This window comes from Sorex fumeus, unplaced genomic scaffold (genome assembly GCF_029834395.1).
Source record: "Sorex fumeus unplaced genomic scaffold, SorFum_2.1 ptg000063l, whole genome shotgun sequence".
Taxonomy (NCBI): Eukaryota; Metazoa; Chordata; class Mammalia; order Eulipotyphla; family Soricidae; genus Sorex; species Sorex fumeus.
The window spans coordinates 74,852,111-74,996,289 of NW_026606120.1; the positions used below are offsets into that span (position 1 = coordinate 74,852,111).

The 144,179-nt window shown below is 41.7% G+C and overlaps 4 protein-coding genes and 1 non-coding gene across 9 annotated transcripts; 1 reads left to right on the forward strand and 4 right to left on the reverse strand.

The window, feature by feature from the left end:
* Positions 1–6,481: 6,481 nt before the first annotated feature.
* Positions 6,482–22,561, reverse strand: LOC130035077 (keratin-associated protein 4-7-like). Its single transcript, XM_056126558.1, has 2 exons — positions 22,159–22,561; positions 6,482–6,942 (listed from the first exon to the last, which is right to left on the reverse strand). The coding sequence occupies exons 1-2, from the start codon at positions 22,559–22,561 to the stop codon at positions 6,482–6,484; spliced, it is 864 nt and encodes a 287-aa protein (XP_055982533.1).
* Positions 12,830–12,948, forward strand: LOC130036214 (5S ribosomal RNA). Its single transcript, XR_008794272.1, has one exon. It is a non-coding gene; the product is annotated as a 5S ribosomal RNA (ribosomal RNA).
* An 8,674-nt stretch (positions 22,562–31,235) lies between the features above and the next one.
* Positions 31,236–32,261, reverse strand: LOC130035648 (keratin-associated protein 4-3-like). Of its 3 annotated transcripts, none has more exons than XM_056127474.1 (2): positions 32,161–32,261; positions 31,236–32,100 (listed from the first exon to the last, which is right to left on the reverse strand). In XM_056127474.1, the coding sequence occupies exons 1-2, from the start codon at positions 32,259–32,261 to the stop codon at positions 31,236–31,238; spliced, it is 966 nt and encodes a 321-aa protein (XP_055983449.1). The 3 variants fall into 3 exon arrangements, with proteins under 3 accessions (XP_055983449.1, XP_055983450.1, XP_055983448.1); XM_056127475.1 differs by having other exon boundaries at positions 31,236–31,381; positions 31,592–32,261; XM_056127473.1 differs by having other exon boundaries at positions 31,236–32,261.
* Positions 32,262–51,941: 19,680 nt separating this feature from the next.
* Positions 51,942–66,413, reverse strand: LOC130035647 (keratin-associated protein 4-7-like). 3 transcript variants are annotated; one of them, XM_056127470.1, is made up of 3 exons: positions 66,328–66,413; positions 65,921–66,033; positions 51,942–53,173 (listed from the first exon to the last, which is right to left on the reverse strand). In XM_056127470.1, exons 1-3 carry the CDS (start codon positions 66,411–66,413, stop codon positions 51,942–51,944), a joined length of 1,431 nt encoding a protein of 476 aa, XP_055983445.1. The 3 variants fall into 3 exon arrangements, with proteins under 3 accessions (XP_055983445.1, XP_055983447.1, XP_055983446.1); XM_056127472.1 differs by lacking the exons at positions 65,921–66,033; positions 66,328–66,413 and having other exon boundaries at positions 51,942–53,046; positions 53,122–53,222; XM_056127471.1 differs by lacking the exons at positions 65,921–66,033; positions 66,328–66,413 and having other exon boundaries at positions 51,942–53,046; positions 53,107–53,222.
* A 13,610-nt stretch (positions 66,414–80,023) lies between these two features.
* LOC130035649 (keratin-associated protein 4-3-like) lies at positions 80,024–80,530 on the reverse strand. Its single transcript, XM_056127476.1, has one exon. It carries the CDS (start codon positions 80,528–80,530, stop codon positions 80,024–80,026), a length of 507 nt encoding a protein of 168 aa, XP_055983451.1.
* Between the last annotated feature and the right edge of the window lie 63,649 nt (positions 80,531–144,179).

Sequence of the window (144,179 nt, forward strand, 5' to 3'; positions counted from 1 at the left end):
GGCAACTGGTGACCTCGGTAGGGCGTGAAGGACGGACCGGAACGCCCCCCTTCCCATGAGGTTTTAGTCGCCCCCACACCCCCGGCTCATACCTGCTGTCCACAAGGCTCCCATGCGGCCGCCATCCTTCTTTCCAGAGATGAGAGGGCGAATGGGGCAACACCCTTTCCCCTCTGGGCAGAGATGATGGCCTGGGTTAACTCATCGTCTGTTCACTTTTCTGCTCTAAGCTGCTGGGTTCTGCATTAAATCCTTGTGTTTCTGGGGCTGTGGCCGTGCTCCAAACTTAACTCTGATTTTCAGGGAGAAAGATTGGGTGGTTTACTTCTCATTGATCACTTTGTATATAGAGAGATGTCGCGCGGCCACATAAGCGGCCGCGCGGTTTTGAGAAAAAGTCCTCGTTCCCGCATACTCGAGCTGTGTTTTTAGAGGCTTCTGGTCACCGGGGTTCCATCTGGCGGAGGCGGGATGCGGCGCCTGCTCCATCTGGAACTTGCCGGTCATCTCGGCTCTTTTTGGAACCTGTTTTTTCTTTTTTTTTTTCCTCCGGGATCCCGCACCCTCCATGTGTTCCTTCTCTTATGCTGAGCGCTTCAAAGATGGCCGGTCAGTATTTCTTTTGAGGTGCAGAAGCTTCTTAGTTTAAGATAGTCCCATTTGTCTATCTCTGTTTTCACTTGCTTGGCCAGTGGCGTGACATCTTTGAAGATACCATTAACTTCAATATCATGGAGGGTTTTGACAACTTTGTCTTCAATGAACTTTATGGATTCCGGTCTGATGTTGAGGTCATAAATCCATTTTGATCTTACTTTTTTGCATAGCATTAGGCAGAGATCTGAGTCCATTTTTCGCATGTAGCCATCCAGTTTTGCGAGCACAATTTATTAAAGAGGCTTTCCCTGCTCCGTTTCAATTTTCTTGCCCCCTTATCAAAGATTAGATGATCATATGCTTGGGAGGAGATGTCAGTATATTCAACTCTGTTCCATTGGTCTACAGCTCTGCCTTTGTTCCAGTACCATGCTGTTTTAATTACTACTGCTTTGTAGTAGAGCTTGAAGTTATCATTTCACACCACAGAGACTGGCCCACATCCACAAGAATAAAAGCAACCGGTGCTGGTGCAGATGTAGCAAGAAAAGGACCCTCCTTCACTGCTGGTGGGAATTCCAACTGTTCCAACCCTTTTGGAAAACAGTATGGACGATTCTCAAAAAATTAGAATTTGATCTCCCATTTGACCCAGCAATACCACTCCTGGGAATTTATCCCAGAGAGGCAAAAAAGTATAGTCGAAGTGACATCTGCAATTGTTTGTTCATTGCAGCACTCTTTACAATAGTCAGAATCGGGAAAAAATCTGAGTGTCCGAGAACAAATGGCTGGTTAAAGAAACTTTGGTACATTTACACAGTGGAGTACTATGTAGCTGTTAGAAAAGATGAAGTCATGAAATTTACATACTAGTGGTACTACATGGAAAGTATCATGTTAAGCGAAATGAGCCAGAAAGAGTGGGATAGACACAGAAAGATTGCATTCATCTGGGGAACATAAAGCAACAAAATGGGAGACTAACACCCAGGAGTGGCTGAGATTAGTACCAGGAATTTTGCTCCATGACCTGGAGGCCAGCTACACATGCTAGGGGAAAAGGAAGCTCAGATAGAGAAGAGAGCACCAAATAAAGGGTGTTGTGGGGACCCTCCCAGGGTGGGAGAAGCATGCAGAAAGTAGACTATAGACCAAACATGATTGCCACTCAATGCCTCTCTTGCAAAACACAGTACCCAAAAGAAGAGAGAGAGAACAAGGGGGAATGCCCTGCCACAGAGGCAGGGTGGGATGGGAGGGATGGGGGGTGGGAGGGATGCTGGGAACCGTGGTGGTGGAGGACGGGCGCTGGTGGAAGGATGGGTACTTGATCATTGTGTAACTGAAACCCAAGCACAAAAATTTGTAAGTCTATAACAGTACCTCATGGTGTTTCACTAATAAAATAAATAAATAATAAATAAATAAAATAAAAGTAAGACTTGGGCAAAATTCAAAGCATCTAAGGATCAAGGTCTGAAACAAGCTTTAAGTACAATGTTTGATCAGTGCAAAATGAGGTGCATTAGAGACATACAGATACTATTGGAGCTGTGCCTAATACTGATAAATACCTGCAACTATCGGGCAAATCGTTCTTTTCAAAGAACCCACAATAGTCTTTATTCTATGAGTTCTCATAGTAAGAGCTCAGATTTTTATTCTAATTCACCTGTAGCAGTGCAAACAGAATTTATCCATCTGTTGATTCATTCACTCGACAATTATTTCTTTCTTGTTTGCTCTTGGTATGTTATTATTTTATGCATTGGGACAAACAAGACAAACTCCTCTGGACTTCACAGGGCTTCTTCTGTGCAGAGGGGAGACACAATCCATATAGCTGTCAGGGCAATTTATTCTGTGGTGAAAACCAAACTAGAGAGACCAGAGAGAGTAGTGTGATGGAAAAAGGAAGAGAGATAATGCAAAATGTAAAACTCCCCTGCAGAATTGGTGAGCTAACCCTCCGCTGCACGGAGAGCCAGGTGAAATGCAAGGAGGGAGCAGATTACTGAGAAACTCCAGATAAACCCGATTCATGGCAACACAGAGAGAGGTCTGGTTCTTGTATCCTGGTAATTATCCCTGCAATCAGGGGGAAGCTTGACACTACGTCCAATATTTACCAAATCTATGTATTTGCCTGACTCCAAGTTCTTCATCTACTAACTCTACATGATGACCTACTGAACACAGTTTGAGTAACATCACTGTGTAATCCCTGACCCTACAGGTTCCTCTCCCCAGTTACAAGTGCAGACCCCTATAATGGAGTGACAAAAGTCTCAGCCTTTTGGGGGTAGACCCTTTTGGTGAAAACTGACCTGAGCCCACTAGCATCAATAAAACTGTTTTCTCTCTCCATCCCTCCTTGTGCTCTCTGGTTTCTTTAGAGACGTTCATTTCACCACGGCAGTAGGAATAGAAAATCAGTGGGGAAATCCTATATTGAAATTTTAATCTGAAGTGGGATGGATAGTCAAAGGCACCTTATTCATCATGCAAAAGCTAAAATTCAAAGACAAAGAGCTGCAGGGGAGTGTACCAGCATCCCAGAAGAACTTCCAGGGAAGAACATTTGAAGAAGAGGACCACATGCACACGTGTGTCATGAAGAAGCATAAACTGCTCAGAGGAACAGTGCAAAGAGTGCAAACAGGAGAAGAGACAAAGGAAAGAGCACTGCTGGGGAGTTGAGTTGGAGAAGACTATATCTAGTGTGGACCACTGGCTTCTTAATTTTTTTATTTGTAAATTTCTATTATATATTTTATATTAAATGTCAGGCCTTTTAAACGTCAAAGGAGATAATTTGGTATACATAGTGAGATGATGACTACAGGAAAGCTGACTGACAGTGAGAAGTCACGGGCAAGAACTATGAGAAGTCACATAGTTATTTTTGACCAGATTACTAACAATCAACTCTCTGCAGATTTCCAGTATTCAGTCCAGTGTTATAAACTATAACCATGTTTTCCCCAAGAGGTGTGGACTTATTCATATTCTATAACTGCAACTTTGTACCTCTTGTCCAATCTCTACCCATTTCACCTATTCTCCCAGACACTGAAAAACATCGTTATTCTGCTCCCTACTATGAATATGACATTTTTTTTCTTTTTGGGTCACACCCGGTGATGTTCAGGCGTTACTCCTGGCTCATGCACTCAGGAATTACTCCTGGAGATGCTTGGGGGGCCATATGGGATGCTGAGAATCGAACTCAGGTTTGCCGCGTGTAAGGCAAACACCCTACCTGCTGTGCTATTGTTCCAGCCCTGAATATGACATTTTAAAAATGGGGATCTTTCTCAAGTGGTAGAGCACATGCTTAGCATGTGCAAGGGTCTGAGTTTGATCCCCAGTGCTACTTAGGTCCTAGAGCATCATCATGTATAACCCTGGTGGTCCCTGGGCATCACCCAGGTCAGACATTGAACTGCCAGGTCCAAATCATAGGCCAAGCATTGCTGCAAGTAATCAGGGGCCCTTAAGTGCCAATTTAAAATATAAATGAGGACAGCAGGTTTGAGCCGGGCTCGGTGGAAGCGGCGGGGACCTCATGGGAAGGGGGGCTTTGTGGGCTGTCCCCCACGCCCCACCGAGGTCTCCAGCTGCCCCCCACGAGCGGCTCTCCGGCACGGCCACGGCCCCGGAGGCACAAGGACTTAGCACAGAGAACCAGCAGCTTGGAGCAGAAAAGCAAATGGACTATGTGTTAAACCGCGCCACCAAGCCTGCCCGGAGGGGAAAGGGCGTTGACCGGCCCGCCCGCTCCTCTCTGGAAAGAAAGATGGCGGCCGCACGGGAGCCTTGTGGACAGCAGGTTTGAGCCGGGCTCGGCGGAAGCAGCGGGGACCTCATGGGAAGGGGGGCTTTGTGGGCCGTCCCCCACGCCCCACCGAGGTCTCCAGCTGCCCCCCACGAGCGGCTCTCCGGCACGGCCACGGCCCCGGAGGCACAAGGACTTAGCACAGAGAACCAGCAGCTTGGAGCAGAAAAGCAAATGGACTATGTGTTAAACCGCGCCACCAAGCCTGCCCGGAGGGGAAAGGGCGTTGACCGGCCCACCCGCTCCTCTCTGGAAAGAAAGATGGTGGCCGCACGGGAGCCTTGTGGACAGCAGGTTTGAGCCGGGCTCGGCGGAAGCGGCGGGGACCTCATGGGAAGGGGGGCTTTGTGGGCCGTCCCCCACGCCCCACCGAGGTCCCCAGCTGCCCCCCACGAGCGGCTCTCCGGCACGGCCACGACTCCAGGGCACAGAAGCCAGTCTCCTAACTATCTAACTTTTAATAGAAATTCTTCCAGGGTCAATAAGTAAAATAGCAGAAATTCAAAACCGCGCGGACGCGACATCATTTTATTCTTAAACCAAGTTGTAGAAAGCAAATCATTTCACAACGCTGTTTCAGCATATCTGATTGTGGGGGGTGGGTCGTAAACTCTAAACAATAATTGTGCATCTTCTATCGAAACAATCTATCTAGTCAAAGTAGATAGAATATTAACTAGAACTCATCTGCCTCACAAGAATTGGGAGGGGTGGGAGGTGGGGGTCTATTGGGGTTCGGGGTTAAAAATAAGTATTGGTAAAGGGAAATGTGTTTGATATTTGCATGACTGAGACCTAAACCCGAAAGCTCTGTAACTTTTCCCACAGTGATTCAATAAATAAATAAATTAAAATAAAAAAATAAAAATAAATAAAAATAAAATAAAATAAAATATAAATGAAATTTTTTTACTTTTTGGTTCACACTGGCGTTGCACAGGGGTTACTCCTGGCTTTGCACTCAGGAATTACTCCTGGTGGTGCTTGGGAGACCATATGGGATGCTGGGAATTGAACCTGGGTCAGCCACATGCAAGGCAAATGCCCTACCAGCTGCACTATCACTCCAGCCCCTAAAATATAAATGATTAAATTTCAAAATCTTTCATATGTAAGTTTGTTCCAACAAATATTTACGAGTAAACATGCTAATGAGGCATTTGTTGAGGCTTTCTACTAAGATGTCCACTCTATTAATTCAGTATTTTTTGGTTTCAGCTATTACCTTAGTACATATAATAATGTCTCCCACATTAACAAAAGCTCAAAAAACTTTTAAATTAATGAACCAAGGTATGAGCATTTGGAAAGGTCAATGACCAAACTTGATTTTCAGTGAAAGCAAAAGACCTGCATTTCCTCATATAAACAATTGACAGGAACTGAATAGAACTTTGATGTCCCAAAAACAAGGACTTCATTCATTCATCAGAGTTATATCAGTTATATCAGTTCCTGAAAGCATGTACTTTGGAAATGTTCTCATCTAAAGACAAAAATCTGGAACCTGGCTGAATCTCACTGTAAATAGTGGCATAATCAGCATATGCCAGATTAGCTGCCTGCAGGATGTCCACGTATGAAAATAAACATGCAAATCACGCAAGACAGTATAATCATTCTGAAAGCTGGTGTGATGCCTGAAGTATGTAGCATGTTCTTTTTGCTCGTATACACAAATCCACGTATACAGTCAATACAGTTGTCTAAGAAATAAAGACAAATCTTAAGGAAAAAACACATTGAGTTTTTTATGCAGAGAAATGTAATTTTATTTTGGCTGAGGACTACATCCTGTTACAGACAATCCTTTAAAAGGAAAGTTAAAGGAACGAGCTAACCAATGGTCAAAGGGGGAAATCTGGCATTCAAGAGGTGGTGTGCACAATATCCATCTTCAACAACCGGGCTTGGTTCCTTACTGGAATCACGAGGCCAGTTCAGTTGAAGGATATCACCTCCACTCCATGAGGATCAGCACGAAGGGAAATTCAACACTAATGAGGGCAAAGATCATAGGATGTGGGAATCATAGGGTTGGGTTCAGCAGCTGCAGCAGGGAATGGCGCAGCACATGGGGCGGGGGCAGGTGGAGATGACACAGGTGGGGCGGTAGCAGGTGGTGCAGCAGCACGCCTGGCCACAGACCGGGCGCAGGCAGCAGCAGGTGCGGCAGCAGCTGGAGCCACAGCAGCTGGAGCTGGAGCAGCAGGGCCGGCAGCAGCTGGAGATGCAGCAGCAAGAGGGGCGGCAGCAGCTGGAGCCACAGCAGCTGGAGCTGGAGCAGCAGGGCCGGCAGCAGGGGCTGCAGCAGGGGCTGCAGCAGGGCCGGCAGCAGGGGCTACAGCAGGGACTGCAGCAGGGGCTGCAGCAGCTGGGCACAGAGCAGCAGTTGGTGGTGCAGCAGGTGGTCCTGCAGCAGGAAGGCTGGCAGCAGCTGGGCTGGCAGCAGCCCTCCTCAGAGCAGGTGGAGCCACAACAGGAGCCGGTCATGGTGTCAGAGGTTGGGGGTTGTGATGTGAGTTAAGAGGGTGAGTTTGGTGAATTTGAAAGACACTCTGCTGCCTGTCCCCTTTTATACTCTGCTCAGGCTGCTCGACCCATGGGCTAGAGTGTTTACTACTTCATCTTCCTAAGGAAGTATTTGTAATAAAATTAGATTGTTGTGGTGTTTTTCTTGGTTGGGTATTTTAAGATGAAGGAAAGTGACATTTCCTTTGCCTGGTGTGTTAGATGGATTCCATCTGATCTTTCTCAGAATGTTGTTTTTCTTTCTATTTCCTTGTTTTTCAGGAATTTACATGAATCCAGCCCCAAGTAATTGGCCCGTGATCTGTGTATCACTCTGTGATGACCTCTGGACAAACTGTTCTCATGATGCTGAAGTATCTTTTGATGTCAAGAGAGAGGCAGCAGAAAGAAGAAAGTTTGGCTTTGTGAGTTACCTGTGAGCCATGAGGAAGTTGGATTCTACCTGAGTCATGAACTATCATAGATAATGGCTTGACTACTTCCAAGGAGATACTCAGTATTGCTTCCTGTATTCAATTTGAAACTGTTACCAGTGACACATTGTTAAGTATTTAAAGGTGTTTGGAATCACTTTGAAGGACTCTCATTGGGCCAGCTTGAGCATCAAAGCATATAATAGGTTTTTAAAAAGTTAATGTGCTATTGATTTGAAATATCATAAGCATTTGAGAACAGTTAACTGTCAAATAACATGAGAATCTATAATTCCACACTCAACTAATCAAATAGAGGTTAAAAAAAAAGAAAATGAGAAAGTTACCCTTAACAGTAGAATGTAAACGAATAATGTAAAAGAAAAAAGTAGAATCACAAACTCACATAAACTCTCATAATATTAAATTTCACCAAGGATACCATAATAGTTGCCCATAAAAATTTGATGGGGAACAAGATATTTAAACTCATAAAAATTTTCCACGTAACTTTTTTTTTATCCGTTTCAAAGGGACAAACACTAACTTTAATGTGGAGAAAATTATGAATACTAATTTAATCTTGGAATCAAAGTTCACATCGCTAAAAAGACAATAAATTGTCATGTGTCTGTAAGTCACATTTACATTGCTGATGAGTGTTCCTGTCAAAATGCATTGTCTGAAACTAAGTATGAGGAAACATCAAATATGAACAGAATAAGGAAAATTCCATATAATGGTTGGCCTAATCTTCTAATGTAATGTCAAAATAGCCTCTGGTAAAAAGAGATTGAAGAAAGGAAACTAAACAAACATAATACCTAGATACATGAACATCTATTAAAAAAATCTCTCTGGGATGTTATTGGGAAGACTGGCAACATTTGGATGAAAAAGGGGTTTGAGATACTAGAAGTATCTAATATCCCATAAACATTTAATTTCATCACTAACTTGGCCAAGATTGTGCAAGAAAATATCTATACTCTCAGTATGTTATGCTAGCTGCATGAATATCTTGTTATCTATCATCTCTCTATCTATCAATATATCTACTCTTTATCTATATCTATCTATTAGAAAGAGAAGATATGTAAAATTGTTGAATCTTGGTAAAAGTTGTATGGTATAAGAGAATTCTCTGTATTACTCTTGGCATTTTTCTAAAAGCTTGAACTCTTTTTCTTTAAATATAAAAAGCATAAAACTACCAAAAAGAATTTGGATTTAAAAAATAGTTTCCCGGGGGCTGGAGCAATAGCACAGCAGGTAGGGCGTTTGCCTTGCACGCGGTGCACCCGGGTTCAATTCCCAGCGTCCCTGAGCACCGCCAGAGGTGATCCCTGAGTTCAGAGCCAGGAGTAACCCCTGGGCATTGCCGGGTGTGACCCAAAAAGCAAAAAAAAAAAATTTCCACAGAGTTAGTATATTAAGAGTGAATAGTTTATAGCTTTGTGGGTAAATTTTAAATCATATAATAAATTTTACCTTATAGGAACTTTTACTGTACAAGCATAATAAAACATACTTATAATTAATGCAGTAAACATTTCATCTTCGTTGGAGCAATAGCACAAGGGTTGGAGCGATAGCAGAGTGGTAGGGCGTTTGCCTTCGAGTGTAGCCAGCCCAGCCAAGCCGGGTTTGATTCCTCTACCCCTCTCAGAGAGCCCGGCAAGCTATCGAGAGTGTCTCGCCTGCGCGGCAATGCCAAACACAGTAACAACAAGTCTCAAAATGGAGACGTTACTGGGCCCACTTGAGCAAATCGATGAACAATGGGAGGACATTGTTTGTTTGTTTGTTTGGTCCATAAAAATACAGGAATTCTGTCAACCTGATTGGCTGATTTGGTACGGAAAACTCCATCTTTTTTTCCCGATAGTATTTACTTTCGGGAATGTGGAAGGGAGGTTTGAGCCACAGCTGTGCGTGTGCTCATGGGTCACTTCTCGTGGTTCTCAGAGGACAATTTGTAGTAATAGGGATGGAACTGACATAAACACATGCAAAGCAATTGCCTTAGGTCCTGAATTATGTCTTTGGTTCACAGGTCAACATTCTGGTAGAAGGAATATAAATACTTGAAAAAGAGGAAGAAAAAAATTTTATTTCCAGAAACAAAAAGGTAATTAAAAATACTATCAGACAGCAAAAGACACAAGCAGCTTAGAATCCCACCAAGCTCAATGAAGACAGCAGTCTGGAAGACTTAACTATACTAACCAGCCCTATAACATCTCACATAAGGACGTTAGAGATATCATGTTGAGGATGTTTAATGAACCCAAAGAAGCAATGCCACAGGTACAAAAAAGCAAGAATTAAGAAATGAGAAAATTAGAATCAAAAGTAAACAGAACTAAAGAGTCTTTTTCACTTCTCTGATTATTTTTTTCTAATTTCTCACGGTTGTCATTTCACTCTCAACTTACCCACATAATAGTCTTCTACAGCTCTGATCACAGAGAGCTTCTTTTTAGATATTAAGCTTCATGCATACAGAAAACCACCTAGAGTCTGATGACGACAACACCCTGTTTACATTTTTAAATAGCAGCTTCTCTTGTGTGCTGATATGAACCAAAAGTGATAGCTTCCCAGTATCTATATTGCAAACCATAATGCCTAAAAGTGGAGAAGAGTATGGGGGAAAATGTCTGCCATAGAGGCTGGGGGCAGGGGAGGGTTGGAAAGGGGAAGGTATACTGGGGACATTGGTGGCGAAGAATGTGCACTGGTGAAGGGATGGGTGTTCGATCATTGTATGACTGAAGCTCAAACATGAGAGATTTGTAACTGTATCTCATGGTGACTCAATAAAAAATTGTTTTATAAAAATAGCAGCTTCTCTTACAGAGTGCAGTCGGCAGCCTCTAAGATGTACCCTCCACCCCCAACCAATGATACCTTCCTGCAAGTATTCATGTTGTTGTGTAACCCCTTCCCTTTGAGTGTGAGCTGGGCGTTATGATTCTCTGTGAAGGAATGCCCCGCTATTGATTAAGTTATCTGTGAAGATTTTGGCTTCCATCTTAATTTTCTTCCTCTCATTCTTGATTTCTCAGATTACTCACTGGGGAGGGATGAAGGTGGAGTGAAAGTGGTATAGTCTACATGGTGAAGAACTGAGGGCTCCTGACAGCAACTACATTAGTGACCTTGAGAATGAATATTTATCCCTCAAAAATGAAAGCAAAACTAGCCAACAACTTGCCTGCAACTTCATGTGAATCCTTAATATTCACTTCTAAACTTCCAGCCCTCAAAACTATGTGACATTAAAATAAAATGCTTACTTTATTTGGGGGGAGGGCACACCCAGTGGTGTTCAGGGCTTACTTCTGAAGTTAAAGAACTAAGAAAGCATAGTACCTTCTTAATGGAGCTTTTATTCAAGAGGGAGTCAGGTGCATAAATGAATTTTGGTAGAAAATGATTATAATAGAGTCCCCATATAAACAAAGCACCATGCAATGCAAGGGAGGAAAGACTGCTTTGTATGGAGCAAAGAGGATTTGGAAGAAGACAGTATTTGAACTCATTGGTGAAGGGTAGCTAGTAAGGGTAACAGAATGCTTGGGTCACATGAGACTTTACAGAAGAAGTGCATATCTTTTGTTCTTTATTCTTCTCTACCAAAAATGCACTTATGTATCTGACTCCTATGCGTTACTAAATTCTTTAACCTCAGTATAAAATACTGTGATTTTTGCTTTATAAGGGAGATTTCCTTTAATGCGTAAAGATTTCATGCCATCAAAGAAACACTAGCGAACACATGCTATTTACATGGATGGATAGAAATGGTATTCAAAAGGAGCAGTTATATTGGTGAAGGGATGGGTATTTGATCATTGTATAATTGAAACCCAAGCACAAAAATTTGTAAGTCTACAACTGTACCTCATGATGTCTCACTAATAAAAATTAAAAAAAAGAAGCAGTTATTGAGATTGGGCATAACCCTGGTTTGGGATGATGTACAGAAGGTCTACTTTAAGAAATCATGAGAGGGGCTGGAACGATAGCACAGCAGGTAGGGCCTTTGCCTTGCACGCGGTCAACCAGAGTTCGATTCCCAGCATCCCATATGGTCCCCTGAGCTACTGCCAGGAGTAACTTCTGCGTGTAGAGCTAGGAGTAACCCCTGTGCATCGTCAGGTGTGACCCCCCCCCAAAAAGCCAAGAAATTATGAGAGATGACACTTGAGTTTGATATAATGCAAAAGTGATTGTAGCAGCCTTGCATTCCAGAAGAGATGGGAGATAGGAATCTATTAAATAGCCTCAGCAGGAATTTTATATTTATATTTATATGTATATATACACATACAGAAAATACATAGAATATATAGGATATAAAGAATATATCTATATATGAATATAGAATATGTATGGATATATAGAATATATAAGAATGAGATATTTAATGATATATCACTGTATCACTGTCATCCTGTTGTTCATTGATTTACTCAAACGGGCACCAGTAACTTCTCTATTCGTCCCAGCCCTGAGATTTTAGCAGCCTCTCCTTATTCATCTTTCCCAATGCTGCTGTATTGGAGACTCTTTCAGGGTCAGGGTAATGAGACCCATTATTGTTACTGTTTTGGGCATACCTATTGATATAATATATATATATATTCTTTTGGCAATTTATCTTAACTTTTGCTCTTTCAAATCAAATGACAAAATAAACTGGGATTTGGTGGGGGGGGGTAAGATATTGCTTACAAGTTTGTAGTAGGGCAGAGTGAGATGTGTAGCCTCAACATCAAGTAAAGACAATGAGCATCAGAATGCTAATTCAAAGAAAAAATTAACGAGACTTGGACCAAATTGAAAATAGAGGCAGAAGGGGGATTTCCACAAAAGTAAATATATACATCAGTTTAATTGCTTATATACTTTGTAACTTTCTAGATATAAAATGCTATCCCCTAGCTGCCCAAAGCAAATAATTTAAAATTGCAAAGGATAGATAAGAAAGGGTAACTTGTGTTTTTAAAAAACCTAAGCCACATAAAGAAAAAAGAAGATACACTTACATAAAAAGGCTAGAATGTAATATTCAACATGATTATGCACTAAATCTGTTCTCTCCAGGGTAACAAAATGGAATGGATTTGGGAATTGCTGTCATTCTTTCCTTGCTTCTCCATGCTCTTAGAGTTGTGCATTGAGCACATTTCTGTAATTGGAATAAAAGCACAACAACCTGCATGCATTCTGGAAACTTCAGTTTTATTTCCTTTCAAGGATCTAAGAACTTTTTCACATTTAATATTCACGCAATATATTCCCCCTTATTTTAGGAGAGAAAATAAAAAGGGGGAAATTACAGACTGATATTCCTTGTGAACATAGATCTAAAAAAATAAATATCCTCACCAAAACAGTAGCAAATAGAATCCTACAACACATCAAAAAGATTATATACCACGGCCATACCACCCTGAATGCACCCAACCTCGTCTGATCTTGGAAGCTAAGCAGGGTCTGGCCTGGTTAGTACTTGGATGGGAGACTGCCTGGGAATACCAGGTGCTGTAGTGGGCTGCAGCAATAGCACAGCCGGTAAGATATTTTTCTTGCATGCAGCTGAAAGGGCCGATCCGGGTTCGATTCCTCCGCCCCTCTTGGAGAGCCCAGCAAGCTACTGAGAGTATCTTGCCTCCACGGCAAAGCCTGGCAAGCTCCTCGTGATGTATTCAATATGCCAAACACAGTAACAACAAGTCTCACAGTTTGTTGTGAGACGTTACTGGTGCCCACTAGAGCAAATTGATGAACAATGGGATAACAGTGCTATTTTTAGGAACTGGTATGATCATTATATATTTTTGAATAATTCAAACTGAAGTATTTTCTAGTTCCTTCACAAGGATATTGCTTACATTGCAATAAGATAAAAATAAACAATTGCCTTGGATTTTACCTCTACGACTTAAACATCATTTACCTCTACGACTTAAACATCATTGGTGGAGCGATAGCACAGCGGCAGGGCGTTTGCCTTACAAGCGGCCAACATGGCCAACTCAAGTTCGATTCCTCCGCCCCTCTCGGAGAGCCCGGCAAGCTACCGAGAGTATTCGATATGCTAGACACAGTAACAACAAAGTCTCCAATGGAGACGTTACTGGGCCCGCTCGAGCAAATCGACGATCAATGGGAACATCATTGGTATTTAATTAAAAAGTAACTGGATAATTTAAAATTTCTCTTAGTAATATAAATATAAATATAATATAAAAAGACTACAGCTGAATCTTATGAAGACAATGTTTATGAGAAACAGCCTTGTTCCTGACGCTCCATTCGCTCTCAACGGAACCACCATCTCCGAATGCAACAGTTATATATACCTAGGTCGAGAAATCAACATGATGAATGACCTGGCACCTGAGTTGCGCAGGAGGAAGAGAGCGGCTTGGAATGCCTTCAAGAGCATTGAAGAAATAACTAAAAGGACAAAGAACCTCCAGCTACGAGCACATCTCTTTGATTCCACTATTCTTCCTGCATTAACATATGCCTCAGAGACCTGAACCCTACGAAAACAGGATGAGAACGCTATTCAGGTCTCTCAAAGAGGAATCGAAAGAACTATGCTTGGAATATCACAATTCACTCAAATGAGAGATAGAATCCAGAGTTCTGATCTTCGTCAACGCTCAAGAATCAGGGACGCTGTCTCATTTGCCAAGACATCAAAAATCAGATGGGCTGGACATGTAATGAGGTTTACAGACAACCGCTGGACTAGAGCCATTACTGATTGGATTCCACGGGACATCAAAAGATCACGTGGACGCCCAACTATAAGATGGTCAGACTTCTTCGTCAAGACCCTAAATGATCAGTTTGAAGCTCTGCATGTTCCTAGAACGAACAGATACCATTGGGCTACGCTAGCACAAAACCGGGATGAATGGAGACGTTACTGGCACCCGCTCGAATAAATCGATGAATAATGGGGATTAAGTGATAAGTGATTAATATAAATAGTAGAACTGTAGCACTGTCCTCTCATTGTTCATCGATTTGCTCGAACGAGCACGAGTAACATCTCCATTGTGAGACTGTTACTGTTTTTGGCATGTTGAACACGCCATGGCATATTGAACTTGCCAGGCTCTGCTGTGCGGGTGGGATACTCTCAGTAGCTTGCCAGGCTCTCCGAGAGGGAAGGAGGAATTGAACCGAGGTCGGCCGCATGCAAGGCAAATGCCCTACCCGCTCCAGCTCAATATAAATAGTAAAAACTAATTTTTAGAAAATGATGGAATTAAATTATGATTTGAGGCTATCATTGCTTGTAAGCTTTCCCAAGGGGCTAGACACCTCTCTCCCATTGCAAATTCTACCTCAGCTTCTATCCATCCTCTGTCAGGCCCACTGACTTTAGCTGTAGACTGAAGGTAGCCCTCTCTGTTCACCCCTATAGATGCTTGCGCTTGAGCCTTATATAATTTATTCAAAGAAAATAATCTCCTTTGTAAGAAATACACAAAATCTTTTTTTCCTATTTTTATTTTATTTTTATAAAGTTGTTCACAATAGTTCATTACATTCAATATTTGAACACCAATCCCACTACCATGAACCTTCCCACCACCATAAAAGGAAAGTGTGTGAAGATTGTTGTATTTCATCCTGGAGCTATTTCTTACACAATTTCTTGTACAAGAAATTACAGGCATTGGAGACTATAGCAATAGCACAGCAGGTAGGGTATTTGCCTTGCACACGGCTGACCCGGATTCAATTCCCATCATCCTATATTGTCCCCTGAGCTCTGCCAGGAGTAATTCCTGAGTGCATGAGGCAGGAGTAGCCTCTGTGCATCTCCGGGTGTGACCCAAAAAGCAAAAATAAATAAATAAAAAATAAAAAAATAAAAAATTACAGGCATGTATGTTAAACACAAACAAATGTGTGCTACTTTTGGTATATCAGTGGGCTAGAGTACCGATAGCACAGCAGGGAGAATGTTTACCTTGCATGCAGCTGACCTGGGTTCGATTCCTCCATTTCTCTTGAGAGCCCAGGAAGCTACCAAGAGTATCCCGCACTCATGGCCAAGCCAAACAAGCTCACAGTGGCAGATTCGATATGCTAAAAACAGTAACAACAAGTCTCACAATGGAGACGTTACTGGTGCCCGCTCGAGCAAATCGATGAACAAAGGGAAGACAGTACTGCAGTGCTACAGAGTGTTAGAAGTCGCATGACCAAGAATGTGGCCATGCGCAATCTGTGGTGCTCTCTTTCGGGAGCTTTATTGCAGAGTCTCTGGATCTTGGCCGCTGATGAGATTATGGGGCACTAGGGGCAGTTTGTGGGTATGACTGCCAAGTCATACTAGGAAAACTAGGGAGCTGGGAGGAGGAGGGCCAGTCCTACTCTGAGCAAGCTTAGAGATCTCAGTCATGGGTCCCGCATACCTGGGTTTTTCTGTAGGTTCCCTCATAGGTGAGGCTTATCAGAGCCTGTAGAGAGTGACTTGAGCATGGCTGCAGTTGTGTTCTGGAGCTTTTTGGCTGCTGGGTTTCTGCTGGGGAGGGGAGGGAAACTCAACCCGCTCCCCTCCGAGTTGTCCTGGTGAAGACAGCCTGGTGCAGGGACCAAAAATCTTAAATATTATCTAACATTGTCTTGGATAAGAAAAGAAAGTGGAAATAGTATCTGGGGAAATATTTTTATATTTAAAAAATATAATTTATTTTTCACTATTATAATGAAGGTAACATGGTTACAATATTGTTGATATTTGTGATTTTGATGTTGATGTACTTTATTGCATCCTGCCACCAGCAAAGTGCCCAACTCTGTCCACTACTGTCCTGTAATTTCTAGTCCACCTATCATTCCCCTGTCCCTCTTCTTCCCCAACTTCTTGGTAATTTTAAGTGAAGTTTTACATGGTAAAAGAAACTCAGTACAATAAAAAGATACCCTATTAAATGGAATAAAGTATTTGTGCACTAGAGACTAGATAAGATTAGAAAAAGGGCTAATATCCAAGACATAAAAAGCACTCATAAAGCCAACAATAAAACCCATAATCCCATCAAAAATAGGGAGAGGACATGAGCAGACACTTCCCCAGATGATATATGAACAGCCAGGAGTCATATAAAAATATCCATCATCATTTATTATTAGGGAAATGCAAATCAAAACAATAACGAAGTAATTACTCCTGCCAGTGAGACAGAAATACATCAAAGGGATTGGAAACAAGTTTTGGCAAGTGGTAGAAAGGGAACCCTCAGTCAGTGTTGAACAGAATATGGTATTGTTTCACCTTTTATGGAAAACAGTATGAAGATTTTTTTCAGAAGTAAAAGTGAATAAGGGGCTGGATAGATAGATAATACAACAGATAGGACTTGCATGTGTAAGAACTGAGTTTGATCTTCAGCAGCCCCCTACATGGCTTCTCAAACCAGAGCCAGGAATTAGTCCTGAGTACTACTGGGTATGGCCCCCAACTAATGATAATAACAATAAATTAATAAGTTAAATGTAAGATTATAGTTTCCATATGATCCAACAGTTTTGAGTCTTAGTATCCATACCCTAAAAATGAAAACATTAATTTGAAAAATACAAACACAACTATGCTCATTGCAGTGATTAGTACAATGGCTAAGTTGTAGAAAAAAGGTCCCACTGTCCAACTACAGATGAGTGGATAAAGAAGACGTGATATAGACAAAATAGAGGGCCATGGCATTGTAAGAGAAGATGAAGTCTTGCAGTTTTCTGCAACTTGGTTGGAATTGCACCCCGTAATTATATTTAAAATTTTACTATAGACATTTGCTTATCATTCATCTGTGTATATATCACACTTTGAAAGTTATATATAGGGTCAGAGAGATAATAAAGAGGTAAGGTACTTGCCTTATATGCAGTGGACTTCAGTTTCATCTACAGAACTGTATATGATCTTCTGAGCACCACCAGAAGTGATTTTTGGGGGAAAAAATTCAAGAGTAAGCCCTGAGCACTGCCAGGTATAATTCAAAAGCAACAACAAAAACTAGAGATAAAGTGAAAGGTCTTCTGCCCATATCTCTTCCCAAACCCCTAGGTCACCTCCTTGAAGACAGTCAATTTCCAGTTTTTATGTGGAATTTCTCTGGAGAATTTAACACATAAGAAACAAATAGAAATATTTATCCATTGTTGCACTCGTTACTCTTCTTGCCTTTGATATTAGTTACAGGCACAGCAATCAGAGAAACAACCTTGTTTAATTACCAAGCATCTGCTATTAACCTCAAAGAACTGTCTTTGTTTCCACTGGTCAGACAGGTTTGCTAAAAGGAGTTCATGGGAATTAAAATTCTAGTGTCAGTTATTTCCTTTCAGAGTATGGCTCTTTTGAAACTAGTGAAAGTTCATCTTGCTTAGTATTTACCATCTAGTAGAGATTGAAAATAAGTTCCAATATCATGGAGAGTTTTGCCGACTTTGTCTTCAATAAACATTATGGATTCTGGTCTGATGTTGAGGTCATAAATCCATTTTGATCTTACTTTTGTGCATGGTGTTAGGCAGAGATCTGAGCCCACTTTTTTGCATGTCGCCGTTCAATTTTGCCAGCACAGTTTATTAAAGAGGCTTTCCCTGCTCCATTTCACTTTTCTTGCCCCCTTATCAAAGATTAGATGATTATATGTTTGGGAGGAAATGTCAGTATATTCAACTCTGTTCCATTGGTCTGCAGCTCTGCTTTTGTTCCAGTACCATGCTGTTTTAATTTTTACTGCCTTGTAGTAGAGTTTGAAGTTAGGTAGGTTGATAATGGTATCTTCAAAGATGTCACGCCACTGGCCGAGCAAGTGAAAACAGAGATAGACAAATGGGACTATCTTAAACTAAGAAGCTTCTGCACCTCAAAAGAAACAGTGACCAAAATACAAAGACAGCCTACAGAATGGGAAAGGATATTCACCAAATACACATCCGACAAGGGGTTGATATCAAGGATATACAAGGTACTGGTTAAACTCCACAAGAAGAAATCACCCAACCCCATCAAAAAATGGGGTGAGGAAATGAACAGAAACTTTCGCAAAGAAGAAATTCGACTGGCAAAAAGGCACATGAGAAAATGCTCTACATCACTAATCATCAGAGAGATGCAGATCAAAACCACAATGAGATATCATTTCACACCACAGAGACTGGCCCACATCCACAAGAACAAAAGCAACCAATGCTGGCGCGGATGTGGCGAGAAAGGGACCCTCCTTCACTGCTGGTGGGAATGCCGGCTGGTCCAACCCTTTTGGAAAACAGTATGGACGACTCTCAAAAAATTAGAATTTGATCTGCCATTTGACCCCGCTATAGCACTCCTGGAAATATATCCCAGAGAGGCAAAAAGGTATAGTCGAAGTGACATCTGCAATTGTTTTTTCATTGCAGCACTCTTTACAATAGCCAGAATCTGGAAAAAACCTGAGCGCCCAAGAGCAGATGACTGGTTAAAGAAACTTTGGTACATTTACACAATGGAGTACTATGTAGCTGTTAGAAAAGATGAAGTTATGAAATTTACATACTAGTGGTACTGGAGCGATAGCACAGCGGGTAGGGCGTCCGCCTTACAAGCGGCCAACATGGCCGACCCGAGTTCGATTCCTCCGCCCCTCTCGGAGAGCCCGGCAAGCTACCGAGAGTATTTGATATGCCAGACACAGTAACAACAAAGTCTCCAATGGAGACGTTACTGGGCCCGCTCGAGCAAATCGACGATCAACGGGAGGGCCTTTACCTTTACCTTTACCTTTTAGTGGTACTACATGGAAAGTATCATGTTAAGCGAAATGACTCAGAAAGAGCGGGATAGACACAGAAAGATTGCATTCATCTGGGGAACATAAAGCAACAAAAAGGGAGACTAACACCCAGGAATGGCTGAGATTAGTACCAGGAATTTTGCTCCATGAATGGAAGGCCAGCCACACGTTCTAGGTGAAAAGGAAGCTCAGATAGAGAAGAGAGCACCAAATGAAGGGTGTTGTGAGGACCCTCCCAGGGTGGGAGAAGCATGCTAAAAGTAGTCTATAGACCAAACATGATTGCCACTCAATGCCTCTCTTGCAAAACACAGTACCCAAAAGAAGAGAGAGAGAACAAGGGGGAATACCCTGCCACAGAGGCAGGATGGGACGGGGGGATGGGGGGTGGGGGGGATGCTGGGATCCATGGTGATGGATGACGGGCACTGGTGGAGGGATGGGCACTTGATCATTGTATAACTGAAACCCAAGCACAAAATTTGTAAGCCTATAACTGTACCTCATGGTGTTTCACTAATAAAAAAAGAAAAAAGAAAGAAAAAAAAAAGAAAAGAAGTTCCAAAGGTACATATTTATTTGGGTCAACTAAAACAATGAAAGGAAGATCCTGTGACTATATCATTCACTTAAAATGCATCCCCAGCTGTAGGATAACACTGTTTTGTCCTTCCTTAGGTATCTTACGTTTATTGAGTCACACCCATCCCAGTGCACTGAACTTGTATTATAAGTTAATATTGCCTTTCTCCTCTCCTTATGTCTTTTGAATAGTTTACCTTAAAGCAATGTCCTTTCCTTATGGACACAGGAAGACAGTTATGATTTATAACTTTGGAGTTGATTGACTCCAAATAATATTTACTCATGGGTATCTGCTTTCTTGACTCAGTTGCCCTTAGTTCCTAGCACCTCAAAAGCAGAGTCCCGATGAGGGACTGAATGGACCCAGGGCAAGCTGTGAGCTACCCTGGCAGATCTTCTAGTAATCTGGAGTAATTTCTTTAGATGAGACTTTATCCTTGAGTTGATCTCCTGGAGGAGTGGTCTTACCTCTCTTTGTTGATTTGTTAATGTTCTACCCACCTTTGTGTCACCACCCTATGTGATTGCTATATAAACTAAGAATGTAAGCTCAGATAGAGCAGAGTCAGAAGTGAGAGAGCTCGGACTCCAGAGATCCAGAGTCAGAGCCAGAAGGAGAAGGGGTTCCAGATTGGGGCCCAGGAGAGAAGGAGTTAGAGGAGAGACAAGAGTGAAGAGGATTGAAATAAACTGCAACTAAGCCTGGCTCTCTTTTCTTCCTTCGTCTGCCCTTGGCCAACAGCTGTCCTGATACAGGCCACACAGTGCCTCAAGAGCACCGAACGCGGGTGGTGAGACAGAGCCATCCAGAAAGCCCGCGAACACACAACCTTCAGCATGCTAAGATTTTACACCCATCTACTGCTCAGTTAAAGCTGATGGGAACATATAATCATCAGTCCAACCATGCTTTCCCATGTGTAATATTATTGCTACTATAACGTTCTCTATCACAGTATTTCCAGTATTAGTATTGGACCATTTTGAGCACCATTACTCTCCATGATACAGTGTATAAGTGTCTGTAGTTAGTGGTCATAGAAGTTTTGTGTACCACTGTCTTCACCCAAATCCCTATGAGTCTTCTGGCCAAAGAATAACAACTCTTTATTCTTCTGATTCCAGATCCAGAGTTACTCCTTCTGTAAACTCTATCTACACTCTGAAAAACTGTCCTTCTATTACTCAGATTCGGTATGCCATTCTGTATCTTCTATGTCAGTTTTTCTTTTAAAAAAAAACAGAAAATTATAAGTCTCATATAATAAAGAATATAGTGCAAAGTCGATGTTCTTTGATTTAGTTCCAGCTAATAAAGTATAATGCTAAATCTCATGCCTGAATCCTATAATTAGTAGTTACAAGAGAAGGGAGGATAAAAGGATTAATTTTATTAAATGAAAATACGTGACTATATTCTGTAAAACATTTTAAAGAAGATCAGAAAGAGTGATATTTAAAATGTATGTGTTCTGAAAAAAAGGATTTTTTGCTTAGAGATAAAAGAAGGAAGGAAGGAGAAGGAAGGATTGAAAATAGGGAAGAAGGAAAGAAAAATTACTTGAATTAAGTAAAATGCCCAAATTTGTGCAATTTTATGGCCACATAAACTTAAAGTAGAACTAAATCAACTCTAACTTGGATGACTTCATGGTGCTCAACTCATTGAAGTTTTTATGGAACATTTGAGATATATACTCATCTATTGTTTTGAGTGATGGAGAATAGTAAAACAATTATACTAACTTTCTTTGCTATTCTGTCACAAGAAACCTGTGCTAAGATATTATTTCAACCCAAGGTCATGTTTCAATAACAAAATAATAGATATGATGTTTATTGGAAGCTTACATTATGTATCCCACCCTATGGTAAATGTTTTACATGTCTTAAAGGGTTTATAAAACTGCCTACTTCATATAATAACTAACTAGTAGAGTCTTAATTCCAGCATCAGTAAGTGCTTTAGCCCATGTGGTCTGAAGTTTCAAGTAAGATCATTCTTGGATGAAATAATAAAGACAAACACACACCAAATCATTGCAAACCAGAAGATCAATATCAAGGAAAATTGATGTTTATTAAGAACATATGAAAATGATATCACAACAGATTAGAGTGTCTATTTCGATGAAAGTCTTAGAGGTCTAAAGGTACATTTGACCTTAGTTAAATCTTTTGATGGTGTGTTTTCACCTGTTGTTTCCTCAAAGAACTGAAAGCCAATTTTATATGCCAAGTCAGAAGAACAGTTGACAGTGTCTAACCTCCCAGTCACAGGTTGGCTCTGAAACATTTTGATGTATTTGCAATGACATCATAGAATGGCAGAAATTACAGGGACAGATTCAGCAGCTGCAGCAGGGAATGGCGCAGCACATGGGGCGGGGGCAGGTGGAGATGACACAGGTGGGGCGGTAGCAGGTGGTGCAGCAGCACGCCTGGCCACAGACCGGGCGCAGGCAGCAGCAGGTGCGGCAGCAGCTGGAGCCACAGCAGCTGGAGCTGGAGCAGCAGGGCCGGCAGCAGCTGGAGATGCAGCAGCAAGAGGGGCGGCAGCAGCTGGAGCCACAGCAGCTGGAGCTGGAGCAGCAGGGCCGGCAGCAGGGGCTGCAGCAGGGCCGGCAGCAGGGACTGCAGCAGCTGGGCACAGAGCAGCAGTTGGTGGTGCAGCAGGTGGTCCTGCAGCAAGAAGGCTGGCAGCAGCTGGGCTGGCAGCAGCCCTCCTCAGAGCAGGTGGAGCCACAACAGGAACCCGTCATGGTGAGAGTTCTGGTGGGTGGGTTTTCAGGATGTGAGGTTCTGGAGTTTGGAAGACCCCTCTTGCCACAAGTCCTTATATACCAGGCTTATTGACATGTTTTCCTTGTTATTGTTTGCCTAATATTGAAATAATTAGCAGATTACACAGAAATGTCTATCAATGGAATGGCTAAAACGTGTTGGAAACAAATTTTTCTTTTCCGCATGTAATTATCTGCTTTTCCTTCTGATTCATACCTTCTGGCACATGCTCAAGCACACTCTTGTATCTTCTGTCCCAGAGGGTTGTCATGTGTGTTTGGCTTTGGGAATGAGATTGGTTACTATGCTTTTTTTTTTTGTCAGGTTATGCATTTATTCCAGTGACCAAAAAGTGCTAAGAGAAATCCTTTCTACATAGTTGTATTATGCAATGGGACTAACGGAGAACACAATTTTTTTTTCTTTTTGGGTCACACCTGGCCATGCACAGGGGTGATTCCTGGCTCTACACTCAGGAATTACTCCTGGCGGTGCTCAGGGGACCATATGGGATGCTGGGAATCAAACCCGGGTCGGCCACGTGCAAGACAAACGCCTTACCTGCTGTGCTACTATTGCTCCAGCCCCCGGAGAACACAATTGTGTGGGTCAGTTTTGAGCAGTGAAAAAAGGAATAGCTTTAGCTTGTGGACTTGTTGGGTTCTAAGCCATGGGAATGTGTTTCCTTGAATGTTTCAAACTTTGAATTATGTTCTAAATTGGTAGGAAGTTTATCTGCAGAGTTCTTGCTACCACCATGTCTATTTGTTTGGGAAGTGGTTGCATTTATGTCTGTTATATGTTTGCTTGTAGATTATCTACTAAATACTTCAAGACATAACCTCAGTTGAATTTCATTTCTCATTCTTTATTGAAATTATGTCTTCAATGGAGTAAGGAGTTGAAAATCAGGTGCCAGTCTTCACAGTGTACCTTAAAGGCTAGGAAAACATAACACAAGCTTTCTTTCAGTTTGAAATGTGATGGGCTGTTAGTGAATTCAAACATATTTAATTGTTATTTCTACTTGCTTATTTCTATTTAGTCCAATTGGCTCCTGCAGCAGCATGATCTGGAAGGCTGTTATAAGTTGTTGGAATTCTATCCAATTTCTGATTGCAGTGTGGATCTTGAAAGTATGCATTTCTTTCTTTTTTACATTGAAAGACTGATTTATAATATTGTTAATGATAGGATTTCATGTGTGCGATGTTTCAACACCACACCCTCCATCAGAGTATCTACCTATCTCTCTCATTGTGTTAGGGTCCCCTCCCAAACAGCTCATCTGCTGCCTTTTTAAGTGTAGCTCTGAAGACCACTTCCCAGTTTGGTGCCTTTGACTATTTCTTATTCTCACACCATGTTTCTTTATTTGCCATACTTGAAAGAACCCATTCTGTTTCTGTCCCTCTCCTTCTGACTGACATCACTCAGCATGATACCTTTCAGTTTCATCAGTGGTAAATTGCAATGTTCTATCCTGGAGTCCAGTAGTAGTCCACGATATATTTCATTCTCAGTTTCTTTATCCAGTCATCTTTTCTTAGACATTCAACTTGTTTCCAGATCTTGACTATTGTGACTATTGCTGCAAGGAAACTAAGAGTGCAAATATCTTTTTTAAAAAAGTGTTTGGTGCCTTTTAGGGTGCATGTTAAGAAATGGAATTTCTGGATCACATGGAATTTTAATTCTCAGTTTTTTTGAGAAATATCCATATGGTTTTCAAAAGAGATTGATTCAGTTGATAGTCCTATCAACAATGGCTAAAGGTTCCTTTTTCCCCATATCCATTTCAACACTGGTTATTTTTATTCTTTCTTATGTATCCTAATATCACTGGTGTGTGATAATATATCATTGTTGTTTTGATTTGCATTTCCCTGAAGGAAAATTGATGAAAAGCACATTTTGGGGTATCTGTTGGTAATCATTGTGTTTTTAAAGAATTGTTTGTTCATCCACTCACCCCATTTTTGATGCAGTTGTTTGTTTTCTGTTAAGTTTTACAAGGGCCTTATATAATTTTGGATATTAGCTTTTTGTCAGATTATTGGTGGGCAAGTATTTTCTCCCAGTCTGAAGGATGTCCTTTTATTCTAATCATTGTTTCTTTTGCGGTGCAGAAGCTCCTACTTTGATGCAGTCTTCTCTGCTTATCTTTGCTTCTGTTTGGTTGGTCATGGGCATTAAATCCCTGAAGTCGCCTCTAGATTCAATGTCATTAAGAGTTCTTCTCATACTTTCCTCAATATTTATGAATTCATGTTTGGGATCAAGATTCTTAACCTATTTTTAATTGACTTTTGTTCAAGTGTGAGATAGCGGTCTGAATTCATTTTTTTTTACATATAACTTACCAATTTTCCCAACACCATTTGTTAAAAAGACATTCTTGCTACACTTCATACTCTTAATAAAGTATGTATACTCAAACAAAGCATAAAGTACAGAGTATATTATTTACTTGTATATACTCTTTACTTATACAGTAGTCTCAGGCTACTAAATCAAAATGCGCAAATCCACTGCATTTCTATTAGCAAACAATGAAATAGAAGAGAGAAATTTTTAAAATTCTCACTCACAATTGCACCTAAAATTAAGAAAACTAAAAATCATTAAAAAAAGAAATAAAATATGACAAAGGGAAATGGAAACACATCCTTTATTTAAGGAGAATTAATATTGTCAAAATGACAATTCTATCTAGAGTTCTATACAGATTTGGTGCAGTCTTATGAAAATACTTATAGCATTTTTAAAAGACATAGACCAAGTGCTGTTGAAACTTATGTGGAGTATTGAAATCCTCCTGCTAGCTAAAGTAGGGGGAAAAAAAGAAAATAGGAGGCTTTTTCTTTCAACAACTTTAAATTAGAACATAAAGCTGTAGCAATCAGGACAATGTGGTATTGGAATAAAGACAGACTATCACACCATTGAAATAAAATCTAAAGCCCAGACACAGTCTCAAGTATATGAACAGCTAATTTTCAACAAAGGAGCAAACTCGGGATTTCTTTTTCCTTTCCTTTTTTTCTTTTTCTCTTCTCGTTTTTCCTTTCTTTTCTCTCCCTTTCCTTTCTTTACTACTTTTCTCTTATTTTACCTTTCTTTTCTTTTAGTTTTTTTTGTTGACTTGGGGGGGGTGCTACCCCGCTGTGCTCAGGGTTTATTTTTGGCTCTGTGTTAGAGTCACTTCTGGTGGTTCTTGGGAGATCATATGTGGCACCTGGGATTAAATCTGGGTCAGCTGATTGCAAGGCAAAGCAAACACCTTGCCCACTGTATTATCTCTCTGGCCCCAAGTCTCCCTTTTCTAACATGACACCAGATTATGTTGATGCTGAAGGTGTATGAAATTACACTGAATTACCTATGTTTCATCCTGTTCATCGAAGCTTTGAAGGAAGACCTCTATCCTTTGTTGTTAAGATAGATTCATTGAGTGAATGGTTTAAGGGTCACTTGTTGCCAGTCACTGTGGCCAAAACGGGATGTAAAATCTGCTCTCAGAAAATTAACATTTTATTTATTTATTTATTGAATCACCGTGAGAAAAGTTATAAAGCTTTCAGGTTTAAGTCTCGGTCATACAATGATCAAACACCCCTACCCTCACCAGTAATTATTTTTCACCACCAAGAACCCAAATATACCCCTCTCCCGCCCCTCCTGCTGCCTGTGAGGCAGATGATTTCTACTTAACTCTCTCTCTACTTTGATTACTTCATTATTTTGATAAAAGATGCACCATTATTGTTTGGAATTTTCCCCCAACAATCAGAACTGCTGAAAAGACATTGTGAAATAATCTTTTTTCTATTGCTGGTTATGAAAACCATATGATGTCGCACGGTCGTAATACCGGCCATGCAAGTTTGGATTTCTGGTATTTTATTAATTAAGTCTGGAGGAATTTCTGCCAAGAGCCGTTAATTATGAGATTGGTTTCTGTGCATCTGGTGCCATGGCCGTGCCAGAAAGCTGCTCGTGGGGGGCAACTCAGGGACTCAGTTGAGCTTGAAGGATGAGCCAGTTCCGCCCCACTTCCCATGAGACTGCAGTTGCCCCATCACAGCTGGCTCATACCTGGCTTTCCAATAAGCTCTGAGGTGGCGGCCACCGTGCTGCTGGGAGGGAAAAAGGTGGAAGAGACAGACACCCTTTCCCTCCCGGGGGGGGGGAGGGGCATGGCGCCAGAGTTTAGTGCATAGTCCATTCACATTTCTGCCCCAAACTGCTGGGCTCTGGATTAGGTCCGTGTGCCTCTGGTGCCATGGCCGTGCCAGAGAGCCGCTCGTGGGGTGAGAATTAGCATTTTACAGGAAGACCACACAAACCACCACTACAATTGTAATACAGTGTGGTAAATCAACATTAAAAAACCAGTAATATAATTTAATGAAGATAATTGGTATTAATGCACATTATCCAATATTACAATTTGATGGACATATCTATTCATAATTTCTACTCACATTTGAGTAATTTTGTAAATAGATATAGGCTGGAGCGATAGCACAGAGGTTATGGCGTTTACCTTGCACATGGTCTACCCAGGTTCAATTACTCCGCCACTCTCAAAGAGCCTTGCATGCTCCCAAGAGTATTGTGCCCGCACTGCAAAGCCTGGCAAGCTACCCGGGACATATTTGATATGCTAAAAACAGTAACAACAAGTCTCACAATGGAGATGTTATTGGTGCCCATTCGAGCAAATTGATAAACAACAAGAGGACAGTGCTACAGTGCTACCAATAGCTGGACATACATATTTGAGATCTCTAATGTTGATCCTTCTAACACTAGCTAATGGAGAGAGCTGTGATACTGAAGCACCAGTATTGATTTTGGCTACTGCCAATTTATTCACGCTTTCTGACCAATAGCTCCATTTTCTCATGACTTGGAGTTGGAGGGTACTCAGAACTCAGGGATTAGAGAGTTACAATCTAGAAATTCCCATCAAATAAAGACAAGTTGTTTTACCATCTGATGGATGCCCTTCGGAATATCCTCAGTGTCTTATAGAGTCAATTAAAGATCAATCCTCTTGCAATATTTTTATCTCAATAATATACTGGTTTCATTTTAAAACATTTTTACACAATGTAAGTATGTGTGTGTATATTATGTCTAAATATACCTAGCATGGGTGAGGTCCTCTTAGTTCCCTGAAGCTCCCTCCATCAAAGTTTCTGCTTTCAGGTGACTGACTTCCTTGAGGGATATATGCAAGTTCTGAACTCATGGTTACTATATCCTCCTGTGCCTTCTTTCCAGTGATAATATTAAACATATTATTCCTTCTTCATAGTTTCTTCTTTGTCTTCTCCTGGCTCTAGAAATCACAATGATAAGGTGACAGCATAATCAAACTATATTAGGTTCCTTGGGGAATTATTTCTTCACTTGCTGCAGGATCATTGATCCACAGGGAAATTACTCCGCCATGGAAGTGGAAAATGGACATTTTCCAGATGAATTACTGGTAATGAAATTGAGGGATAACCACTTTTCAGTCCTTAGTGTATGGTTTAATGGGGTTTCCAGTGGGGAACAGGTTTATTTTAATGCCAATAATCAGTGTCAAATCAGTGTCCAAAGCATTCAAATATATCAGTATTCTAGTTTCATGAAGGTGTAGTTTTCTGTGAATAAACTTTTATGTGATTCCGTCATTCGTTGACAATATGCTAGTAGCAAACAACATAAGCAGCATCAAGTGATTAAGTAACAAAAGATAATATCTTTCAATTCTGACTCTTGTGACTTTGATGACTCACTGCTCTGTAGTTGAGCTCTTTGTGGAACAAAGGGGATGAAGTCTCCAGTGAACAACAGCCAGTAACTGAGAATCTTTCCACAGCAATCCACAAGGACTGGACCTAATCATAAAGCATAGAAATAAACCTGGAAGTGGATTATTTATAAGAGGAGAGACAGAGGAGACCCCAGGGCACCTAAAACATTGATCATAATATTCAAATCACAATTAATTTAGACATCCAGTTGAGCTGTGCCTAGATTCCTAATTCATAGAAGTATAGGATGATAAAATCTTGCTGTTTTAAATTGCTAAGTTTGAGGTAATTCTACACAACAATAGTATAAATTTAATATCACACAACACACAGATGAGGAGGGAAAGAACAAGAGGTGTAAAGAGGTAAGATACACTATAATGGGGAGGCAGAGTGAAAGGACAGTGGGTAGAGCATTGCCTTGCATGTGGTCAACCTGGGTTCAATCTCCAGGATCCTATATGGTCCTTCGAGAACTGCTAGGTGTAATTCCTAAGCGCAGAGTCAGGGGTAACCCCTGAGCAAAAGAAAGTTCCCCTCCCCACTCAAAAAAGATATGCTATAATGTACATAATGTACCTAGTGATCGGCAGAGCCTGGCAAGCTACCCGTGACATATTCGATATGCCAAACACAGTAACAACAAGTCTCATGATGGAGACGTTACTAAGCCCGCTAGAGCAAATCGATGAACAACGGGAGGACCATGACCGTGACCGTACCTAGTGATAATACAGAGAATAAAATAAATGGTTATTCCAATGGAGGACTCAGGGACAGTCTGCTATGGTGATAAAGAATGAGCTTCACTAAGAAACCTGGAGATGCCCACGCTATGAAATCTGAGCTTGTTTTAGAGAATAATGATATGGGACTGTCCTCCGTGGCAGCAAAAAGAATGATGATACCCATAAATATTACTGGCTGGGAGGCGATACTTAACCCCAGGAAATATGTGAATATACTGTGACAGGCACCAATATTGGAAAGGCAATAGGATCAAAGTTAATAGTGTCCACAAATCTATCAATATGGATAAGGGAACATAGAATCCTCCAGGCAGTCAGTATAGGTATGAGGGTCTAAGTGTTTAAAAGAGTGAAGAAGGAGTAAACCTTTTGAGTGAGGTCAAACTTTTCAATCAAAACACATCTTCTCACCCAAATTCCATACCCAAGCCAGTTCTCAGACGTGAAAAAACTGACACATCTAAAGGAGGTCAATTCTCTAAGAGAAAGGCCTATAACCAGTACATAAATGTTTATTCACAGAAAACTACATCTTCATTAAACTAGAACACTGATATATTTGAATGCGTTGGACACTGATTTGACACTGATTATTGGCATTAAAATAAACCTGTTCCCCACTGGAAACGCCATTAAACCATACACTAAGGACTGAAAAGTGGTTATCCCTCAATTTCATTGCCAGTAATTCATCCGGGGAATGTCCATTTTCCACTTCCATGGCGGAGTAATTTCCCTGTGGATCAATGATCCTGCAGCAGGTGAAGAAATAATTCCCCAAAGAACCTAATATAGTCTGATTATGCTGTCACCTTATCACTGTGATTTCTAGAGCCAGGAGAAGACAAGGAAGAAACTATGAAGAAGGAATAATATGTTTAATATTATCACTGGAAAGAAGGCACAGGAGGATATAGTAACCATGAGTTCAGAACTTGCATATATCCCTCAAGGAAGTCAGTCACCTGAAAGTAGAAACTTTGGTGGAGGGAGCTTCAGGGAACTAAGAGGACCTCACCCATGCCAGGTATATTTAGACATAATATACACACGCATACTTATATTGTGCAAAAATGTTTTTGAATGAAATAATACTGTGATTTGCATAGAGTGTCTTCAGGTGCAGAAACAATATAAGGGATTCAGAATATTGTATTAGTCTGAGTGTCATACTTAAAAGTCTCCAGGTCACCTCAGGGATGGAGGTGCATAGATAATGATGAGCTGATTGCACATCAGTGTAGACAGTTGAGAGTCAATCGCATCAGGATTACTGAGGCTGTCTTATTCCCCCATTCCAAGGGAAGAGTTGGGCATTTATCCACCCTCTGGCTGAGCACTGCCCTGGCTAGAATCCCCCTAGTTTGAACTACCCAGAATTTGCATGTTCATCAGAACATCTTTATGAGGCATTCCTGCTTCAGTCATAGAAAACCACCTTCTTTTCCTGGGGAAGTTGTTTCTATATATTTTTACATACTTCTACCTGCATGCTTCTACAGGAACTCTATATGAGAAGTTTGTAAGAGCTGAGCACATGCATTGCATGTGGAAAACAGTTTTATCCTAGGCAACACATAGCCCTGAGCACCACTAGAAATGACCCCCAAATATAGAACCATAAACAAATACCTGAGCACTATTGGTGAGGCCCAAATAATTGCCCTGTTTGGGAAAGGCCCCAACAGAATGAGGAACACTGGTGATAGACATGAAATCCTAAAATCCTATGATATATCTACTATTTGACAAGAGGAACCACAAACAACTGATAAAAGTGAAACACACACCTTATTATTTGTATGCCTGGAAATTAAAATTTATTTAATTTTTAATAAAATCATCACATGAAAAAATGTGGCAGGAAACATCTACGCTGGGATCACAAAATGTTGATAATCAAGAAAATTGGAGCTTTGAATTAGTTTGGGAGAGTGATAGCAATATTGATGGATTCAGTATTGAAGGAAAACGCAACTTAAGATGAGTGGGGGGTTTTCCATAGGCATCTTGACTCAGCTCAGAGTGGAACTACATGGGGAAGTGGGTTGATGGGTTGACAGAGTGCAGGTGGGCACAGGTGAGGGTGCTCAGCAGCAAGAGGCACTGGAGCAGGCGGGGCGGCAGCAGGTAGTCTGGCAGCAGGTGGGGCGGCAGCAGCTGGAGATGCAGCAGGTGGGGCGGCAGCAGCTGGAACCACCGCAGGAGGAGCCACCACAAGAGGGCTGGCAGCAACTGGAGATGCAGCAGGTGGGTCTGCAGCAGCTGGAGCCACCGCAGGAGGAGCCACCGCAAGAGGGCTGGCAGCAGCTGGAGATGCAGCAGCTGGGGCGGCAGCAGCTGGAACCACCGCAGGAGGAGCCACCGCAAGAGGGACGGCAGCAACTGGAGATGCAGCAGGTGGGTCTGCAGCAGCTGGAGCCACCGCAGGAGGAGCCACCGCAAGAGGGACGGCAGCAGCTGGAGATGCAGCAGCTGGGGCGGCAGCAGCTGGAACCACCGCAGGAGGAGCCACCGCAAGAGGGCCGGCAGCAGCTGGAGATGCAGCAGCTGGGGCGGCAGCAGCTGGAACCGCCACAGGAGGAGCCACCGCAAGAGGGCTGGCAGCAGCTGGAGATGCAGCAGCTGGGGCGGCAGCAGCTGGAACCACCGCAGGAGGAGCCACCGCAAGAGGGCCGGCAGCAGCTGGAGATGCAGCAGGTGGGGCGGCAGCAGCTGGAACCACCGCAGGAGGAGCCACCGCAAGAGGGACGGCAGCAGCTGGAGATGCAGCAGGTGGGTCTACAGCAGCTGGAGCCACCGCAGGAGGAGCCACCGCAAGAGGGCCGGCAGCAGCTGGAGATACAGCAGCTGGGGCGGCAGCAGCTGGAACTACAGCAGCTGGAGCTAGAGCAGCAGGGGCGGCAGCAGCTGGAGATGCAGCAAGAGGGGCGGCAGCAGCTGGAGCCACAGCAGCTGGAGCTGGAGCAGCAGGGGCGGCAGCAGGTGGAACCACAGCAGCTGGGGCGGCAGCACACAGACTGGCAGCAGTGGGGTCTGCAGCAGCTGGGTTGGCAGCAGCAACTCTCTTCACAGCTCTGCTCAGAGCAGACGGAGCCACAACACGAGTTGACCATGGTGTCAGAAGGAGGAGGTTCTGGGTGGGTTTCCAGGAAGATGGAGTGGATTGAGAAGTTTGGAGTCTCCTGCCCCCACCTCCCCTTTTATACCCTGCTAAGGGGCTTGCTGTCATTGGAAGAACCTCCATTTCCTTGTCACTGTTTCTCCCAATGGATAGGCTATTATCAAATTAAGCAAGTTTGTTTTCCTGGTTAAGCATTTCAAGATTGGATAGGAAAAACTGTTTCCCATTCCTTCAGTCCTTGTGAATCACCTTCCTGTGATTTTTTGTTTTTTGTTTTTTGCTCTTATTTTAAGAAATGTTGTCACTTGTTGTTCTGCCTTAGGTGATAGACATTGGTCTCTTCTAGGTGAGACATAGTTTCCACTCTAGGTGATGCAGAGGCTTTACATATCCGTTCCTTTGGTAAATGGGAATAGAGACTTGAAATCCAATGATGGTTCCTTCATTATTGTCCAATGGACAGAAAAGGTTTGAGTATAAATCAGGATAACTTGCATAAAAAAAATAAGTCTATGAGGGCATAACCCTTTCTCCACTCTAACCCATGACTCCTTCCTAATCATCTCTAACGGTAAATAAATAACAGTTTGAAGGAGAAAAATAAGCTGTTAAAATACTGCATTTCAATTTTATTTATGTATATTTTAGTATAAACTTTATTAAAGTGTTACAATTTGATGAGGTAAGGTATATCACACACCTTTGATACATCATAACAATAAGGTAATAATAACCACCTCTCAATTATTTGTGCCCCCGCTCTTTTCATGGCAAACATACGCAGCATATATTCCAAATCATAACACTTTTTTTTTTCGTTTTTTGGCCCACACTCAGTGCTTACTCAGGCCTTATTCTTGGTTTCATGCTCAAGAATCACTCCTGGAAGCACTCAGGGAATCATATTCAGTGCTGGGAGTCAAGTCAGCTGAGCATAAGACAAGAGCCCTACCCACTATAATATCTATTTGGCCTTCACAATACATTCTAAGAACATTCTAAGTTACCTACATATACTATGTTGTACAAAGATGCTTGAAATTTACTCCTGGTGTAGACTCCATTTTATACTCATCCATCAAATCATTTGACATTTCCTTCTACTTTGGAAAGTTTTAACTTTTTTTTTGTTTTTAACGTTTTTATTTGTGAATATGGTTATTTTGATAACTCCAATGTTTTTATTTGTGAATGTGGTTATTTTGATTACCCCAATATTTGTGCTCACACAATATTGCTTTTCCAGTCACTAACACTTGCTCAGCATAATCTCTTCAATATCCATGCTTTTTTTTGCACATAGTAGAATTTTCTGTTTAAAAATTGACAACATTTGATTATACATACATTTACTTGTGTAGAAAAGTTGTCTTCACCCATTCATCTGTCTGTGGGTATTTGAATTTTTCCATATTTTGACTGTTGTGAATAATATCTCAATAAACATAAGTATAGAAATCTCTTGGGGATCATTATTTTAACTATATTCAGGATAATTAATGTCTTTAAATCTCCATACTTTTCCCACCATGGTGTTATCATTTTACATTTCCATCATAGAGCCCAGGGCTTTCTTATTTTCCACATCTTTGCTAATTATCTTTTTATTTCCTTGTAAGTTTGGGGGAGAGAGCTCACATTTCTCCAGCGACAGTCCTTCAGGATTTTAGTAGAAAGTAACTACAGAGAGCCAGAATATCTCTAACCAAGTAGATCCTAAGATTTAGATTTACCTCCTACTTCTTTTCAAGGATGATTTTCCTTCTCACCCTGGCTTCCTGTCTTTCTGGCTTAAGCAGAGTCCCTGGGCCCATGCTACTGTGTTTGAGATTTTCATGCCAACTGAGCTGGACTATGTGAGTCCTTGACTCTTACCTAAATCCTTATCCTAGCATCTTGCTATCTCTGTTGACTTTGGGGATTCTGAAGATGTCTCATGTATTGTACTTTGTTTTCAAGTTGATTATCAATTTCAATATTTATGTATTTATTTTCAAAAATAAAAAAATGATATCTGGATCAAAGTTAGTCGTATATATACATATATATGTATATACTTTTACTGAATTTTGTTAGCAAAAGCTTAATTGGGAAAAAATGCCAAATAAATGACTAGCTTATTTATGTTTCAAAAATACATGAAACTATCACTTCTGCTTTTGGTTATTTACATGCTTATTTCCTTTTAAGAAATGTGGAAATCAGAGAAGAAGAACACTTAATGCATATTCCTCAATTTTTTGGTTTGGTTTTGGGGACCACACCCAGCAATGCTCAGAACTTTTTAATGACTCTGCTTATGAATCACTCCTGGTAGTGCTCATATGGTGGTACCAGGTACCAAACCTGGGTCAGCCATATCAAGTCTACCTACAGTACTATCTCTCTGGTTCTCTCATTTACTATTGTGTTCTTCCCAAAAAGTATCAATGTAAATCTTATAATGATTATGAACATTTATCAGTGCCTATATTCATCTTTCTAAGACCAGGGCCTAGACACATCAACCTGGCTGAAAGAGTTTTCATAAAATATATTCGTCAGAACATATTCAATATGACACCATGAAATTTGAAGAGATGATATGAATGACATAATTACGGTTCCAAATGACTCCCACATTCTTGCACTAAGACGAATTACAAGATGAAATGTCAGTCATTCATTGAACAAGCAGTTATTAATGTGGGATGGTTTATGATTTCAGGGCAGTGGAAATACAGCCAAAGTTCTTAGGCTTTATCTGGTTGAACTATCTACAAGCTCCAAGATATTGCATTTGCTTCCAGTGCCTCTTTTTTTTTTAATTGTTTGCATCATTTTACTTTACAGACCATCTGTAAAAACAATATTTTCAAAACCATTAAGGAAAAAGACTATAGAAATTATTAGTAACAAAATAAAGATTAGATATGTTTATAATATTTTCATTTTATGGTAACTCAGTTGTACATATCAAAATTTTTCTGTTCCACGGATTTTCCCAATTCTAGTGTTATTTTTTTATTATTATTATTAGTGAAACACCACGAGGTACAGTTGTAGATTTACAAATTTTTGTGCTTGGATTTCGGTCATACCATGATCAAATACCCATCCCTCCACCAGTGCCCATTTTCCACCACCAGGATAATATCCCTCCCCCCTTACCCCCCCATCCCCCCATCCCCCCCTGCCACTGTGGCAGGGCGTTCCCTTTTGTTCTTTCTCTCCTTTTGGGTGTTGTGATCAGCAAAAGAGGCATTGAGTGGCAAACATGTTCAGTCCAGTCTACTTTCAACCTGCATCTCCCCTCCTGGGAGGATTCTCCAAACACCCTCCATTTGGTGTTCCCTTCTCCATCTGAACTGTCCTTTCCCCTAGAATACCAGGCTGGCCTCTAAGCTATGGAGTAATCCTCCTGGTGTTGATCTCAGCTATTCTTGGGTATTAATCTCATATTTTGTTATTTTATATCCCCCAGATGAATGCAATCTTTCTATGTCTATCCCTCTCTTTCTGACTCATTTCGCTTAGCATGATACTTTCCATATTGTACCACTTGTATGTAAAGTTCATGACTTCATCTTTTCTAAGAGCTACATAGTACTCCATTGTGTAGATGTACCAAAGTTTCTTTAACCAGTCATCTGTTCTTGGGCACTCAGGTCTCTTCCAGTTTCTGGCTACTGTAAAGAGTGCTGCAATGAACAAACAAGTGCAGATGTCCCTTCGGCTACATATTTTTGCCTCTCTGGGATATATTCCCAGGAGTGGTATTGCTGGGTCAAATGGGAGCTCAACTTCTAATTTTTTGAGGAACGTCCATACTGTTTTCCAAAAGGGCTGAACCAGTAGGCATTCCCACCAACAGTGAAGGAGTGTCCCTTTCTCGCCACATCCATGCCAGCAACGGTTGCTTTTGTTCTTTTGAATGTGGGCCAGTCTCTGAGGTGTGAGATGGTATCTCATTGTGGTTTTGATCTGCATCTCCCTGATGATTAATGATGTAGAGCATTTTCTCATGTGCTTTATTGCCATTCGGATTTCTTCTTTGAGAAAGTTTCTGTTCATTTCATTGCCCCATTTTTTGATGGGGTTGGATGTTTTCTTCTTGTGGAGTTCAACCAGTATTTTGTATATCCTTGATATCAACCCCTTGTCAGATGTGTATTCGGCGAATATTCTTTCCCATTCTGTAGACTGTCTTTGTATTTTGGTCACTGTTTCTTTGGAGGTACAGAAGCTTTAGTTTAAGATAGTCCCATTTATCTATATCTGTTTTCACTTGCTCGGCCAGTGGCGTGTCATCTTTGAAAATACCATTAGCCTCAATGTCATGGAGGGTTTTGCCAACTTTGTCTTCAATGTACCTTATGGTTTCTGGTCTGATGTTGAGGTCTTTAATCCATTTTGATCTTACCTTTGTACATGGTGTTAGGCAGAGTTCTGAGCCCATTTTTTGCATGTAGCCGTCCAGTGATGCCAGCACAATTTGTTAAAGAGGCTTTCCTTACTCCACTTCACATTTCTTGCACCTTTATCAAAGATTAGATGATCATATGATTGAGGGGAGATGTCAGTGTATTCAACCCTGTTCCATTGGTCTGCAGTTCTGCCTTTGTTCCAGTACCATGCTGTTTTGATTATTACTGCTTTGTAGTAAAGTTTGAAGTTAGGGAGTTTGATTCCTCCCATTTTCTTTTTCCCAAGAATTGCTTTAACTATTCGTGGGGGCTTATTGTTCCATATAAATTTCAGGAGTGTTTGCTCCATTTCTTTGAAGAATGTCATGGGTATCCTTATAGGAATTGCATTGAATTTATACAGTGCTTTTGGTAGTATTGCCATTTTGACAATGTTAAGTCTCCCGACCCATGAGCAGGGGATGTCTTTCCATTTCCTCATGTCCTCTTTTATTTCCTGAAGTAGCGTTTTGTAGTTTTCTTTGTACAAGTCCTTTACTTCCTTAGTTAAGCTGATTCCTAGGTACTTGAGTTTCTGGGGCACAATTGTGAACGGGATTGTTTTTTTCATGTCACTTTCTTCTCTCTCACTGTTTGCGTATAGGAAAGCCATGGACTTTTGGGTATTGATTTTATAGCCTGTAACTTTACTATACAAGTCTATTGTTTATAGGAGTTTTTTTGGTGGAGGTTATTGGGTTCTCTAAGTATAGTATCATATCATCTGCGAATAGTGAGAGCTTGATTTCTTCCTTTCCTACCTGAATGGCCTTAATATCTTTTTCTTGCCTAATTGCTATTGCAAGTACTTCCAGTACTATATTGAACAGCAGTGGAGAGAGTGGCCATCCTTGTCTCGTCCCAGATCTTAGAGGGAAGGCTCTCAGTTTTTCCCCATTGAGGATGATGCTTGCTGTAGGCTTGTGGTAGATGGCTTTAACTATGCTGAGGAAAGTCCCCTCTATACCCATTTTGGCAAGGGTCTTCATCATGAATGGGTGCTGGATCTTGTCAAATGCTTTCTCTGCGTCTATTGATATGATCATATGCTTTTTATCTTTTCTTTTGTTGATATGATGGATTATGTTGATTGATTTCCGAATGTTAAACCATCCTTGCATCCCTGGGATGAATCCTACTTGGTCATGGTGTATGATCTTTTTTTTTTTTATAATTTATTTATTTATTGAATCACTGTGGGAAAAGTTACAGAGCTTTTGGGTTTAGGTCTCAGTCATGTAGATACCAAACACATTTCCCTTTACCAATACTCATTTTTAACCCCGAATCCCAATAGACCCCCACCTCCCACCCCTCCCAATTCTTGTGAGGCAGATGAGTTCTAGTTAATACTCTATCTACTTTGACTAGATAGATTATTTCGATAGAAGATGCACAATTATTGTTTAGAGTTTACGACCCACCCCCCACAATCAGACATGCTGAAACAGCGTTGTGAAATGATTTGCTTTCTACAACTTGGTTTAAGAATAAAATGATGTCGCGCGGCCGCGGTTTTGAATTTCTGCTATTTTAGTTATTGACCCTGGAAGAATTTCTATTAAAAGTTAGCTAGTTAAGAGATTGGTTTCTGTGCCCTGGAGTCGTGGCCGTGCCGGAGAGCCGCTCGTGGGGGGCAGCTGGCGACCTCGGTGGGGCATGGGGGACGGCCCACAAAGCCCCCCTTCCCATGAGGTCCCTGCCGCTCCCGCCAGCCCTGGCTCAAACCTGCTTTCCACAAGGCTCCCGTGCGGCCGCCATCTTTCTTTCCAGAGAGGAGCGGGCGGGCCGGTCAACGCCCTTTCCCCTCCGGGCAGGCTTGGTGGCGCGGTTTAACACAAGTCCATTTGCTTTTCTGCTCCAAGCGGCTGGTTCTCTGTGCTAAGTCCTTGTGCCTCCGGGGCCGTGGCCGTGCCGGAGAGCCGCTCGTGGGGGGCAGCTGGCGACCTCGGTGGGGCGTGGGGGACGGCCCACAAAGCCCCCCTTCCCATGAGGTCCCTGCCGCTCCCGCCAGCCCCGGCTCAAACCTGCTTTCCACAAGGCTCCCGTGCGGCCGCCATCTTTCTTTCCAGAGCGGTGTATGATCTTTTTGATGAGTAGTTGGATTCTATTTGCTAGTAGTTTGTTGAGGATCTTTGCATCTGTGTTCATCAGGGATATTGGCCTGTAGTTCTCTTTCTTTGTGTTATCTCTGTCTGCTTTTGGTATCAGTGTGATATTTGCTTCATAGATACTGTTCGGAAGTGCATTTGATATTTCAATTTCATGGAAAAGCTTAAAGAGGATTGGGAGTAAGTCTTCTTTAAAGATTTGGAAGAATTCACTGGTGAATCCATCCAGGCCAGGGCTTTTGTGCTTGGGGAGACTTTTTATTACCATTTCAATTTCTTTGATGGTGATAGGTCTGTTCAGGTATTCCAGGTCTTCTTGGTTCAGCCTTGGGAGTCTGTAGGAGTCTAGGAATTTATCCATTTCCTCGAGGTTTTGATGTTCCGTGGCATAAAGCTTTTCAAAGTATTCCCTGAGGATCCTTTGAATTTCTGTAGTTTCTGTTGTAATGACCCCCTTTTCATTTCTGATTCGGTTTATTAGGGTTTTCTCTCTCCCTTTCTTTGTGAGTTTTGCTAGGGGCTTATCGATTTTGTTAATTTTCTCAAAGAACCAGCTCTTGGTTTCATTGATCTTTCGGATTGTTTTCTGGGTTTCCATCTCGTTAATCTCTGCTCTGAGTTTTATTATTTCCTTCCTCCTGTTAGGGTTATGCTCCTTTTGTTGGTCCTTCTCCAAGTTCTTAAGCTGTGAGGTTAGTTTATTTATGTGGGCTTGCTCTCCTTTCTGAGGAATGCTTGTAGAGCTATAAACTTTCCTCTTAAGTCCGCTTTTGCTGTGTCCCATAAGTTTTGGTAACTCGTGTCCTCATTTTCATTCGTTTCTAGGAATCTTTTGATTTCCTCTTTGATTTCCTGTCTAAACCACTCGTTGTTCAATAGCGCACTGTTTAATTTCCAGGTGTTTGATTTAGTTTTCTGTTTTTGTATGTGATTTACTTCTAATTTCAGCGCATTATGGTCTGAGAAGATTGTTGATATAATCTCTATCTTCTTAATTTTATGGAGGCATGTTTTGTGGCTCAGCATGTGGTCTATCTTGGAGAACGTTCCATGTACGCTTGAGAAGAATGTGTATTCAGCTTTTTGTGGATGAAGTGTCCTGTATATATCTACTAAGTCCCTTTCTTCCATTGTTTCCTTCAGATGAAGTATGTCCTTCTAAGCTTGAGTCTGGTTGATCTATCAAGAGGTGACAAAGCGGTGTTGAAGTCTCCCACTAGGATTGTGTTGCTATCGATGTCTTTTTCCAAATCTATGAGTAGTTGTTTTAAGTACTTTGCTGGTCTCTCATTAGGTGCATATACATTTATTATTGTAAGTTCTTCCTGTTGTACAGATCCCTTGATAAATAGGAAATGGCCTTCACTGTCTCTTATGACCTTCTTCACTCTGAAATCGATGTGGTCTGATATTAGGATGGCTACCCCAGCTTTTTTCTGGGAGCTGTTTGTCTGTAGGATTGTTTTCCAGCCTTTGACTCTGAGTCTGTGTTTGCTTTGACTATTGAGATGTGTTTCTTGCAGGCAGCAGAATGTTGGGTTCAATTTTCTAATCCATCCTGCCACTCTATGTCTTTTAATTGGTGCGTTTAGCCCATTGACATTGAGAGAGATTATTGTTATGGGATTTTGTCCCATTGTTCTGTTAAAATTTGGTGTATTTGAGAGGCCTGTCTTGCCTTAAAGTAGCCCATTTAGTTGTATTTGTAACCACGGTTTTGAGTCTATGAAGTTCCTGAGCTGTTGTTTGTCTGTGAAACTGTGTGTTGTTCCTTCTATTATGAATGAGAGTCTCGCTGGGTAAAGTATTTTTGGAGAAGCATTTATTTCATTGAGTTTTTTTCACTATGTCCCACCACTGTTTTCGGGCTCTGAGGGTTTCATCAGAAAAATCAGCTGTGAATTTTAAGGATGCTCCTTTGTAAGAGATTTCTTTCTTCGATCTTGCGCTTTCAGAATTTTGTCTCTGTCTAAGGTTTTGGTCATTTTGATCAGGATGTGTCTTGGGGTATTTTTATTCGGATTTCTTCTAGCCGGTACCCTTCGGGCCTCCTGGATGTGGTCACAAGTTTTCTTCAGCTCTGGAAACGTTGTAGCAATGATTTCTTTGACAGTTTCTTCTTCATCAAGGTTTTCTTCCTGTCCCTCTGGGACTCCAATAATTCTTATGTTACCCCTCTTGGCTTCATCACGATCTTCTCTTGCCATCTGTTCTCAAACTGTGAGTCTCTTTTCCATTTTCTGCTCTTTTCTGACAAGTCTCTGAACTTGATCTTCGAGCTCACTGATTCTGTTCTCAGCTGCTGTTACTCTGCTGCTGAGGCCTTCCACTGAGGTTTTCAATTCGGCTACCAGGTTTTTCAGGTCCGCCATTTCCGATTGCATTTTCCTTATTTCTGCCTTCAAATCCTCTTGTCTTTTATTGGCATTGGTTTCCATTGTTTCTTTTAGTTCCCTAAGCATCCTAAGTAGCTCCATTCTGAATTCCTTGTCAGAGAGGTTGTCTAACGCTATAGTACTGTTGGTGTCTTCTGGGCTAGCCTCGTGAATAAGAAAGTTTGGTGGGCTTTTGCGTTGCTTTACCATTGTGACCAGTGTGGTTTGGTCCTTCACACTTGCTGTTACTGTTCTGGTTGAGTGAGGAGAGTCCAGTGCCTCTTCTTGACCATCACATCACAAAATGACTCAGTTATATGAGTTATCAGGTTGAACAGAGACTAGAAGCTGACAGTCTATAAATAGCCGCTGTACTAAAGCCTGCAGAATTCTGTCACAAAAAGGTCCTAAGCATCCAACCCACTAGTAACGTGAGTACAAATGCACAATTATTACCAATCATTTACAGTCATTAAACAATGAATTAAAGTCTGCTGCAAACATTGAACATAAGTGAAACTGATATACATAAGAAGGAGAAAGCCTTTCCAACCTCTGAAAGAATCTTAAAATGCTTTTAATTCAAGGCTACCAACAGAGAAATGGTAGTACAATGAAGGTAAATTTGCTATTATACTGCCATGAACAGTGAAGAATGGTTGAAAAGAAATTGGCCATTTAGTCTAAGGAAGATAAAAATTGGTGTATACAATAGTACTTGGAGACTTCAACATCGCCTTATCACCTCTGGATAGAGCAACAAGAACAAAACCCAGCAAGGAATTATTGGCTTTGAAAGAAGTAATAGAAGAGAAAGGGCTTATGGACTTATACAGGGCTTTACACCCCAAAAAGAAAGAATACACATTCTTCTCCAGCGCGCACGGAGCATTTTCCAAAATAGACCATGTGCTAGGACACAAAACATACCTCAACAGAATCAGGAAGATAGAAATAGTATCAGCCATCTTTTCAGACCATGATACACTGAGGATAGAAGTGAATCACACAAAGACATGGAGAACCAAATCAAACACCTGGAAATTAAACAACTCGATGCTGAACAACGAGTGGGTCAGGAACAAAGTCAAGGATGAAATCAAAAGATACCTGGAAACAAATGAGAATGAAGACACAAACTACCAGAACTTATAGGATGCAGCGAAAGCTGTATTAAGGGAAAATTTTATAGCTCTGCAAGCATATCTTAAGTCGATAGAAACGATGCACATAAACAATTTGACCTCACAGCTCAAGGCCTTAGAAAAGGATCAACAGAAAGAGCCTAAATCGGGCAGAAGGAAAGAGATCATAAAACTTAGAGCAGAAATCAACAACATGGAAAACAAAGAAACAATCCGAAAGATCAATGAAACCAAGAGCTGGTTCTTCGAGAAAATAAATAAGATAGATAAACCACTAGTAACGTTCACAAAGAAACAGAGAGAGAGAACCCTAATAAATCGAATCAGAAATAAGAATGGGGATATCACAACAGAAACTAAAGAAATTCAAGAGATCATCAGAGACTACTTTGAAAGTCTGTATGCCACGAAACACGAGAACCTGGAAGAAATGGATAAATTCCTGGATTCCTACGATCTCCCAAAGCTGAATCAAGAAGATATAGAGTACCTGAATAGACCTATTCACATCAAGGAAATTGAAACTGTAATAAAAAGTCTTCCCAAAAACAAAAGCCCAGGCCCAGACGGATTTACTAGCAAATTTTTCCAAACATTTAAAGAGGACCTATTGCCAGTTCTTGTAAAGCTTTTCCAGGAAATTGAAAAAAACAGAAACTCTCCCAAACAGCTTCTATGAAGCCCATATCTCTCTAATACCAAAAGGAAACAAAGACACCGCAAGAAAAGAAAACTACAGGCCACTATCCCTGATGAACACGGATGCGAAGATTCTCAACAAAATACTAGCCAATAGAATACAATAACTCATCAAAAAGATCATACATCATGACCAAGTGGGATTCATCCCAGGGATGCAAGGATGGTTCAACATTCGGAAATCAATCAACATAATCCATTATATCAACAAAAGAAAAGATAAAAAGCATATGATCATATCAATAGATGCAGAGAAAGCATTTGACAAGATCCAGCACCCATTCATGATGAAGACCCTTGCCAAAATGGGGATAGAGGGGACTTTCCTCAATATAGTTAAAGCCATCTACCACAAACCTACAGCAAACATCATCCTCAATGGGGAAAAACTGAGACTCTTCCCCCTAAGGTCAGGGACGAGACAAGGATGCCCACTCTCTCTACTACTGTTCAATATAGTACTGGAAGTACTTGCAATAGCGATTAGGCAAGAAAAAGATATTAAGGGCATCCAGATAGGGAAAGAAGAAATTAAGCTCTCACTATTCGCAGATGATATGATACTATACTTAGAGAACCCTAAAACCTCTACCAAGAAACTCCTAGAAACAATTGGCTTGTATAGTAAAGTGGCAGGCTATAAAATCAATACCCAAAAATCCATGGCATTCCTATACGCAAATAGTGAAAGAGAAGAAAGTGACATGAAGAAAACAATCCCATTCACAATTGTGCCCCAGAAAATCAAGTATCTAGGAATCAGCTTAACTAAGGAAGTAAAGGACCTGTGCAAAGAAAACTACAAAACGCTACTTCAGGAAATAAAAGAGGACACGAGGAAATGGAAAAATATTCCCTGTTCATGGATGGGGAGAATCAACATCATCAAAATGGCAATACTTCCCAAAGCACTATACAAATTCAATGCAATCCCTATAAGGATACCCATGACATTCTTCAAAGAAATGGAGCAAACACTCCTGAAATTTATATGGAACAATAAGACCCCACGAATAGCTAAATCAATTCTTGGGAAAAAGAAAATGGGAGGAATCAACCTCCCTAACTTCAAACTCTACTACAAGGCAGTAATAATTAAAACAGCATGGTACTGGAACAAAAGCAGAGCTGCAGACCAATGGAACAGAGTTGAATATACTGACATTTCCTCCCAAACATATAATCATCTAATCTTTGATAAGGGGGGCAAGAAAAGTGAAATGGAGCAGGGAAAGCCTCTTTAATAAACTGTGCTGGCAAAATTGGATGTCTACATGCAAAAAAGTGGGCTCAGATCTCTGCCTAACACCATTACAAAAGTAAGATCAAAATGGATTTATGATCTCAACATCAGACCAGAATCCATAATGTTTATTGAAGACAAAGTTGGCAAAACTCTCCATGATATTGAAGCTAATGGTATCTTCAAAGATGTCACGACACTGGCCGAGCAAGTGAAAACAGAGATAGACAAATGGGACTATCTTAAACTAAGAAGCTTCTGCACCTCAAAAGAAACAGTGACCAAAATACAAAGACAGCCTACAGAATGGGAAAGGATATTCACCAAATACACATCCGACAAGGGGTTGATATCAAGGATATACAAGGTACTGGTTAAACTCCACAAGAAGAAATCACCCAACCCCATCAAAAAATGGGGTGAGGAAATGAACAGAAACTTTCGCAAAGAAGAAATTCGACTGGCAAAAAGGCACGTGAGAAAATGCTCTACATCACTAATCATCAGAGAGATGCAGATCAAAACCACAATGAGATATCATTTCACACCACAGAGACTGGCCCACATCCACAAGAACAAAAACAACCAATGCTGGCGCGGATGTGGCGAGAAAGGGACCCTCCTTCACTGCTGGTGGGAATGCCGGCTGGTCCAACCCTTTTGGAAAACAGTATGGACGACTCTCAAAAAATTAGAATTTGATCTGCCATTTGACCCAGCTATAGCACTCCTGGGAATATATCCCAGAGAGGTAAAAAGGTATAGTCGAAGTGACATCTGCAATTGTTTGTTCATTGCAGCACTCTTTACAATAGCCAGAATCTGGAAAAAACCTGAGTGCCCAAGAGCAGATGACTGGTTAAAGAAACTTTGGTACATTTACACAATGGAGTACTATGTAGCTGTTAGAAAAGATGAAGTTATGAAATTTACATACAAGTGGTACTACATGGAAAGTATCATGTTAAGCGAAATGAGTCAGAAAGAGCGGGATAGACACAGAAAGATTGCATTCATCTGGGGAACATAAAGCAACAAAAAGGGAGACTAACACCCAGGAATGGCTGAGATTAGTAACAGGAATTTTGCTCCATGAATGGAAGGCCAGCCACACGATCTAGGTGAAAAGGAAGCTCAGATAGAGAAGAGAGCACCAAATGAAGGGTGTTGTGAGTACCCTCCCAGGGTGGGAGAAGCATACTAAAAGTAGTCTATAGACCAAACATGATTGCCACTCAATGCCTCTCTTGCAAAACACAGTACCCAAAAGAAGAGAGAGAGAACAAGGTGGAATACCCTGCCACAGAGGCAGGATGGGACGGGGGGGAAGTGGGCGGGGGGGGATGCTGGGACCCGTGGTGATGGATGACGGGCACTGGTGGAGGGATGGGCACTTGATTATTGTATAACTGAAACCCAAGCACAAAATTTGTAAGCCTATAATTGTACCTCATGGTGTTTCACTAATAAAAAAAGAAAAAAAATTGGTGTATAGTGTTGGCTTTAGTTGTCCAGATTTTGCCCAAGGTTTCTAATTATAGGACAGAGTTTGAGATTCACATTTATTACAAGTGTCCATATCACGTGTGGCTGAAGGTTCAAGGTGACCTCCTACCTTAGATTGTTTCACTCAAGCTTTAAAGAAATACCTAAATTAAATTTGTGGACTGTAGCATCTGAGAGACCCTGGTTTCCAGTCATTGGAGGTGATCTGGAATCTCCAGTCAGGAACCTATATTTGTGGAAAACTGGGCATAGTCTCTCTCTCTCTCCCTCCCCTTCTCTCTGCCCCCTCTCCCCCGCACTCACTCTTGCTTTTATCTCTTTCTCGCTCGCTCTCTCTCTTTCTCTCTCTGTCTCTCTCACACACACACAATGATATGTCAAAGATGTACATACATACACACACACACACACTCAAAATCAGTTACTATTAGCAGGGGATTGGGTGTGTTTTGGCCATACCTGGTGGTTCTCAGGGCTTACTCCTGGCTCTGTGCTCAGGGATTACTTCTGGCAGTGCTAGGGGATCATGTAGTGTGCTGAGAATCAAATCCAGGTTAGCTGCATGCATAAAAGGCACTCTACCCCTATACTATATCTCTGATCCTATTCATTGATTTTTGTTGTTGTTTGTTTGTTTGTTTGTGGGCCACACCCAGCAGTGCTCTTGATGATACAGCTTGCTTTTTCAATGAAAGTTTTGTACATTGAAATTCACAAATTCTAAATGTAGAACTTGATGTCATGCCATCCACAGAGAGAACATTCCGTATATACAGGGTTCTGTATATTTCAGAAGTTCTGCTTTACACCTGCGTCAGTGTCTGTACCACTCCACACTTGCCATCAAGGTCTAGTTATTCACCACTCTCAAATTGGCTACCGCTACACCTTTCCCCTCACTCTCTCACTTCCCCTCTATTACCATTCTTTTAGAATCTAATAGCTTGTTTTCTTTATTCATTTGTTTCATTGAGCATGAATGAAAGCTATCATCTATATTCATCTTCCTTTTTCTGACTTATTTTGCTTAGCATGATCACTTCAATTCCGTCCGTATTGTCACAAAAAGAAAGATTTTATCTTTATAAAACTGATTAATCTGTTGGGCAGATTATGAACTACAAAACTGGTTAAAGACTTGAATATAGGACCTGAAACTGTAAATAGTACTGTAACACTTTCCTTCCGTTGTTCATTGATTTGCTCAAGTGGGCACCAGTAATGTCTCCGTGGTGAAACTTGTTGTTACTGTTTTTGGCATATTGAATACACTACAGATAGCTTACCCGGCTCTGCCGTGTGGGTGGGATACTCTCAGTAGCTTGCTGGGCTCTCCAAGAGGGACGCAGGAATCAAACTCGGGTCGGCCACGCGGCCGAGGCAAATGCTCTACTCATTGAGCTATCACTCCAGCTCAAAACTGTAAATACTTAGGGGAAATTATTGATGATATTTTCCTTGACATCAACCTTTTTCTTTCCAACTAACTGATTGTCTTTAATAAAAGACATTCATTAGGCCAGGATCAAGGCTCTGACAGAGGCTTAGCTAACATTTGCAATGCTCACTAAGGAACCCATGTTGTGTCTCCAGAGAAACTGGACTCACCATAATAAAAAATATCCTTTAAGGAAGGCAGCAACATGGATTTTCTTATTATAAATTATTATATTATAATAACCAAATCATCATTTTTATAAATACCTGATGAAATTTTGTCTGTTGCTAAAATGTGTAACTACTAGGCAAATAAATCATAGGAACTTATGCTCTAAATAGACATATGTCTAAAAAACCTGACCAAATGGACAGGAGATTGATGTATTTATACTCAATGAAGTTCTTTTATAATACAAATTAATTTTAATAAAATATTCAGTAATATTCATTAAACAACATTAATGGTTTTATTTTTAAATAGCATATTTTAGAGCAATATTTAAAACAGAACAGTATGGGACCAGGGAGATAAAACAGAATTAAGGTGCTTGCCTTGCTCAGTGATCCCTGAGTGCAAAGTAAGCCCTGATCATTACTGGGTATTGCCCCAAAACCAAAAGGTTAAATAAATAAAATGAAATAGAGCAATATTTTAAAACACTTCGTGTCTACATGTCCCTGTTGAATTTCCCTTTGTTCTTTAACAATCTTAGATTATTGTTTAATTTAATCATTCTTTTTTATTTTAAATGGTATGTTTCAAGGAACATGATTTATTAAACATTCTTCCATTAAGATAATATAGTATTTAAAGCAAATAAAATAATATGTAGTAAAATTGTCAAGAAGGTAGCATCTATATCTATGGCTCATCAAAAAATAGAATATTGCCACTGTCAAGAAGATCTTTAATGAATCTTTTAGAAGTACTCTTCTTCTCCAGAGTAAATCACTATCCTGATTTTTTAAGATATGCATTTCAGGATTTTCTTTATAGTTTTACTATATAGACATATGTGCTAAGCAAGGTAGTTTAGACTTGTATGTTTTTAATATTTCACGAATGAGCCAAACGTATTTATTATGTGTTCTTAATCTGTTTTGTTTGTATGTTTGTTGGGCCCTATTTGGAAATTCTCAGGGTTTACTCCTCGCTACGCACTCAGAAATTGATCCTGGCAATGCTCAGGGGGTCATACGGCATACCAGGGATCAAACTCAGCTCAGACACACACAAGGCAAATTCCATACCCACTGAACTAATGCTCCGGCCCTTATGTGTCTATATTCTTATATTTTTGTGGGATTTAATAAGTAACCTCTAAATTGACCTTATGTCTTCTCCCCACCCTAGTGTTCATGGCTTATGTAACTTTATTCTTTCCCATTGAATAACTTGCTTCTAATAAGCAGGATAGGTCAACTATGATGTGAATAAGATAAATGTTAAAAAGCGATTTGTCATGCTAGTCAACTCTGTCTCTAATGACTTTGATGAGCCACTGCTCTATGGCTGAACTCTTGTGGCAAGAAGAGAATGAAGTCTCCATTGAACAGCAGCAAAGAACTGGGAAATCTCACAACAATGGTTCTCAAGGACTTGGACTTGTCCATAAAGCAAAGAAGTAAATTTGGAAGTGGATTCTTCAAACGGGGAGACTGTAAGGAGACCTCAGCAGGTTACATATTGATTGAGGTCTCATCTATCACTCTGAAGCAGAAACTTTGTTGGGTTGTTGCCTGGATTCCTAATCCATAATTAATAGTATTATGATTTCTGATACCTGCATAAAAATATTTGGGGTAGGGGGAAAGCATGCTGTTTTAAGTTGCTAAATTTGAGGTCACGCTATATAACATGATATATAGATAACTAGTATAGCTTTAGAATCACATGACACAGATGTCAGCAGAATCTCCTGCCCCTGCACCTGGCTGTCCTCACCGGGGCCCCTTGGAGGAGGCAGGTTGAGTTTCCCTCCCCGCCCCGAGCAGAGCCCCAGCAGCCGAAGACCTCCAGAACCAGCCACAGCTATGCTGAGACCACTCTCCACACGTCTGGACAAGCCTCATGCATGAAGGAACCGGCAGAGGAACCCAGGCACCTGGGTCCCAGGGCTGAGATCTCCAAGCCTGCTCGGATCGGGACTGGATTTTCTCCACCCAGATCCCCCATCTTCCAGTAGGTAGGCATTACACCCACCAGCTGCCGCCGGCGCCAGGTGGTCCCATCAACGGCCAAGACCCAGAGACTATAAAACCCAGCTCTTATTATCTTTTTTTTCCTTTGGAGAACCCGGCAGGCTACCGAAAGTGTCCTGCCCGCATGGCAGAGTCTGGCAAACTTCCTGTGTCGTACTCAATATGCCAAATACCAGTAACAATGATAGGTCTCATTCTCTTAGCCCTGAAAGAGCATTGAATATGGCTCTTTTTAAATATCAGGGCTAGGAAGAAGGAGACGTTACTGGTGCCTGCTTGAGGCAATCGACGAACAGCAGGGTGATCGTGATCATGATGGTGACACTGATGTGATTCTAAAGTGATTCCTATGGAAGATTCAGAGGCAAACTGCTCACTACAGTAATAAAGAAGAAGAGGTCAAAGGATCAGCAACTCCTAAAAGGCTAAGAAATTTAGGTGTGCCTATATTCTGGAATCAAAGCCTATTTTATTTTATTTTACTATTTGGTTTTGGTGAGCAGTGCATTAGATAGCTTCTGTCATGCGATGAGTTTTTTTTAAAGCCAATTGTATACAACAAATGTTATAAATGAAATAAGTAGTTTTTCTACTAATATGGGTTTTTAAAATAAAATTTAAACCATATAATGCAGCAGAAGTTTTCTGATTTTAGTTTTTTACAAGCAGAGTTTAGTACGATTCTTTAAAATTTTCTTCTAAATTTATGCTCCTACATTTAGCTTTGGGCTGGAGCTATAGCACAGCAGGTAGGACTTTTGCCTTGAATGAGGCTGACCCGAGTTTGATTCCTCTGCCCTTCTTGTAGAGCCCGGCAAGCTACTGAGAGGATCCCACCCACATAGCAAAACCTAGCAAGCTATGTGTGACGTATTCGATATGCCAAAAACAGTAACAACAAATTTCACAATGGAGATGTTACTGATGCCCGCACAAGCAAATCAATGAACAACGGGAGGACAGTGATACAGTGCTTGGTTTGGGGGTCCACTCTCAGAAGTCCTCAGGTCTTAGTCCTGACTTTGCACTCAGGGATCACTCCTGGCAAGGTTCAGGGGATTGGATGTGGGGTGTTGGGCACTACAAGGCAAGTGCCTTAACTTCTTTACTATCTTTCTGTTCCCTGAGCTTGTTTTAAAGAATATTGACACAGAAATTGTCTCCTAAGGAGCAAAGATCTCCCAGTACGATAAGATGATAAGATCTCCCAGTATCAGTGAGTAGATGGCAACATTTAACCTTAAGATCCATTGTGAAAATAATGTTGCAATGGGCATCAAGTTTGGGATGGCAATGAGAGACAGAAATGCTTCTGCTGAATATCAATATGATTAAAAGAGCACAAAGTTCCTCAAGCAACACACAAAGGTACACAAGCATTTAAGTTATATGTCTTTAACATATGTAAAGAAGGAATAAAACATTGAATTCTGTGGTCAGAGTTCTCTTAGAAAATGTATCATCTAACCTGAATCAGAATGGAAATGAATAAAGGATTACTGAGGTTTGGGTAGGATTCCCCAAGGAGCAGAAATTAAAAACAAAAACAAAACACTAGAGCAAATTATTTACTCATGTGATGTATTTAAGGCTCTCTAAGTCACCTGAGAGGAATGGAGATCTATAGAGAATGATGAGTGAACAGATTAAAGATTGTTGTTGGCAAGGCTGGAGGGATAGTACGGCAGGCAAGGCATTTTCCTTGAAAGCAAGTGACTGGGATTTGATGCTCAGTACTGCATATGGTCCCCTCAGGACTGCCAGGAGTAGTTCCTAAGTGCAGAGTTAGGAGTAACCCCGGAGCATCATTGGGTGTGCCCTCCCCAATTTACTGAAAAAAAAATATTCACTGTAGGCAGCTAGATGTCAATTTCATAAGGATCTCTGAGTCTGGTCCCACATTTCCTCACTCCAAGTGAAAATGAGCTGGATATTCATCCAACTCCGTCCTCTGGCTGAGGACTGTCCTGGCTTGAATTTCCCCTCAACTGGGCCTCCCAAAGCTTGCTTGCTTTTAAGAAAAACATACTCATGCAGCGAGTGTATAGGAAACCACTTTCCTCTATTAGAATAAGGAGTCCTGAGGAATGGAGGTGGAATCGTGAAATCACGTACTATATATGCACTCTCTGTAGAAAGAAAGTCGCACAGTGGATGACAAGGAGCGACAAATCAAGAAGAAAACAATAAAATACATTACTCATATTAGTACAGTTTGAAAAATTAAGATTTATTTAATATGTAGGGATATCGTCATAAGACAAATTATGGCAGGAAATATATCTATAAGCTGGGGTTATGTTATCAATAATTTTAAGCTATTTCAAACTTCTAGTTCATTTGGGAAAGATATAGCAATATTGATGGGTGCGGTACATTTAGAGAACAAACACAATTTAAGATAAATGGGAATTGGGGGTTTTCCATAGGCATCTTGACGCAGCTCAGAGTGGAACTACACGGGGAAGTGGGTTGACAGAGTGCAGGTGGGCACAGGTGAGGGTGCTCAGCAGCAAGAGGCACTGGAGCAGGTGGGGCGGCAGCAGGTAGTCTGGCAGCAGATGGGGCGGCAGCAGCTGGAGATGCAGCAGGTGGGGCGGCAGCAGCTGGAACCACCGCAGGAGGAGCCACCACAAGAGGGCTGGCAGCAACTGGAGATGCAGCAGCTGGGGCGACAGCAGCTGGAGCCACCGCAGGAGGAGCCACCGCAAGAGGGACGGCAGCAGCTGGAGATGCAGCAGGTGGGGCGGCAGCAGCTGGAGCCACCGCAGGAGGAGCCGCCGCAAGAGGGCTGGCAGCAGCTGGAGATGCAGCAGGTGGGGCGGCAGCAGCTGGAGCCACCGCAGGAGGAGCCGCCGCAAGAGGGACGGCAGCAGCTGGAGATGCAGCAGGTGGGGCGACAGCAGCTGGAGCCACCGCAGGAGGAGCCGCCGCAAGAGGGCTGGCAGCAGCTGGAGATGCAGCAGGTGGGGCGGCAGCAGCTGGAGCCACCGCAGGAGGAGCCGCCGCAAGAGGGACGGCAGCAGCTGGAGATGCAGCAGGTGGGGCGGCAGCAGCTGGAGCCACCGCAGGAGGAGCCGCCGCAAGAGGGCTGGCAGCAGCTGGAGATGCAGCAGGTGGGGCGGCAGCAGCTGGAGCCACCGCAGGAGGAGCCGCCGCAAGAGGGACGGCAGCAGCTGGAGATGCAGCAGCTGGGGCGGCAGCAGCTGGAGATGCAGCAGCTGGGGCGGCAGCAGCTGGAACCACCGCAGGAGGAGCCACCGCAAGAGGGCCGGCAGCAGCTGGAGATGCAGCAAGAGGGGCGGCAGCAGCTGGAACCACCGCAGGAGGAGCCACCGCAAGAGGGCCGGCAGCAGCTGGAGATGCAGCAGCTGGGGCGGCAGCAGCTGGAACCACCGCAGGAGGAGCCACCGCAAGAGGGCCGGCAGCAGCTGGAGATGCAGCAGATGGGGCGGCAGCAGCTGGAACCACAGCAGCTGGAGCTAGAGCAGCAGGGGCGGCAGCAGCTGGAGATGCAGCAAGAGGGGCGGCAGCAGCTGGAGCCACAGCAGCTGGAGCTGGAGCAGCAGGGGCGGCAGCAGCTGGAACCACAACAAGAGGGGCGGCAGCAGCTAGAGATGCAACACCTGGGACGGCAGCAGCTAGAGCCACCGCAGCTGGGGCGGCAGCACATAGCCTGGCAGCACTGGGGTCTGCAGCAGCTGGACACACAGCAACTGGGCCGGCAGCAGCAGCTCTCTTCACAGCTCTGCTCAGAGCAGACGGAGCCAGAACAGGAGTTGACCATGGTGTCAGAGGGAGGAGGTTCTGGATGGGTTTCTAGGAAGATGGAGTGGATTGAGAAGTTTGGAGTCTCCTGCCCCCACCTCCCCTTTTATACCCTGCTAAGGGGCTTGCTGTCATTGGAAGAACCTCCATTTCCTTGTCACTGTTTCTCCCAGTGGATAGGCTATTATCAAATTAAGCAAGTTTGTTTTCCTGTTTAAACATGTCAAGATAGATGGAAAATATAATTTCTTTCCCTTCGTGTATTAGGAATTACCCCTCATTCTTGAGAATCATCTTTCAGTGATTTCTTGTTTTGCTCCTAGGAATGTTGTCACCTGTTTTCCCATCTTTGGTGGTAAAACCACATCTTGTTATGTGAGACATAATTTCCACTCTAGTTAAGGGAATGCTAAAATCCCCATTTATTTGGTACCTGAGGAAAGAGAGCTGTATCCTAGTGATGGCTCATTCATTGCCCAGTGACAGAGCTGGGAATAGGAACTCTACATGAGATAAAGAAATTGATCAGGTATAGTCCTATTCCTAAGGTCTCATTTTTAAGACTTTCCTATGAAAGTCAAATAACTTTTTAAAAAGAAAACCAAGTTTTGGATCTTATGAGGTTTAAAATATTTTTTGGCAGCATACTTAATATTTAAATCTTTAGTTTTATTAAAGTTTTATAAACCTTTTAAAAGTTTTATTTATTCTTATGAAGTAGGACATACATCGAGTTGTAATTTTTTTTCATGAAAATCAAGAAATAAATATTTACCACCTCCAGATGATTTTTGTGCTCCTTTGCTCTTTTTGTCATAAAATTAACATAATTGTATCCATATTCATAACAAGTTACCAAGGTCTATTGTGCAAAATTTGTGTGTTTGTGTGTGTGTATTTGTATAAAAGAGATCTGATAATTTTTGTGATATATGTTGTAATTCTATAACCATTCAATAAACACTACCTGTTTCTTTCTACCCCTGAAAGACATTCAATTATTTTTCTCTGAATTTGGATATTTTGATATCTTAAGTTATGGATTATGCAGTATTGCCCTTCCAGTAACTGCCAGTTGCTTAGCACAAGACCTTCAATGTCCATTCTTGTTGAAATAGTGGAATTTCCTAGTGAATACTGAAAACATTCAACCGTATATACATTTATATTTCTATACACATATTAATAGTTTCAATATTTAGAAACTGAAATAGGGAATTTCAAGAGAAAGGAGATGGATATGTAGATGGGACTTAACCCGTATCTTTTTCTATAATGTGGTAGCTTAATTAGTGCAAAATGCCTAATGAATTACTAGCTGAATAGTATTTCAAAAAATGTGTGATACTGCCAATCCAGTATTGGTTGTTTATATGCATGTGTCCTTTTGGAAAACAGGGAAGGGAAACTAAAGAACACTACTACACATTCCTGAGCTAGTATTGCACACATCTAAATAGGGGCCATCTTAAACTTGCTGGTGCTTTTATGAGCAAGAATTCTTGACTAATCTTTATATTTTATTTTACTTATTCTTCTGGGAGGGGGAATCACGCAAGCAGTACTCAGGGGGCCTCTAGAACCAATGCCCACAGTTCTTTTTTTGTTGTTGTTGTGTGCATGTGTGTGTGGATTTTTTTGGGGGGGACACATCCAACAGTGCTCAGGGCTTACTCCTGGCTCTGCACTCAGGAATAACTCCTGGCGGGATTGGAGAACCATATGGGGTGCCGGAGATCAAACCAGACTAGTCGCATATAAGGCAGATTCCCCACTCTTTGTACTACCGCTCTGACTCCAGCATTCCCACAATTTTTAACCAACAATGCCAGAGATTCAATGCTAAGAACTAAGACTAGTCTTTCTAATATAAAATCCTAAGACAACCTAACCTAATTCAAAAGAATTTCCATCAAACATGTTCATCAAAACATACACAACATGAGATCATGAAATTTGAGGAGACTAAAGTTCCGAATGAAAGAATTATGGTTCCAGATGATTTTTTCATCCATGCACTAGAGACTAAATCTTAGAAGATGACATATCAGAATCTTTCTTAGACTAAAAAGAATAGTCATCCATGCATGATATTGCATGGTACAGGAAAGAAAAAATATGTCTAAAGTTCTCAATGCAATTCTAGTTGAACAACTCATACACCCTAACATTCTCTTGACTCTCAGAGCCTCTTCCCAATAAGAAAATCTCCTAAACGGATCAGTTACCCTGGGAATTAGGTAGAACAGAGACTCAGAATTGTTGCTCTATAAATAGTCATAATACTAGAGACTAAAGCATTTTACCATAAAAAACAGACATCTGTTATGATAGTCATGTTTTACAAGTCCACAATTATTGCTAACCACTTACTGTCATTAAACAATGAATTAAACTCTAATGGAAACAGTGATGCATAAACAGTGTGAAATGGGCTAAGAATATTCTTAGCATGATGGAGGCCCAGTTTTGATCTCTGGTACCATATGGCCTCCTGAACACTACCAGGAATGACCCTTGAGCACAGAACTTGGAGTAGCTCCTGACCACTGCCAGGAGTGACCCCAAAACACAAATAAAATAAATGGAAGCATAAAATGTAAAAAAAATTGTTTTCTAATTTTCTGTGAGCATTAAGAATAGTTCTATATAAATTTTAGTAGATTTTGTTCTAAGTCCTTAAACAATGTGTCAGAATTTTGGTAGGAACTGCATTGACTCTGTCTGGTACCATAGGTAGGAATGTCATTTTGTCAATGTTAGTTTTTTCAATCCATGAATGTGGAATAGTTTTCAACTTCCTGGTGTTGGCTTCTGTTTCTTTCAATAGTGACTTATAATTTCCAATAGTCTTTAACATGTTTTGTAGGTAGGGAGGGGTGATGATGTGGACTGCTTGTAACATAAGGCCAGTGGTGCCTCCTGGGAACTTCTGTGGTGGTGATATGACATAACTATACAGCTAAGTCATAAGGGTTAACATTATTGTAAACTTGTGATCCAAACTATAACAATTAAATTTGGGGGAAAATGAGTTTTCTAAGTGGGTAGGAGACTATCTTGAGATATTGGTGGAGGAACTCTGACACTGGTAGTGTGTGGGGGGTTGAAACATTGTATACCTAATACTTTATTATTAGCATGATTTAGGATTGTAAATCATAGGACCTAAATAAAAATTGGAAAAAATAATAACACCTTTTTTTGGTTGTTTTTGGGCCACTCCTGGAGATGCTCAAGGCCTATGCCTGGTTCTCTAACCATGGATCACTCCTGGTAGGGCTCAAGGGTACAACTCAGGTCAGCTTCATGCAAGGCAAGAGCTCTACCCACTGTATTATCTCTCTAGCCTCCCCCAAAATCTTAAAAATATTTAAAAATATTTAAATTTAGGTCTATATAAAATGCATATGAAAAGAGGGGTAATAAGAGTAAATTTGCCATCATGGTGCCATCATGATCAATGGGGAGTAAATGTTTAACAAAACAAACTTTGGGATTAGCCTGAAAAAGAAAAAACTAGAACAGTTACCACTTTGGTTATTAGGATTGCACCCAAAGTAGGACAGAGTATGAGATTCATGTTTCTAGCAAGTTCACAATCATGTTGAAAGCCCAAAGTGACCTACCCTTTTATGCTGTTCATTCAAGCTGTGAACAAATGGCTAAAATATATTTTGTTCAAAAGGTGGATAATTTATTTTAGTTTAGTTTTGTTTGGGGGCACACTTGGCAGTGCTCAGGGCTTACTCCTTTCTCTGAGCTCAGAGATCACTCCTGATGGCACTCAGGAGACCATATGGGGTTCTGGGCATTGACAAGTGCCCTACCCACTATGCTATCACTCCAGTCCCAAAGTGAATAATTTTAGAGTCACTAGGGTTGTAAATGCTATGTAGAGTCTCCTACCAGGGAATTTACAGTTGAGAAGAAGACTGAACACATCTCACAGACAGATATACAGATAGACACACACAGAATACAGATAGACATACACACAAAATGCAATGTGATAAAGCAATATCAAAACCTCTCATGGTCAAGTAATTTTATTAAGATAATTAGTATTAAGGAATAGCCTATATCATAAATTGGTAAATGTGTATATATATTGACAAATACAGATTATTTCCATATTCAAAATTCTGGTTATTGCAAAATAATTGTACTTCATTATGAGAGTGTAGATCTGAGAACCAATGTCAATTCTCTGGATAAATACTCAGGGATGGTATTTCTGGATCCAATAGAAGTCCTATTTTTAAAGTTTTGAGGTCCTCTAATGAAGCTTTTTATAATAAATGCACACATTATATTCTTACCAATACAGTGCCAGAAATCCTCTTCCCTTTCTCTACCTCTTCATAACACACATAACAATTACACCTATTTTTTATGTTTAAGTAGAGCTATCATTAATGTTATATAGTTTTATTAAATCAATAGAAGTGGTACCTGAATGCGGTTTTGCTTTGCATTTCTCTGATGGTTAGTCATTTTTCACAACTTTAATAGGCCGCTGTTGTGATCCTTCTTTCAGGGGAAAACATGCTAAGTATAGAGACGATGGAAATGCACAAGGTCTCATTTTGTAGGCTGAGCAGTCAGAATTCAGATACAATTCCCAAGTCCATGGGCTATTTATGCCTTTAAATAAGTTAGTTTAAAGCAAGTAATGAGTTACAGTTTTTAAGGACACTCATTTTTGGAACCATTTGAAAACCAAAGTTCTAATATACATATTAGGTTAAAAGATATCTTCCTTTTAGCTTTTTACTTCTTCTATGAGACTGAATTCTAGTTTGAATGCAAGTTTCATTGTGAGTAATCACTTAAGTTTTCTTTAGTGGGATATTCTTGTAGCAGATATTGTTTCACAAAAGAAACAGTGATATGTATTCTTGATGTACTGAAAAGGTTAGTTAGGGAGCATCAGGAATTCCCCCAAAAAATGGGTTATGTAGAAAAAAAAATAAATTGAAAAAAATTTATAAAAAAAAATTGCACGTGTCCATTTTGAATCAGAATAGGGAATTCTAAAATAATTGACATAGAATTTGATTGTAATTTTTGATTAACTAATGAGATGTTTTACAAAATGAAAATAAAATTTTCTCAAAATCTGTCTAAGACATCAGAAAGCATCATGTGTTTTGTTGAGTTAAAGAACTTTCTCTGGCCCTCTGGAAAGAAAGATGGCAGCCGCTTCGGAGCTTTATGGAAAGCCAGGTATGAGCTGGTCGTGATGGGGCGACTGAAACCTCATGGGAAGGGGGCATTCCTGGCTCGTCCCTCACGCCCTACCGAGATCACGAATTGCCCCCCATGAGTGGCTCTCCAGCACGGCCATGGCTCCAGAAGCACAAGGACTTAATGCAGAGCCCAGCAGCCTGCAGCAGAAAAGTGAATGGACTATGTGTTAATCCACGCCACCATGCCTTCCAGGAGGGGAAAGGGTGTTGCTCCCTTCCGCCTTTTCCCTCTAGAAAGAAAGATGGCAGCCTCTTTGGAGCTTTATGGAAAGCCAGGTATGAGCTGGTTGTGAAGGGGCGACTGAAACCTCATGGGAAGGGGGGCGTTCTCGGCTCATCCTTCACGCCCTACCGAGGTCAGGAGTTGCCCCCCACGAGCGACTCTCCAGCACGGCCATGGCTCCAGAGCACAGAAACCAATCTCATAATTATCTGACTCTCAGCAGAAATACTTCCAGGCTTAATAAGTAAAATACCAGAAATCCAAAATCGCGTGGCCGCTATTGCAGCCACGCGACATCATTTGATTCTTGTGACCAGCTGTAGAAAACAAATTATTTCACAATGCCTTCTCAGCATGTCTGATTTGGGGGTGTAAACTCTAAATAATAATGGGGCATCTTTTGTCGAAACAATGACTCTAATCAAAGTAGATAGACTGTTAACTAGAATTCATCTGTCTCACAGGCATTTGGAGGGTTGGTGGGGGGGTTATTGAGGTTCTTCATAGTGAAAAATAAGTTTCGGTAAAGGGAAATGTGTTTGATATTTGCATGACTGAGACTTAAACCTGAAAGCTTTGTAACTTTTCCCACAGTGATTCAATAAATAAATAAATAAATAAAAAGAAGTGACATAAAGATAGATGTGCAGGGTCTTTGCATTTTGTCAATTATGAGGTACAGGAGTTGACAGTCATGAAAGTGTGGTAGTTTTGCAACCAAAACCATAAATTTTAACACTATAGAGTTCATGTTACCTCAGCTCTAATTAAAAGTGTTTCAATAAAAAAAAAAGAAAAGAAAAAATAAAGAACCTTCTCTGGACTGAAGAGTGGGGTTGGAGGTTCATGAGTCTAGAGTAAGGTTCTCAGTAGTAAGACCCACTGGAGCATTGGCGCACCAGCAAGATATTCTACAGCAGTGGTTGTCAAGCAGGAGGGGCAGCGACAGCTGGACACACAGCCATTGAGTGGAAGCAGGTGGTCCTGAGCAGGGTGTCTGACATCAGATGGGCTGATAGGAGGTTCCCACAAGAGGCTTTGGCCAGAGCCTTGGTCAGAACATAATGAATCAAACCAAGAGCTGGCCATGCCAGAAGGTGAGGCATTGAATGGGTTTCCAGGAGGGTGAGGTTCTGGAGCTTGAAAGTATCTTCAAGTCAGGACCTGTTAACACACTGCCAAACCCTGCATGGTCAAGACATCCTCCTTGCTTTTGTTTACCTAATATTTAAATAATCATCAGATCATAAAATAACCTCTGTCAATTTCTTTTTATTTATTTATTTATTTATTGAATCACCGTGGAAAAAATTACAAAGCTTTCAGGTTTAAGTCTTGGTCATGCAATCATCAAACTCATTTCCCTTCACCAGTATTTATTTTTCACCACCAAGAACCCCAATAAACTCCCCCTCCTAACCCTCCCCTTCACCTTTTTCCCTCTGAAAAGCAAGATGGCGGCCGCCTCGGAGCTTTATGGAAAGCCAGGTATGAGCCAGTCATGACGAGGCTACTGAAACCTATGGGAAGGGGGGTGTTGTGAGGCAGATGAATTCTAGTTAACACTCTATCTACTTTGATTAGATTCATTGTTTCGACAAAAGATGCGCCACTATTGTTTAGGGTTTGCCTTGAACGCAGCCAACATGGCCGACTAGAGTTCGATTCCTCCGCCCCTCTCGGAGAGTCCGGCAAGCTACCAAGAGTATCTCGCCTGCACGGCAGAGCCTGGCAAGCTACCCGTGATGTATTCGATATGCCAAACACAGTAAGAACAAAATCTCCAATGGAGATGTTACTGGGCCCGCTTGAGCAAATCGATGAACAACTGGAGGACCATGACTGTGACTGACTGGACTCCAAAATCAGACCTGCTGAAAAGGCATTGTGAAATAATTTGTTTTCTACAGCTGGTTACAAGAACCAAATGATGTTATTTGCTATTCCGCGATTTTGGATTTCTGATATTTTACTTATTAAGCCTGGAAGTATTTCTGCCAAGAATCAGATAATTACAAGATTGGTATCTGTGGCTCTGGAGCCATGGCCGTGCTGGAGAGCCGCTGGGGGTGGGGTGGGCAACTCGTGACCTCAGTAGGGCATGAAGGACGAGCTGGGAACACCCCCATTTCCATGAGCTTTCAGTCGCCCCATCACAACCAGCTCAATTCCAAAAAGCTCCGAGGCAGCTGCCATCTTTCTTTCCAGAGGGAAAAAGGTGGAAGGGAGCAACACCCTTTCCCCTCTGGCCAGGCATGGTGGTGTGGATTAACACATAGTCCATTCACTTTTCTGCCCCAAGCTGTCAGGCTCTGCATTAAGTCCTTGTGCTTCTGGAGCCATGGCCGTGCCGGAGAGCCGTTCATGGGGGGCAACTTGTGACCTTGGTAGGGCATGAAGGACAACCTCTGTCAATTTCATGGTTTAAACTCATTGAAATTAAAATGTCTCTTTCTAGGGCCCAGGAGATAGTGCAAAGATATGGAGGCTCCAGACTTGAATCCCAGTTGTGCATGATCCCCTTCTAGCACTGTTGAAAGTAGACTCCAAGCACCACTGACCGTGGTCCTTCCAGATTGTTTTCTTTTATCAGGTGTATAAAATTGATCTGATTTGCTAACTTTCTGCTCCACACTTTACAGCATCTAGTCCATACTCTTGTCACATGTATTTGGTCTTGGAAAGTATTTTCTTACTCTACCTACTGATCCCTTTCAGGGTGGCATTGAGACATCATATTTCTGACTGTGCATTTCTTCTAATACCCAAAGGAAAGCAATCCCATTTAAACAGGGCAAGTTATGAACGGAACTAGAGGAAGTGAACTTGTTTTTGAGCTGTGAGGAAGGAACAATGCCATGAACATGGTCGCCTTTATGCCCCTGGAAGAGGTTTCCTTGAACGTTTCAAACATTGTCTCATGTACAGCATACTAAACCTCCATAAACAATTTATCTGTATAATTCCTGTTACTGTAGTTCATTATAGATTTTTGGGTTATTTTACTATTGTATAGATTTGTGCTTTATTTCTCTAGCTAATTTTTTACATTCTGTAAGATACTGCCTCCTATCTATTTTGACCAATGAGTCAATCACTTCCATGATCATTTAAATTTACTATAACTAATTTCAAATTTAAGTAAAAGTTATGTACATTCAAAGACACCAATTCTAAGTGTTCCATTTGGTGGGTTTTGATACCTGGTAAGTCTATCACCTCGAAGGAGTCACCATGCCTACATGCTCCAATCTCTCTGTCTCCTCCCTACTGACAGTATCCATACTTTGGAGAGGGAAGGTCCATGGCACCATCAGCTACAGATTCACAAGAATCTAATGGACTGAAGCCTCATTTTGACTGAGCTTCTTCTCCCCATCTATCCTGTTTCCCTGTTTCCCCACACACACACTTCTTTTTTTCCAGTTTACCTTTCCCCAAAGCCTAATACTTACTTTATTTAGGCTTGTAGATGTGTGAACCAGGGGTCCAGCCCACAAGGAAGTTATTGTTCCATTTGTCACCCACCCTCTCCAAAAACTTGATTCCTGTATCTCTTTTCCACTTCTTTTTTCTGAGCAGACAAGACGGTGACTTTGAGGGTAGGGGTTGCCATCTTCCGGCTGTAAGCAGGTTGCCAGTAGAGAGCTCTCTAGGTACATCCCAGTGTCTCTCACTTGGTCTGCTCATGGCAGAAGACCCAGTGGACCTTGGCAGTCACAGTTGTGGTGTTTGCCGGAGCTATCCTTGGTGCTTATACAACATCTTTTCAGTTATGGTGCTCGCCAGAAACTGCACCCCTTGCTGTCTGGGGTAGCTGGGAATTGCTGTGGTGCCAGGAATGATGCAGGCAGAGCTGCCAGGCTCAACAGCAGCCGACCAGGATCCTACTTGGTGTATGTTGTTTTTCTTTTTTCCTCAATAAATCTATTTATTGAATCACCGTGAGAGCAGTTACAAAGCTTTCGAGTTTAAGTCTTGGTCATACAATGATGAAACACCTGTCCCTTCACCAGTGCACGTTTTCCACCACCAAAAACCCCAGTATACCCCTCTGTCCCACACCCTCCCCCTACCTGTGGGGCAGATGATTTCCACATTATTCTCTCTCTACTTTGATTACATTCAATATTTCAACACCAGACCCACCATTATTATTTGGGATTTTACCCCAACACTCAGATCTGCTGAAAAGGCAACATTAGACAATTTGTTTTCTATTGCTGATTATGAATTGCATATGATGTTTCATGGCTGTGGTAGTGGCCATGTGATTTTGGAATTCTGAAATTTTATTTTTTTATGTAGGAGTACTGCTATTTATTCAGCCACTGATTAGCTGATTGAATTGGACATGAACTCCACCTTACTTTTTTTCATAATTTTATTTATTTCTTTTTCTTCTTATATTTATTTATTGAATCACTGTGGGAAAAGTTACAAAGTTTTCAGGTTTAAGTCTCAGTCATACAATGATCAAACACCTTTCCCTTCACCACTCATTTTTCACCACCAAGAATCCCAATATACCCCCCTCCAACCCCTCCCAATGCCTGTGAGGCAGATGATTTCTAATTAACTCTTCTCTACATTGATTACATTCATTATTTTGACAAAAGATGAACCATTATTGTTTAGAATTCCCCCCCCCAACAATCAGAATTGCTGAAAGGGCATTGTGAAATACTTTGTCTTCTATAGCTAGTTATGAAAATCATATAATGTTGCGTGGCCACACAGATTTTGAATTTCTGCAAAGAGCCAGACAATTATGAGATTGGTTTCTGTGCGTCTGGTGTTATGGCTGTGCCAGAGAGCCGCTCATGAGGGGCAACTCGTGACCTCAGTAGGGTGTGAAGGACAAACCGGTACCACCTCACTTCCCATGAGACTGCAGTTGCCCCATCACCACTGGCTCATACCTGGCTTTCCTATAAGCTCTGAGGCGGGGGCCACCTTGCTGCAATGGGGGGAGGGAGGGAGGAAAGGTGGAAGGGAGCAACACCCTTTCCCTCCCGGGGAGGCATGGTGCCGTAGTTTAATGCATGGTTCATTCACTTTTCTGCAGCAAGCTGATGGGCTCCATATTAAGTCCTTTTGCCTCTAGACCCATGGCCATGCCAGAGAGCCACTTGTGGGAGCCAACTCGTGACCTCAGTAGGGCATGAAGGACAAACTGGTACCACCTCCCTTCCCATGAGGCTGCAGTTGCCCGGTCTCCGCCCGCTCATACCTGGCTTTCCAATAAGCTCTGAGGTGGCATACACCTTGCTACCAGGGGGGAAAAAGGTGGAAGGGGGCAACATCCTTTCCCTCTTGGGAAGGCGTGGTGCCGTAGTTTAACACATGGTCCATTCAGTTTTCTGCTGTATGCTGCTGAGCTCTGGATTAAGTCTTTTTGCCTCTGGAGTCATGGCCATGCTGGAGATCCACTTGTGGGGGGCAACTCTTGACCTCAGTAGGGCGTGAAGAACGAGCCAGTACCACCCCCTTCCCATGTTGCCCCGTCACCGCAGGCTCATACCTGACTTTCCAATAAGCTCTGAGGCAGCGGCAACCTTGTATGCAGTCCAGATGCATTTCTACCAAAAGTCACTGGGTTTTGAGATTTGTTTCTGAGTCTCTGGGATCATGGCGTTAAGCAGTTTGATAAGGAACCAGAGAGGCCATGCCTCCAATTATATAGCTGAGCCGGAGGTGGTTTGTGGGTGTGTCTCCCACATACCTAACTTTTGGCCATTTATTTTCTTGGTAAACTTTACCCCAAGTTTTTGGCGTCTGGCCAAAGGCACAGCAACAATTTTGGGGTACCTGAAAGTCTGACGGTGCCATCAGGCTGCTGATGCATTTGCCTCACAGGTACAGATTGACCTGCTGGCAACACCATACCCCCTCCCCAACACTTCTTGACCAATAACTTGAGCATGAATATATGTCCAGATTCTGCTTTTAGAGAGTCTAACCTAAGGCAGTCAAGTTGGGCCTGGAAACAAAGATCTTGAGGATGAGACTGACTAAAGGATGAGTGCATTGCTGCTGCGTGGGTCCTGCCCATTCTTTCCAATGAGAGGGGGAAATGGCTGATAACTGCCACTGTGAAAGCATTTGTTGAAACAATATGAAGAGAAAATGGTCAAGAGAGTTAGCAGTTGAATGGATAGTAAAGTCCAGAGCTGAACATTGTCAGTGATACTCATCGTGCTGTATGAAAAATGTGTTAAACTTTTGTAACTGCTTGTCTTTCACAATCTATAAAGCAAGCCCGGTGAAGACAGGCTTTTCCTCCATATAGTTATATCATTAGGCAATATACTGTAATATGCCTGATTTTGATGGTATTGTTGACACATGAGTTATTTCATTACATATTTAAATAAATATATATTCATGAAGAGAAAAAAAGAAAAATGTGTTGAGTCTTTGAGAATGAGACTCAGAATAGAGGTGTCCGAGATAGATTTTCAGTTTCATGCCCACAAAATGGAGTTTCAGAGAAAGTAGTTTGTTGGGGAGATAGTCCTAAGGAGGGCAGCAGGGTTCCTGGAGGATGGAGTCAGAATAATTTAAGAGAATAATTTCAGGCCACTGGATACTGTTATCAGAGGAGTTCTGGAAAATAGAACAACATATCTCCCTTCAAGGAAAAGAGCTGGACCTTTTCCCACCAAGCCCATTCCTGGCTGAGCTAAGTCTAAACTCCTCCGCAACCAGACCACCCACTGCTGTTCTCAGCAGAACCTACTTGTGCAGAGTTCTCACTGCCTATGTCGAAACTATCTTCTAGATAGTTTGAGGTTGAGGAACACTGGGGGATGAAGTCGAAACCTGACGTGACCTTCAGTGATCAACTCTACCTGCAGACAAGAGCAACAACTGACAGCTAATGATGGCAATTCAAAGAGGAAAATAAACAGAAATGCTGTCTTTATATTTTTACGGGGAATTACAATTTATTTTAGAAAAGAACAATTTCACATGAGAACATAGACATACATCAACTTGTATGACATGTGGGTTCACAAGCTCCATAGAAAATTCCATTTGTTTCATTTGAAGGAGAGAGCCAGGAGGATGTGGTATATTTAGGGGTTAGAATCAGTTTGAGTTCAGAAGAAACCAAGAGTTTACAAGTGCTCTCATTTTTCAGTACTGAGTAGGACTACACAGGGAAGTGGGTTGACAGAGTGCAGGTGGGCACCGGTCAGGGTGCTCAGCAGCAAGAGGCACTGGAGCAGGCTGGGCGGCAGCAGGTGGTCTGGCAGCAGATGGGGCGGCAGCAGCTGGAGATGCAGCAGGTGGGTCTGCAGCAGCTGGAGCCACCGCAGGAGGAGCCACAGCAAGAGGGACGGCAGCAACTGATAGAAATGCAACAGCTGGGGCGGCAGCAGCTGGAACCACCGCAGCTAGGGCGGCAGCAGCTGGGGATGCAACAGAGAGGGCGGTAGTAGCAGCTAGGGCGGCAGCAGCTACTGGGGCGGCAGCAGCAGCTGGGACGGCAGCAGCTGGGGCGGTAGCAGTAGCTGGGGCGGCAGCAGCAGCTGGGGCGGCAGCAGCAGCTGGGGCGATAGCAGCAGCTGGGGCGGCAGCAGCTGGGACGGCAGCACACAGACTGGCAGCAGATGGGCCGGCAGCACACAGACTGGCAGCACAGGGGTCTGCAGCAGCTGGGCCGGCAGCAGCAACTCTCTTCACAGCTCTGCTCAGAGCAGACGGAGCCACAACACGAGTTGACCATGGTGTCAGAGGGGGGGAGGTTCTGGGTGGGTTTCCAGGAAGGTGGACTGAGAAGTTTGGAGTCTCCTCCCCCCACCTTCCCTTTTATACCCTGCTAAGGGGCTTGCTGTCATTGGAAGCACCTGCATTTCCTTGTCACTGTTTGTCTCAATGGATAGGCTATTATCAAATTAAGCAAGTTTGTTTTCCAGGTTCAACATTTCAAGAATGGATGGGAAAGACTGTTTCCTTTTCCTGATGGGTTGGGAACTTCCCTTCTGTGGTCATGAGTCATCATTTCTGTGATTTCTTGCTCTTATTTCCTCAAGGAATGCTGTCACCTGATATCTGCTTACAACCTTTGGTCTCATTTGAAAATTTTATCATGTCAACTCTTGGTGATAATGATGGTGAAAGGCTCAGAGTTTTCCTGCTTAAAACATAAAGATGCATTTCCGTTTCATAGCTCATTTCTTGTTATCAGGGATTTGAAGGTGAGCAAGTGCACTCTGACCCTAGGGGAAAAAGTCTTATTAAGTTTTACTTCAGCCCCCACTGCAAACAGTGACCCATTTTCTGGACTATCTAAAGGGAAACAAGTAATAGTTTAAAAGAGGAAAACAAGCTGTGGAACTTTTGTTCACTTCTACTTATTGAGAGATACAGATTATATTTCTTTATTGAAATATAAATAATTTTGATTTAATGTATATATTTTAAGGTTTATATACCATACACTCATGATACCATCAGAGCAATAAAATAAGTATATCCACTATCTCCATATACTTTATTATGATCCTTTGACTTTTTGTTTTCTCTCTCTTTCTCTCCCACCCCCCCAACTCTTTCTCTGTAGAGGAGAGTTGTGCCACACCTGGCAGTGCTCAGTGTTTACTTCTGGCTCTGAGCTCAGGCATAACTCCTGGCCAGGTTCAATGGACCATATGAAGTCCCAGGGATCAAATTGGATTGGTTCTAAGCTAGGCAAGTGGCTAGCCAAAGTACTATGGCTCTGACCCCTGTCCTCTTGTTAATTTATTTTTTCTGATAAAAAATAAAATACACAGCTCTATATCCACATTAATAACAAGTTTTAAGTATACCAAACTCTCACTAACTGTACATTTTTATTATAAAAAAATCTAGAATTTACTCATATAGTTTGCTGTAATTTTATACCCATTGAACAAAAGCTACCCATTTTCCCCATGACTGAAAACCACCATTTTTCTCTACTTCTTTGAATCTATTTAAAATATTTTCTGTAAGTGGAATTAGAAAGTTTTGTTCCTTAGTGACTGAACTTTATTTGGCCTAATGTCTTCTGGACTTATCCATGATATTGCAAAGAGTTATTTCCCTCTTTCTTCTAAAAGCAGAACAGTATTCTATGTATTTGCATATTTTCTTATCTTTCTGTTACTGGACATTTGGTTATTTTTTTATCTTGGATACTGTGGATAATTCTTCAATAACAACATCAGTACAGATCTATATTTGAAAGTCATCTAATTTTTTTGACATCTATGCACAGCTGAGATGTTGGATTTTATAAGCATTCTATATTTAATTTTTAGGGAACCTGCATACATTTTTTCTATACTCAATGACACCGTTTTATATTCCCATCACGGAACATAAAGTGTTCGCTTCTCCACATCATCATTAACACTTCGTTATTTTATTATTGTTGGTGTTATCTATCCTTAAAAGTGTGAGTGGATGTCTCATTTTCTCTGATAACAATTGTATAAACATAGTTTTGGCACTTCTTAGAGAAAGTGGTTTCAGAGAACTAGAAATTCCATCCAACAGCATAATCGTAAGTTTCAGTCTACTGCTCTTCTTTATTGGGCTGATAATCCTTCTGACTCTGACTTTTTCTCTTTGGGACTTTGATAGAGTCCAGTGACTTTCCTTTTTCCCAGGTTTACATGCTAGCCTGAGTTATACTGCCTAGTATCCTTGCCTTTACTCATGCCCTAGTATCTATCACAATTGAATTGCTGAATTTTGAAAAGGCCTTCTTTTCTTTTCTTTTTTTTTCATTATTCAAGTTATTGATCAGATTTTTCCTTTCTGTTTTTATTTTCAAGGAGGAAACAGAAGTTTCAGAACATACTTATATACATAAATATGTATAACTAAATATACTAATGTATTGGAATGCAGATTTCAATGATGCACACATGCCCAACAAATGACCAGTTGACTAATGTTGAAAAAAATGAGTGTAGTTCCATTTCAGCAGTTGAACATATAGACACTTCCCTTTGGGGATTGAGGAATGCTCAATCCTGACATGATCTTTTATCCCTTCTATCACCTTGGGTGTCATTTTCAGCATTAGGATGTTTTTGAGTAGCCATCTGTGTTGTTAGTGGTGGTCTTTCTAAGCGTTCTTAATTCAACCTAATTGAGTTTTCGTAAGCTAAGCTTAGCAAAGCATATAAAATATGAAGTCACAAAGTTGTGGGAGATTAAAATGTTGAAAGATCATGATCCCAAGTGCTTTGGATTTCCTTGCATTAGAGACTAATTTACACTATGAGATGCCATAGTCGTTCAAAGAATGAAGAGGAGTTGTTTTGCATGATGATGCATGATACCCAAGAAGAGTCTATGTGTATTTCTTAGGTCCATCTAGTCGAAACCTTCATATACTACAAGATCACATTCACTCTAATTGCCTCTTCCTAATTATAATATCACCAAAATGAGCCAGTTACAACTGGTATCAGGTAGAACAGAAGATTGAGAACTGCTGGTCTGTAAATAGTCACAGGACATTTTGTCATAAAAAGGATATAAGCATTTCACACGTTAGTCATCTCACCACAAACCCACATGTATTAATGACAGCCCCTTACTGTCATTAAATCAGGAGGCAAGCATTGACACATTCATCACAGTGGGATACTTTAAAAAAAAAAAAAAGAAAAGACAAATGAAAAGACATGCTAATCCTCTCTGAGCATTCAGAACACTCAGCCACTAAAAAGTGCTTGGAGTTCAGAGTTACATAAAAGAGTTTAGGAAAATGTGGGAAAGTATTAAAAGTACTGGGATGGTGCCATCAGGACCAGAGAGGACCAGATGAAACAAAGCTGCCTTCATGATTAAGGAAGGAAGGTTAGTGTGCGAGAGCTAGTTTTGCAGAGAAATCTCAAAACCAAAAAGGGGAAATCAGATAAAATGATGGATGGTTTCTGCCCTGTTAAAGTCATAGGTCCAGTAAAGCAAATGCCATATGCTGCTTCCACCCATTCTCTCATCCTCATCTAGTTTCTGCTACTGCCCTGACCCCAACTTCCACATTCACATAATTAAAAAATAGCAACTTGGGACTTTGGATTGAACTCTGCTTGGTTGTTAGGATGATGTCTGAACCTGCCTCGTAAGCTCTGACGAACTCATATATAGCATCACTTGATCACTTGACATCCCGTTACTCATCGATTTGCTCGAGTGGGTGCCAGTAATGTCTCCATTTATCTCTGTCACGTGCTAGTGTAGCCCAATGGTGCCTGCTCGTTCTAGGAACACAAAGAGCCTAAAACTGATCATTCAGGGTCTTGACGAAGAAGTCTGACCATCTCGTAGGTGGGCGGCCATGCGGGCTTTTGACATCCCGTGGAATCCAGTCGGTAACAGTTCTAGTCCAGTAGTCATCTCCAAATCTCATTACATGTCCAGCCCATCTGATTTTCGATGCCTTGGCAAATGACATAGCGTCCCTGACTCTTGACCATCGACAGAGGTTGGAACTTCGGATTCTTTTTCTCATTTGAGTGAAACGTGATACTCCAGGCATAGTTCTTTCGATTCCTCTTTGGGAGACCCGAATAGCGTTCTCATCCTGTTTTGGTAAGGCCCAGGTCTCTGAGGCATATATTAATGCAGGAAGAACAGTGGAACCGAAGAGATGTGCCTAGAACCGGAGGATCTTCGTCCTCTTAGCTATTTCTTCGACTCTCTCGAAGGCGTCCCAAGAAGCCGCTCTCTTCCTCCTGTGCAACTCAGGTGCCAGGTCATTCATCATGTTGACTTCTCAACCTAGGTACACATAACTGTTGCATTTGGAGATGGTTGTTCCATTGAGAGGGAATGGAGCGTCAGGAATGAGGCTGTTTCTCATAAACATTGTCTTCTTGAGATTCAGCTGTAGTCTGACCTTTCCACACTCACGGTCGAAGCATTTGTGCCACTTGGCTAATGTTTGGTGTTATTAGAACGATGTCATCAGCAAAGTGGAGGTGGTGTAGTGGCCAACCGTCTATCTTCAGTCCCATTCCTTCCTATTCCAGTCGTCACATGACGTTCTCGAGGGTGGCACTGAAGAGTTTTGGTAAAATGGTATCACCCTGCCAAACCCTCTCTTGACATGGATCACTTCTTTGTAGAATGGTGAGATCCTGGTAGTGAATCCTTAATACAGTTTACAGTATCCTGATGTATTGAGTTTGAATGCCCTGATTGGCTAGGGCTTTGATGACCGCTTCTGTCTCAACAGAATCAAAGGCCTTCTTTAAATCAATGAATGTTAGACAGAGCGGCATTTTGAACTCCTGAGAAACCTCAATGAGCTTGGTTATAGTGTGGATATGGTTAATTGTGCTGAATCCTTTTGGGAAAACAGCTTGCTTGCATGGTTGTCCTTCATCTAGTGTTCTGTCAGTCCTATTCAGGATGACTCAAGCGAACAGTTTGTAGATGACAGACAACAAGCAGATCAGGAGATAGTTGCCAATGTCATGGATGTCTCCCTTCTTGTACAGTAGTACAGTCCTGCTGGTTTTCCATTGGGACGGAACCTTGCATTCAGACAGGTAGCATGTAAAGAGCTGAGCCAGCGCATTGATGAGTATTGATGGCAGGTTCTTCAGGTGTTCAGGTCTGACCTTGTCTGAGTCAGGTGCTATTTGTTTCTTTACTGACGAAATGGCATGTCAGATTTTGGAAGGGAGAACATTGGGTATGACATATTCATCCTGCGGAATTTGGTATGTGGGCAGGTGGACGTGGCTATCGAAGAGATCCAAGTAGAAGTCATGGATAATCTTCTCCATTGCCCTTTTGGAAGATGTGATAGATCCATCAGGACGTCGGAGGTCAGTCATCTTGGTCTTGTAGTTGGCAAAGGACAGGAGGGCGTTGCTAATGCTTTTCCCATCTTCTGCCACATCTACCAGCACTGTTGCTCTTCTCTCTTTGAAGTCTTCCTTTATCGCTTCTCTGCACTGCTTTGTGAGCTCGGAAGTTGGCTTGTGGTTGCCTGAGGCATGCACCAAGCCACGTTGGTGAATAAGCTCAAGAGTTTTCGAAGACAGTCTTTTTTTGTAGCTATCTCTCTCTTGACGTTCTTCACACAATCATGGAGGTGTTGAACCAGTCGATTGTATTCCTCATCAATGTTGTCAATGACGGCATCTTCCAATGTTGCCACAATAGTGCCAAAGAGCTCCCAGTTGGTGGTCATTCTGGGAGTTGTCTTCCTAAACTTTGCAGTCCTTTCTCCCCGATCTGTGAAGTAGAATTTTGCACGAAGGAGACAGTGGTCTGATCCCGTTTGGAATTTTGGGACAACAGCGACATCAGTCAGGCAAAACCGTCGATTGAATATGATGTGGTCAATTTCGTTATAGAACCGTCCACCAGGAGACTCCAATAAATACAATGGGTCTCATTCCCCTGACCCTGAAAGAGCCAGATATAGCATGTTGTTGGAAATGTCCTATTCTCTCCGTTATCACAGGAGAAGAAGAAACAGTTTCTTCACTTTCCAAACCATCATGGAAGCAAAGACCATTGGAGAGGCTGATCACAAACAGTTGTTTGAAAACAAATCTTAAGATTTCTAGAAGAGTTTATATTTTGGGAAAGAATATTAACCCTAAGCATTCCTGAGAACAACAGTGGGTGGTCTGGATGTGGAGGAGTTTAGAGTTAGCTCAGCCAGGAATGGGGTTGGTGGGATAGATATACATACATACATACATATATATATATATATATATATATATATATATATATATAATGGTTCTTTTTACACTTTAAATGTTTCTTCACTATGGGCCTAAAGAAATAATATTTTCCAGGTAACATTATACTTGGAACCTTAAAGGAAACACTGCTGAGGTTCAGCTTCAAGGCATCACTTGTAAAGTGTTCTTTGAGCAGTTTAGGCCACTATAGTCAATCCTACTGAAGGATGATTTGCTCGAGCAGGCCCAGTAACGTCTCCATTGGAGACTTTGGCATATCCAATACTTCACGGGGAGCTTGCCAGCTGGAGCGATAGCACAGCAGTAGGGCGTTTGCCTTGCACGCAACCAACATGGCTGACTGGAGTTCGATTCCTCCACCCCTCTCGGAGAGCCCGGCAAGCTACCGAGCGTATCTCGCCCGCATGGCAGAGCCTGGCAAGCCACCTGTGATGTATTCGATATGCCAAACACAGTAACAACAAAATCTCCAATGGAGATGTTACTGGGCCTGCTCAAGCAAATTGATGAACAACGGGAGGGCCTTTACTTTACTTTACTGAAAGATGACAACGAAAGATGACCACCCACACTGGGAAACCAGTGCAGTGGGGCCGTCATTTTCTTTTTTGAAAAACATCTCCATGTGCTTTTTATTTAAAAAATTAAATTTAAAATTTTTAATAAAAATAAATAATAATAAAATTTGGAGAGCCCGGCAAGCTACCGAGAGTATCTCACCCTCATGGCAAAGCCTGGTAAGCTACCAGTGATGAATTCAATATGCCAAACACAGTACCAACAAGTCTCACAATGGAGACATTACTGGGCCCACTCAAGCAAATCGATGAACAATGGGAGGACAGTGCTACAGTGCTAATAATAAAAATAATAAAATAATTTTAATTTAATTTTTAAATTAATTTTTATTTTTGTTTAATAATTAAAATTTTTAAAAATTAAATTAAAAAACTATTCATTGCACCATTGTTTCAACACCTTATCCTCTTCCCTTTTGTAGTGTTAGTTCTGTCATCAAAATCCACTGGCTTGTTTTCACATTTTTAATCCATTCCTCTACTTTGTTTTCTTATATTCCACATATAAAAAATCATCCAGTTCCTACCCTCTCCCTTTGATTTGTTTTGCTTCACATAATCTCCTTGAGTTCCTCTCATATTATTGAAATTTACAAAAATCACCTTTTAAAAAAATGCTGAATAATATTCTAATCTGTCTATGTACCACTCCTTTCTGACCCAGTCACTGATCAGTGGTACTTAGGTTGTTTCCACATCTTTGACTATTGTGAATAGTGCTCCAATAATATTGAAGTCCTATAAATCTTCAAGTTGATGATTTCATACTCTTCAGATAGACATGCAGAAAAAGAATTGCTGAGCCATAGGGTAACCTTTTTGTAAGTTCATTTTTCTTTTGTTGTTTTTGGAATTGGGTTCACATTCAGTAGTGCTCAGGGCTAACTGCTGGTTCTGTGCTCAATGATCACTCCTGGAAGTGATCATATGCAGTGCCAGGGATTAAACCCAGGCTGTCATCATGCAAGCACTCTATCTGCTGTACTACTTCCATTCCCTAATCCCCACTTTTTTGGGGGGGGTTGGTTTTTTTGAAAAAACTCTACATCATTTTCAAAAAATAGTAACAACAGTTTGCATTTCCACCACAGTGCACAAGAATTCCTCTTTCTCAACACACTCTCCAGAACATGTCAGTAATCTCTTATATGTAAGCAGATCTCACAGACATGAAATCTCTCAGTGTGGTTTTGATTTGTATTTCCATTAGTAACAGTGGATTATGGGCATCTTTTTATGTTGTTCATCAATATCACGATCACGATCATCCTGTTGTTCATCGATTGCCTAGAGCAGGCACCAGTAACATCTCCTTCTTCCTAGCCCTGAGATTTTATTTTTAATTTATTTAATTTTTTGCATATAGCAAACTGCTTTATTGGTTTCTATTTTTTTAGTGAGACATCATGAGGTACAGTTGTAGACTTACCAATTTTTGTGCTTGGGTTTCAATTATACAATGATCAAATACCCATCCCTCCACCGGTGCCCATTTCCCACCACCACGGATCCCAGTATCCCTCCCACCCCCCATCCCACCCCATCCCACCCTGCCTCTGTGGCAGGGCATTCCATTTTGTTCTCTATCTCTTATTGGGTGTTGTGGTTTGCAAAAGAGGCAGTGGGTGACAATCATGTTTGGTCTATAGTCTACTTTCAGCATGCTTCTCCCATCCTGGGAGGATCCTCCCAACACCTTTATTTGGTGTTCCCTTCGCTATCTGAGCTCCCTTTTCCCCTTTTCCCCTTGGCCTCCAAGCCATGGAGTAAACTTCCTGGTACTAATCTCAGCCATTCTTGGGTGTTAGTCTCCTATTTTGTTACTTTATGTTCCCCAGATGAATGCAATCTTTCTATGTCTATCCCTTTCTTTCTGAGCCATTTTGCTTAACATGATACTTTCATGTAGTACCACTTGTATGTAAATTTCATGACTTCATCTTTTTTAACAGTTACATAGTACTCCATTGTGTAAATGTACCAAAGTTTCTTTAACCAGTCATCTGTTCTCGGGCACTCAGGTTTTTCCCAGATTCTCTACCCTGAGATTTTTAAAGAGCCATATTCAATGTTTTTTCAGGGCTAGGAGAATGAGACCTATCATTGTTACTGGTATTTGGCATATTGAGTACGACACAGGAAGTTTGCCAGACTCTGCTGTGTGGGTAGGACACTCGGTAGCCTGCCGGGTTCTCCAAAGTAAAAACTAGATAATAAGATGTCATGCGGCTGTGAATGCGGCTGCGTGCTTCCAGGAGCTGGGTTTTATAGTCTCTAGGTCTTGGTCATTGATGGGACCACCTGGCGCCAGCGGCAGCTGGTGGGTGTAATGCCTACCTACTGGAAGATGGGGGATCTGGGTGGATAAGGCCCAGTCCTAATCCAAGCGGGCTTGGAGATCTCAGCCTCGGGACCCACATGCCTGGGTTCCTCTGCCGGTTCCTTCATGCATGAAGCTTGTCCGGACATGTGAAGAGTGGTCTCAGCATGGCTGTGGCTGGTTCTGGAGGTCTTCGGCTGCCGGGGCTCTGCTCGGAGCGGGGAGGGAAACTCAACTGGCCCCCCTCCAAGGGGCCCCAGTGAGGACAGCCAGGCGTGGGGGCAGGAGACACATCAATATATCCTTTTAGAAATGTCTAATTATATCTTTTGCTAATTTAAAATTTAATTGTTTATTTTTTTTAGTTGAGGAATGGCTTGGGTTTTTAACCAAGAACACTAATCCATTTTTGAATTATAATGCCCAGTTATCTTCTTCTATTTACTATAGGTTACATTTTATTTCTACTGATAATTGTGTTTGCTGGTAGAAAGTACCAATTTATACTGGTAATTGTGTTATCATGGTAGTTTCAGTGTGGGGAAGTGAGGGGGGAGCAAAAGAGAGAGAGAGATTGATATAGATAGATAGATATCTTTATTTTTCATTTTCCTTGCTGTTGAGGAGAAGTCCCCAAAGACATCATTAATGGTGGAAAGATGGAGCTCATCAACTATGTTAGTGCTCTTATTTTTATGGCCTCAGGACTTACACCTAAGTTTTAAATGAAAATGATCCAGTTTCATTCTTTAGTTTGTGGCAGTTCAATGTTCCCAGCACCATTTCTTAAAAAAATCTTTTCTTTCTTTAATGTACAGTGTTGACTCTTTTGTCACAGATTTGATGTTGATATATATTATCAGTGAGACGATTGACTGATATCCCACTTATATAAGAGTCTCCTGCCCCCACGTCTGGCTGTCCTCACCGGGGGCCCCTTAGAGGGGGGCAGCTTGAGTTTCCCTCCTCGCCCCGAGCAGAGCCCCAACAGCTGAAGACCTCTGGAACCAGTCACAGCCATGCTTAAGACAACTCTCCACATGTTCGGACGAGCCTCACACATGAAAGAACCGGCAGAGGAACCCAGGTGTGCAGGACCTGGGGCTGAGATCTCCAAGGCTTCCTCCACCCAGATCCCCCATCTAGCTAGGCATTACACTCACCAACTGCCCTTGGTGCTGTGTAATCCCATCAATGGCCAAGACCCAGAGACTTTAAAAAAAAAAGCTCCCAGAAGTTCACGGCCACAAATGCGACCACACAACTTCTTATTATCTAGTTATCACTCTCGGAGAACATGGCAGGCTACCGAGAGTATCCTCCCCACAGGGCAGAGTCTGGCAAGCTCTCTGTGGCGTATTTAATATGTCAAAACCCAGTAACAATGACGGGTCTAACTCCCCTGACCCTGAAAAAGCCTCCAATGTGGCATTTGATAAAATCTCAGGGCTAGGACGAATGGAGGCGTTACTGGTGCCTGTTCAAGGAAATCAATGAACAATGGGATGATAGTGATACAGTGATATAGCAATGTATTATCAGTGTGGGTTTATTTCTGGAGTCTAGCTTCCACTCCATTTATCCATGTACCTACTTTTATTCCTGTATCTTGTTGTTTTAATTTTGTTGTTATTTGTCATTGCTTCAGTGTAATTTGAAGTCAACTAAGATATCTTTATTAACATTCTTTTATCTCAAGATTTGCTTTACCTGTTTAGTATTTTTTATAGTTTTATATAAATTTTAGTGTTTTTATTCTATTTTCTTTAAAAAAAAAATTGGAGTTTGGATAGGGGTTGCACTGAACCTATTTGCTGATTCATAAATGACAACCATTTTTCCCCAATTTTTACTAAGGTAATGTGTTTTACAACAGTTTTTATATTATTTCTTTATTTTTGCAGTATTACTTTCCTCTCCTACCACCAGAATGCCAATTATCCTCCACCACTGTCCTAGGTCCCTTGCCCTCCTACCCCTTTCGCAGACTTAGTTCGTCATTCTGTCAGCAATATTTTAGAGTTTGTTTCCATTGAAGTCTGTTTATTCCATTATTTGATTTATTTGTATTCCATACGTGAGGATGATCAATTCTTCACATTTATGTTCATGGAATATTGTTTCATCCAGGGTTTTTTGACTCCCTGTGATACTCAGGGCTTACTCTTGGCTCCTCACTCAGAGGTAATTCCTGGTGGTGCTCAGGGAACCATCTGCAGTGCTGGAAATTCAGTTAATCCAGGTCAACTGAACAGGACAAAGATCTTACCCACTATACTATCTCTCAGGTCCTATATTGTCTACATTTTTAAACAATATATTTTAATTTTCCTAATACAGGTCTTTCACTTTGTTAATTCATTCCTATATATTTAATTCTCTTTAATAGGACTGTGAATGGGATGATTTTCTCAAGTTTTCTTTTAGCTTTATTCAGAATATGCAATAAATTTTTGTATATGGATTTTGTAGCCTACTACTTTACAATATTCATTTACTATTTCTTATAGATTTTTTAGTGAAGGCTTTAGAGATTTCAATGTTTAATGTCATGTCATCTGCAAATAGTGAGAGTTAATTAAACATCCAGTCTGGATTCCTTTTGTTTCTGTTGTTTGTTCATTTGTTCTCATTAAGACCACTAATACAAAATTAAATACAAATGATAATAGTAGATGACCTTCTCTTTCCCTAATTTTAAAGAAAAGCCATCAGATTTTTCACATTGGGTATAATATTAACTATGATTTTGTAATATATGATCCTTATTATGTAAAGGTGAATTCCTTTGATGGATTTATCAAGTTTTTTCTTTGCATGTATTTGTGTTCATATAATTTTTTCTTTTAGTTCATATGCTATGTAGTAGCTTAATTATTTAGTGTATATTGAACCATCCATGTAATTCGGAAATAAATCTTACTCTACTGTGGTGTATGGATCCTTCTAATATATTGTTGAATTCAGTCTGCTAAGTATTTTTGTTGAATTATCTGCTTCTGTGTTTGTCAGTGACCAGTTTGTAAATCTATTTTTTATAATATTATTTTTTGACTTTTGTATTAGTGTTGATAGCACAGAGGTAGGGCATTTCCCTTGCACACAGCCAGCCCGGCCGAGCAGGGTTCAATTCCTTTGCCCCTCTCGGAGAGCCCAGCAAGCTACTGAAAGTATCTTGCCTGCACAGCAAAGCCGTGACGTATTCAATATGCCAAACACAGTAACAACAAGTCTCAAAGTGAAGATGTTATTGGGCCCGCTCAAGCAAATCGATGAACAACAGTGTTTGTTTGTATTAGAGTCATGTTCGTCTCATAAAATGTGTCTGGAAATCTTCCAGGATTTGTTTATAACTGAGAGAGAATGAGAGGATTGCCTAGAAGTATAGGCATATAGTTAGAAATTGCTCCTGAATTTTTATAGCATTTCAACAATTTATAATGAATTTTACTTGACTTTGTTTTAATTTTACTAAGGAAGTAGTATCTTCTTCCTTTCTTTTTCTTCCTGTTGTTATTCACTTGTTCTCATTAAGTCCACTAATGCAAAATTAAATGGAAGTGATAATAGAAGACGACATTCTTTTTTTCTTATTTTAGAGAAAAGCTATTCCTTTAGGTTTTCTTTTAATGAAACTATACTAGCTATATATATTTCATTTGCAATCCTTCTTTCCCATGGAAATTTAAACTGCCACTTTTATTCTGTACCTAATCTGGTTAGGTTCAGGATAAAAGTGATATATGACATTTATTTTTGTATGATAATGATGTATGACCAACTAGATATGTGGTTAGTTTGATACTTTTCTTAATGAAAAGCAATTTCAGGTGAGGAGAGTTGAAATACTATGTCTGAAATCTGACTTAACTCTGATTGTCAAATCATAAACTATTCTCTGTACTGACTTGTCTCTACTCACGAAGTCAATTCATAGGTAATAGTTATGAAGACTCTTTTGACGCCATATCCATTTTATTTTATTTGTTTATTTTAATTTGGAGCCACACTCAATAGTGATCAGGGCCTCTTCTGATTCTGCTTAGGAATCACTCATGGTGGAGCTCGGGGGACCATAAGTGGTACCAGGATAGAACCCAGATCAGGTGCGTGCAAAGCAAGTGCCTTCTCCTCTGTATGATCTCTCTTGATTCCATCAGAGCTATTTTATATTAAAATAATTGTTCTCATATTAGGCATGCTAAGTTCAAAGGTGCCTCCATTACAACATTTCCTCATGTCTGGTAAAAGTTATAACAGTCTTCATAACATAAGACAAATTTTAGCAGTGGGTGTAAATGATTTTTCTATTATAGACACATGAGAACAGGCACTCCTGTGTTATGCAGAAAAGATAGCCGTGCGTACTGAACATTTCATTAATAAAAAGTAATGAGATAAAAGAAATTTAATGCTTTTGAGGGTTAAATGCTTTTATTGGAGGAGATCAAACAATTTCACACAAAATGGATTACAGAGGAAAACATTCTAAAGAAAAATCGAGATAGGGAACATTTGAAGACATCTATTTCATGTTAGAATTAAGAACAATCTGATGCAGAATCTGACTGTAAATTCTGATTTACTTGTCATAGATGCTTCCACACATAAATATTAATGAGAAGTTTTCTTGTTAGTTAATCATAAAGTGTTTTAGTTGAACCAGTTGCTCTCTGTCTGGACCGTAGAACTGGCAGGGAATTTTCCTGGATCCAGAACAGTCCACTTAGCAGCTAGGACGACAGCAAGTTGTTTTACAGCAGGTGGTCTGGCAGCAAGAGGGGCGGCAGCAGCTGGAGATACAGCAGGAGGGGCGGCAGCAGCTGGAGATACAGCAGGAGGGGCGGCAGCAGCTGGAACCACAGCAAGAGGGGTGGCAGCAACTGGTTACACAGCAGGAGGGGCGGCAGCTGCTGGAGCCACAGCAGGAGGGGCGGCAGCAGCTGGAGCCACAGCAGGAGGGGCGGCAGCAGCTGGAGATGCAGCAGGAGGGGCGGCAGCAGCTGGAACCACAGCAGGAGGGGCGGCAGCAACTGGTTACACAGCAGGAGGGACGGCAGCAGCTGGAGATACAGCAGGAGGGGCGGCAGCAGCTGGGTCTGCAGCAGCTAGAAACACAGCACCTAGGAGGACAGCAAGTGGGCTGACAGCAGCTGGGGCTGCAGCAGGTCTCCTGGGAAAGACCATGGCCACAGCCCTGGTCAGAACAGACAGAGCTACAAGAGTTCACCATGATTTCAGAGTTTAGAGGTTCTGGGTACTGTGAATGTCCAGGAGAGTGTGTTCCTTGAATATGAAAGTCTTCTTGCTCCAGGTTGCTTTTATACCCTGCTGAGGGAGCTTTCTCCTTGTTATTGTTTACCTTAATTACTAAGTAATTGTTAACTCAGGCAATTATATTTTCCAAGTTGGATGGAAAATGTTTTCTTTTCCTGATGAGTTAGAGTTTGTCTCTTTCATTGTAGATATCATCTTTGTTCAAAGATAGGTGAAGTTTTGAAAGCTGAGTGCTGGTTCTCACTCCCTCTGATGATTCTCCCTCAGTATCTCCTGCTCTTACACCCTTGTAGACATCATCAATGTTTACAGATAATGTAGTTCCTTTCATGGAGAGGCTGTCCTGTGCAATTTGACATAGAATAGCATAGTTTCTCTCTTCTCCTTCTGTGGTCTTAACATAACCACATTCCTTAATGAAATGGTCACAGGTCCTATTGAGTAAAAGGAAATGCCAGAGGACAGAATCTTAGCATGGTAAGGCAATATCAAATCCTCCAGTGTGTCATTTGTAAGCAAAAAATGGCCAATGGGCATAGAGAAAAGGATCCTCAGTACAACTAGACATTGTTCTCTCATATCCTAGACTTGAAGTACTGGTGAACTTCCAATTTCTAAAGATCAAACATTTATCTGGACTCACCATAGCTCTTCAGGAATCTCTACTAGAATTGATAACAGCACTTATGTTACTGAAAATACTCATATATTACATAAAATAGAATGTACAGTGTAACAATTATGTAAAATTATATATAAAACAGCATATTTTATTAATATTAATAGAAATTATCTCTGATGGGTTTATAGAGACTCCTTTCTTTTTAACACCTTATCACGTTCTTTTTTTTTTTTTGACGACTTGTTTTATTCTTGTAAACAGATAAATGCTGAAAGGAACTATCATCGTGCAATTTAGAGGTCTCCAGTTTCTGAGCTAGAGAGATAACACAACAGGTAGGGCTCTTGCCTTGCACATGATTGATCCAGGTTTGATTTCCCAAGTACTTCCAGGAATGATTTCTAATTACAGATCCAGGAATAAGCCCCGAGAACTGTCAGATATGCTTCCCCCACCACACCCCCAAGAAAATTTATCTCCATTCACTATGACTGGGAGTTAGAAAGGTGATGGGTCAGTATAAAGGTGGGTTCATAGTATCAGTTCAGCTGTTCAGTTTGTTAAGAATTGGAAGTTCTACTGGTAAACAGCTATTTCTCTGAGCCACCTGAGTGCTCTCCTTAATGCCACATTCCTATGATCCATCAAAAAAACTGGAAACCAAGAGCATTAGAAATAGCTGTAGGCTACTGATCTAGGACAACGCCTACTGTTTACACTGATTACTTGGTAACTGAATCACGGGGTTTAAGTATTTTGAATCTTTTTCTCTCTTGAGTGCTGATTCAAAAACCCAGTTGATTCAGAGCCCAAGGCTGCCTGTTGCTATGTTTCACAAGAAAACTTTCTCCAAACAAGCATAGGAAGCTAACAAGCCTACAAAGCAAGGGGTCACTTGCTCCTGCACTTTGAGAGTCCTGGACAGGGGCATAGTGTTTGACTGGGCTCTCCCAAGACTCTCATCCCCAGGGGGTCTGCAATCAGAAGATCTGGTGTGGCTCCTAGACTTCATTGCTTCATGATTTATATTTATTATAATGTTTCTGAGGCATGGCAGGAGCTTCAAACTCCAGCATGAGATGCCAAAGTGGAAGATGTAGCAGCAGTTCTAGGGCAACCTAAAGCCCAAAGAGAGGCACACATGGAAATGGCAATGAAAAACAGGTGTGAGTGGACGGTGGGTGGGTGCTGGGACAATCAATTCAAGTAGCTAATGGACACAATTAAAAACATTTAAATGGAAAAAAAATCTCCCCAAAATAAAAACATTTAAATGAAATTTTAATTAAGAAAATACCACTAAAACAGCCCAATATATTTTCTTTTCATAATAGTAAACAAACCAAAACAGCAAGCAAGCTTGTGTGGTGATTTTGTAGAAACTAGGTTTCTAAATGTATGGTAGAAATTTCAATTGACACTATTTGGGCATGAGTTGGCAATAACTACTATAATTACAAGATAAATTAGTGACCAAAAAATACCTTGTTTTAAAATTCTAAAGAATAGCTCTTCTTAAAAAAAAAAGAAAAGAAAAGCTCTTCTTATCGTCCATTGCAGAAATTTCTCCTCTCTTGGCCTTTAAGTAATGACTACTCCCAAAGCTCTGTCCATCACTCTTTTATATATTCTCTACTTCCAGTCTGTGTGATTTCATCTTCCCACATAATGACCAAAAATATCACATTTTTAGCCCCATTCCTAACTCTTACACTGAGTGTCTTCCTACTTAGTGCCTTTCCTTTGGGGAATTAATATTCAAGTCTACAACGATATGGTTAAAACAGACCTTTTGCCCTCCCTCTTCCCCAGAACTATTTCTCCTCACCTTCTTGTATCATTGAGTAGCACTATCATAGGCTCAGTCACTTAAAATTCTACACTCATGATTAATTCTTTCATTCACTGTTCATAAGCCTCTACTCTGTCTTCAGAGTATTTTCATTCAGAATATTTGTTGAGGGGCCGGAATGATAGTAAAATGGGTAGGTCACTTGCTTAGCATTTGGCCAGGCCAACTGTGGTTATATGCCTGGCACCCCCAGAGTCACCAAAACCCCCCAAGAGTGATCCCTAAAAGCAGAGCCAAGATAAGCCCTGTGCACTGTGGCCCTCCAAAAGAAGAGTGTTTGTTGAATGTATAAATAAAAAACATACCACATTATTCCATTGAAAGTAATATAATATTTATCGACATATTGAAAACTAGATATATTTATTAAAACATGGGAAAGTCAGAAATACAGCCACAATCTGATCTAAGAAAGAGAGGAAAGTCATTAGTTTTACTTTTCAGTTTATATAATTTTTGAATGTTTTGATTATTGGAAATACTTTTTTTCAGTAATTTTAAAATAATTTTTTGTACTTTCTTTTCTTTTAATTGAATCACCATGAAATGCACAGCTACAAAGTTGCTTATGATTTGGTTTCAGTCATACAATGATCCAATACTGTCCCTTCACCAGTGTACATTTCCCATCACAAATGTCCCAGTTTCCCTCCCATGCCCCCCCACACCCCACCCCAGCCTACCTCTATGGCAGGCACTTACTTCACTCTGTCTCTGACTCTATCTGTATTCCTGTCTCTGTCTCTCTGTCTCTGTCTCTCTTCTGTTTTTCTTTTAAATTTTGTTGAATCTCCATGATACATAGTTATAAGCTTTCATGTTTGAGTTTCAATCACACAATGATCAAACACCCATCCCCCTACCAGTGCACATTACCCACCACTAATCTCCTTAGTATGCTCCCCTTTCCAACCCTCCCAACTGTCTCCATGACAGACAATTTTCCCCATACTCTCTAGCCACTTTTGGGCATTATGGTTTGCAATACAAATACTGAGAGGTTATCATGTTTGGTCCTTTATCTACTTTCAGCACACATCTGCCATCCTGACCAATCTCTCCAACCATCATTTTCTTAGTGATCCCTTCTCTATTTCTGCTGCCTTCTTCCCCCGCTCATGAGGCAGACTTCCAGCTGAGGCAATCTTCCTGGCCATTGTGTCAACTGTCCTTGGGTATCAGTCTCATGTTATGTTATTTTATACTCCACAAATGAGTGCAGTCCTTCTATATATGTCCCTCTCTTTCTGACTTATTTCACTTAGCATGATTCTCTTCATGTCTATCCACTTATAAGCAAATTTTATGACTTCATCTCTCCTAACAGCTGCATAGTATTCCACTGTGTAGATGTACCAAAGTTTCTTTAATCAGTCATCTGTTCTAGGGCACTTGGGTTGTTTCCAGATTTTGGCTATTGTGAACAGTGCTGCAATGAACATATAGGTACAGATGTCGTTTCTACTGTGCTTTTTTGCACCCTCGGGATATATTCCCAGAAATGGTATTGCGGGGTCATATGGAAGCTCAATTTCTAGTTTTTGAAGGAATGTTCATATTGTTTTCCAAAAAGGCTGGACCAGTCGGCATTCCCAACAACAGTGTAAGAGCATCCCTTTTTCCTCACATCCACACCAGCACTGGTTTCTTTTGTTCTTTTGAATGTGTGCCAGTCTCTGTGGTGTGAGATAATGTCTCATTTTTGTTTTTATTTGCATCTCCCTGATGATTAGCTATGTGGAGCATTTTTATGTGCCTTTTGGCCATTTGTATTTCTTTTTTGAGGAAGCTTCTATACATTTCTTATCCCCATTTTTTGATGGGGTTGGTCTCTCTCTTCTTCTGGGCATTATGGTTTGCAATACAGGTACTGACATGTACATCCCTTTACCTACTTTCATCACTCAACTCGTAATCAGAGTGATCATTTTCAACTATCATTAAAATAATTTTTTTAAAAATGAAAGGAGTCCCTTTACCTAAGAAGAGATATCATGAACTATAGTTTCATGAAAGGCCATTCTGAGCACATTTTGTGAGTCACTTCCAGACTTGGATAGCAGATTACAGTGAATGGCTACTAAGATGTTTCCCAAACTATTTAGCATGGTATCAACCAACACCCTTTACACATCTACTTTTTACCAGCCTTATTTCTGTTTACCCTCCTTCCTGTTTTCCTTCTTGCTAGAAGTCTAAGCATAGTTTTCCAGAGTTTGTCTTTTGCACATCTACTTACTCCCTTGAAAACCTACTCTTTATTTTCTAGCTAGCAAAAACCTAGCTGAATGCCTCTCTATGATAGCCTATCTTATTGTTTCAGTAGCTATTTGGTGTTATTTCCTTGATATTCCCACAAAACTCAATCCATCTTGGTGATGGAGCTACAGTTACGTTATTTTTCTTTAAATACCCATTTGTATTAGCAAGGCCCTTGATGACAACAGACATTTAATAAAATTTTCAAAAAACATTGGATTTTTAGAGATTCTTAATTATGATAAATTCTAAGTTGTAAAATATCTCAGTAGAAATAGAATAGTTTTTCATGAAAAAGAACAAGGCAGGGACAAGGAGATAGTTCATGTGGTCGAGCACATGCCTAACATGCACAAGACCCAGAGTTTGCTCTCTGGTAGTTCATGGCTCCCCTAGTACAGTTAGAAGTAACCCTAGCATCTCAAGCATCACCAGGTATGGTTCCTAATTGTAGCACTGTAGCACTGTCCTCCCGTTGTTCACCGATTTGCTCAAGCGGGCACCAGTAACGTCTCCATTGTGAGACTTGTTGTTACTGTTTTTGGCATATTGAATACGCCACAGAGCTTGTCAGGCTCTGCCATGTGGGCAAGATACTCTCGGTAGCTTGGCGGGCTCTCCAAGAGGGGCAGAGGAATCGAACTCGTGTCTGCCAGGTCGGCCACGTGCAAGGCAAACACCCTACCTGCTGTATTGGGACAGAACTGACATGGTTCCTAATTAAAAAAAAATAGTATAAGGTAAAAGTAAAGTAAAGTAAAGGCCCTCCCATTGTTCATCGATTTGCTCGAGCGGGCCCAGTAACGTCTCCATTGGAGACCTTGTTGTTACTGTGTTTGGCATATCGAATACATCCCGGGGAGCTTGCCAGGCTCTGCCGTGCGGGCGAGATACTCTCGGTAGCTTGCCAGGCTCTCTGAGAGGGGCGGAGGAATCGAACTCGGGTTGGCCATGTTGGCTGCGTGCAAGGCAAACGCCCTACTGCTGTGCTATAGCTCCAAATTTGGGTGTCAAGAACCTTTTCAGATAATGCTACTTATCATCTTTCTAATACATTTAGTGCATAATTAAGAATTATCTCTGAAACATGTTTCTAAGTAATAGATTCAAGGCTTAGGTGCAGAGTTGTATGATTCACTTGCAATTAGTGCTATGTAGGTCCACGTTAAGTTAAATATATCTCCTTTAATTATAATTACCTTCTCAATTTGCCTTACAAGCAATCATTTTATGGAAGATGCCCAATTTCATATTAGTATGAGCTGGAAAAAAATTAGCCTGCACATGTCTCAGACAGGATGTGTTCAAATTAAGGAGATTTTATTGTGTGAATATCATAGCAAGGGAATTAAAGGAAGCATTTAGAGCATTCTCCTAATCCTTTTCTGATCATTCAGGTAATGTGTCAACTGAATGGTGGATTGGTGCCCAGTGCACTCCCAAGAATATGCAATGCCCTGAGAGCAGAATTAGTCTCCTGAGAGTGAAAGCGAGTCACCAATCCCACAGTCTTCCTTCTTCAGAATGTATAGGATCACGTAGGGGCTGGGATGGGGCTTAACAGAGCCCCAAGTGACTCATAACTAGAATCACAAGTAGCAGAACCATGTTTGCATACAAGCTCTATATTGTTCATAAATCTGAGATCTTTGTTGAATTTTATGAAATTAAAAAGAAGACTCATGGAGTCTTAGGGTCTCATTCATTTATCTATCCCACAAATTCATTCAACTCATTCATCTATGAAACAAACAAGTGTTGAGAATACCCCTCTGCAGACCCTATTCTGTCCCAGAAGCTATGATATTTTAGACTTAGGGGGTCATTGCTTTCTCCAGCAAATCCTTCCTCTATCTCCTCTCAAATCACTCTTCCTTTAGGCTACTGTCTTCCAATATTTTTCAACTCACATTCCTTATGAGTTTTACTTCAATTATCACTTTTTCTGAGTTCCAAAGGCACTTTGCAAATAGTGTTGTTTTTTTATGAAGGGGGTCTCTCAAGCAGTTCTAGAGGACCCAAGATTCCCCTCCTAGCAATATTTAGTCAATGAGGCAAGATGGTTCAATGCTAGACCCAGAAGAAATGTGATCCTTCTAAGGCCCATGGTAGTGGAGGTTACCAGATCCATCCTGTGGTGTTTAAGAGCTCTAGGTCTGTACCTGGAGGTATTCAAAAGGCCTGATTTGCAGGAATCAAATTTGGGTCTCTGCACATGTAAGGTATGTACCCCTGACTGCTGAGATACATCCATGGACTTAGAGCTGCTTTATTTATTTTTTTAATTTTATTGAATCACTGTGAGATAGTTATAAGCTTTCATGTTTGGGTTACAATCACACAATGATCAAACACCCATCCCTCAACCAGTGCACGTTCCCCACCACCAATATCCCCGGTACAACCCCCTTTCCCACCCTCCCTCTTCTTCCATGGCATGATTCCCCATAATCTCTCTCTACTTTGGGGCATTATGGTTTGCAATACAGACACTAAGAGATTATCATGTTTGGTCCTTTATCTACTTTCTGCACACATCTCCCATCCTGACCGATTCCTCCAGCCATCTTTTTCTTAGTGATCCCTTCTCTATTCCAGCCTCCTTCTCCCCTTTGCTCACGAGGCAGGCTTCTAGTTATGGAGCAATCTATCGGTCCCATGTATCTACTGTCCTTAGGTGTCAGTCTCATGTTATGCTGTTTTATACTCCACACATGAGTTCAGTCCTTCTATGTCTGTCCCTCTCTTTCTGACTCATTTCACTTATCATGATACTCTCCATGTCTATCCATTTATAAGCAAAGTTCATGACTTCATCTATCCTGACAGTGCATAGTATTCCATCGTGTAGATGTACCAAAGTTTCTTTAACCAAAAAATGAACTCTGACCTTTGTCTAATGCCAGGCACAAAAGTCAGATCAAAGTGGATTAAAGACCTCAATATCAGATATGAATTCATAAGATACATAGAGGAAAATGTAGGTAGAACTCTTCACGACATTGAAGCTAAAAACATCTTTAAAGATGAAATAGCACTGACCATGCAAGTGAAAGCAACCATAAACAAATGGGACTACATCAAACTAAGAAGCTTCTGCACTTCAAAAGAAACAGTGACCAAAATACAGAAAAATCCTACAGAATGGGAAAGAATATTTACCCAATACCCATCTGACACGGGATTAATATCCAGGATATACAAGACACTAGTAGAATTGTACAAGAAAAAGACCTCCAACCCCATCAAAAAATGAGGAGAAGAAAAGAAGTTTCCTCAAAAAATAAATACAAATGGCCAAAAGGCATATGAAAAAAAGCTCCACATCGTAGCCATCAGGGAGATGCAAATCAAAGCAACAATGAGATATCATCTCACACCACAGAGACTGGCACACATTCAAAAGAACAAAAGCAAACAGTGCTGGTGTGGATGTGGGGAAAAAGAAACACTCTTTCACTGTTGGTGGGAATGCCCACTAGTCCAGTCTTTCTGGAAAACAATATGGACAGTCCTTCAAAAACTAGAAATTGAGCTTTCATATGACCCCACAATACCACTTCTGGGATTATATCCCGAGGATGCAAAAAAAGCACAGTACAAATGACATCTGTACCTATTTGTTCATTGCAGCACTGTTCACAATAGCCAAAATCTGGAAACAACCCAAGTGCCCTAGAACAGATGACTGGTTAAAGAAACTTTGGTACATCTACACAATGGGGCTGCTTTATAATCCCATAACCAGTTCAGATTGTTGTCAAAATCTGCTTGATACAAATGTTTGTTGAATAATATCATATTACCATCCCAGTTTCTGAAATGTATTTTTCATCTTGTGCTATTCATTTTCATTTTTCCCCTCAACAAAATGTTACTGCTAAGAGCTAAAGCATTAAACTCTATGGTCTGTGATGTATTAGAATATGGCAGAAATGCTTCCTCAAAATTTGAAGACAGTTTTCCTGTTTATGAGTGACTCTTGAAGAATGAGAGAGGAAATGGCTCTACATGAAGGCTGACAATGAGTGAGCAGGTAAAATGAACCCCAAAAAATGTATTTCAACCTATTTCTTATGTCTTTAGTGTCTCCATTTAGGATACATAAAACCTTCTCAGATTCAATAATGAAAGCAACCCAATTAAATATAAACAACAGATTCGAGTACATGTGTATGCAAAGGTGATATATAAATAGCATATAAGCCCTTAAAAGATTTCATATGATTATCTAATTAAAAAAATATAAACCAAAACCACAACATGTTACTTTATATTTCCACTAGGATAACCATAACTGAGACAGCTAATGACAAAAAAAGAAAGAAAAATACTAATTTCAAGCATATTTTCCTCCTATATTTATAGAAGCTTTATTGTCAGCAGATAAAATAAATGCTCATTAGCAGATGATTGGATAAAGAGGATGTGGTACATATACTCAACAGAATACTGCTCTACTACTTAAAAAATTAACTTGCACCTTTGGGGACAAAATGTATACATTAAGATGACTGTGGTAAGTGGAATAAGAAAGAAAGTGAAATATATGTTCATTCATATGTGGAATATTGATAACTAAAACAAAAAGACTAGAAAAGAGCAACTAAAGTAATTAGTTTGATGAAAACTACAGTGGTTACCAGAGCAAAATTGGAGGTGGAGGATGAATGGGTAAAGGGTTCATTTTGGTGTCTTCTACATATATGGAAATATGAAACTAAAACCCTGAAACTTCATAATATTCTAAGCCCATAATCAATAAAAAGTCATTAGAATTCAGCACTTTTAGTATCAATTTCTTACGGTCTGACCCATCAGCAACCTGACCAATTAATCATTCTTGGTAATTTTCTATAACATGCTTCCAACATGACATGCATGATCATACTGCTTACTACACTGCTATTCATTTCTTTCTGTAATTGTGATCATTTCTAACATTGATTTTATGCTCCTATTTGAGAAGGCCTATAATGTTTTCTTAGTCCTTCTTTGAATGATTAACTTATTCCATAGCCTTTTATTTTTCCTTCTACTTAGGTGTCTTCTTTCCATGTTAAAGTTGGAGCAGGCAGGACAGGAGAGGTCATGAAATCTGAATGACCTCAAACATTAGGCTGATTAACTGACCTGATGAGATACACGAGAGCTACAGCAATAGCTAAGAATATCTGGAGTGTTCGGGCTCAGCACAAAGCTTTCCAGCACAACCTCAGTCGTCCAACCCCCATGACTTATCCTTGCCCACCACTCAAACCCTTTGCCAATTCCCACCCAGGCCTACTCTAGATTGGGTGCTTGTTTGTATGCACATGCCCCACCTCTGACTCACAGCATCCTCATCTGCGTGTGGCTTTTCTGAGTATAGCATCATTGACATGAAGGAGGTCAGGGAGAGGCCAGCAAAGTTTAGGCTCTGACACATTTGCTCAAAGCCAATCAATATTTAGACTCAGAGCTTGCCATCACAAGAATGTGAACACTCTCCTGCTTTTCTCTTTATCTTAAGGTTTGTAGCCTGTACATTTACTAACTTAATTCATCCTGTTCATAAAAATCATTCTCCCTATATTTTCTTCTGCAAGATAGATAAATCCACATTCGGTTTGAGATTATTTCCCAACAGAACCTAATGCCTGGAACCATCCTCCTCTGTCAAAAACTGAGCCACTAGCTCCTATGGGAAGAAAATATGCCTCACACATTTAGAATTGATTCCCAAGAACCGAAAAAGAGTAACGCTGCAATAAAAATGCCAGGGGATTGATCTCAATTTTGGATGAATAAGAAAACTATTGTAAGTTAATAGGTGGTTAATTCTTTATAAAATTCTTTAAAATTTAAATTCTTATAAAATATAGACATTAAAACCATAGATGAAAAATATGCTGTCTTACCTAGCCACAAGCAGCCCAAACCTTTCTTTAACTTGTGAAAAATTATTCTAGAAAACAATCCACTCAATAGACGGATACAAGAATTTCTGCTGTTGAAATGTATTTATTGAGAAAGAGTTAAAGGAAAAAGCCAGCAAAACTGGCAGAGAGGATCTTGTCCAACGTAATCATGCATCTGAAGTTGGATTTCAAAGGAAGATAAGAGGGTCCTTCACGTAGCCGAATCCTTGGCACCAACCACTGAGTGTTATCACAGCATAATAAAGTTGATCATCAACTACAACTTGAGAAATGAAAATGGATGGCACTGTCACACTGGTATAAGAGTGACTGCTTCATGGAGGAGAATCATATTGAGGCTTAACAGGAGGATCCACCACAACAGGGACGGCTACAAGATGTACCAAAGCAGGTGGTCTGGCAGGGGATGGGGCGGCAGGAACCAGAAGACATACCACAACTGGGGCGGCAGGTGGTCTGGCAGATAAGGGGGCCAGCACAGCTGGATGACATACCATAGCAGGGGCGGCTACAAGACGTACCAAAGCAAGTGGTCTGGCAGGGAATGGGGCGGCAGGAACCAGAGGACATGCCACAGCTGGGGCGGCAGGTGGTCTGGCAGATGAAGGGACCACCACAGATAGAAGATCCACCACAGCTGGAACCACAAGTAGCTTGGCAGCTGATGGGGATACCACAGCTGGAAGATCCACCACAGCTAGAAGATCCACCACAGTTGGGACGGCAGACGGTCTGGCAGCTGATGGGAACAACACATCCAGAAGATCCACCACATCCAGAAGATCCACCACAGCTAGAAGATCCACCACAGCTGGGACGGCAGACGGTCTGGCAACTGATGGGAACAACACATCCAGAAGATCCACCACAGCCAGAAGATCCACCACAGCTAGAAGATCCACCACAGCTGGGACGGCAGACAGTCTGGCAACTGATGGGAACAACACATCCAGAAGATCCACCACAGCCAGAAGATCCACCACAGCTAGAAGATCCACCACAGCTGGGACGGCAGACAGTCTGGCAGCTGATGGGAACAACACATCCAGAAGATCCACCGCAGCCAGAAGATCCACCACAGCCAGAAGATCCACCACAACCAGAAGATCTACCACAGCTGGGACGGCAGACAGTCTGGCAACTGATGGGGACAACACAGCCAGAAGATCCACCACAGCCAGAAGATCCACCACAGCCAGAAGATCCACCACAGCTAGAAGATCCACCACAGCTGGGACGGCAGACAGTATGGCAACTGATGGGGACAACACATCCAGAAGATCCACCGCAGCCAGAAGATCCACCACAACCAGAAGATCCACCACAGCTGGGACGGCAGACAGTCTGGCAACTGATGGGTACAACACAGCCAGAAGATCCACCACAGCCAGAAGATCCACCACAGCCAGAAGATCCACCACAGCTGGGACGGCAGACAGTCTGGCAGCTGATGGGAACACCACAGCCAGAAGATCCACCACAGCTAGAAGATCCACCACAGCTAGGACCACAGGTGGTCTGGCAGATGACAGGCCTGCTGCAGCTGGAAGACCCACCACAGCAGGGACGGCTACAAGTTGTTCCAAAGCAGGTGGTCTGGCAGCAGACAGGGCGGCCACAGCCTGACGACATGCCACAGCTGGGGCGGCAGCAGGTAGTTTGGCAGTAGGACTCTTCGTAGAGGCCTTGACCACAGCCCTGGTCAGAGCAGACAGAGCCACAATAGGAGTTGACCATGGTGTCAGAGGATGGAGGTTCTGGGCGAGTTTTCAGGAGAGCGAGTTTCCCAAGTGTGTAAGTCTCCTCATCCTGTGTCCTTTTATACCCAGCTGAGGAGCTTCTGACACTTGGTGAAGGGCTATTACCTTGTTATTGTTTGCCTTCATTGTTAGGCAATTACCAAATTAGTTGATTGTTGGGGAGCCTATGGAAAAGTTAGACTCAATGTTCTTTTTCCCTATTTCTGTGTTAGAGTTCATCCAATTTAGTCTTTCTCCCTGACTCACATCTTGTCTGCATTCTGATGTGCAGCATCTAATTTCAAAGACTCTTCAGCCTCCTCATCAGATTTGTTGTCATGTGATACTTTATATTCGCCCCTCCTTGAGTCATACTTGAAGCTTGGTGCCTCACACAAGTCCCTCACTGTCCCTCAGGGGACACTGTGCCTTGTTTTTGTAAACTCTTTTGAGAAAAGTAAACTATGAAGTTCTAGAAAAAACTTGAAAGAATTTTTGTGAATACATATAAAGTGAGGTGGCTTTCTAAGATATTTCACTTAATAAAGGAAGTGCTATATATTAAGGAATATAACTAAAGATATAATAAAGGAAAAGACCAAAAAGTTATACTACAGAAATATTTAAATGCTTACTAATTAAAATAACAATTTCTTGAAAGAAAACAAGTGCTAAACAAGCAATAGATAAAAAGAAAAAAGCAATACCTTAACTCATATAAGTGGAAAGAAAGTAAGAAAAAAGATCTATAACCAACATAAAATTGAATATTCATTATAATTTCACTGAAAAAATTAATGAGGTTTAATTCTTTTAAAAATTTTTATTAGTGAAACACTATGAGGTTCAGTTGTAGACTTACAAACTTTCATGCTTGGGTTTCCATTATACAATTATCGAGTACCCAACCCTACACCAATGCCCATTCTCCACCACCACTGATCCGAGTATCCCTCCTACCTCCCATTGCCCCCAAAACTCCCACATCCCACTCTGTCTCTGTGGCAGGGCGTTCCCTTTTGTTCTCTCTCTCCTTTTGGGTGCTGTGGTTTGAAAAAGAGACATTGAGTGGCAATCATGTTAGGTCTATAGTCTACTTTCAGCATGCATCTCCCATCTTGGGAGGATCCTCCCAACACCCTTTACTTGGTGCTCCTTTCTTATCTGAGCTGCCTTTTCCCCCAGCATGTGCGGCTGGCCTCCAAGCCATGGAGTAAACTTCCTGGTACTTATCTCAGCTATTCTTGGGTGTTAGTCTCCTATTTTGTTACTTTATGTTCCCCAAATGAATGCAATCTTTCTACATCTGTCCCTCTCTTTCTGACTCATTTCACTTAGCATACTGTCCATGAAGTAACACTTGTACGTAAATTTCATGACTTCATCTTTTCTAACAGCTACATAGTACTCCATTGTGTAGATGTACCAAAGTTTCTTTAACCAGTCATCTCTTCTAGGGCACTCAGATTTTTTCCAGATTCTGGCTACTGTAAACAGTGCTGCAATGAACAAACAAGTGCAGATGTCATTTGGACTATACTTTTTTGCCTCTCTGGGATATATTCCCAGGAGTAGTATTGCTGAGTCAAATGGGACCTCAATTTCTAATTTTTTGAGAATCGTCCATACTGTTTTCCAAAAGGGCTGAATCAGTTGGCATTCCCACCAGCAGTGAAAGAGGATCCCTTTCTCACCACATCCGCGCCAACATTGGTTGCTTTTGTTCTTTTGGATGTGGGCCAGTCTCTGTGGTGTGAAATGATATCTCATTGTTGTTTAGATCTGCATCTCTCTGATGATTAATGATGTAGAGCATTTTCTCATGTGCATTTTTGCCACTCGGATTTCTTCTTTGAGAAAGTTTCTATTCATTTCATCACACCATTTTTTGATGGGGTTGGATGTTTTCTTCTTGTGGAGTTCAACCAGTACTTTATATATCCTTGATATCAACCCCTTGTCGGGTGGGTATAGGGCGAATATCCTTCCCCATTCTGTAGACTGTCTTTGTATTTTGGCAACTGTTTCTTTTGAGGTGCAGAAACTTCTTAGTTTAAGATAGTCCCATTTGTCTATCTCTGTTTTCACTTGCTTGGCCAGTGTCATGACATCTTTGAAGATACCATTAGCTTCAATGTCATGGAGGGTTTTGCCAACTTTGTCTTCAATGTACCTTATGGATTCCGGTCTGATGTTGAGGTCTTTAATCCATTTTGATCTTACTTTTGTTCATGGTGTTAGGCAGAGATCTGAGCCCATTTTTTGCATGTAGCTGTCCAGTTTTGCCAGCACAATTTGTTAAAGAGGCTTTCCTTGCTCCACTTCACATTTCTTGCTCCCTTATCAAAGAGTAGATGATCATATGTTTGGGGGGAGATGTCAGTATATTCTATCCTGTTCCATTGGTCTGCAGCTCTGCCTTTGTTCCAGTACCATGCTGTTTTGATTATTACTGCTTTGTAGTAGAGTTTGAAGTTAGGGAGGTTGATTCCTCCCATTTTCTTTTTCCCAAGAATTTCTTTAGCTATTCATGGGGGCTTATTGTTCCATATGAAGTTCAGGAGTGTTTACTCCATTTCTTTGAAGAATTTCATGGGTAACATTATAGGGATCACATTGAATTTGTTCAATACTTTAGGAAGCATTGCTATTTTGACAATGTTAATTCTCCCGATCCATGAGCAGGAGATATCTTTCCATTTCCTCGTGTCCTCTTTTATTTCCTGAAGTAGCGTTTTGTAGTTTTCTTTGTACAGGTCCTTTACTTCCTTAGTTAAGCTGATTTCTAAGTACTTGATTTTCTGGGGCACAATTGTAAACGGGATTGTTTTTTTTAATGTCATTTTCTTCTCTTTCACTGTTTGCCTATAGGAAAGCCATGGACTTTTGGGTATTGATTTTATAGCCTGCAACTTTACTATACAAGTCTATTGTTGCTAGGAGTTTCTTGGTAAAGGTTAAAGGGTTCTCTAAATATAGTATCATATTATCTGCGAATAGTGAGACCTTGATTTCTTCCTTTCCTACCTGAATGCTCTTAATATCTTTTTCTTCCCTAACCACTATTGCAAGTACTTCCAGTACAATATTAAACAAAGGTGGAGAGAGAGGGCATCCTTGTCTCGTCCCTGATCTTAGAGGGAAGGCTCTCAGTTTTTCCCCATTGAGGATGATGCTTGCTGTAGTCTTGTGGTAGATGGCTTTAACTATGTTGAGGAAAGTCCCCTCTATACCCATTTTGGCGAAGGTTTTCATCATAAACGGGGTGCTGGATCTTGTCAAATGCTTTCTCTGCATTTATTGATATGATCAATTGTTTTCCATCCTTTAACTTTGAGTCTGTGTTTGCTCTGACTGTTGAGATAAGTTTCTTGTAGGCAGCAGAATGTTGGGTTCTGTCTCTGAATCCATTTTGCCACTCTGTGTCTCTTAATCGGTGAATTTAGACCTTTAAGGTTGAGAAAGATTGTTATGGGGTTTGGTGTCATCTTTCTGTAAGGGTCTGTTGTGCTTGTGGGTTTGTCTTGTCTTATAGCAACCCCTTTAGCCCTTCTTTTAGGTTTGGTTTTGAGTCTATAAGGTTCCTGAGCTGCTGTTTATCCAGAAAATAGTGTACCATTCCTTCGAGTTTGAGTGAAAGTTTAGCTGGATACAGTATTCTTGGTGAAGCGTTCATTTCAGTGTGTTTTTTCACTATATCCCACCATTGCCTTCAGGCTTGGAGGGTTTCCTCTGATAGGTCTGCTGTGAATCTAAGGGGTACTCCTTTGTATGTAATTTCCTTCTTTGCCCTTGCTGCTTGCAGTATTGTGTCTCTATCTGCGGCATCCATGATTCTAACTATGATATGTCTTGGAGTGTTTTTTTAGGGTCTCTTTTAGTTGGCACCCTTCGGGCTCCTTGAATCTGAATGGCTGCATTGTCGAGCTCTGGGAATTTTTCAGCAGTGATTTGTTTAACCGTGGCTATTTCACTGGGATTGTTTCCCTGACCTTCTGGTAGTCCAGTGATTCTAATGTTGTTCTCTTGGAATCATCTCCTAGGACTCTGATTCACTCTCGAACTATTTTGAGGTGTCTTGCCATTTTTTTGTTGTTGCCTGTTGCCTTCATGTAGCTGATCTTCCAGCTCACTGATTCTGTCTTCAGCTGTGGTCATATAACTGTTGAGGGCACTGAGTTTTTCATTTCATCTACGGAATTTTTTATTTGTGACATTTCTGTGCATAGCTTTCCAATTTCTGCTCTCATTTCTTCCCATAATTTCTTGATTGTTTCTTTCATGTTACTGGATATCTGTCTGACTGTTTCATTGAGTTCATTGAACATCTTCATTACTTTATATCTGAATTCTTTCTCAGAGAGGTCCTTTGGGTGAATAGCACCTGCTGAGGCTTCTGGACTCTTTTCATCATCATCCCTACACGTGGGGATTTGTGTTACTTCTTCATGTTGGTATTATGGGAGTATGGGGACTGAGATGTTGCACTAGATTTCTTGGTATGACCAAAGTACCTACAGCTGCGTGAGCGTACGTGGCCCCAAAATTAGGCCACGCCCACTTCTACATAAGCCACGCCCACTTCTGAAAGGCCACACCCCCATAAGTACCTGGTGTGGGGGAGGGTACCAGCTGGGAGGGGAAGAAGACCAGCACAAGCGTTGGGGATGAACAGGAAGAGGCTCAGGGATGCCCGGAGTCCCAGGGTCCTAGAGGTCGCCTGGGGCACGTGCCCAGAGAAAGCCAAGTCCCAGGTTTGAATACTGGCAGGTTAACTGACCTATGCAAAACAGTAGCTGTAAAGCAAAAAAAAAAATGTGTCTAAACAGCTTCCAAATACAGTAATGTCAAATAATCTGTTTGATTCTGCACATTTTAAGGGAAGTTTATATCTATACCTGACATTTACAATTTCACCAGTAGAGCCACATTTTAGACAATTAGATCTGTTGGAGACTAGGATTATCCGAGAGAGGCATTTCTGATATGAAGGATATATAAAACTTGAATTTTGAAAAGCAAGAACTGGAGTCAAGAATAAACTTTCTGCTGCTGCTCATGTGTTCACACTGCGGCCTGAGGCTCAGAACCTCAATCGACTCCTGTGGAGCTGAGTCCTCTGGTCCGGCAGCTGGCAGCCACTCGCCTTCAGCTTGAATCTCCAGAACGAAGTTTTTCTTTGGTGATTTAATAATGACTAGAAAAATTTTAAAATATGAATGATCTTTTATTGACCAATTTTACTTCTAGGAACTTTTTCAACAGATACACATACACATGTGCTCCAAGACATAAATGTGTAGCATTCTTTGCATCATTGCTTGTAAAAGTAAAACTGAGATTGAACAGTATTCGAATTTGGGAGAAGCATGTTCTTGACATAGGAAACACACAGCCATGCTTATAAGTGATAAAACATCATTTGTCATGAAGAACAAAACACTTTTTGAAACATTTTTGTGACTTTTTAAAATTACTTTACATTTATATCAGTGAAGCAAAGGGAATGAAGGTTTTGTGAATTTGCTGATTTTGTTTGAATATTGTGTAAAGTCAGTTAAGAGGAGATTGCATATTAGTTATTCTAAGCTAATAATATTTCTACAAAAAATTCTCAATGTTCTTGTTTGCTGTACTCACATAGTCATTTCTGAAGAGTGTTTACATTTCTAGAGTGATTTTAGTTTTAACATCTTTATACTTACAGGAGATCCTGGACTTAGTTTGTGCCTCAAAGTGTTTATGATGGTAAGAAAGTTGGTGTTTGTGGAGCATAATGGAGATACCAATGAGAAGTCACTAACAAAGTCAAGACCAATGAGAAGTCACTAACAAAGTCAAGGTTTGTAACTCCTGGGCTTATGATTCTTATCTTCTTGGGGCATAGTTCTATGGATATTGAGATTTTACCTGCCTGTCTTATTACTGCTGATCTGCTTGCCACAGATATGACAGGACATCTTTCCTCAGTCATCTTGCCAAAATGCCTATTCCTGCATTCATCATGCTACCTCAGTTTGGCCAAAATTCAACATACAGCCTTTGCTGTTCTTTTCATTCTAGAATGTGTGAATCAACTGAGGGAATTCAGTCTTCTTTACTTTTATTTCATTCTCCTTTATTACCATTGATCAGTGCACCAGATGCATTGATGAATCAGATTCTCCTCAGTAGAATTTGATATGGATTCATGGCTCCGATCTCAGAAATGGGCGTATCATCTTTTGTCCATATGACTTACTTTCAGCTTTCTGCAATGATCACTATGAAGTTACTTTTTTAATCTATGCATTATACTTAGTAATTTTCTTCTAGGTTACTAAACTCCTTTATGATCACTGGATTGCCTTTCTATGTGTTCTTTCCTAATACAAGTCTGTATTATCTTGCATTTGATAATATTTTATTTTTTATTTGTAGAATTTATTTACTGAAACCTTACTTTTAAGTTATGTATTTTTGTTTATGTGTGGAGGAACACTCAAGTGATACTCATTAACTACTTCCAGCTCTTTGCTCAAAGGCCACTCCCAGCAGTGCTCTCAGAAGATCATGCAGTGCCAGGGAGTAAACCTGGGACTTCTTCATGCAAAGTATGTACTCTGTTTCTTGTGCTCTTTCTCATTGTACCCAATAGAGCTATACTTCTTGACACATCTGAGAATGGTAATTACTTAATAAATTCGGCAAGGAAAAGATTATCTCCTATTAGTATTTTCATTTGAGAGATGAGAAGATATTTCATAAAATGGTAATTAACAGAAATAGATCCTAGACCCAAGTGTTTTAAAGATACCAGCTCAAATATACTTATTTTATTCTTTCTTCAAGTATAAATAGCACTACTGTTGGAGACAGGGAAATTAGGCATTACATCGTTGTGAATTCTGCAACAACAAGAACAATTATGTATTTACAATGTAGAATGCTTCTGTACTCCAACATTATTCCCATATTTATGTCCAAAAGAGACTCCTTTAGGAATTTAATTCAGTGAATGAAGCTCTTATTCTCTAGATTATTCTGATTTTGAATCCCGCAATTGGCTGCCAACAATAACTTGAGAATCATCAGTCAATCCTACCTTTGCCTAAAGGAACCCAATATTTTATTTTATGGGCTATAATTCTGTATTACTGCATTAATCTCAATAGAAATTTGGATAATTTATCCCTCGAAGATGCACAATATTTTCATACTTTATGTGCTCTCGCATTTTGAAGCTATATATTATCTTAACAAAAATGATATTACTCAAAGAAAAATCTGTATAATCCTGAGAACTGAGGTACCCACCCTTTGAACATATAACCCTTTGATTCAATTATAAAGAAAACAGAATAATTTCCTGTGATCAATGATATAAAGAAATGCAGGAAAAAAGAAAATAGAAATCAGTTTAGGGAAGAGATAAAAAATGGTAATAAGGAACAAAAGAGAGGGACTAGAGCAATAGCACAACAGGTAAGGTACTTGCTTTGAATATGACTGACCCAGGTTTAATCTCTAGCTCCCCATATGGTCTGCTGAGCACTACCAAGCGTTATTCCTGAGCACAGAGTCAGGAGTAAGCCTTGAGCACCGCCAGGTATGTCCCCCAAAGAAAGGAGAATAAAAAGAGAAGGAAAGTTGCTCAACTCAAAATCAAGGTATCCAGGAAATCATTCAATTTGATTGACATGATATTAAAGAACATATCCCAATAAGAGACAATGTCTCTGTGGGAACAAAAGATAATGAAAATTATTTGGTGTAAAAAAGCCTCGTCTCACCCTGAGAGAAAGAGAGTTTTCTTTGCATGAGGTTCTTAGTGTCCCATTGGTATGAGGGACAATTCACTAGGTACGAAACACTGATTTTGGAAGAACTTTGAAAACCAAAGATGACCTGGATATACAAAAGATTATTCCTGCCACCATTAAAGAAACTTGAGAGAACACCATGCTGATATTGAGACTCAGTTGCAGATAGAATGTCTTGGGATATATAATGTACTCTTGAGTAAGAATAAAGTTCTGTCTTTGATCTAAATCTTTGATCTTGTACATAACAAAACAGAGTGAGTTTTTTCTCATCTGAAATGTGAGTATGATGCGAATGGCCATGAGACTCAAAATGGATATCGCATAAGATTAACATTATTGATACAGGTCCCTGTCTGAGGAACAGTAAAATAAAACACAAGATGAAAAGAATAACAGTATAAGGTTTATTTAAAATATGCAGAGATGATATCCATGCATCTAGTGAGAAAACACAAAGTAGTTATAAAAGAAGAGAGTAGAATGAAGGAACCAAAAATCCAGTGCAAGAGAGATCATGAGAATTACTGAGCAATAAGTAATCTTCAGAAAATGAGAAAGCATTGTGAGGATTTGTATTCCTTGCTTACTAATAGGGAGAAAGCAGAGGACTTAACTTCAGAGACAAAAAAAAAAAGTTCTTCATTCATATCAGAGATGCCTGAAGCTGGGTCCCCAACTTCTCTGTAGCTGTTTTTATACAGATTTTTATAAAGTTTTTATAAAGCAGATTAGTATAAATCTGTGTGATAGCATGTTGGCTTTCAGCAAGCTATGCATGGAAATGAATTCACCCCAGGAATGGCAAATCCAGTGATGAGAAGGTTGGAAGCAGGAACTTTGGCAATTCCTGGACATCTAACAGAGGATGCAGCAGGTCCTGCATGCAGCATGAGATCTGACAGCTTTAAAGAGGCAATGAGGCTAGCAGTAGGGGGTGCAGGAGCAGAAAGGGGGCCAATTGGGTTAGCCACTACAGGAACCAAAGCTCTCAGGGAGGCACCCTGGAAGGCAGCAGCATGTGGGTTGGTAGGAGATTCTGTGTCAGTATACAGGTGCGCAACAAGCTGACTGGCCACTAGGTGTACCACAGCAACTGGGGGCGACAGCAAGGTCTGAAGCAGCAAGACTAGCAACAGCAAGACTGGCAGGAGCTGGACCCACCACAAATGGGCTGGCAGCAAGGGGAGCAACACATGATGGCAGGGGTAGGAGGAAACCTGTGTTCCAGGGAAGTATCCCAGAAGATGCTGACCCCCTTTCCCTGGGACTTTTATACCCTGGACCCCCAAAGTTTACACCAATAACTTGGAATTTTCTTGTTATTTGCAAACAATGTTCTGGAGCAATAGCACAGCAGGTAGGGCATTTGCCTTGCACATGACTGACCCGGGTTCGATTCCTCCGCCCCTCTCAGTGTATAAACTACTGAGAGTATCTCGCCCACACAGCAAAGCCTGGCAAACTCCCCCTGATGTATTGGATATGCCAAAATCAGTAACAAGAAGTCTCACAATGGAGACATTACTGGTGCCCTCTCGAGCGAATTGATGAACAATGGGAGGACAGCGCAGTACAATTGTAAACAACATCCCTTGGGGGGAATTGGTAAGAGGAAGTTGTTTCCTAAGTGTTGTGAATCTTTACAAAATCAGTGTTTGATGTGTTTCTTAATTGACAGTAATGCCTAGGAGCCTTTCTCAGATAAAAGAAGACTGTGACATCAGTGTTCCTGCTTTGATCATAGTCCAGTCATGTGATCAAGTTCCTGAAGCCTCATGAAGTCACGATGCTATTTCTCTCCAACTTTGTTGGCTCCATGTAGATTGGGAGGTGTAATGCAGATGGGGTGGGGAATGATGCTGCATGCTTTTAGTGAGGAGTGGAATCCAGGCTGAGTTGAGGTGCTTACCTCTGATACTGGAATCAGTTCTGTCACAGCTCCATTTCCCCCTGTAAAGTCCAGCTCTACTAGACACTTGTAAGATGACGTTTGGCCCTGCCTCTTCCGCATAACAAAAAGAACTGAAGCAGGAGAGAAAAGAAGCAGTGTCTTGAAATAAAGAATCAGTCAATGCATTCTTGGTAACAATTTTCTTGTTCTTAGAATAGAGAGGTTTTCCTGGACATAGAACACTCATTGATAAATGTAGGGGCAATTCTTGGAAAACTAGCAAGGAAGAGCTGGTGACCCCAGGGTCAGCCTTGCTTACTACTGAGTTAATCTCTCTCTCTTTCTCTGTCTGTCTGTCTGTCTCTCTCTTTCTCTCTCTCTTTCTCTCTCTCACGAAAGAATTGGTTTAGTTGATTTGCTAGATCATTTATCTAATCTTGAAGACTAACCCGTTAAGTTTTTTTGTAAATTGTGCAAATTATTGTTTCCAACATGATCAGTTTTAACAATATATATAATACTAGTCACCATAACCAGCAAATGAAGCAGAAATTAACTCCAGTCCCTCTAAACTACACCCCCTCACTCATCCTAAAGGTAGCTAATCACTCCATTGACTTGTAACCCTGATAATCTGTTTTGGCATTCTTTATGACCTATATGTTTGGAAACATATAGGATAGTTGCTCTTTCTGCTGTCATAGTAAGATTCATTTATGTGCTTATTATTTACTCATTGCTGTATAATCAGTCACTGAAGGAATATTACTCAATTTGTTAGGTGTCCACTTGATAAACTTGTAAATTGTTTGCAGCTTTGTGGTCACAAACTGTATTTTCACAATTTGAAAGGAATAGAATTACTCATGGAATTACTTGGTTAAATATTTGCTCTCTGCAGAGAACTTGATCATATTAAATTTACTCACTAAATAGTTTCATTAAATTGACCCCTAAATATTTACTTCTATTTTATACAATAAAGGTAAAAAGGTAAAGGCCCTCCCATTGATCGTCGATTTGCTCAAGCGGGCCCAGTAACGTCTCCATTGGAGACTTTGTTGTTACTGTGTCTGGCATATCGAATACTCTCGGTAGCTTGCCGGGCTAATATGATACTTAATTTTAACTGCTAATAAAATACTATGCATGTTGACCTTGCAATAAATTTCCATATTTTTTGTTTGTTTTTCAGGCCCATATCAGGTGGTACTCAGGTACCAAGACTCTGTTCAGGGATCACTCTTGGCAAGCTTGGAGAACTGTATGGAGTGCCCAGGATCAAACCCATGTGGGCTGTAGAAAAGGCAAGTGCCTTACCAACTGTATTATCTCTTCATCCTTTAACTTCCACATATTATATTTTAATATCTCATTAACAGATTTTCATTACAAGTCCTATAATCTGTAGGTGAGATTGTTTCATGTCAAAGCAGACTTCCTGCCTACAACTTTCTTTCCTAGGTTGCTGTTCAGCCCTGCAGTGTAGTGTTGAATAGAAAGGTGCAATGATATCTTGCCATCGTTTCTAGAGAGGAGAAATGACTTTAAGTTTCGATTACTTACTGTCACTGTCCTACCACTGTTCATCGATTTGCTCAAGCGGGCCCAGTAACATCTCCATTTTGAGACTTGTTGTTACTGTGTTTGGCATATCAAATACGTCATGGGTAGCTTGCCAGGCTTTGGCATGAGGGAGAGATACTCTCGGTAACTTGTCGGGCTCTCCGAGAGGGCCAGAGGAATGAAACCCGGCTCGGCCGGACTGGCGGCACGCAAGGCCAATGCCCTACCACTGTGCTATATTTTTATTTATTTATTTAAAAAAAAAATAAAAAAAAACTATCTGGGGGCCAGAGCAATAGTTCAACAGGTTGGGCATTTCCTTCACACATAGCCTACCAGGGTTTGATCCCCAACATCCCATGTGGTTCCTTGAGCACTGCCAGGAATAACTCCTGAGTGCAGAGTCAGGAATAATCCCTGAGCATTGCCAAGTGTGGCCCCAAAATAAAAAAAAAATCTATTTTGGTGGGGGAGAGGTACAGAGCAATAGTACAGTGGGTAGGGTGTTTGCCTTGCACACAGTCAACCTGGGTTCGATCCCAGGCACACCGTATGGTACCCTGAGTGCTACCACAAGTTATCCCTCCATGCATATCCAGGAGTAAGCCTTGAGCAGACCCTCCAAATAAAAAATATTTCTGTTCTTCATTTCACAAGATTTTCTATAATAAAAATGTATTGAAGTTGATTTTTAAAAAATAAAATACTTTTACTTTTCCTAATGAGAAGATCTGTTATTCTGATTTATTTTGAGTAAATTCCTTATGAAACATTAATTTGTGTTAAATTTTACAACCACCAGGTACTATGAATATAATTCAATGCAGAGACAATTGTATGCTTGTGGCACTGTACCTGATTTGCTTATATTGTATTGGGGATACATGCTCTGTTCACCTTTCCCAGATTTGTTCTCATTTTATACTCTCTTTACTTGACCTCTAAAAAGTCAGCTCCGATTCCACACTCTTCTGTGGCCCTAGTGACCTTGATGTGACTCCCACCACTGATATCTGTGAAGGCATCTTCAGCCCTGTAAGATTAATGCAGTGCACTGTGGCAAAAGGCTTGAGGAAGATCAAGTCTTTCAAGCAAATACACTGGAACATTTCACACATACTTTCTGGCAAGAAAGTGCCAAAGTTCCAGGGAGAAATTTTCAACCATTGTTTTGTACATGGAATAGAGACAACAAATTTCAGACCAATTTTTCTGAATGTAAGACTCAACATTACTGCAACAATACTGTATTATTCTGAAGAACTAAGACAAGAATTGTCTTTAACTCTCAAATTATAGGGAGAGGAAATACCTGTCTGATATGTAAGCACATTTGAACTCATTGAAGAGCATCTGGAAAAAATTGTTATTACAAGATCAAAATTGTAAGCAGTGATGCCTGAGCAATTAATACATTAATCATGAAAACCGATGCAGCTTTCTTAGATAACCTTACTCTACTGAGTTATAGTTACAGTTTGAAGGCTAGAGAAGAAATCCCCCATTATCTTAAAATAGACTTCTATTCCATGCTATATTATAATGGGTTCTTCAATATTATGTTAGAATTATAACCCAAGGGAGCTTACACTGCTAAAACATCACTATTGGGAATCATTGGGAGCCCAAGAACAAGAAAACAAGTGAGGTAAGATTGCCCTGAGTGGTACCTGAAAAGGTCAAAAGTAATAAAGAAAAACTGTGCAAAGGCATCTAAGAAAGAAGCACTGGCTTCATTTGCATAATTGACTCTGCCTACTTAAAAATTTCATTAAAATTAATGTATGTTTCCAAAATGCAAAGAATTTTAGAGGTATTTGTAAGATATTTAGCCAGGAAAGTATACTTTTCTTCATTCCTACAATCTTCCCATTTCTAGTGATTCATGAGTTCTAATTTTCCATAAATGTCTTATATTTACTCATAAGGCATGGGAAGTTATTTTGTTTACATGCTGTAACTTCTGGATTGTTCAAAAACATAAATGCTTGTTATATAATTTCTGGAGCAATAGCACAGCGGTAGGGCGTTGGCCTTACAAGCGGTCAACATGGCCGACCCGAGTTCGATTCCTCCGCCCCTCTCGGAGAGCCCGGCAAGCTACCGAGAGTATTCGATATGCCAGACACAGTAACAACAAAGTCTCAGATGGAGACGTTACTGGGCCCGCTCGAGCAAATCGACGATCAACGGGAGGGAATACTGCTTTATATAATTTCTCAATTCCCAATTTTCTCTTTACTTACCATAAAAACATTTTTATCAGGGAGGCAAATTGTCATAAGGTTGGAAGATTTCTATATATGCTCTTTTTTTACGTTCCTTGCTGTGATCTTATATCTTAGATACTCAGGAAAAGGCACAAATTTGAATTTTAATATGCAAGATTAAGAAGCCAAGCCCTTTACAATGAAGCTTTCCTCTTGAGGCCATAATGGATACCTACATATGTTTGATACAAATTAGTAACATGAGTAGTTGAACTCCTGAGATACAAGGTGGGAGCGCTAAATTCTCCATCAAAGCTATGTTTAAGTGTTGGTGCTGTTCTTTGAGTATGGAATATTGATTTGAGAAAAAAACTCTGTAAACAGGTATCAGGTGAAAGACTCAAGAAACCCTAATTCATATTATTTGTCTAAGAAAATAGATACATAAACTAGTCTAGCTTCAATGAAAAAACAGCACGGCACTCTTAAAAGAGTAAAAGTAGAACCATAGAATCCAACAATTCTACTCTTAGGTAGCTCTCCAAATAACACAAAAATATTGATCCGAGAAGGTCCATGCACAGCTGTGTTCATTGATGCACTATTTATAACAGCCAAAATTTTGAAACACCCTAAGAAGATGTGGTTTAGCTACACAATGAGATATTACTTAGGTATAGAAGAGATGAAATCTTGATTATTTTTTTCGTGCAACATGGAGGGGGATTTGGAGGGGGCCATGCTAAGCAAAATAAACTGAAAGGAGAAAGACAAATACTGAATGATCTCACTCATGGGTGGTCAATAAGGAAACATATGGAGTGAGGAGAGAGTTCAAAGGGGCAGAGAACAAGGCCCTGAGTTAGATCCCTAGCACCGTATTGCCCTTTGAGCAGTGCTAGGTGTGGCCCCGGTGCTCCCCTGCGACACCTGGACAGATCAACATCACATCACTAGTCTGACCATCCAGCTTTCGGGTCCTCATCCTTGGCCAATACTGCTGGGAGTGGCTCCCTAAGCACTGCTGGGGAGGCTCTGAATTTTAAAAACTAAGGGAAAAAAGAAAAGAAAAATATCGAATGCTCTTAAAATAAAAAGGGCAGGAGGGTTGTAGAAAAGAAAGGTCCTATGGATAGTGGTGGAGGGATAGTGGCAGTGTGATGGTGGTGGCTATATGTATTATGTAAACATTGTACACTACAACTTGTAAATACTTACACTCTTGGAAGCCAATATCACTTCAGTCTATTGAAAATTTAAATTAATAAAATTTATGCAGTAAAAAAATCTTAAAAAAAATTCAGTTCTAGTTTATACTTAGTCTCTAGTTCTCAGTGCAGTTGCTACTAGTTTTAACATGTGAGTTCAGACGTCCTTATGCGGGAACAAACGACCCAGCTCTCAATCTTGTCTCTTCGTGTTTTGTCCCATGTCATTCTACAATGAGGTTTCTCACCTAAAACTGTGCACTGTGAGCACCCTGGTCGGGTGTTCTGGAGCCAGAGTGAATCACGCAGATGCCAAGCAGGATGTAGGTAAGCTCCTGTTTCAGGAACGATGCTCAACAACAAAGCAAAAGACAATACAGGATTAAAATCATTCAGAATTTATTAGGAAACATACAGATAAGTCTCCCTGCACGGAAGGAGACTTCTCAAAGTGATAGTGAGAAGGAAAAGGCAGGCTCAAGCACTGAGTATGCTCACAAAGAAAAAATGATTATAAAATTATTATTCCGTTTTTGAAACCCGTGCAAAAGTTATGATGATATAATTACCTCTCTCCTTTAGACGAAAAGGGAGCTCCTGACATCAGAATCAAAGCCAAGATCAGCCCGCCAATTCTGGACCCATGGAGCACATGAGGGACTTACAAAGGGCAGGAGAGCGCTGAGGAAGAGCTCCTCACTCCAGCCAGCTGATTCACAGGCTCAGGAGCAGCAGGGGAGGCTCAGAAATCCTAGGGGGCGCGCGCTGGCTGCAGCCCCCTGTGGGAAGGGAAGGTCCCCTGAGAGGCGCATGGGGGAACGGAGGGCACATGTGTGGACAGAGGGAGGGGCCTGGCGAACCCCTCAGCAGCAGCCGCAGGACTGGCCCGAGGACGTGCAGCCAAAGCTCTCAGGGAGGCACCCGAGCAGGGCGCAGCAGTTGGGGTGGTAGCAGATTCTGTGGACATACACGGGCGTGCAGCAGGCTGGCTGGCAGCAGGGGGTGCCACAGCAGGGTTGGGAGCAGCAGGGGGAGCAGCAGGGCTTGCAGCAGCAAGGTGGGGGGCAGCAGGGCTTGCAGCAGCAAGGTGGGGGGCAGCAGGGCTTGCAGCAGCAAGGGGAACAGCAAGGCTTGCAGCAGGTGGTGGTACAGCAGGTGACAGGGCGACAGCAGCAAGGCTGGCAGCAGCTAGACCCACAGCAGGTGGGCTGGCAACAAGGGGAGCAGCACATGGTGGTGGAGGTGGTGTTAGGGATCTGTGTTCAGAGGGGCGTTTTCCTGAATCTGATGGGTCCTTGTGGCCCGGGGTCTTTATAGACTGAGCTTCCCCACTGGGACCAATGAGGAAGATTTTCCTCATTCTTGTTTACAGAGTTTTCCACAGTCAATTGAGGGCTTTTAACGTGAAAGCTGTCCCCTCTGTGTCCTGAATCTTTTGTAAACAATGACTTAATCTACTTCTTAATGAAGTATTACTCAAGAACGTTTTATTTTCGTAATTAAAGAGTCACATTATGGCTATTGTTTCCTCTTCCAGCCTGATGCGGTCACGTGACACAATTCCTGCTCTCCTCAGCAAGCTGGAGCGGTGGGTCTCTCTCTGCTTCATTTGTTTATTAAGTCACTGACTTGGCATACTTTCCTTTCTCCTCTTTGAAGGAAAATATTAGGTTAGAGTAGAAAATATTGAATTCTATCACATAAAATGGTAGCTGAGTTAGCTTGGAGGTCTACAGTTTTTCCAACTATTTTGGTATTTAACTTTTTTCATGACAAAAATCTTTATTTCCAAATCGATGAATTTTTATTGATTTTTTTAACTTGATAGATATCTCAAATCGAGATACTGTCACATCTAGCAGAGACATAGGTGACCACAGAATATAGGTCATGCCCTATATTCTTTAAATTTTACTCTTTAGTACCATGAAGATGGTTCAAAGCACTAGTGCACATGCTTTGCAATGTGTGGGAACCCTGGGTTCAATCTGAGGCACAGAAGGTCTCCTGAGCCCTGCAAAGAACAACAGTACACCAGGTGTACCTCACAGTGTACCTCACAGTGCTCCAGGAGTGGCTCATGAGCACTGGTAGAGGTCACCACAAACCCCAGAAAATTATATTCTAACCTGGAGACTGTGTTCAAACATTGTATAAAAGAAAAATTATATAACTGCATACCTGCATTTTCCATTATGATTGTGAAACTCATTCGTGTACTTAGCTAGCGTTCCATTTATTCTCCTTTTTGTAGATTTCCACTGAATGCTCTATTTATTTGTTCACTTTGCTGTTAATTTATTGATTTCCACTGAATGAATACACTATTTATTCACTTTACGTTAATATTTATATAAAACATTTGTAGTTTGATATCAATAAAGTAGTGTTGCTATGAATATTTTAGCACAAGTTTTTAATAAACAGTAATACTTCTATGCGTGGGTGGTCGTGCGAGAGCGCCAGCTATCCTGAGGGAAACTTTGGAGGGAACCAGCTACTAGATGGTTCGATTAGTCTTTCGCCCCTATACCCAGGTCGGACGACCGATTTGCAAGTCAGGACCGCTACGGACCTCCACCAGAGTTTCCTCTGGCTTCGCCCTGCCCAGGCATAGTTCACCATCTTTCGGGTCCTAGCACAGCGGGTAGGGCGTTCGCCTTACAAGCGGCCAACATGGCCGACCCGAGTTCGATTCCTCCGCCCCTCTCGGAGAGCCCGGCAAGCTACCGAGAGTATTCGATATGCCAGACACAGTAACAACAAAGTCTCCAATGGAGACGTTACTGGGCCCGCTCGAGCAAATCGACAATCAACGGGAGGGCCTTTTAAATCTTTTAAATATTTCTATGAGATGAACAAATGTTCACAGAATTGCTGAACTGAATAATTATATTGTTCTTTGCAGAGACCTTCATCATCTTTTATTGGCTAAAGCATTTTATTGGTATTCTATTACAGCTTATAAGTAAAGTAAAGTAAAGGCCCTCCCGTTGATCGTAATGGGCTGAAGTGATAGCACAGTGGTAGGGCATTCGCCTTACAAGCGGCCAACATGGCCGACCCGAGTTCGATTCCTCCGCCCCTCTCGGAGAGCCCGGCAAGCTACCGAGAGTATTCGATATGCCAGACACAGTAACAACAAAGTCTCCAATGGAGACGTTACTGGGTCTGCTCGAGCAAATCGATGATTACAGCTTATATTTCAAGTTTTTATTTCATTTTTTTTGTTTCAACTTATCTCATATGTATAAAAACAATCCATTTATGTATGCATGTTGCCCTTGTATTCAAACTACCTTAATATTTCTAATAAAAGGTGGGGAAATAGTTTTGGAGTAAGGGATTAATCTCAGGTCCTCTTAAATAAGCAACATGTGCTTTACAACTGAGTGATAGTCTTAGAGTTTTGGTAACTTCACAGGCACAGTCATATCACACACTGATGGTGGAATTACCTCTCCAAATTGGAACATACACATATTGTCCACTTCTATTCACAGACAAATAAAGCATTCATTGTTGCTTATTCCTTCCCTCCAAAATAAAAACATGAATAAGAATAAAGCCAATTTATTCAAAAATAATTTGTAGAGTGATATTGAGCCATATCAAGGAACTAGCTTCTCCTGGCTCTGTGTTTAAGGGACAGCTACAGTATTAAGGATCAAACTGTAGTTGGCTGCATATAAAGCAAGCACCTTACTCCTGCACTATCTCTCCATTCTCACAAGGATACTATGTTTTTGTTTTTTAATTTGTTTTGATTAAGACACCATGTTTTACAAAGTTGCTAATAATAGAATTTCAGTCATAATACAATGTTCTAACAATAGTCCCACCACCAGTGTGACATTCCCTCCACCAGTGCCCAAGGTTCCCTCCCACCACATCCTGCCTTCCTAGCAGTCATATTTTTAAGTTTTGTTATTGTAGTTGGGTCTCCTACTTATAGTGTTGTTGGCTATGTTGTTTACACACATACATATACCTCATATCTACACCACTGATGTGCCCACGGCCCCATCCCTGCCCCTGTTACTTCTCATCTGCCTCTTCTTATTTTCATACTAAATTTCTTTCCTTCTCTGTCCTTCTTGGTTCTATAATCTAAGGTCCAGGGTAATCTAGGAATCCTCTCTGATACCTTGCATTCCCTTGTCCTGTTATTCTATATATTTTAAACAAGTGACATCATCTGGTATTTATGCTTTTTATTTATTACTTTATCTAACATAATATCCTTCAGTTCCATCCAAGTTACAGCAAACTGCATGCTTTTATCATTTCTTGATAGCTGCATAGTAGTATGTATATATACCATACTTTCATTATCCACTCATCGGTTGTTGCACCTGGGTTGGTTCCAAATCCTAGCTATTACCCTAAGCGGTGTGATGAATAATGTGTGTTTATGTTCTTTTGAATGAATTTTTTGTGACTTTGAGATAAATACCAAGAAGTAGAGTTGTTGAGTTTCATGGCAGCTCTAGTCTTACTTTTCTGAAAAATCTCCACACTGTTTTCTATAGGGATTGTACCAGACTACATTAACACCAGCAGTGGATGAGATACTATAAACAGAGAAAATAAATCCAATACTAGTAAAATTTCCCCAATCCTGACAGAAAATTTGAAAAATTAAGGGACCAAAGGACTCTCAAATTCCTTGAGTGAAACCATCTATATATTGCAGAATTCCACCAAGATTCCAATATGCCTTCCTTGAGCACACAACAAAATCTAAGAGTACAAATCTGGGTTGTGAAAAAAGTTCCAAGGAGAATATCTTGACAAAAATGTGAGGATTTTATTCTACTTTGAGAAGGATTAAATAAAACAAGACCATTTATCCCAAATAAGGCCAAATGCTTCTTGACATCAAAATTCTTATTGTGGGCATTGCTTTATGTTCAATTCATTGTTGAAAGGACCAAACTACAAACTATACACTGAAACAAGTGCAAATGGAAGTGGGTCACTCATCACAAGTTGGTGATGGCTCATTGTCACCTGACAAGCAAAAACTGCAAGTAGCAATGTGACTTTCTGAAGAAAGACCTGCATCTCTCATTTGTAAACTAGTTCTGGGGGGGAAAGCATGAATAGGATAAACAAATGAGTCACATAAATATTACTAGAAACATCATAGTTGTCAAAAAAATATTTGGAATCAATTAACCAAAAGAAGCACAAAATACACTGCCAACCTCATTAGACATGGCATGGAGTCTTTAACAAGGTGCCCCATGCCATTCAGTGATCCAGGAGAGGTCTCTGGCTTAGGTGCCCAGGCTTACCATTGAGTTCATTGTGTGACTTTGGAAGATGATCTCATTAATGCTGGGTCTAAGACCTGGGCTTCACAGTTACCCTGAATATGAACCCTCACTGAGGCCCCTCCTAGAGCCTGGCATATCTTCTAATCTCAGGACTCAGCAGTCAACGAGGATCAGAAGAACATGAAGTTTTTAAATGAGGAAAGCAAGGAGAGAAAGACCAAAACTTGGTACAGGAGAATTGAATAAACAAAAACTAAGATCCATGTAAATACTGATGGTGTTCAGCTGGGCACCACATTGTACTCTGAGGCTCCCACAACCCGGGCAAGATCTACTGCAAACTATATGTCTTTTTTCAAAAAAAAATTAACTCAATCAGTGTAAGATAGACCCTTACAAAGATGTTTATGATTAGTTTTCAGTCATACAGTATTCTAACACCCTTCCCTCCATCAGTGTACATTTCCAGCAATTATGTCCCAGTTTCCCTCCCAACCCCAGTCCCCCACCCCCCCAGCCTGCCTCTATGGCTGGTGCTTCTCTCTCTCTCTCTCTCTCTCTCTCTCTCTCTCTCTCTCTCTCTCTCTCTCTCTCTCTCCCTCCCTCCTTCCTTCCCTCCTTTTCTCTCTCTCTTCTTTTTGGTCATTGTACTTTGCAATTCAGATACAAAGGATAATTAGGAATATCCCTTTACCTACTTTTAGTACTTAATTCTTGTCCAACTCATTTCCAGCTATTATAGTTATACTGTTCTCTTCTCTCTCTTACCTACCCTCAGAATTCATTTGTGATATATATGTATAGATATAGCACAAATTTGTAGTATATATGTATCTATACATATACCACAAATATTTATTATATATATAATTATATTGCATATATGTATTAGAAGACTAAAATCCACAGCCAGTGAAAACAGGGGCTAGGAGTACTGGTCAATGGTTGGGATCAATCACAAGTATGAGTGAGATGGAGGGTAGGTAAACTATGTCTTACATTCCATTAAAGACTGAGTCCTTTAAACTTCCTATTCAACGCCCTGAACAGAAATCAGAGCATCAACGCAGGTTCTCGTTTGTCTCCCCCAAACAAAACCGGAATTCTGGTTCCATTCAACTGTACTGATTGTGCTCCCAGAGAATCCCCAGTGTATCTTGGAAGATCACACATCTTTGTGTGCCTTGTCAGAACTGAATAAGACTTTTCCTCTTTCATAAGGTGGGTTGGCCTCTGATCACTCTTTCCCTTCAGTAGCAGTTATAGCCTTTGGATCATGAACATTTGAGTGCCCTGTCTTAGCTCATTTTCTCCCCAGAGTTCAGGGGTTCGCTTTTATTACCTAACAGGGCTCCTTTAGGGAAATTTCTTCCTCTATTTCTTGCTTCTCACTCTCTTGTTTTTCCCAGACTCAAGCTCTGATTTCTTTCCATGGGCTGGTTTATCTTTACCTTCCCAAATATTGGAGATATTTTACTCTTGTGGGTGGTCCAGAGATTGTGAGTTGACCAAGGGCCAATGTGATTGATGATCTGCTCCCCTGTTCCTATCATCTGTTCTTAAGGGTAAGTACAAAACTTGGGTCAGCACTTAGCTTTCTGATTAATGTCTTGACTTGGAAATAAACAAAGTCTGAATAAAAATGAAATGTGTATGTGCTTCACTTGGTGTGACAATGCATGTTCCTAGAGGTTCCCAGAAGAATAACATTCTATGAGAATGTGATTCCACAGCATTAACAAATAGACCTTTGTAGTGAAATTATCATCCAAAGAGAAGGCTCAGTCTAAGAACACAATAGACATTCACCTGCTTAGAGGAGACCCTTGTATCCCCAGCCAAGCAGGTTGCCAGGTGCAGGGCTCTTGCTCACAGACAAGGATGTGCAAATGCAAAGGGTTGGGGTCCCATTATCAGAGACCTACTTGAAGCTCTCATCCTCCCAGGGCTCAGTCCCCAGTAGTATGTACTTACAGTCAACTGCCTTTGTGACTGCATCCAAGGTCTGCAAACTGGTTCTGCCAGTTCTCAGCAATAGGACCTGGGGCAGACCCCTGGCCCTCTGATTCTGTCCAAATGGGGCAATGATGTGTATAGGATAATTCGACATAAGAAAAGTGTAAAGCAATCAGACACAAAACGACAAAACAAAGAAAGTGGGGGTGATGGAGTCAAGGTTTTATTAGGAGCAGACAAGCAGTGGTCCTTTCAGGCAGGAAGAACACACAGTAGCCATGGGGGTGTCAGCACAGGGCACAGATGAACACACTGGAGTCAAACGACTGTCAGGTGTCACCCAGGCCCCGCCTGTCTATAATGAGGGGTTTCCATTCCCTGTTCTAACTTCTTGAATGGAAGATGACAGCAATCACTTTCTGGGACCCGAGTCCATGGCTCTGGGTCCAGAACAGTGATCCTGACCAGCAGTGGGATCATAGAAGCACAAATCAGCTCAGAAGCTGGTCCTTCTGCCCATGATCACAACTGCTGGCAGGATGACTGACAGGCTGTGACAGTGTGTGTGTGTGTGTGTGTGTGTGTGTGTGTGTGTGTGTGTGTGTCCCCTGCAGGGAGAGATTGATCATAGGGGAAAGGCAATGTCTGGTAGGTGTGAGGATGGGAGGTTTTTCCAGGGAGGGGATGGGTCTGTGGTGGCTGGATCAGCTACAGCAAGGGCGGCAGCCAGATGGGCAGCAGCTGCTCACACAAGTTGGTCTGCAGCAGGTGTTGTTCAGCAGGTGGTTTGGCAGCAGGGTGGGGGCAGCAAGTCTAGCAGCAGGGCTTGCAGCAGCTAGGTGGGGAGCAGCAGCAAGAGCAGCAGGGGGAGCAGCAGGGTCTGCAGCAGCAGGGGACGCAGCAGACTTTGCAGCAGCAGCAGGGTTTACAGCAGGGGGTGCAGCAGGGTTTGCAGCAGGGGGGGCAACAGGGGGAGCAGCAGGGAGAGCAGCAGGGGCTGCAGCAAGGCTTGCAGCAGCAAGGGGAGCAGCAGGGGCTGCAGCAGGGGGAGCAGCAGGGCTTGCAGCAGGGGCTGCAGCAGGGGGAGCAGCAAGGGGAGCAGCAGGGCTTGCAGCAGGGGGAGCAGCAAGGGGAGCAGCAGGGCTTGCAGCAGCTAGGTGGGGAGCAGCAGCAAGAGCAGCAGGGGGAGCAGCAGGGCCTGCAGCAGCAGGGGACGCAGCAGACTTTGCAGCAGCAGCAGGGTTTACAGCAAGGAACGCAGCAGGGTTTGCAGCAGGGGGGGCAGCAGGGGGAGCAGCAGGGGGAGCAGCATGGGGAGCAACAGGGCTTGCAGCAGGGGGAGCAGCAGGGGGAACAGCAGGGGGAGCAACAGGGCTTGCAGCAGCACGAGGGCTGGCAGCAAGGGGAGCAGCAGGTGTGGGTCATGGTGTCAGGGTGTGATTGTGGTCTCAAAACGGAGACAAATATTCCAGAATCTGGCTTGTTCCTTTCTTCTGTACCTTTTATACAACACTGTCCCCAAACATGGACCAATCAGCAGTACTTTTCCTGGTTGTTTAGGTGCATTTCTCTAGCCATGAGGATATGAACAAGGAAGTAATTGTTCCTTAGAGATAAAAATTATGTTTCATAATTGATGTGTTGTTTTTCTGATGGAGAGTTATCCAATAGAAGCATTTTTCTGATGTTAGAATTTTGAACATCCTCTCCTAAATCAGCTAAATTCAAGCTGTTAGCTAAATATTCTGTTTAATTTGACAAGAGTTCAGAGCCATTGTCACTCCATGTCTCTTTTTACCGGAGTTCTAATTAGTGTTGTAGACACTTTTGAAGTAAGGGTGCAAAAAGTGAGTCACTATGATGAGTTCAATTCAAGTCAGGGATACTTCTATTCCACTCCCACCATAAAGGTCCTATCCTCCTGCTGTAAATGAATAATTCCAGTTAGAAAATATATACAGCCATCTCCAGGCATCCCACTTATTGCTATAATTCTTGGAAAAGAGAAAGAATGGAAGTGAAAAACAATTTGTCCCATATTTCAATGTTGGTATATTTCCTTAAAATCAATGCATAAGGAAATGGTGTTTCTATCCATGTAACAAATTCAGATTCATTTTGTGAATGTATAGTCAATGCCTCCCTCAGTATGATCCAGTTGATTTAATTTTAAGTTTAAATGATGACTTGTTTTGTTTTGTTCTGGGGGCCACACCCAGTATTCTTAGGGGTTACACCTGGTTCTGCACTCAGGAATTACTTCCATTGGTGCTTGGGTACCATATGGAATGCCAGGGATGGAAACCAGGTCAGTTGTGTGCAAGGCAAGCTCCCTACCCATTGTAATGTCTCTAGACCCTTGAAATAACTTTTTGAAAAATAACTGCATTTTTCTTACTCTGTCTTATTCAGAGATATTTATTCATCTCAAGATCAAAAAGTCATTGATATAATCTTATGAGGATTTAAAATGTTTTGTTTTGATCTTCAAGTTTTAATACCCTTGTAATTATTATTTTATATATTTTGACTTACTGGAACAAAATTTATATTGGCCACATGGATATTTTTCTGGCTTTGATCCTTTTATCTGTTTTTCTTCATTTTCATCTAAGTATGAGTGGTTTTTCTCTCTTGTTCTTGGATATTCTAACTGCTTGTTGATCAAGTTTGTTAGATTTATTGGATTTATTGGTCTTTTTTAATGATATCTTCATCAACTTATTGATCAACTATATGTTCATTTAGAATTTAGGCTGTTCAGTTTATTCAATTTTTCTTTTCTAATTTACTAGTATGAATATTTCATACTTTTGAGAATGTCTTCTGGTTTGTTGTAAATATTTAGCTGTTATTTCTCATTACCTCACCATCCTTAACATACATGTTACAATATGTAACATTTTCATTACTCAACTACACATCTCAAATATGCAAGGAGTACTAAGTATGTTCAACATAACATTAACGCACAAGGTATTTCTTGGCAAATAAATATTACTTGGTAAAAATGTTTGATAAATTTAGCATAGTATTCCCACTAGTATAGTAATAGTAAACGTTTGATTAGTACAATGACCAGGATATGGAAACAACTCAACAATAATAAAAGAATTTTAATAAAAATTTTTTGAAAGAAGTGCAAGATGTATTCCACGGAAACCACATAATATTATTGATATAAATTAATGAAATTTATCTTTTGTTTGTTTATTTTTTGTTTTATGGCCATATTCAGCAATGTTCAGGGGTTACTCCTGGCTCTACATTCAGGAATTACTCCTGGTGGTGCTCAAAGAATTATATGGGATGTCAGGAATCAAACCTGGGTCAGCATGTGAAAGGCAAATGCCCTACCTGCAGTACTATCGCTCCAACCCCAATAATGAAATTTTAAAAAGGGAAAGGACTCTGATGCTCATAATTTAAAAGGTGTAATATTGTTAAAAAAAAAAGTCAGGTCTCACCAAACTATAAATTCAATGCGATTCCTGTCTAATCCAGCCTATCTATTAAAATGTGACCTTCAAATTTAAGGAAACCAGAAAAATGATGAGGAATCCCATACTCCTGCATCAGAACACTTAATATATAGATGTCAGTGCTTCCTAAAATGAGCAACAATTTCAGAACAATCATTAACTAATACCAATATGCCTTATGTAGCCAGTGAAAATGACCCTCAACTTCATATGGAATTGCAAGAGGCCCAGAATAAACACAGCAGTCCTGAAAACAAACAGAGTTAGCGAACTCCATTCCCCGATTTCAAAACATCATCCAGTGCTATAATACTCAACTCAACGTAGTTATGGCATAAGGAAGTACATGGACAAATGAAAGAGAATCAAGAATTTAAAAATTAGCCCAAAAATTTATGTTCAAGGATATTACAATAACTGAGTGGCAAAAGAATGTTCTTTTCTTATATGCCTCCAGAATGAAGTACAACAACCTTCACACACTTCCCTCTTATTGTGGTGGGAAGGTGCTTGGTGTTTGAATATTACCTGCAATGATCTATTGTGAACTACTTTTATGAAAATAATATATATATTTTTAAAAGAATGTTCTTTTCAAGAAAGGATGTTACGACTGGGTTTCTACAGTCAAAGAATGACATTAAGCCCTCACACCATCTAGAAATATTAACTCAAAAGGGATCAGATTACATGCCAAACATAAGAAAATTATCCACAAAATATTATGTACCTTAGATTATGAAATGACAGATTAGCTTTCATAGCAAAAAACATAAATAACTAAAAAAAATAGATCAGCCAGATCTTACCACAAATAAAATATGTATATTTCTCAGTACATATAATATAAAACTATATACACAACCTATGGGCATATGAAAAGATTCACAATCAGTTATTGGTAAATTACAGATAACAGTCATAATGTGATATCTCTTACTACCCACCAAAATCTCTATAATAAAATATTTTCATTTCATTTCATTTCATCATCCTGTTATTCGTCGATTGCCTCGAGCAGGCCCCAGTAACGTCTCTTTCATCCTAGCCTTGAGATTATATTCAAGGCTCTTTAGGAGAATGAGACCCATCATTGTTACTGGTATTTGGCATATTTGGTACGCCACGGGGAGCTTGCCAGACTCTGCCCTGTGGGCAGGCTACATTCCATAGCCTGCAAGTTTGTCCAAAGTAGGAATGAGATAATAAGATGTCATAAAAAGATGTCCTGAGAAGATGTCGCGCAGCCGCGAATGCGGCCGCGCGGTTCCGGGAACTGGATTTTACAGTCTCTGAGTCTTGGCCGTTGATGGGATTACACGGCGCCAGGGGGCCAGGTGGTGGGTGTGACCCCCGCCTACTGGAATTTAGAGGATCTTGGTGGAGGATGCTCGACTCCAATCCGAGTAGGCTTGGAGGTCTTGGCTCCAGAACCCGTGTGGATTTGTCCCTCTGCCAGTACCTTCATGTGTGTGGAGAGTGGTCTCAGCATGGTGGTGGCTGGTCCTGGAGATCTTCGGCTGCCGGAGCCCTGGTTGGGGCGGGGAGGAAAGCTCAACCCGCTCCCCTCCAAGGGGCCTTGGTGAGGAACAGCCAGGCGCGGAGGCAGAAGACTGCACTGTTCTCGTCCGGGAACTGGATTTTATAGTCTCTGAGTCTTGGCCGTTGATGGGATTACACGGCGTCAGGGGGCCAGGTGGTGGGTGTGACCCCCGCCTACTGGAATTTGGAGGATCTGGGTGGAGGATATTATATAACCATAAATTGGTAAGGAAGAGAAGATCACCTTCCTACAGTTGGTGGGGATAAAAATAATAAGTCTGCTTTGGGAAACATGAAAACAGTTTCCCCCAAAGCTAAACACGTATTTAACTGTCACCTACCCACTGATTTTACTCTAGACAAATGAGAACAGATATTGACATGGATAAAATATAGTTGTATGCAACATTCATAGTATCAACACTAATTATAACCAAAAATTGGACATAATCACAATGCCCACCAATGGTCAATAGATATATTTAATGTGAGATACTGTATGGGGTAAGTATTATTTGTAAAAAAGTGACTGCTTATATGTCCATATTTTTGGTAGGTAGGGACATGGGAAGAAGTGGAAGGTAATGTTTTTTTATGGAAATTGCTATGAAAAAGTGACTGGCAACAGGATGAGGTTACTTATTTTAGTGGTTAAAATAATGTGAAATGATTGGGCTGAAGTGATAGCACAGCGGTAGAGCATTTGCCTTGCATGCAGCCAGCCTGGCCAAGCCAGGTTCGATTCCTCCGCCCCTCTCAGAGAGCCCAGCAAGCTACCAAGAGTATCCAGTATGCCAAACACAGTAACAAGAAGTCTCACAATGGAGATGTTACTGGGCCCGCTCGAGCAAATCGATGAACAACGGGAGGACAGTGTGTGACAGTGAGATAGTGATAAGGGTGTGTAACTTGCCAAGTACATTAACAACTACTGAAACAGTGCCAGGAGATATTATGGTGGCACTACACATACCTAGCCCAAGCTTCCCTCTACCCCACAGCATCGCCTGGTGCAGCCCCAAAGCACCCACAAAAAAAACCCACTACCTCCACCAGGTGTGGCCATGGAGACTCCCTGCACTATTAGGGAGGTCCAAGGACCCCCCTATTACAGGGCTCAAGTAGCACCCGCATCTTTGGGCCCTTATACTGAACCTCTGGCCCCTTGATCTCCTAAACATTAGTTGGGAAGCACAAACGAACAAACGAATGATTTACATTGAAAAATTAAGACTTTGATGATACAAAAATTAAATACCATTATCTTTAAAAATACATAACTTCAGAAAAGATTTTCCTAGGGCCGAAGCGATAGTACAGCGGGTAGGGTGTTTGCCTTGCAGGTGGCTGACCCGGGTTGGATCCCTGGCATTCCATATGGTCTCCTAAGCACCGCCAGGAGTAATTCCTGAGTGCAGAACCAGGAGTAACCCCTGAAAAATGCTGGGTGTGACCCAAAAGGAAAAAAAATAAGAAAAGAAAAGATTTTCCTATCAAGAAGATGCAAAGGTATTGGTAATCGCTACTTCTATTTATATTGTACTGAAGAAGTGAAGAGAAACGATAATAGGACTGGTGTGATAGTGTAGCAGGTAGGGTTTTACCTTATACATGGCCTTACAGATTTTATGCCTGATACCACATATCATCCCCCAAGCCCGCCAGGAGTGATCCCTGACCACAAAGCCAGGAATAAGTACTGTCATTGCTGAGTATGGCCCAACACCCCCCACAAAAAACAGATCATTGGATTTATGAATAAATTATTTGATACAAAATATACATGCATATAACTAAGATGCACAAAGAAACTCTAAAGAAAACTATAGTGATACAATTGTATTGACAGATATATTTGATAGTTATAAAATCAGAATCAGAATGTATAAGAAATAAGAAATTGACAACCAAAAAATTCATGAAAAAAAGCATCAGATGTTGAATAACCACTGAAGAATGAAAATTAATGTAATTACATATCATAGGAATTCAGAAGATTCATACCATCAGAGTTTGCAAGGAACAGTGCTGGCAGTGAAAGGTGAACATTTGTTCATTCTTTCTCCTAATTTCCATGGGAGGACTTCCTAGACATGATGATCACATGCCTAAATAAATTCCCATGTGAGAAGGAAAATAGGGCAAAAAAATAGGGCAAGATTTATGACTGAAAACTTTCTGATTAGTAGAAATGCAGTCATTACAATTTCAAATAGACTACATCTATTCTAGCCATTCTCCCCATTTTCAAAAAAGTCAACATGTGCACATAGGAATATCTAGGGCCACCTAGCAAAGAAGCTAGAACACAGAAGTTTGATGCAGTCAGAGCTCATGGTACTGCTTCTCGCTCCATTATCTGGCTTTAGTGTTGATTTGCAGATGTAAAAGAACTTACTAGTCACCCTCTCCCCAGGTGGCTCTGATAGAGCAGGAGCACATTTAGACGATGCTACCACAAGACAGACATGTGCCGTAGCTGTGAATCAGAATTTGGGGCCATTCAATGTGGTCCTGCACTGCGATTCACTCACCAGAACTGCATCAGCACCCCCAGCTCTCAGGACATATCCCATTCCCAGAAGCACCAACAGACCAGAAATGAGAGGGGGCATCACATGACCAGAAGATTATTGGTGAGGATTGCTGTCTCTCTTCCTTCAGGAAAAGACATTAACTAGTGCTCACAATTTTGAAAAGTTTGTAATAATAATTGACAGACTCATCAAAACACAGGAAAACTGTCTTCCTTGACGTTTTCCAGGAACCACTAAAATAACCAGGAGCCTTCTGCTTATTGGTGTAAGCCTGGAGGGGCCAGGGTATAAAAGCTGCAGCTGAGAAGAAGTCAGCAGAACCTGCACACACATTCCCCCCACCACTTCCGCCACCATGTGCTGCTCCCCTTGTTGCCAGCCCACCTGCTGTGGGTCCAGCTGCTGCCAGCCTTGCTGCTGTCGCCCTGTCACCTGCTGTACCACCACCTGCTGCAAGCCTTGCTGCTCCCCTTGCTGCTGCAAGCCCTGCTGCTCCCCTTGCTGCTGCAAGCCCTGCTGCCCCCCACCTTGCTGCTGCAAGCCCTGCTGCTCCCCCTGCTGCTCCCAGCCCTGCTGTGGCACCCCCTGCTGCCAGCCAGCCTGCTGCACGCCCGTGTATGTCCACAGAATCTGCTACCACCCCAACTGCTGCGCCCTGCTCGGGTGCCTCCCTGAGAGCTTCGGCTGCACGTCCTCGGGCCAGTCCTGCGGCTGCTGCTGAGGAACTCTCGCCAGGCCCCTCCCTCTGTCTGCTCATGTGCCCTCAGTTCCCCCACGCGTCTCTCTGGGGACCTTCCCTTCCCACAGGGGGCTGCTGCCAGCATGTGCCCCCTCTCTGGACTTCTGAGCCTCCCCTGCTGCTGCTCAGCCTGTGAGTCAGCTGGCAAGAGTGAGGAGCTCTTCATCAGCCCTCTCCTGCCCCTTGTCTCTCACTCATGGGCCACCTTCATGCAGCCTTGAGAAGGAATGCTGGTCATGGCTTTCACTCTGAAGCCAGGTCCACCCTGTCTCTCTAAGAAAATTAAGAAATTAAACTCTCATGACTTTTTCATCATTTTCTGCAACTGACTCATAACCTTCATGTTTTCTTTATGAATATAATTGTAGTGTTATCTCATTTCATCTTTCTTGATTATTTGGCTTGTCTCCAAGATGCAGGAGGCTTACCTCTCTAGTTCTAAATAAATTCTGAACCAATTAAATGTAATGTTGTCTTTGTTTTATTATACACACTCACTACTTGACATATGAACTCAATTTTGTATTTTCACCAAATGCAAAGAACATATATGAACTTCAGAAGGTCCTGGCTAGAATAATTCTCTACATTTTTAGGTGGGATGTTTTTCTTGTGGAATGTCAGGGAGCACCAGACCCAGTTCTAGGACTGGATTCTCGTGTCTACTGAAGGGACCTATATTTACTTATCAATAAGTACAAATGCGACAGAGGACTGAAGACTAGAAGAAACTGCAATCGATTCTCCTTTACAAGGAAGCAATCATTTCTATGTTCAGAGAATGACGTCTGTTTAAAAGTTCTCCAACTAATCCCACACGTTAAGGAGCAGCACCTACATAGCAGGGAAGCAGGCACAAATGAAAAGCTCTCATAAATCTTCCTGCTTGTGAGAACTGCTTTATTGCTGTTTCTTCAAAGAGCAAAGAAAGAAAGGGAAGTAGAGGAGAGAGAATGTGCTCTGGTATTCCTTATTTTAAGGGCTCTGATTTATCCCTGGGCCTCATCCACCTCACATGAATTGTGGGAGGCACAATCAGGCCCTATTGTGGGGCATACAGAGGACAGCATCTATAGTGCGTCCTCTGCTCCTTTCACATGCAACCAACCACTGCATTCCTTAAGGTGGTAGCAAGCCACTGCATCCAGAAGAGGAAAATGTGATGAAGAGAGGGATAAAAAAGAAATCAAGCTAAATATAAAAAGAGAGACTATATCTTTTAGAGAAAGAGTCTATAATCAATAAAAATGGGAAAGAGGGATGGATGGAAAAATTAAAATAAGGCAAGAATAAAAGTGGGGGAGAAAGAGGGCTATGGAGACAGTACAAAGCGTCTGAGCATGTGCTATGTATACTGGAGGCATGGGTGTGAATCCTGACACCACATTTTGCCCTGAACCACAAGGAGTGACCCTCAAGTATAAGCATAAAATAACCCCTAAACACCACTGAAAGTGGTCCAGAAACAAAAAAAAATAATAAAACAAGGAAGCAAAAACTGGTAGAAGCAAGAAATAATAAAAGAATATTTGAGGAGGGTAAGAGAGACAAAGACAGAGATAAGGGATGCTGAGAGAAAAACAGAAAGTGATAAGTTATGCATCAGCCTTCAGTTACTGCTTAGTAATGTGCGGCACTAGTATGTATATTATCCCATCTCTCCACCATAGTACCTTTACCTTTCTCCACAACTTTTATTGTTCTGGATAATTTCCCAGGGGAATGAACCCAATAAATTTTTCAAAAGGGTCAGATACTCTAAATAATCTGATGTCTGTTATTGCCCAAGTATGGTTTTCACTGGACATGAATATATCATTGGATATGCCAGTAAATCCTTTTATCGAGTTATTCTTTTCCCTGCATTTAACCTCATTATGACAAATTTCTCTAAATTGGTGCATTTCTCTAATTTCAGATGTGAGGACAGTAGGAATCCAAAATTCCCAGGTGATGAGTGTAATTTTCTATTTTGTTCTCTTTCTGAAATGTCCTTCAGAGTCATAAAACCTTCATCACAGTAAACCTAGACTTAATGATGGGAATTGGACACAAGTTTCTAAGTTTGTGAATGGAAGGAGGTGAGACAAGTGGATCCTATTTCTATTATTTTCTGATTGTGGATATACTGGTACTCTATGTGACCACTTACCAGACATTAGATCAAAGAAGACAGACACCATGAGCAGAAGTCAATCTATGAATCCCACAAGTTTTACCTCTAAGTTGATGCTTTAATTGCATCACTCCAACATTCTTTCAGGTAATCAATTACTGGGTCTAGTGATAAAAATGGGACAAGTGGGTCTCATGGTAACGTATCTGCAGTTAGCTTTGATTTTCGTAGTGTGGTTCCTTTGACTACTGTTGGGGTCTCAGTAGCCGGCCTGAGACTTTGACTAGATCCCCTGGCCCTGAGGGAAAGAGCTGGCCCTGTTTGCTGGGGCCCAGGGGCTTGCTTCAGTACTTCACATATACAGGCACTCTGGTTGAGGATGAGGCATGTAACAGTTACCATCTACCTGAGCTAATACACTTGGCCCTGAGAGCAGCAGATGTAAATCATCATCTATATTGAGCCTGACAAGGTAAATGTGATACACGTGGATTGCCCCCTGAAATGTATGTATACAAACCCCTGTGTGAGAGCTAATAAACGGATTTCTGTTTGACCACCAGCTTTCCCCCCTCTGCGTGGTTCTTTCTTGGTGGTGGTGGGAGTCTGTGGGTGCGCAGAGAGCCAGGGCAGAGGCTTCTCCCCTTCCCACTCCCTTTCCTATAGGGAGAAGTTCAGCAATCAGGGGGATCATACTCCAGAGTGCCAGGGTCGACTGACCAGGACCCTGAGAGACCACAGTCATGTTTTTCAAGTTATTATGACAGTAAGATAATTATCAATGAGGGGAAGAGTGATATTTTGAAATGTAATTCTTACATCAAAGATAAAAATATGCAGAATTAGGAATGTATGTACTTTCACATAATGAAGCCTAGTTAGTGGGGATAACAAAAACAAAATGGGTTTCAGATTAAGATTCAAATCATTAAACAGAGATAGATAAATGGGACTATCTTAAACTAAGAAGCTTCTGCACCTCCAAAGAAACAGTGACCAAAATACAAAGACAGTCTACAGAATGGGAAAGGATATTCACCGAATACACATCTGACAAGGGGTTGATATCCAGGATATACAAAATACTGGTTAAACTCCACAAGAAGAAAACATCCAACCCCATCCAAAAATGGGGCAATGAAATGAACAGAAACTTTCTCAAAGAAGAAATCCGAATGGCAAAAAAGCACATGAGAAAATGCTCTACATCATTAATCATCAGGGAGATGCAGATCAAAACCACAATGAGATACCATCTCACACCTCAGAGACTGGCCCACATCAAAAAGAACAAAAGCAACCGATGCTGGCGTGGATGTGGCGAGAAAGGGACACTCCTTCACTGTTGGTGGGAATGTCCACTGGTTCAGCCCTTCTGGAAAACAGTATGGACGATTCTCAAAAAATTAGAAATTGAGCTCCCATTTGACCCAGCAATACCACTCCTGGGAATATATCCCAGAGAGGCAAAAATGTATAGTCGAAGTGACATCTGCACTTGTTTGTTCATTGCAGCCCTCTTTACAATAGCCAGAAACTGGAAGAAACCTGAATGCCCAAGAACAGATGACTGGTTAAAGAAACTTTGGTACATCTACACAATGGAGTACTATGTAGCTCTTAGAAAAGATGAAGTCATGAAATTTACATACAAGTGGTACAATATGGAAAGTATCATGCTAAGCGAAATGAGTCAGAAAGAGAGGGATAGACATAGAAAGATTGCATTCATCTGGGGGATATAAAGTAACAAAGTATGAGATTAATACCCAAGAATAGCTGAGATCAGCACCAGGAGGATTACTCCATAACTTAGAGGCCAGCCGGGTATCCTAGAAGAAAGGGCTATTCAGATAGAGAAGGGAGCACCAAATAAAGTATGTTTGGAGGATCCTCCCTGGAGGGGAGATGCATGTCGAAAGTAGACTATGGACTGAACATGTTTGCCACTCAATGCCTCTTTTGCACACCACAACACCCAAAAGGAGAGAGAGAACACAGGGGATTGCCCTGCCACAGAGACGGGGGGATGGGGGGATGGGGGTGGGAGGGATATTATCCATGGTGGTGGAAAATGGGCACTGGTGGAGGGATGGGTATCTGATCATTGTATAATTGAAACCAAAGCACAAAAAATTGTAAATCTACAACTTTAAAAAAAATAAAATAAAATAAAGGGAAAAAAAAAAAAAAAAAAAAAAAAAAAAAAAAAAAAAAAAGATTCAAATCATTATAAGCATCCAGGTCACTGAACAATCAGTTGGTAGATACTGGCTTGTTGGCCAAGGAGTCTCAGCTTCAGAGGATGAACTTGAGGAGAGAAGTCTAACAGCCTCTTCCATTTCCAAGTCTAAGTAGTTTGTAAGCATCTCTTTCTTGTTTAATTAGGCTAACTGATGGATTGCTGATATTGCATTCCTTTTATGAAATATGTAACATCCAGAAGTATCACCCTTTCTTAAAAAAGTCTTTCTCTGGATAACATACAGGAATGTAAACATTTACATGTCTTAGAGTTGCCATGTTACTACATGAGGCCAACTTCCAAGGTGTCTATCCTTTTGCCATTAATCCAATGGGATACTTTTAACCCACTGTCTCTGGCCTCCATTAAAAGAAGATTAAATGACTTGGTTGTGGAAAAATAAAGGCATATGTAAAAGCACTCAAGTTCCTGTTTTGTCACTCTTTGACTATATATTTACTAGGCAACCTCATTTATTGCCCCTCATATTTTATTGTCATTCATATTATTTTATTCATTATCCAATAGTGATATAAAAATCAAATTATTTTATACATCTTGTTCTGCAGTAGAAAAATAACTTCCTTCCCATTCCTTTTCCTTGGCAATTTGAAAATTTTTCTCCCTTGTTTATTTCCTTGCATTCTTAATTTAACATATTAGAAATTTACTCAATCTCAAATTTACAATGATAGTATTCAAACAATATATCAACAAGAAGCTACAGCATATCAATGAAACAAAGCATAATTTAGGATTAACCTCAGTGACTAAAGAATACAGAGGTCACAGTTGCACATGCATTCTATTTGATTTCTGAAAAAAACCTATATGGTTAAGAGATAAAACATGAAATGTCTTTTTCGGGGGGAGGGGGTCACACCCAGCGATTCTCAGGAGTTACTCCTGGCTCTGCACTCAGGAATCACTCTTGGCAGTGTTTGGGGGACCATATGGGATGCTGGGAATTGAACCTGGGTCGGCCACGTGGAAGGCAAACGCCCTTCCCGCTGTGCTATTGCTCCAGCCCCCATGACATGAAATGTCTTAAATGTCATCAGCTGGTTGCTCTATGAAAACTTTATGCCAGATAAAGAATTTTGACAACTTTTGGTTTCCAACTGGTATGGAAAGAAATATTCCCAACAGAAAGGTTTGTTATCGACACACATTGCCACAGATTTTTCTTTTTGAGAAAAAGTAGTGTAAGGAAAATGTTTTCATTGTAATATGCAAGTGGTGAAAGGCTTGACTGATTTGTTAAGCTTAAGAAGTAGTGAACAATTCCTGAGTGCATGAGCCAGGAGTAACCCCTGAGCATCGCCAGGTGTGACCCTAAAAGAAAAAAAAAGAAGTAGTGAAAGTGAATGATTTAAAAACAAGTCATGATGCCCACCAGGAAGTACCCACAATTTAGATGGCTCTGGACAATGAGAAGCTTGGTATTATTTGTTACTTTATACTCAATCCTTTGGGTTTGTCTAGTAGACCATGGTAATGATGCCAGGATAGAGGTTCTTAGTGGACCCAATAGTATTTCAGATTCCATGCACAAATTTGCTTTATATGCTTGTAATAATAACCTGGTGTTGAAACTGAGCACTCTTGATGATATTAATCCATTGCAAAAATAATACATTGCTATTAAATCAAGCTTTCCACATCAATTTCCACACCGTCTCCACACCACTACCACCACCAGATCCTGTAACTCTTCCTTACTGGGATCCCATGCTTTGCCTACAAATTTTTCTTCCTTGTCAGTAGTAATGTCCAGAAACTTACATTAGTTTTTTTCATAGAATCTGGAATAGCATGACAAGGACCTACCCTGTGTCTGACTATCCTCGCCAGGGCCCAACAGCTGAAGACTTCCAGGCCCCAACCAAGGCCTTACTGGAGCCACTCTCCACACACTTGGATAAGCCTCAGACATAACCGAACTGGCAGAGGAACCCAGGTGTGTGGGACCCGGGACTGAGATCTCTAAGCCTGCACGGTTTGGGACTGGACCTGTCAGTAGCTAAACAGTTACACCCTCCAACTGCCGTGTAACCCCAACAAAGGCCAGGATCCAAAGATTATCACAACAAGCTCCCGGGAGAGCACAAGGCAGAGTCTCCTACCCTGTGTCTGACTATCCTCGCCAGGGCCCAACAGCTGAAGACTTCCAGGCCCCAACCAAGGCCTTACTGGAGCCACTCTCCACACACTTGGATAAGCCTCAGACATAACCGAACTGGCAGAGGAACCCAGGTGTGTGGGACCCGGGACTGAGATCTCTAAGCCTGCACGGTTTGGGACTGGACCTGTCAGTAGCTAAACAGTTACACCCTCCAACTGCCGTGTAACCCCAACAAAGGCCAGGATCCAAAGATTATCACAACAAGCTCCCGGGAGAGCACAAGGCAGAGTCTCCTACCCTGTGTCTGACTATCCTCGCCAGGGCCCAACAGCTGAAGACTTCCAGGCCCCAACCAAGGCCTTACTGGAGCCACTCTCCACACACTTGGATAAGCCTCAGACATAACCGAACTGGCAGAGGAACCCAGGTGTGTGGGACCCGGGACTGAGATCTCTAAGCCTGCACGGTTTGGGACTGGACCTGTCAGTAGCTAAACAGTTACACCCTCCAACTGCCGTGTAACCCCAACAAAGGCCAGGATCCAAAGATTATCACAACAAGCTCCCGGGAGAGCACAAGGCAGAGTCTCCTACCCTGTGTCTGACTATCCTCGCCAGGGCCCAACAGCTGAAGACTTCCAGGCCCCAACCAAGGCCTTACTGGAGCCACTCTCCACACACTTGGATAAGCCTCAGACATAACCGAACTGGCAGAGGAACCCAGGTGTGTGGGACCCGGGACTGAGATCTCTAAGCCTGCACGGTTTGGGACTGGACCTGTCAGTAGCTAAACAGTTACACCCTCCAACTGCCGTGTAACCCCAACAAAGGCCAGGATCCAAAGATTATCACAACAAGCTCCCGGGAGAGCACAAGGCAGAGTCTCCTACCCTGTGTCTGACTATCCTCGCCAGGGCCCAACAGCTGAAGACTTCCAGGCCCCAACCAAGGCCTTACTGGAGCCACTCTCCACACACTTGGATAAGCCTCAGACATAACCGAACTGGCAGAGGAACCCAGGTGTGTGGGACCCGGGACTGAGATCTCTAAGCCTGCACGGTTTGGGACTGGACCTGTCAGTAGCTAAACAGTTACACCCTCCAACTGCCGTGTAACCCCAACAAAGGCCAGGATCCAAAGATTATCACAACAAGCTCCCGGGAGAGCACAAGGCAGAGTCTCCTACCCTGTGTCTGACTATCCTCGCCAGGGCCCAACAGCTGAAGACTTCCAGGCCCCAACCAAGGCCTTACTGGAGCCACTCTCCACACACTTGGATAAGCCTCAGACATAACCGAACTGGCAGAGGAACCCAGGTGTGTGGGACCCGGGACTGAGATCTCTAAGCCTGCACGGTTTGGGACTGGACCTGTCAGTAGCTAAACAGTTACACCCTCCAACTGCCGTGTAACCCCAACAAAGGCCAGGATCCAAAGATTATCACAACAAGCTCCCGGGAGAGCACAAGGCAGAGTCTCCTACCCTGTGTCTGACTATCCTCGCCAGGGCCCAACAGCTGAAGACTTCCAGGCCCCAACCAAGGCCTTACTGGAGCCACTCTCCACACACTTGGATAAGCCTCAGACATAACCGAACTGGCAGAGGAACCCAGGTGTGTGGGACCCGGGACTGAGATCTCTAAGCCTGCACGGTTTGGGACTGGACCTGTCAGTAGCTAAACAGTTACACCCTCCAACTGCCGTGTAACCCCAACAAAGGCCAGGATCCAAAGATTATCACAACAAGCTCCCGGGAGCGCGCGGCCGCATTCGCGGCCGCGCGACTATTTATTTAATAATTTTCAGGATACCTTAAATATCCTTAAATATCCAACCCACACGGCAGAGCCTGGCAAGCTATCCGTGATCTATGCCAAATAGACCAAATTGATATGCCAAATCCAGTAATAAATGGATCTCATTCCCCTAGCCCTGATTATGCAGAGTCGAGAAGGATATGGAAGGAGAAGCTGATAAAACACCAAGGCAGACATGGGCTGCCAAAACGCAGAAAAACAAAAATGATTGTCTGTACTTTTAATGCTCGTACGCTGGCATCTGCTGCATCCATTGAAGACCTTATGGTACAAGCACGAAAGATCAAGTACGACATCATTGGTCTGACCGAAACGAGAAGACATCAATCCCATCATGCTGTTTTCGACACTGGAGAAGAACTGTTCCTTGGAACATGTGATAAAAGAGGCGTCGGTGGTGTCGGTATCCTTGTCAACACAAACTTAGTCACAAGCATTGATTCATTTGAATGCCTAACAACCCGAATCGGACGATTACGCTTGAATAAATGTGGCTCACTACCGGCAGTTTCTATCTTTGTTGTCTACGCACCAACATCCAGTTATGGTGAAAAAGAAACTGAGAAATTCTACATGGAGCTGGAGAAATTCTATAAAGAAGATCACACCTTCTACAAGATCATTGTCGGTGATTTTAATGCCAAGATAGGACCAAGAAGATCAGTCGATGAACTCCACATCGGAACCCATGGCCTGGAATGGAACGAACAAGGTGACAGACTGTCTGAGTTCATCATGTCAACCAAAACCTTCCATGGTAACTCACAATTCCAAAAGGCTGAATCTAAACGTTGGACATGGGAGTCTCCCGATGGACGGTTCCACAATGAAATAGACCACATCATATTCAATCGGTGGTTTTGCCTAACCGATGTTGCTGTTGTCCCAAAATTCCAAACGGGATCAGACCACCGACTTCTTCGTGCAAAATTCTACCTCACAGAACGAGGAGAAAAGAATGCAAGGTTTAAGAAGAAGACTCCCAGAACAACCACCAACTGGGAACTCTTTGGCTCTGTTGCAGCAACATGGGAAGATGCCGTCATTGACAACATTGATGAGGAATACGATCGAATGATTCAGCACCTCCATGATTGTGCAAGGAATGCCAAGAGAGAGATAACCACAAAAAACCGTCTTTCTTGGAACACTCTTGAACTTATTCGCCAACGTGGCGTGGCACGTGCCTCAGGCAACCACAAGCAAACGTCCGAACTGGCAAAACAGTGCAGAAAAGCCATCAAGGATGACCTCAAAAACAGGAGAGCAGCAGTACTGGTAGATGCAGCAGAAGCTGGGAAAAACATTCGTAATGCCCGCCTGTCCTTCACCAACTACAAAACCAAGATGACTGCCCTCCGACATCATGATGGATCTATCACATCTTCCAGAAGGGCAATGGAGAAGATTATTCATGAATTCTACTCAGATCTCTTTAATAGCCACATCCACTTGCCCACATACCACATACCACATGATGGATATGTCGTTCCCAATGTTCTCCCTTCCGAAATCCAACATGCCATCTCGTCGGTAAAGAAACAAAAAGCACCTGGCCCAGACAAGATCAGACCTGAACACCTGAAGAACTTACCATCAGTACTCATCAATACATTAGCTCGACTCTTCACACGCTACCTGTCTGAATGCAAGGTTCCATCCCAATGGAAAACCAGCAAGACTGTACTACTATACAAGAAAGGAGACATCCACGACATTGGCAACTATCGCCCAATCTGCCTATTGTCTGTCATCTACAAACTATTCACTCGAGTCATCCTGAATAGGATTAGCAGAACACTAGATGAAGGACAACCATGTGAACAAGCTGGATTCCGAAAAGGATTCAGTACCATCGACCATATCCACACAATAACCAAGCTCATTGAGGTATCTCGGGAGTTCAAGATGCCGCTCTGTCTAACGTTCATTGATTTAAAGAAGGCCTTTGATTCTGTTGAGACGGAAGCGGTCATGGAAGCCCTAGCCAATCAGGGCGTACAAACTCAATACATCAGGATCCTTCGTGAGCTCTATTGCGGATTCACTACCAAGATCTCACCATTCTACAAAGAAGTAATCATCCATATCAAGAGAGGGGTTCGGCAGGGTGATACCATTTCACCAAAACTCTTCAGTGCCACCCTCGAGAACATCATGCGACGACTAGAATGGGAAAACATGGGAGTGAAGATAGATGGTCGGCAACTACACCACCTCCGCTTTGCTGATGACATCGTTCTAATAACACCAAACATCAGCCAAGCGGCACAAATGCTTGCGGACTTTGACCGTGAGTGTGGAAAGGTTGGACTACAGCTGAATCTTACGAAGACAATGTTTATGAGAAACAGCCTTGTTCCTGACGCTCCATTCGCTCTCAACGGAACCACCATCTCCGAATGCAACAGTTATATATACTTAGGTCGAGAAATCAACATGATGAATGACCTGGCACCTGAGTTACGCAGGAGGAAGAGAGCGGCTTGGAATGCCTTCAAGAGCATTGAAGAAATAACTAAAAGGACAAAGAACCTCCAACTACGAGCACATCTCTTTGATTCCACTATTCTTCCTGCATTAACATATGCCTCAGAGACCTGGACCCTACGAAAACAGGATGAGAACACTATTCGGGTCTCTCAAAGAGGAATCGAAAGAACTATGCTTGGAATATCACGATTCACTCAAATGAGAGATAGAATCCGGAGTTCTGATCTTCGTCAACGCTCAAGAATCAGAGACGCTGTCTCATTTGCCAAGACATCAAAAATCAGATGGGCTGGACATGTAATGAGGTTTACAGACAACCGCTGGACTAGAGCCATTACTGATTGGATTCCACGAGACATCAAAAGATCACGTGGACGCCCACCTATAAGATGGTCAGACTTCTTCGTCAAGACCCTAAATGATCGGTTTGAGGCTCTACATGTTCCTAAAACGAACAGATACCATTGGGCTACGCTAGCACACAACCGGGATGAATGGAGACGTTACTGGCACCCGCTCGAATAAATCGATGAATAACGGGGATTAAGTGATTAAGTGATTATCAAACAGCCCAGAAATCGTTGACTGGTGGAATATTGTAATTGTGTATTTGAGACAGCAAAAGTACAATGGCCTCTTAGGCTAAATAATGCATGTGGTATATATTTAAGTCCAAGGGCCATTGCATCTTCACTACTGTGTCATACCTTATGTGTTCCTAAAAGGAAGTAGAGATGGGTAAATTTCCATGGAGTAAAGCGGCCCTGCAACTTCTAACTATAGCTCCCATTTCAGTTCCCACAAACTTGAGGATGTGTACATGCCCATGGCATCAGGATCTCATGAAGCAAAATTTTAATAACTAAAACACATTTCTGTCAAGGGACATCATTTAGATTTATAACTGTCATCTGGGCACTTTGAACTCCTCTTAGTGAGCCATCAAGTAGAGAAAGATAGATAATTATAATAGAGAGCAAGAAGAAAAGCATCTGGGACTCCAGAACATGACGGGAGAAATAATATTGGTGCCCTGAAATAACCACTGGAACAACAAGAGTAATAAAGCTTGCTCAGGACATAGGAAGCAGAAGTTCGAACTTCTGGTTTTGGGAGATTGTAATCATGCCTTTGAACTGGGATAAAATACTCCATCCTGAATTCTAGTCTATTCATAATTATTACATTATATAGCACAGTAAAAATGTTTTTTTCTGAAACACAGAAATAACAATAGGTGAAGGGCCAATCACTTAACACTTAATCACTTAACTTCCCGTTAGTCGTCGATTTGCTCGAGCGGGCGCCAGTAACATCTCCATTTGTCCCTGTCGCGTGCTAGTGTAGCCCAATGGCATCTGTTCGCTCCGGGAACATGAAGGGCCTCAAACCGATCGTTCATGATCTTGACGAAGAAGTCTGACCATCTGGTAGGTGGGCGGCCACGCGGTCTTTTGACATCCCATGGAATCCAGTCGGTAACAGCTCTAGTCCAGCGGTCGTCTTTAAATCTCATTACGTGACCAGCCCATCTGATTTTCGACACCTTGGCAAACAAGACAGCGTCCCTGATTCTTGATCGTCGATGGATGTCAGAACTCCGGATTCTTTCTCTCATTTGAGTGAAACGTGATATTCCAAGCATAGCTCTTGCTATTCTTCTTTGGGAGACCTGAATAGTGTTCTCATCTTGTTTGCGTAGGGCCCAGGTCTCTGAGGCATATGTTAATGCAGGAAGAACAGTGGAATCAAAGAGATGTGCCCGGAGCTGGAGGTTCTTCATCCTCTTAGCTATTTCTTCGACGTTCTTGAAGGCGTTCCAAGCCGCTCTCTTCCTCTTGTGCAGCTCGGGTGCCAGGTCATTTGTCATGTTGACCTCTCAACCTAGGTACACATAGCTGTTGCATTCGGAGATGGTCGTTCCATTGAGAGCAAATGGGGCGTCAGGAATGAGGCTGTTTCTCATAAACATTGTCTTCGTAAGATTCAGCTGTAGTCCTACCTTTCCACACTCACGCTCAAAGTCGGCCAGCATTTGTGCCGTTTGGCTGATGTTTGGTGTTATTAAAACAATGTCATCAGCAAAGCAGAGGTGGTGTAGTTGCCGACCATCTATCTTCACTCCCATTCCTTCCCATTCCAGTCGTCGCATAATGTTCTCGAGGGTGGCACTGAAGAGTTTCGGTGAAATGGTATCACCCTGCCGCACCCCTCTCTTGACATCAAAGATCACTTCTTTGTAGAATGGTGAGATCCTGGTAGTGAATCCGCAATACAGCTCACAGAGAATCCTGATGTATTGGGCTTGAATGCCCTGATTGGCTAGGGCTTCAATGACTGCTTCCGTCTCAACAGAATCAAAGGCCTTCTTTAAATCAATGAACATTAAACAGAGCGGCATCTTGAACTCCCTAGAAACCTCAATGGGCTTGGTTATCGTGTGGATATGGTCGATGGTGCTGAATCCTTTGCGGAACCCTGCTTGCTCACATGGTTGTCCTTCATCTAGTGTTCTTCCAACCCTATTTAGGATGACTCGAGTGAACAACTTGTAGATGACAGACAATAGGCAGATCGGGCGATAGTTGCCAATGTCATGGATGTCTCCCTTCTTGAACAGTAGTACGGTCCTGCTGTTTTTCCATTGGGACGGAATCTTGCATTCAGACAGGTAGCGTGTGAAGAGCCGAGCCAGTGTATTGATGAGTACTGACGGCAGGTTCTTCAGGTGTTCAGGTCTGACCTTGTCTGGGCCGGGCGCTGTTTGTTTCTTTACCGACGAAATGGCGTGTCGGATTTCGGAAGGGAAAACGTTGGGAATGACAGATCCATCCTGTGGAATTTGGTATGTCGGCAAGTGGACATGGCTATCAAAGAGATTTGAGTAGAAGTCATGGATAATCTTCTCCATTGCCGTTCTGGAGGATGTGATGGATCCATCAGGACGTCGGAGGGCAGTCATCTTGGTCTTGTAGTTGGCGAAGGACAGGCGGGCGTTACGAATACTTTTCCTGGCTTCTGCTGCATCTACCAGTACTTCTGCTCTTCTCTCTTTGAGGTCTTCCTTGATCGCATCTCTGCACTGCTTTGCAAGCTCGGACGTTAGCTTGCGATTGCCTGAGGCATGCGCCAAATCACACTGGCGAATTAGCTCAAGAGTTTTCGAAGATAGGTGATTTTTTGTGGCTATCTCTCTCTTGGCGTTCCTCGCACATTCATGGAGGTGCTGAACCAGTCGATCTTATTCCTCGTCAATGTTGTCAACAATGGCATCTTCCCATGTTGCCGCAATAGTACCAAAGAGTTCCCAGTTGGTGGTCATTCTGGGAGTTCTCTTTTTGAACTTTGCAGCCCTTTTTCCCCGCTCTGTGAAGTAGAATTTTGCACGAAGGAGACGGTGGTCCGATCCTGTTCGAAATTTTGGGACAACAGTGACATCAGTCAGGCAAAACCGTCAATTGAATATGATGTGGTCTATTTCGTTGTGGAATCGTCCACCGGGAGACTCCCATGTCCATCATTTAGATTCTGCCTTCTGGAACTGTGAGTTACCATGAATGGTCTTGGTCGACATGATGAACTCAGACAGTCTCTCACCCTGTTCGTTCCATTCTAGGCCATGGATCCCGATGTGAAGTTCTTCAGCTGATCTTCTCGGTCCTATCTTGGCATGAAAATCACCCACAATGATCTTGTAGAAGGTGTGGTCTTCTTTATAGAACTTCTCTAGCTCCATGTAGAACTTCTCGATTTCTCTTTCATCATAATGAGATGTTGGTGCGTAGACAACGAAGATAGAAACTGCAGGCAGTGAGCCACATCTATTCAAATGTAAACGTCCGATTCGGGTTGTTAGGCATTCGAATGAATCAATGCTCTTGGCCAAGTTTGTGTTGACAAGGACACCGATGCCTCCAACACCTCTTTTATCGCATGTTCCGAGGAACAATTCTTCTCCAGTGTCGAAAACGGCATGGTGAGATTTGTGCCTTCTTGTCTCGGTCAGACCAATGATGTCATACTTGATCATTTGCACTTGTACCATCAGGTCCTCGATGGATGCATCTGATGCTAGCGTACGTGCATTGAAAGTACAGACGATCATTTTTGTCTTCCTTCGTTGTGGCAGCCTAGGTCGGCCTTGAGATTTTGTCGGCCTCTCCTTTCTCATCCTTCTCAGTGTTGCCATGTCGGTGAAGCCTTCAGGGTCAGGTGAATGAGACCAGTTGTAGTTACTGGTTTTGGCATATCGAATACACAACGGATAGCTTGCCAGGCTCTTCCGTGCGGGCGGAATACTCTCGGTAGCTTGCCAGTCTTTCCGAGAGGGAGAAGGGCCAATAATGATTATAAATGAATGATACATAAATATGATACATAAATATGATATATGTACTTAAGTCCAATGTCAGGACTGCTGTATATTAAAGGAAACATAGCACTGTAGCACTGTCCTCCCATTGTTCATCGATTTGCTCGAGCAGGCACCAGTAACGTCTCCATTGTGAGACTTGTTACTGTGTTTGGCATATCGAATACATCACGGGGAGCTTGCCAGGCTTTGCCGTGCGGGTGAGATACTCTTGGTAGCTTGCCGGGCTCTCCGAGAGGGGCGGAGGAAAAGGCAAGCCCTACCCGCTGTGCTATCGCTCCAGTTTTTATATGATAAAGTTTAAATACTGAAACACATAAAATTCAAGTCAGTAGATGCAAAAATTTCAAGTATTTACACACTTTAAAAACTATCTAAAGTACAACACACACGATGCCTAAACAGTTTATCAGCATTCTCACATGATGGCTATAAAATTTGCAAATAAAATTTGCACCCAAACTGAGATGATACTTTATCTTGCAGGTCTTCTGGGAACCCTTAGACTGGCACAGTGTCTAGTGGTACTGAAATTTCTCATCAAGAGGGAAAATAAAGTCTTATAATCCAACATACTAACAGTATAGAAGATAACTGTAATGTTTGGAACACAGCCCTGGGGAACAAACCTTACACCAAATAGATGTGTAAGATACTCCCCAGTTCACTGGGAAGCAGAGAAAATTTGCTGTGGCTCCTGGCACCAAATCCTAAATTCCTATTTTTACAATACGCAGGAGACAAGAGGCTCTAAGATATATAGCGGGGTCAGAATCAGCAGCTGGTATCATCTCTGTGGCCTTACACACTCATACCATTTCTTTTCCCTCTTTATAGAAACAGATTCCCAAGAACAAGTTGCTAAAAAATTCTCTACCTATCTCCGTCTAATAGTTGAACATAACTGCATTTGTTTAGCCTAATCCAACAGACCCAGATTACTAGCAGTGGGCCACAACCTTCATAGCAGAGACTTAGCAAGAGGAGCTCTTTCCACTGGGGAAGTGCCTCATGTCCAGAGAGCTCTCTGGGATGGTACACAGTGCTGACTATTCAGTCCACTCCTATTCTCCACCTGCTGGGTCCCAAGTTTTCAGTCAGACCCTCTCAACGTTGATACTTAATTGCCACAAGGAAATTACTCTCTTTTGGAGTAGGGGTTTGAGCCACATTTGACTATGCTCAGAGCGACTTCTGGCTCCATGCTCAGAGATCACTCCTGGCAATGCTCTGAAGACTATGTGGTGCCAGAGATCAAACTACTTTATCTCTCTGGCCTGAAGCACATTTTCTTGAAAACTAGCAGACACCATTCCTTATCCAACCCCCCTAGCCCAGGTCAAAAGAATTTGGCACACAGTTATCCTCAGATCAAGCAATCACAAGCCTAAATTATGGTGATGCGAGACCCTTAGAATGTGGAGATGTTTAACTCTAAAAAGGTGACCATAGGCATTCAAAATCTTGTATATTAGTTACCCAACAGTATCCATTCAAAGCTGTCACAGATCTAATATTGGGAAACTGTCAAAGTTCACTTCTTATTACCATCTAGGTCTTCTTTAATAGGGTATATAGGTACATGAGATTTTGAACATTTGGTGGCAGCCAAGACCTGATATGTTGGTGCTACTCTCAACCAAACAACACAGAATATTACCCAGTTCTACTGGACTAATGCCAGATGCTGTCTAATGCAGATTTCCTGGGAACTACAAAAGCCAACTATTCTAAGGTATACTGGAATGTGACCCTGATTACCATCCACGTGTTCTGGATTTTAACACTGTCTTCACTATAAGCACTGGAAATTGTAACTTGGGTTACAGTTCAAGATTGCCAAACTGTGGCTATGACTGCTACAGGGCATTCACTGTCACTGTCACTGTCCTCCCATTGTTCATCGATTTGCTCGAGTGGGCCCAGTAACATCTCCTTTGTGAGACTTTGTTGTTACTGTGTTTGGCATATCGAATACATCACGGGTAGCTTGCCAGGCTTTGCAAGTGAGATACTCTCGGTAGCTTGCCGGGCTCTAGGAGACTGGCGGAGGAATCCAACTCGGGTCAGCCATGTTGGCTGCATGCAAGGCAAACACCCTACCTGCTGTGCTATCGCTCCAGTCCAGATACAGGGCACTCAAGACCACAAATTCCTAGTCGTCTAGAACTGCAGACTATCAAGGTCACAGTCACTGTCTGGAGTTTTTAGCATTAAGCAGCGAATAGCTATCTGGGCTAGCCCAAGTTTAGATCATTACCCTTTGTCTTCATGCAGTACCTGGTATAAGGAAGAACTGAATTCACCTGAATTGGTGAAGAAATGAAGAAACACACCCGAATTTATAGATAAGCACAAAACTCTAGATAACCCTGGAGCATTAGAAATTTCTAAATTGCTAAATTCATTTAGAAATGAAACATAATATGAGGTTATTTATTAATTTATTAATAAGCACATAGAGGGTCTGGGGAAGTGTCCCAGCAGTAACACAATACCTAGAATGTGGGAGGCTCTGGGTTTGATCCCTGGCACAGAAATGAAGAAGAGGGAAGATAATTGGCATTAGACACCGTGCTTCTAGGGCAAAGTAAAAATGACCCCCTTTCCCCCATCAAAAAAAAAAACCTATGAAAATGGTAATGAGGACTTAATTTCCTTAGTTTCTTGGTTGGGAAGGTTGGTTAAGGTATCAGAGTGAAGCCAAGATCAGAGAACTCCATGTTAAGAAACCAGAAACTGGCACACGAGGGACAAATGGCAGGAGAGCACAGAGGAAGAGCTCTGCACTCCAGCCAGCTGATTCACAGGCTCAGGAGCAGCAGGGGAGGCTCAGAAGTCCTAGGGGGCGCGCGCTGGCAGCAGTCCCCTGTGGGAAGGGAAGGTCCCCAGAGAGATGCGTGGGGGAACTGAGGGCACATGTACAGGCAGAGGGAGGGGCCTGGCGAGAGTTCCTCAGCAGCAGCCGCAGGACTGGCCCAAGGACGTGCAGCCAAAGCTCTCAGGGAGGCACCCGAGCAGGGCGCAGCAGTTGGGGTGGTAGCAGGTTCTGTGGACATACACGGGAGTGCAGCAGGCTGGCTGGCAGCAGGGGGTACCACAGCAGGGCTGGGAGCAGCAGGGGGAGCAGCAGGGCTTGCAGCAGCAAGGTGGGGGGCAGCAGAGCTTGCAGCAGCAAGGGGAGCAGCAGGACTTGCAGTAGGTGGTGGTGCAGCAAGTGACAGGGCAACAGCAAGGCTGGCAGTAGCTGAACCCACAGCACGTGGGCTGGCAGCAAGGGGAGCACATGGTGGCAGAGTAATAGGGGGATCTGTGTTCAGAGGGGAGTTTCCAAAAGATGATCTCTCCCACTCTGAGTCTTTAATGCTCTGACTCCCAAAGTTTATGCCAATAAATTAGAATTTCCTTGTTCTTTCTAAACAACAGAGTGTTCAGGGTTTGGAAATGAGGAAGTTGTTCTTTTAATGTCATGAATCTTTACAAATTAAGTTTTTGATGTGCTACTTAATTGAGAGTAATTTATAGAAACCTTTCTCTAAGGAAAAAAAAGACAATTAAGTCATCAGCATTGTTTCCTGCTTTAAGCATAGTTTGGTCATGTGACTGAGTTCCTGAAGACTCATGAGATCATAATGTATTTCTCTCCAGCTTTGTTGGCCGTATGCAGGTGGAGGTGTGATGAGGCAGGGGAACATGATGCTGCCTGCTTACGGTGAAGAGTGAAATCCATGCCTCGGTGTTTACCTCTGATACCGGAATCAGTTGTGTTACAGCTCCTCTCTGGACCCCATACACCCCCACCCCACTTCAGGTGCAGCCCAGCTCTATGAGAGGCGTGTAAGAGAATGTTTGGTCTTATCTCTTCCATATAACAAACAGAACTAAAGTAGTAGAATAAGAGACTCAGTGGCCAAAATTAAGAATATGTCAATATATCCTTGGTATCAATTGTCCTGGTTTTCGCAGAGTAGAGTGCACTCATTCTGAATATGGGACACTGTTGATAGAACTGGGGGTAATACTGGGAAAACCAGAAAGATGTAGTGGCACCTGAGTACCTCATGTCACAGTCTATGTACATATGCACATTTACTGCCTTGCGCTCTCTCTCTCTCTCTCTCTCTCTCTCTCTCTCTCTCTCTCTCTCTCTCGTGTGTGTGTGTGTGTGTGTGTGTGTGTGTGTGCCTTTAGCACTAGCTCTGTGAAAGAATTGCTTTAGTTGAATTGCTAGCTGATTTGTTTTATCTTTGGGAGAGTAAACTTTTAAATTTTTTTTTGTAAAAGAAGCAAATATTTGTGGGACACAGTTGGGAGACAGCTAGGAGTGTAGACCAAGCTCCTGAGACTTGACTGGATTGGAACTAGAGGTAGCAGCCTCTGCCCCAAAGCTTCCCTTTTTCACTTCCCAGCAACGGTCGCCCTCCCCTCTAGTAAATGTGAACTCAGTAAAACAATGTCAGGGAACGGTTGAGCGCACAGGGCTCCAGCCAAAAGGAAGCAACATCCTGTCTGACCTTGTTTTCGCTTTGTGTAAGTGCATTTTTTACTTTGTGTAAATATGTTCTGGAAGTTCCCCTAAGATGTTTGTTTCTTGCCCCTTATAGTCTATGAGGTTGACTCTACTTGCAATAAATAAGCTGTTTCTCCAGAGTACGTGTACTCACCCCACCTCTGAGGCTGCTTGCCTCCTCCACGACAGAATGCAACAAGTAGAGCAAAGAGAGCTACCATGCCTGGCCACTCCATCAGCCCGGTGACTCCTGTGTGTTAAAAGCAACAATTTTTTTTATGGTCTTTTTTTAAAAAAATTTATTGAATCACTGTGAGATAGTTACAGGCTTTCATGTTTGGATTACAATCACACAATGATCAAACATCCATCCCTCCACCAGTGCACATCCCCCATCACCAGTATCCCCAGTATACCCCCCTTTTCCACCCTCCCCTGCCTCCATGGCAGACAATATTTTCCATAATCTCTCTCTACTTTGGGGCATTATGATTTGCAATATAGACACTGAGAGGTTATCATGTTTGGTCCTTTATCTACTTTCTGCACACATCTCCCATCCCGACCGATTCCTCCAGCCATCTTTTTCTTAGTGATCCCTTCTCTATTCCAGTTACCTTCTCCCCTTTACTCATGAGGCAGGCTTCCATCTATGGAACAATCACTGTCCCATGTATCTACTATCCTTAGGTGTCAGCCTCATCTTATGTTGTTTTATACTCCACAAATGAGTGCAATCCTTTTATGTCTGTCCCTTTCTTTCTGACTCATTTCACATAGCATGATACTCTCCATGTCTATCGATTTATAAGCAAAGTTCATGACTTCATCTCTCCTAACAGCTGCATAGTATTCCATTGCGTAGATGTACCAAAGTTTCTTTAATCAGTCATCTGTTCTAGGACACTTGGGTTGTTTCCAGATTTTGGCTATTGTGAACAGTGCTGCAATGAACATATAGGTACAGATGTCATTTCTACTGTGCTTTTATGCATCCTCGGGATATATTCCCAGAAGTGGTATTGTGGGGTCATATGGAAGCTCAGTTTCTAGTTTTTGAAGGACTGACCATATTGTTTTCCAGAAAGGCTGGACAAGTGAGCATTCTCACCAACGGTGAAAGAGTGTCCCTTTTTCCCCACATCCATGCCAGCACTGGTTGGAAAGCAACAAGTATTAATTTCCAGTGTTATGGGCTGGAAAACATGCACTACCAAGTCACTATAACTAGCTTAAAAATAGAAGTTATCCCCAGTCCTTCTGAATTTTGCCCCCTCATTCATCCCCAAAGGTAGCTTATCACTCTATTGGCTTGTAA

Excerpts from the sequence above, each read along its gene's own strand:
- LOC130035077 (XM_056126558.1), bottom strand. The coding sequence starts at position 22,561 with ATGACGGGTTCCTGTTGTGGCTCCACCTGCTCTGAGGAGGGCTGCTGC. Across the intron at positions 6,943-22,158 it reads GTGCTGCGCCATTCCCTGCT|CCTCTGACACCATGACCGGC; the intron begins GCAGCTGCTGAA and ends CACAACCCCCAA.
- LOC130035648 (XM_056127473.1), bottom strand. The coding sequence starts at position 32,261 with ATGGTCAACTCGTGTTGTGGCTCCGTCTGCTCTGAGCAGAGCTGTGAA.
- LOC130035647 (XM_056127470.1), bottom strand. The coding sequence starts at position 66,413 with ATGGTCAACTCGTGTTGTGGCTCCGTCTGCTCTGAGCAGAGCTGTGAA. Across the intron at positions 66,034-66,327 it reads CCCAGCTGCTGCAGACCCCT|TTGCTGCCGTCCCTCTTGCT; the intron begins GTGCTGCCAGTC and ends CATTTCTATCAG. Across the intron at positions 53,174-65,920 it reads CTGCCAGACCACCTGCTGCC|AGAGCTGCTGCTGCCGGCCC; the intron begins GCCCAGCCTGCT and ends AGAGCTGTGAAG.
- LOC130035649 (XM_056127476.1), bottom strand. The coding sequence starts at position 80,530 with ATGGTGAACTCTTGTAGCTCTGTCTGTTCTGACCAGGGCTGTGGCCAT.